The following is a 142902-nucleotide window of genomic DNA, read 5'->3' on the forward strand; positions in this document are numbered from 1 at the left end:
CGGCCGTTGGTCGACCGTTGCTCGACCGTTACTCGACCGTTGCGCGGGCCGCCGCCGCCGCCTTCAGCACCGCGGACAGAGGCGCGAGCGGCGGCGGCGGAGGCCGCCTACTGTAACAGACAATTCTATTTTTTAGAGATTCTCTTTTCCTCCAATTTCACTATTTTTTTCCTTAACCTGGGCTTCACCTGGGTGCGGACACCTTTCAGATATATCTGAAAGGCATATTTTAAAATACTTTGCCCAAAATAGAGAAGTTAATAGGCAGGAAGGCTTAAAACTATCCAGATATTTAATTCTCATATCCACTGGGGATTTATTTTTCAAAATGGATTCCGGCTGTATTAGCTAGACCTCTTAGTTATTACAAGCTAAATTTAACATTTTTCAGTTTGCCGTAAAATCTGTTGCTAGCATACACTACAYATGCACACAAATGTCTTGTGGAAGGGCATACATTGTAATACAGACTGTGACAGTAAGTCTGCTATTAAGTGATTATTTGTTGGTATATTTTTCAAAAATTTTATTTTATATCTGGCAGTAAAGAGGAGGAATAGCCATAGAGCAAAAATACGGCTCTCACATTGCATTTCCCTTTTTTGTTATTAAATTACATGATTCTTCTCTCCAGAGACAAAGGAAGGTCTCAAAGCTTCAGCTATTCAGATGTGAATATAAGTACATATCCTGAACACATAGAAAGTAGACAGTTTAAGGCCATTTACCCATCACTAATTCATGACAAGTATAGTTTCACTGGAGTCATTTCACCAGAAAATTCTGCACTAGTTTCTGTCTGTACTTGTGTCATTGCTGAAAACCAGAGAATGAGGTGAGCCTAAAAAAATAGTATTTTTTTAAAAAAGCTTTAACATTAGGATTTTATAGACCCCATCATCTTATTCAGGTGGAATGGCAGAGGGGATACAGTCCTGCCCTGCTCTCTCCTCTTTCCTTACATGGCCTGGGCCATTCCAGTACTCAGAGTTTGTGCTCCATGATGAAACCAACCACTGAATTCTGCAAAAGTAGCAAACAGTATCACTGTAATGACTGATGGATTAAGATATCTGAGGAGAGCTTGCATTTAGGTAATCCTCACTGTGCATTGGACAATGAGATATACACGCATTTACTTTTAATAAATAGTTCAGTGCAATATTGACAATTTCCCTTTAACCTTAGCACTGATAAATCAGTCCTATGCACCTTTTTTTACCCAAGTCTGAGAGAGTAAGTTCCTTTTGCATACTGAAAGAGGTTAAAATGCATCAAAAAGATCTTGGGTGGGAGATTATATTCTATTTTTTTATCTTGTTTGCTAATATACACTATAGCTGCACGAAGTTATATATATATATATATATATATATATATGTAAAACCCTAAGTATGCCAGTATAAAGATGAAACCTAGAAGAATCCCACTCTTCAAACCAATTGTCGTTACAATTTTGGAAAGAATTCACATCTCTCAGCTGTTTTTTTTTCTCTTAGAGAACATTGCTATTCCATGTGCACATCAAGACCTTTGCCAGAAACATAATAACTGATGGTAATGCATGCTTGATCTGCTTAGACAGTAAAATGTTATTTTCCTATTTATGCTGCAGTCATGTATAAATGCTAATAATACTGTAGCAGGCATTATATACCAAGTAACCTCACATGAGCCAAACAGTTTATAGATGAAGATCTTGAACTCGCTTTTTGTCATGACAGTGACCTTGTTATACCTTACAGGTTAAAGATCTACAAGATATAACATAGCAGGTAACTAAAATAAAAGAGTGACTTGAGTAAGAAATTATTTATCTATTACAATTTTTTTTTTTTTTTTTTTTTTTTTTTGCATAGACTATGCATTATTCCAAAGTGTTATGGCGAGTTAATAGCAACTGTCATAGCAATGCAATCATGGAATCATAGAATCATAAAATCAGTAAGGTTTGAAGGGCCCTCCAGAGATCATCAAAACAGATACCACCCTAGTTGTTGATTTTAGGCTATTTTACCATTAGAAAATTCTGTATATGTTTGTGCATAGATCATATGTGTGTGTGTGYGCGCGCGYRTGTGTGAATGCTTATAATGTTTCAAATTTGTATCATTATGTCAGAATACACAGAAATAAATGTCAAACTAGAAACGAGATGGCGATATTCTACTGCTAATGTGTYAGAGAAAAATAGAATATTTCAATGGAGATGAGTAAGTACAAAAGGGCAGCACGGGCTAGGGAATGAGAAAGAAAACAGTTTAATCAGAATTTAGTAACAGGAAAAAATGTTGATAATAAAATAAGGCCTTCTTTAACTCTCTATTTTTTATAACAGTCCTATGTTAACTGAAAAGATAGAAGCAGGTAAAGGAGAAAAAAGAAATTTATAGGTGATAGTAATTTATGACCACGTACTAAAAATAGACATACTAATTAACACCGTATTTAAAAAAAATCAAATTACTGGGAATCACATTCAATACTTTTGCACAAAAAGGAAAAAGACTCTAGTAAGAGATAAGTAAGGATTGCAATCCTAAAAGCAGAAAATTATATTCTCATGTGTATTCTTCTAAATCCACCATAAACCCTCATACAAAAATGCATTAATTCAGAATCTGGACAAASCATCAGGGTGGGGACTGCTAATAATAAGCATCAATCACTTGTTGAAAGGAACATAGCAAAGCAATAATAATGAAAACAAAGACAGATGACAGAAGGCCAGTTAACAAATAATAAGATGTCAAACCCTTAAAAGCCTGGCTGCCTAATCCTGATTCCGTAAAAGTCCAGGAGAATGTTGCTACTTATTGCAAAAAATGCAAGATTCAATCATGGACATATTTGATTTAATACMTCATAATGGATAATATCCTGAAGTAATTTGTGAGCAAGTCAAAAGGGCTAATATATGTACTATTCAGAAATAAATAAGAGCTTATCAGGAAACACATTTCCTCACTAAGTCATCCAGGTACAATCCATATGGACATGGATATATTCAGTGGGTGAAGAGGAGACATGGGAAGTCACAGACATGACTAAAGAATAGGAATTTTTGCCTTGCAGTCAGAAACATTTAGCGCTCCATGTACTTATGAAAAAGATGGTTCAGGAACGACTTGAGCACATGTAGTACACACTTCAGGAGAAAAACTTTGATAATATAAAGCATTTCAATCAAGGAGATTGTAAAAAATCAGGAGCTGTAAAAAATCCTGTAATTGAATGCTGACATTAATCACATCTAGATTAGAAATAAGGTTTATAATTTGTTTTGCTGTTTTAGCTGTGAATGTGATTAACCATTGCAATCRTATGCTGAGGGTTGTAGTGAATTCTTCAATACTGGGAATATTTGATGAAGACTAGATTCTTTTCCAAAATTCCTATTGAAAAAGTTAAATTCTGAGAATCCTAGGTAAAACTCAGCCAAAATTGCTGTAGTGGTCTCTTCTGCCTCTATATACTATCAATATTTGTTTGCTATGTTCAGAATTATTTCCATATGAAAAATATTTATTAGAAGAAATCTTAAAATATGTCATTTTTGTTAGATGCAAAAAAATGCTACACACAATATATGAGTCCTTTAAATTTTTGGCTGTTCAGGAAACTCTTTTATTCAAAAAAGAGTTTATTGTCTTTCGACTTTTGAAATCTCAAGAACCTTTGCAAATACCAGAAAATGTAAATAAAGAGGAAATACAAGTTCAAATTTCAAGTTCCAAATCTTTCTTAAATTGTTTAGTCTCATATGTTTATTCTGGATCTTGAGTCTTTTTAAAAATAAAAAAGTACACCCCGATCTCCCGTGCTCATTCAGCTTCCTCTTCTGATTAACAAACATGTGCTGTTCCCACAAACAGTGCATACACCCTGTGATGATATGTGATACAAAATAACTTATGCCAACTTCTGTTATATGATACTGGTGGTGAAAAAAGCTACACAATTATCTAGGTAATTAACTTACCTAGGTACTTAATAATTAGGTAAAAAAGTAATGAAGTAATCACACTATTATAAGCTTCTTTTGGTGTATGGCAATGACAGTATGCTTTGTTATAGTTTAGGTAAATGATCATAAGAAATTTAGACTGAAATAGAATTTAATACTTTTATCCAAGCTACTTGCATCCTTGTTATTTGCAAGAAATGTTATATTTATTTTGTGGATAAAATCAGTCATGTATATGCTGAGCTATCTGTGTGTGTGGAAAACCAAGTTTGCTATGGATTACTTCAATCTTTTCTACTGAGATTATGGCAAATGGTATAATTAAGGCACTAGAATGATAACAGACACTCTTTCAGATTAGATTATGCATCCTAGATCCATGATCCTTGTCTGGCAAGATCTTTCCTTTAGCAGGGTCAAGGTTTTCCCATTTCTTCCAACAGGATTGCTTTGTCCCAAGGAATACATTTCTTATTCCCACCCTGTTTATTCCCTACCTACCTGCTATCTCCCTTCTTCCTTTCTGTCCTCTTCRCCTGATTTTCCATCTGTTTTTATTTAAAGTGTGGCCATCAAATCATTTTTTTTTCTGCTGTTAGTTTGATTTCACCACCCATGTCTTCCCCCCCTCCCCCCATGGAGCACAGCTAATTCAAATGTGTTGTTTTTTTGCTTTAGACTGTAACATTCAGCCTTGATCCTCTCTTTTCTCATCTGCCACCTTTCCCATCTGTTCCACTAGCAATGCCAGCCTTGACTCTAGCAATGTTTTTTATTCTCTTCATGTTCTTATCCCTTTTTCCATGCTGACATCTCTGAAATATGAACCCTATAGCCATTCTTCAGGTCAGTTCTTAATCACTGAAATTCCACTTTAAGCCTTGCATCTATTCCGTCACCTGTGAGAAATGTATTACTCATTATTCATAAAGAAAAGCCCTTTGGAACTGATGAAGACATAGGATTTCATACACTGGTGGAATTTATGCTACTGAGATATGGTAATTGTCGAACAACCTCCTATCAGTCTCAGTTCTCTTCATTTACAAACAACATGCTAAAATTACAAAAGACTGCCAGGAATGACAAGCTGACAAGAATGTTATAGTCCACTCTGTTGACACTTAGGGTGTGCTTTTGTTGTTAATCAGTCTCTGATTTCCACTCACCTGTCACTTGGGTCTTTTCTCAATATACTAGAAATAATTTCCTGAAAACTAGGTGTTTTTTCTCYAGTAATCAGAGCATCACACATGGATCACATACACTTCAAAGTCCTGAACAGTGCTAGTGGGGAGTAGATCCAGACCCATAAATTATAGGGAGATTCGGAAACAAGGCTAATAYGTACCATTGATAATAAAATCTTTGTGTATGCATGCTCTAACTTTCCTTTATAACTGAACTTAATAGTATGAATAGTAGGAAGCTCATTACAGTGAGAGAGAGTGCTGAGGTAATACTTTGAACGACGGTGCTGGACAAATACTGGTCCATGGGAAATGGACCATGTAATGATCATTTTTATCATGGAGAAGGCACATTCTTGGTTTAATATTTCATTCATAAAAATAATCCATAAAATATGTACCTTGCCTATTGTAAAAATATAAAGGAATCAGCTAATCTTTTCAGAATTTGAACCTGTTAGAAACCTGATATCTTGAAAAGGTCAAAGAGTATCAGTGGTTTGATTTCTTTTTATATACAGACAAGGTAAAATTGCTTCATGAATACTGAACTATTATAATGAATGACAGCTCCAACGGGGGTACTACACTGTTAGTCAATATAATGTTGTCTGTGGTACGACCTCACACAGGATTCAAGATAGCATTCAAATAAGCTTTTTAAAGTTGYTTTGAACAACAGCAGGACTAATGAATTACTAAGTCTTAATGTTAAACTCCTTAATCCAAGTAAGATAGCTTTTTATAATATTCCATGGTAGATCTCTCTTCCTGTGCTTCTCGTCTGAAATAATGTGTRCACAGTCTTGTTCACATCCTTTGAAGTAATATTTCAGGGCTAAGAGCTCTTTTGAACTACAAGGGAGGCTTCAATGACAGCACTGATGTTAACCTGCTTTTTGCAGTGAGACCACACTAGTCAGAGAGAGCAGTGGGATGGGACCACGTGGTGTGCCACACCTGGCGTGCCAGGTCGAGGTGCCCAGTCACTCACCAGAGCTAGCTCACAGCATAACTCGACGTATCATGGGAACAGGGAGCTTTTCTGCTCCCTCGACAATACAAGTCAAACAAAAAAAAACAGTGTGGTTGCTAATGGAGTCAATGAAACTTCCAATTTCCATCTTCTACAAGGGCTTTGAATATTATAGAAGTGTCAAAAAATATACAGGTTTCAGTCTCTAGCTATCCCAAGACTACTAGTCATTGGCATACTCTCTTGATCTTGAACTGGCAATGTAATACGGCTTTATGTGTCCTTCAATATCTGAGAATTAGATCATAGATTCATTTATGAACAATTTTTGTAAAGCTGGGGATTCTTTTTTGTGAATTTTAACAAAAATCTGCTTGCTTTCAAAACCAGCAATGTTCATAGTATGGATTTAGTTTAAATGTTGGTTGGGTTATTATAGTGTGCTTAACTCTTTATCATTGTAYTGTAGCTTTATGGTGTTGTCTTGTATATGTTATGGAAAATGAGGAGAAAGAAAGTTACAGTGACTAATAGATTAAATATGGTTCAGTCAAATATTCTCTGTTATTTTTCATAAAAGTCATAGAAAATGGATGGCAGTTATCCAAAAACATTCAAGTAAATGTTAAAACAATGTACTTTATGAAACACATAAATAAAAGATAGATTGTACTGTTGCAGATATTATACTATGGAGATTAAGTACTTAGCAATATTAAAAATAAATTAAACCAGAGGAATAGATAGAKATCCATTAGACAAGATAATAATTCCTTTCTTCATGAAATAGTCAACAGAGAGAAAGATATTTTTGGTTAATTACCTGCTACGAGCATTTTACACTATTCTTGAAAAATTCCATCAAAAACAAGCTATGAGATTAAAAAGACTGTTTTGATTTGTAGCATCAGATTTCTTGTTCTTATCATTATGATCTTAAAGCAATAGAAACATCTTTTGGGTTCACTGTTTACCTGTTTGACATTAGTGATTTTTATTCTGAGAAAAACCTCTTGTCAAGAAGCAGCTYACTCAAGTTATCACTGGAATGTATAGGATTGTTCTTAATCGAATTTTATTTTTAATTATGAAAAAACATTTCAGTGATTTAGTCCCAGAACTAGTTCCCAGAATAAGTGAGAGATATTTTTACTTTCACCTCTGCATGGACATATCTTTCTAGAGATTAACTACAATGCAATGTAATGTTAATAGCAAAAAATAGATAAGCAGAAAAGATAGATGTGTAAAAAAAGGCAATTCTTATGAGGCACTTAATTACATACTTAGTACTTGAGAAACATCTATATCATAGTAAATTCACAGAAAATTGCATTCTTCCACTTGCATAATTGCTTTAAATATAGAATTTAATAGCAGAGCTTATAGTACAGAGTGTTCTGCTTATTATATTTGTGGCATTAAAGACAACACGAATGATTCTGTTTTTCTTTACTGAAACTTCATTCTTGTTACAAATGAAAATGAGTAACTAACTGCTAGCCAATAATTAGTGTCTATGTAGTTGTCATTTAACCTAACACTAACATTATTCCTTGCTAATTGCATTGYCTAATGAGATGTATGTGCAAAAATAATGTGCACAGATAGCTGGGTTCTGAATAATTTCAAATGTAGAGTTTCCTTTCATTACAAGTCAATGTATACCAGGCAGTAAAGGCTTATAAAGAATGGATTTGAGACAAGCTGTTGAAACATAAAGTAGCAGAAGTTACAATGGCAGTTCAAAGACAATAGTTAGAGTATACCAACAAAAACCTGACCTTAAGATTAGAAAGATCACTGTCGTAAGTCTAAACCAGATACAAAGATAAACTACCTACAGATGGAAAAAGGATCTATAAGCATGGACCGTATGCTGCCACAACTGTGGGGACCAGATTCAGCCATTCACTCTCATACGGATCAGTGAATTGTCCCCAGCTCTAGTTGCTCCCTGCTCATCAGTACGAGCTGTAGCTACTCTGCCCTGGCTTTCAGTGTAATACAGCAGGTCTGCTAATCTGATCTACTTGTCTCAGTTTCTGTAACTAAAACTATAAAAAGTGGTCACCGATGATATCTGAAGAAAATGTTACTATTGAAAGCTATTTTCTGAAGGAGAATCCTCCCCACAGTTGCCAGAATTCTGCTGGGATCCCTGTGGTTTTAGTTGTACTAATAAAAAAGGACCTTGATTTTAAAGAATGGTCAGTGATAATGAATAAACATCAAAGGCAATGAAACGAGTTTACTCAAAACACACAAGTTCTCCTTTAGAAAAACCAAGGGAAACTTGAAGAGATAATAAATTTCTAGCCTCAAAYGTGCATCCAAATTCATCTGGTTCTGACTATTTTTTTTCTTTTTAGAATAGTAGTAAAGTTTAAAGTTTCTTTACAGTGCAAAGAGTTCAGTTATTGGAGGTAGCTAAGAAAAATCACAAATCTCCCAAGCTCTCTGAGCCCTACTGCAGAACAGGATAGCAGAACAGAACATTCCTTCTTCACATCTATTGCAGCATGGTACATAAAGATTGGCTGTAGTATAAAGGTTATACTTTGGAGTGGAATTTTCTCCATTCATCATCTGATTAATTTATTATTTAATTAATTACAGCTCATCGCAATGCAGTGTCTCATTAGGACTATAGAAGATTTGGTGTTATCAAGAAGCAGCTGTCTGACATTTATGGATAAAAAAATTATAATAAGATCCCATGAACAATGGTGAAGTTAAGTAGATTGAAAGTATCATCCTTCATGGGCACTTGGTATCTTTTGCCTTTGAATGTCAATGATGAAAGTAAATTCTGCATTCTGAGAAGAACAGCGCTCAAATTTCACTTCTCCTGGAGAAGGTGGTAAGCTACCTACGATTAAGACAAAAGCATGGAATTTTTACTTTTAATTTCCTGTATAGAAACCAGTCCCCAAACTATCAATAGGCAGTTTGGAAAATAGATTGCTTATATCTGTACCAGTATTGCATTATTGTTCTATAAATGAAAGTTTATTGTCCTATAAATAAAAGATTTTATCACCTAATCTAAGCTTCCTACCTCAAGGATTTAGTTAATGTCAGGTAACATATCTGTACTTTTTTAGTATCACTTTTTAAGAGTAATTTATTTACTAAAAATGAACTCAGTAATATACTGATTAATTATGATATAGCATTGCTAATATTGAAATTATGTTAAAATATTAGATAACAACTTATGGCTATTTTCCTTTAAAAATGAGTGTTTATTGATTCCAATCTATGCAACAACACTCGTTTTGAACTTGCAATTGAAGGATTTACTCCAGCATGTGATTTAATATCCAGTAGCATGCATAACTAACTCTATGCCTCTATAACTCTATATATGCGTAATAATAATAATAATGAAGGAAAGTGAAAATACTGGTAAGATAGTAAATCCTAGCAAGCTATGCTTTCCTGAAGGCTTAGTCCTAAGCATGTCATTTTATTAAATATGAATATTTACACAAATACACATTAAATAATAAATAAATGCATCCTTGTAAAAGATATAGCATTTTCCTTAGTTGAAGATTCTTTTGCAAAATTTGGATGAGAGGAAGGAATTGCTCAGTTATTTTAAGAATTTTATTTAGAGATCATAAAGGAGTAGTATCAAAAGAAGATATAAATACGACGGGTTCAATTCTCCTCTGAAAGTAAATCAAAAACAACTGTACTACAAAACCAGTATAAATGACAGGGAATATGAGGTATTTGAAGTCAGAGCCAGATTACTTCTAGAAATGTTAAGGTTGGCAGGAGACAAATATGGATATCACTACTGTATATCCCTGAATCTACTGTTGCCAATGACTGAAATAATTATAACTGTGTGCCTTGTAGGCACATAGTGCCTTAAAGCAGTGTACAGTATACAGCAACAGATTATATTCAGAGCTGGAAGGAAGGTAGCATGGTTCTCGTCCTGCTGTAGGACGAGGCCCTCCTGCAGAGGAGCAGAAGAAAATAAAAGAAACCTCTTGCCAAAGTTTCACAAAAAGTTTGAGGAATAGAGACCTGGCACTCTAATTAACTAGATACTGACCATCAATCACTTCTCACTTATGATGTTCAAAAGTAGGCTGAGTATGGAGCCCATGCCGTCAATCATGCACCATGCATCAGGCAGCTAACAATAACCATGCCATTGCTTGATCAGAGAAGAAACCGTTCCATCCATTGAATWCTTACAGCATGAACTGATAGAAAAAACGTATTGCAGGAAACCACGCTAGTGAGGCAAAGACATGAGGCCACTATGGGCTAGAAGACCTATKCTTTTCTAAAAAGCTGTATTTTTTTTAGCTGAGAAAACTGTGGAAAGAATCCATGTTTTCCTGTTTTAAGGATGGAAGCTCCTTTCTGCCAAAATAATTTATTCCAATTGTCAATGCTCATCAGATTCTCAGCATGAGTCTTGCATAAATGGATTTCTTSCTGACTGTTTCATTTGCACACTCCATGAAATTTTTTCCACCTATTTAATTTCATCAAGATTTTCTTCATGGAGACTAGCAAACTTGCTGCAACAACACTGTAATGTAAAAGATACCATCTCTTCCTGATATTCCTGTGCAAAAATAAGGTAAATCATAGCATGTTTTAATAACTCATATACTTAGAAAAAATTCCCAATTCAAAATGCTGTTTCTGAAATGGGAACAATATGGAAGTGCATGATAAAGCAATAAAGCATGGTTATGGGTAGCAGATGAGATAAAGCGCTGCCAACTTGGGTACGCATTTTCTGTTTAAAACGTCCCAGGGTGAAATTCATAACATTCAGTATTCTACAATAGTGATATAAAATACTCCCATGAAACTGCCGAGTCTGGGAATATTACTATGGTATTGCTGTTGTTATTTTTCTAAATAAAGTGCCTCTGTGGTGCAAAGAAGTGTCAAGTAAAGACTGTGAAAAACACGTTAATGCTAAGACACAGGGTTTGGGAAATGTAGCTGTACTTTCCTTTGTATGTATTTTGTATTTCCTTCGTAGYTGTACTTTAGTTTGTATTGAATATAACTACACAGGACAAGTACATAATGAGAATTTGTACATACTTCTGTATGGCAGCCATAATGATTTAGGCAGCAGTAGATCCTTCAAAGCTTTTCTGGCTTGTAAGGCCCCAAGAAGGAAAGAGCTTTAAGTCCAGAGAAAAGAAGCAGGAATTTTTTCTGCCATAGCGAGCCAGTAGAATCCTCACCTGCTGTTTTTGACAGCTGTTATATATGTTGGTTTATTCATTTAAGTAATATATTTAATGAATGTTCATCTCAGTGAAACWGCCAAATTCTAGAAAACATGAAGAATAAACTAAATAAAAACACAGAAATAAATAGTAAAATAATAAAATTTTATTTGTTAATTGTTGAACACATTTATAAATAATTAATAAATTAGTAATAAATTAATAAAACAATGATTTAATAAATAAAGTTCAATTCCATKAAGTAGATAATGGATAATGTATATTATTTATATTAGCTTGAAAAAATAAGGCATGTTTCTGTACTAGCTTGATCCTGAAGCAGATCTAGGAGGAGAATGGAAGCAGAGTTGCTTCAGAAACTGGCACAATCAGACAGATTAAAATTAATAAGCCTTCTAGCATTTTCACCCTCCAGAATGCGCCGAGGCAAAACAGGATTTATCAGAAGCAGGAGCAGGTAGCAAGACAGGTTTTGTCAAAAGCAAAAGCAGATGTCAGTGTGGTATTGGTCAAAAGCCTTAGCCTTTACAGTCAGTTCCTGTCAGTGTTATGCCTTTGAAATAGCCAGTCTTCAAATTAATGTTTTCCAATGAGCTGGCCTTTGGGAGTCAAAGAAACAAACAAATTAATCTGCAAGAACAAGACTGCCTGGGATACTGATAAATCTGTTATGACAATGTAAGGCTTATTAAACACTGAGAAATACATTTCTCCAGCCTCTGGGTCAAACGTAAGCTTAGAGGTTAATAGAGAAAATCAACATTTTACGAAATGTCTTGTGAACTACTTGTTTCTTCATACTCTGCTTTCAACAACAACAACAAAAAAATCATTATTCAATACATTTAGCTTGAAAATATAATACATGTGATAGGTTTTTATCCAAATAACAAATATTCATAGTTGTAGGGACATAACTAACAATGAGATAACGTATCTGCCATTAAAATTTGAGAAACCAAGAGAGTCCCAACTCCTCCCATTTTACTGTTCATCCATACTTAAATATTAGAACTGACATTTGTTCATGAACTCTATCAGTTTCATACGTACAAAATTTCCTCTGATTCTACCAGATGAAAGGTAGGATAGTTGAAGCATATTGTTGAGGAAATAACTCAGTTTTGATAAAAGCTAAACAGTGCTATTGATTAGCATGATGCAAGCTGCAATCAAGGAAGGTAGAAAGACAGGGTCTGCTTACACACAGCTTTTCTTCTGAGCTGCAGTAGCAGTTTCAGAAGGGATTTTTCTTCCAAATTCTGTCATCAGGGAAGGATTCCTCTGTGTTGAAAAGTTTTTGCTGCGAGCAGTAGTACAAGAGCTTGACCTACGCTACTAAGGAGGGTTTCTTGGCTGCAGAAAGCAAGTGAAAAATGAGTTTGTGGATGTTCATAGAGACCGACATATACATGCTTATGAACAAGCATGTTATCTAATGCCACAGCCTGAGGAATGGATCAGGTGGCAAAGAGTTATACCAAAACATTATTGTCTCTACTCTACAATCTTTTTATTTGTTCTTGTCAAAGCATGTTTTACGACTTAAGTAACTGCCCAGGGGGACAGCAACCTTAGAAAACTGCATTGTCTTATTAGCTRTTTTCTGTCACTGCAAAGCATACTTTCAAGCAGGAAGAAGAGAGAAAGCTTCTTAACCTTTCAGTACAAAAAGACATGCATTTTATATACCTGCAGTTTCTGTGTGATAGTTACTTAATGGTGCAAAGCAAACTTTAGCTCTATCTCCATACTCCAAAGAAGATTTGACCAACCAGCTTGAAGCACTTTCAGATATCTTCCTTGTTTTGAGGGAGTTGGTCACTGCCTTTCTCCACAATTTTGAGTAGGTTTTAGAAACACTATTCTGAAAAACAATCAGGGTGCCCCAGAAACCGTGGTTGACCTCCATGGACAACCTAGAAGCCACGCCTGATTAKTCACTCAAACAGTGATGATCCAGTATTCTCTATTACAGTTAGGGGCTTTAAATAGAATGACTCTTTTAGACGGATGSTCTTTATGACCTAGGCTCAGCTGGCAACCTGGTGCATGCTCAGATGGGTAAATCTGGCTCATACTTTTACACTTGTACTGGTTCAGATATGGAATTTCATTTTTGGAACTATGGGTATGCATTTTTGTCACTACAAAATTAAATATGCAGCAGAAATGCTGTATGACATCAAGACAGAGAGAGAGAACATTTCACAGTGGCAGTGGGAAATGCCACTTTCACATCATCAGTGGGAAAAAATACTTTCAATTCGCTCATATGACACGTCATATAGAGTACATCTGCCCTTTAGAGACGTGAGCTGATAAACACCTACATAAGCTAACTTTAAACCAACTGTTCGAGCAGAATAGCCACGGCAGCATGAAGCTTTGTGGGGGTTAACACCCAAGTCTCTTTTTTAATTTCCTGCGCAAGCAGGTAGACTTCCCAGCCTGAGCTCACTGTTACCATGGCTACACTGCTAGCAGTCCCAAAGTCAGCTAATTTGGATAAGTCTGCATTAGCTGCAGACATTTTAGTGACTGCAGAGTGGACATATTCATAGCAGTGACGAATCTCCAAAAAGATTTCAGAATAGCCATGTTAGTTTTTCTAATGTCTACTGATAGTATTACCACTGATGGTATGAGCGCAGCTTCTGGTAGGCGGGTAGGTGGGCATGTTTCTGAAATAAGTCCAAATGCAAGCAGTCCAGACAGTTTGTGTTATATTCAATACCATGGTAAAGACAAAAATGCAACAATGGGAATTTTATGTGTTTAAAATTGAATTTTGTTTCCTGTAAATTCCATTGTTTCACTTTAATTCAAGTGCAGAGTTTTCTACAAAAAGAATTAGGTTCTGTATCTTTCTGGAACTACAGAGCAGCATAATTTTTCTCTTTTTTGAGAAGTCTTTATATTTATATAAAACGAAAGTTACCGCATATTATTTGTATAGCTAGCAAAATAAATTGTAGACACAAACAAAATCATTATCAAGCTCTCTACACCCCAAATTCTTTTTTTCCCAACATTCTCTTCTGTAATCTCAGAATTAGTACACCAAAGCATCAAGTCCTATTATCCTTTATCTACTATATACCATCTATCTATTCACTTCAACACTAGGTTATCTCTGTAGCCTGAAAAATCAATTGACATAGCATTTATTCAGGTTTAACTCTCTTAGAAATAAATAATTTACCTTTATCTATTCCACAACTATCCTCAGCCTAAGTCATCTGCTATGGTAAATTGTTTGAATTGAAGAAAAGACCAACAGTCTCAACTGTATTATAGTGTCTCTTAATAATTGCCTAGATAGCTATGACAGATTGCTGAATTATGTTATTATCTCTCTTCAGAGCGAAATATTTTCAAAGAAAGTAAAATAACTAGGAAATGCATTTCTTTCTGAATATATAGACAGATCATTTTTTGTGGGTCATCTTACTGAAACTACCTCAAAAGGTGGTGTTAGTACCTTCTCTTTGACAAATAGGAGGCCATGGAAGAAGCTCTCCCTTTACCCATCCATTTCCTGTTACCAAGTCCAGATTAATTTGAAGACTCTGAAGTAGCAAGACTTGCTTGCCCATGTTTCCAAGTAGTCAATCTTCTCTAAGTTGCAGTTGCAAAAAGTAAGCTCTCTTCCTCACTCTGAAGACAAACTGCTCACGTATATCATCTCAACTAAACTTAACAACCTTAAATGAGACTGAAAAAAAAAGAAGGTGCCAAATTACACTGTAGAACTGCTCTTAAAACTGGACATCAAATATGAATCTAAATATCATGCGAAAGTAAGGTGTGGAGGTGTAGCTTTATGCTGCATACTGAGAATAAAATAAAATACCCATACATGCAAACAGAGAATTAACCCAGAGCAGCTGATATACTTCTAAGTAACATCTATACATATTGTATAACTGTATTTGTGGATGCAATTAAACAATGAATTAATTCACCTTCATAGTAATGCCTGATGAAGTGTTGAATGTGTTCTAGAATCCTGAAATAGAAAAATACCTAAAAGATCATAACACTTTGAAGGAAAAAATGAACCATCTAGATTCTCCCTCAAAGAGATGTATTTTATGRGTTCTACAGAAAGATGGTTGTGCCAGGTAGCACAGTGAGAAAAACCCTTTTCCTTACTGCAAATACTTAAGAGCCAAGACACTGAAGTCTATATTAAGGACAGAACAAAAATTTTAACTCTTACCAATAAACAGGAGAACTGAAAGTAAATGTCAGCTGAAACACAGATGGTCCCTTCCTTAGAAACAGATTATGCTATCATGCAGTTTGTGCAGAAATCATGATTAGTTAATCTAGTTACTAATATGTTCTTTATAGGTCTTGTTTTTACTATTACTTGAATGTCTTAATTTTAACAATTTTAAATTCATACTTCAAGTTGCTAGAGTTACCATTTATTTTATGTGTTGAACTTATTAATACTGTTTTGCTTCACAATATCACTCTAAATCACTACCTATACAGCTTTACATTTTCACCTCCTCTAGAAATGTCAATAGACAGAATTTTACAACTAGAGGGTGCTGAAGGACCATAATGTGATATGATGATARGCAAAACTCTCAATGATCTTTAGTGGAAAGAGGAAAAATAAATCAATTACTACTGCTCAGTATAAGAAGTTAATATATTCTGAGGTAATACAAATACAATATTTGCTTGTCTAAGTGAAAAAAAATTAATACTTTATAGCCAATATTATGTTTTATTTTAAATTTTGTTTCAAATTTGCTGTTAAACTTTGCTTCTATCCTCAGTTTTGTACTATAATGAAGGAAAAGCATTTATCTTAGTAGTACACATTCCTTTTGTTTCCTTTTATGTGAGCTGGAAAGCAATTACGATGTATTATTGATTAAATGTTTTATGATAAACACAAAACCATCAAGTAAGCGCAGGAAAGCAAGAAGGAACAGACATTAATTTAACAATAAAATCTATAATTGAGATTATACAGATAAAATGTGGACATTAATTACAGATAAATCATCTTATAAGAAATCTAACAAGCAAATCATATTCCAAAAGTCATATAATTTCCAACACAAGGTAATTATTTTCTTGTCCTCTAATACCATAAGAAAAAATACAAGTATGAGAATAATGTCTATAAATATAGCACTCTGATTTTATGTAAAAAGTTATGCCTCCTTTACTTCCTCTCTTTGAATTATCCTTATTGCTTCTTAGATTCTCTATCAATTCCTTCAATAGAAAAAAATACTGAAACTTTGAGCTAGACCTTAACGGTCTAGCTTTTGCCCCCAGCAACCTTTTCAGGTCAGTCAGCACAGTTCAGTAACAATTGGGATTTCCTCTAATCAGAAAGAAATCCAGTCTAAATTGTCACTGCCTAATGAAGCAGKACCCTGAAATGTCCATGTGTAAATAGCAAGGAAGTAGGCTGAAAATGAGTTACCATATTCTAAACCATATCTCTTTTCCATCCATATATGACTTGCTGCTTCTATAATCAGGAATGAGAGGCATCTGTAGGAATTTGTATCATAAAAGTTATCAAAAATATTAGGCCAAAAACTAGGAGAATCTCAAACATGGCAAGCCAACTATACTTTTAAGTGGTAGTAAACCTGAAATACAGCCTTTGCACAGATTTCATCTAAAACCATCTAAAACATGTGAGCTAGAAATGCAGCACAACAGAAGTGATTTTACCTGTTCTTACCTTGGAGACTGTTTCAGTTACTCAATTCAGTTCCTTCCTCTCTTATGAGGAGACAATAGTTCCTACTTCRCTCAGTGAGTTTCCAAGTTAGTGAAAACTGTCTCATTTTAATATTTCAACCAAATGTTATGCCCTAATTCTACAAGTAGAAAAATGTGTCTCTACAGTATGTTCACAAGGGCTGAGGCATGGCCCCTGGGGAATATACACAACTTGGACACCATACATACAAGAAGCTTTCATTTTACTGTCTCACCTCGTCACTTAGTATTAGAGGGGCATATCCTAGCAGCCACTAGAGACCACAAGTACTGATTCCTGTCCTATACACACYAGGGAATTTCTGTGGTCCTAATGTCATATGATTTCCTTTGGAAAACAGACAGCAGTCTCTTAGAACTGCTTAATGCTTAGGACCTTATTTTCCAAAAAACAGCAACCAAATAAATTGAGTTGGTAAGGGGAGCCATTATTAACACTGCTGTGGTATACGGACAAGGATTCTTTACACATTTAAGAGCCTCAGCCCCTCAGCCCCTTCAACAATTCTTCCCTTCTACTAGCGGTGTGAGCTTAGTCATCTGCGCTACAATAGGCATACAAAAACATATACTTGGTGATAAAAATGTTCTTTAACCGTGGGAACAACTGGTTTCTTTAAAATGAGGGCTTTCAAACTTCAAGAGGATGAAAAACCAAAATGAGTAAGACATACCAAATTCAACAGGAAAGAAACTGTGACTTATATACTGCAGACTTGCAAGATGCTAAAGAAGATAAGCCAGARAAGAGAATCATGTAAAAATATATAACAGATCCTGATCCTTAACTGTGTTGTCTGATGCTTCTCCAAAACATTTTCTTTAGTCTAGAAAGTGGCCCATTTTTTTTGACCTATTATGTCTAGCTTGTGCCTACGGAAACAGCAAATAAAAATTCAGCCCAATATTTTAGTATCAGCATACTCTCACACACTTCTGAAGTGTGTTTACTGGATGGATACAATAAGCTGATTTTACAAAATATTTAATTCTCTGATCTTTATTTTTCCACATAGACAAGATCAGCTTATTCAATACTGTCCTCACTTACAAAGTCTAAATTATAYGAATTACAACTTAGCTTTTTCTTCAACAGTGCCATCTAAAATTATATAGGAACAGTATGTTTTTTTTTTCTTTTTTAAATTATAAGAAAAGCTGTTAAATACTACATATACTAGAATACTGATTTTAATAATACTCATCGTGCACATCAGTTTCATTGTCAGAAACACTTTAAATCTCTGTAGGTTACTAATAACTGAAGAGAGTTATGCAACTTCATAATGTAGTATGTGTTATCCTTCATATATTCCTAAAGCAGGATGTATGCTGTACAWTTATATACAACATTGACTGGAGCACAGACATTGCGTTGTCATGCTTTCATTCAAATTTCAGATGCCATATTTTCAGTACAATCACATGGCATCAAAATGCAACATATTGCTTTGCAAATGCAAATAATTTCACACAGTGGCCTTCATGATTGGGAGGGGGTAATGAGATGGGATATATTTTACACATATGAAAAAAGAAAGATTTATCATAAATATATGGACCAGTATATGACATTGAAGAACAAGAAGCAAAAAGGAAACARTGCTCTTGCATAGAGATCAATTCGCTTTGCTGCTGATGGAATGACAGGCTTGGGAGGAGGAGGCTTCTTGTTGTTCTTGGCTTGAGATTTCCCGAGCCCATTGTTGACTTCAATGGGCTTCCCATAACAGTCATAATTTGATAATTCAAAATCTCTTGGCAAACTTCCAACAATGCTGAAATCATTGGATCTCAGATCAGATTTCGAAGTGCAAACTTTTTTGCATCTGGTCTCACCAACCTATGAAATAAAGAGTGAGGGGAATCATGAACTACTCACCATATTTCACCCACAAACAATGCAGCTGCTAGAGAGCTCCTCAAACAAACATATAGGAAATCACTTGCTGATAGGGATTCACTACTTCAGCTTAATTTGCTGAATGGTTGCATTATGAAATACTTAAGGGTGATCAGATACTCATATAAACTAATCTAAACATTTATAATTTTGTAATTTTTCATGCACAAGTTACTTTATGCTGTGTAACCTGCTATAGTTAGACTCCTCCATTTTAAGAAAATACAAGGGAAGAAAATATTTTTTCAGAAAACATTTTTGGAAACAGATCCTGTGTTGATGAATATTGCAAGACAGACACTATTCAATACTTACGTTTTTCTGAGGCCTGGAAGCTCCAGTCACAATTAACCACATAATTCAGTGTTTGGTCCAACAAATGAAGTTGGAACTACATATTACTTCTACACATTAGCCAGCTCAAGATCATAAATCTCATAGAATAGAGTCATAGAATCAGTGAGGTTGGAAGGGACCTCTGGAGATCATCTAGTCCAACCTCCCTGCTCAGCAGGGTCACCTACAGCATCTTAGACAGGGTTGCAGCCAGGCRGGCCTTGACTATCTCCAGAGAAGGAGACTCCACCACCTCTCTGGGCAACCTGTGCCAGTGCTCCGGCACTCTCACAGTGAAGAAATTCCCCCTCACGGTTAGGCGGAACTGCCTGTGCTTCAATTTCTGCCCATTGCCTCTTGTCCTGTCACACAGGACAACTGAAAAGAGTTTGTCCCCATCCCCTTGACACCCTCCCTTCAGGTACTTATACACACTGATAAGATCCCCCCCCCCCCAGTCTTCTCTTCTTCAGGTTAAAGAGGCCCAGCTCTCGCAGCCGTTCCTCGTAGGGCAGATGCTCCAGCCCTCTGATCATCTTCATCCTAAATTACCACCTTGCATGGTGAGAAGACACCTTCTTTGTATCTAAATTCATGATGCCTTCTCTAAAGACAGCTAATGAAGATGCTACACCATTCTCAGAGCCTCCCACTGGTACACTGGAGAATTACAAAACTGATAAATACAAATTGAACAACTGAACACCCGTCTTTCTTACAGCTCTGTCAAGCTTTCGCCAGTACTATTGGAGTTAAGGATTCATYCCAGGTGAATCTCTCCCTTTTACAGACTGGACGATCTTGCTGGCACACACAATGAATATTTAAAATAAAAAAGGTATTTGGTGTCCTTCAGACTGATGTGTTTTGAAAGAATATGTCCCTACATTCCCTTCTTTGGGTTTTAGAAAGCTTTTATTTCAGGTGGAACAAATCTCTAAGGGGACGACTCCACATTGTTTACRGAGCTTGAAGGGATTTGGAGACTACTTACAAGGCATCAGTAACAGCAACTGTGCTTTGTGACTTTGGTAAATCTCTCCCAATGCTTGATTTCATTTGGACTACACAGAATGACAGTTAAAAAAAAAAGAAAAAAAAAAGAAGGAAAAAAAAAAGAAACAGAGAAAGCAAGCGAATACAGGCTATGAAACATGATTGCATTTTTAACAATGGCATTTGTTCACAAATAAAACCTGAAAGTTAGTTGGAAAAATGCTGGTTAACAAATCTGCGTATACATGCTGGCAAATATCATTAAGAAAATTTTTGTCTAGGGCTTCCTGGAGTCACAGATCTGCTAAAACTTGGTTCTTCCAAAAGCTCCCCTATTCCTTGTTCCCAGTAGCTTAACTCTCAACTGCAATGCCTTCAGGCATTTTACTTTCACAGCTCTCCAGCTCTGTTTTTCTGCAGTTCTAAGTTGATGGTTCAGGATATTTGCACCATCACATAYTGTAACTAATTAAAATAATTACGGTGAAATATAGTACCAGACTTATGGATGTATTAAAAATATTCTGGAACATATTTTTAGCTTCTTTGTGACAATTAACAAGATACCCTGGACAAAAAGAACTGTGGTAGAAATCAGAATTATAGAGCTTTTAGTCCCATCACTGAAAATGGTGATTCTGGTATAATACAAAAAAGAAGTACGGCTACATTCTCTCAGCCACGAATGATTCCACCTCCTAAGATTTGTCAGATTTCAATTTCTCAGAAGAATAGCAAATTTCAAAACAGATACACTGTAACTGAGGTTATAACACTCGATAATGCCAAGATTATAGGTTACATATTAAAAAAGAGGTGCTCCATGACTGTAAGGTAAAACTAYGTACACAAAGCTTCTGCAGTTGTTTCCCAATTATCAGAGAGATGACATCCTGGAAGAGCACTCAAGAGGAGTAGCCCGGGCAAACTGTCTAATTAAGGTTGCGGTTGAGGCATTTATGAACATGATTACGTGATACCATGTGATGTGGTTGCTGGGGATTAGACTTAGATCTGAGAGAAAGGAACCTGAGAAGTTCCTTCCAATCTTAGCTATGTGTAATTAAGATGTGAAGCATACTTTTGTGTAGTGCAAGGGTAATATGCAAGACTTCGGTGCAAGTTAAGTAAAGAGTCACAAGAATGTTACTCTTCATTAYTTATTTATCAAATTCCTAATTTTTTCCATGTTCAAAACTAGTAATGGGCCTGTTACAAGAAACAGCAGTGTTTATGAAATTGTATGCCTCCTTTTGGGTTTGCAAACTTTCATGCTATCAGAGATATATTGTAAAACCCAGTGATACTAATTCCAGTTCAAGTGCTCTCATTACACAATACAGTATGTTCCAGTTCCAATATTTAGAAAGTGTTCTTGTAAAAGCTTTTATAGATTTGTTCTCATTCACATGCAGGAAGTAGAATTTAGGCAATAACTTCTAGGTCACCTATTCCTTACAAATAGAGCATAGCTCACGGTATGCTCACACAGAGCTTTGGTTAGTTTAGTATCAGTTGCAGTACTGACTTAYCAAGGTGACACCATTTTCCTTACAAGAGCAACCTGTCCCCAATTTTTATTTTTCAAGTGTACTTTACTCTTAATTATGCTCCTTGGAAAAATAATTTCTTTAGTTTCCCGGGTTTACACATCTAATGTGTTTCTGTTTTCTATATTCAGTTGCTGCCTAGACATATTTTTGATTTCATCTAATATCTCTCTTCAACTCTGAAATATTTTTGTTGTTTTTATCTCAATTCTCTTCAGTTTGCCAACAGCTTTCCAGAAACAAAGTGAAAAAATGTAAATGAAATGTAGTTTATCTGCTTTTCATTAATCCTGGTAAGCTTGGTTTGTGCTAGAAACATAACAATATTACTGACACCTATCAAAGGCTACAAGGACAATTATGTAGAAAATTAAATGATATCATAGGACTTGGTTTTAGAGCAACATGCTTAAGACTTGTAAAGAGAGCAAAGCATTGTTAAAGGCTTTTCACACCTCTCACATCACTTTTACTTTTATCATGACATACAACTTGACCATGGAAAATATTTCAYATCATTTGCTTTATCCTGTCTCAGCATCATCCAACAGTGACCCACGGGCCAAATGCTTCCTTCCATCAGATCTGCTTTTTCCCTGGAGGTGATGAGGAKCAGCTGTTTGGGAAGCGAACGCCATTCAAATAGTGAATGGCCTCCCCTTGTCCCAGATACAACCTGTCACAGGGAGCCAGGCAGCTGCTCCTGTTCCCACCAGTACGGAGGATGGTGATGGGAGAGGCTGTGAAGAGCACAGAAAAGCAATATGGCTCTCGGGGCTTGTTCTAAAACACAGATCTAGTTCATTTCTTCCAGGTCTGGGCCACCTTGCCTAGRCTTTATATGTCAGATAGGATACCTGCTTTTTGGTTAACAGTTCAAAAATACCTTAAAAAGACTCCAAGAAGCCAGAAGGTCCATTGTGATCATGTATTCTCACCTTTTACATAACTGAGGCTGTCAGAGGTGTCATTGCCACCTTTTCTTGCCATTGGCCTTATGCTCCAGAACCGTGGTGCATGTACCACAGACATGCTGGGCACCACACCAAGGCCATAACCGGCTCAGTCTGGAAACGGCTCCCCAAACCGAGCCACGGCCTGTGCTCAGGCAATTAGGACATCACCCTGCAGAGGCACCATGGGCCTTTGCTCCTASATCATTTAAGTGCCGCAAACACCCAGGCAAAGTGGGCAGCTTGCAGCTAAGCACAGGAACACCCGCAGGTGCTCCTRGCTTTCGCGTTTCACTGAAATATGAAGAAAATCAGACTGGTTTCATTTCTAAATTGGAATCTGAAGCAGGGTGTACACGGCAGGGGGAGAAAGGAGCACATGTATATGAGGAAAGGCATGCAGGAAAGCCTTCMTCTGTTGAGTCGTGGAATGTGTTAGCAGAGTGGAGAAAGAGAAGAAAGGAGTACTACAGGTGCACTCGAACTGGCACTGTGGTAGCACTTCCTGTCACTGCCTCTGCTTCTTCTGGAGGTCCTCATAACTGCCACCATTGCTGTCCAAATTACTTATATTAGATTTTCCTTTAGAAATATCCAGATGGAGAATTTTCTCCATGACCTTGTTCCCCACAAACGTGTACCTTATTTTAACCTGAATTTATCCGGCTCCATCTTTCATGATTATACTTAGCTTGATTAGCTGCTGATACTTACAGACTATAACAAATCTAACCTTGATTTTGCATAGTTCTGATGACCTAATCAGTCTGGTATACGAAGCCAAGACAAATTTTCTTCAGAAGGTCTTACCTCAACACTATTGCCATTGTCAACTTGATTGATAATCTTTATAAAATTATATTCAATTTGATTAAATCAATAAACATGCAGATCAGATTTAATTTCACTGACCTATTTAAATTTATTAGCTAACATGGTCTGATTTATGAATATATTAATACTAATTAATAATTATAAATAATAATAATTATTCAACCCCATGTTAGCTACTCAATATTTTCCCCAGACTGATGTCAGGCTTATAATTATTCATGTTATCACATTTAGCCTTTAAAAGTACTGGCACAAAGTTAGCTCCTTGCAGTCTTTCGGATTTCTCCCAAGTTTAAAGCATTTATTTAAAAAACCAACATTAATGTTCATAGATYAGCTCTTTAAAAAATCTTAGATTCAAGCTAAACTGCCATCCTGATTTTAAAATATCTAACTTCAATTGCTACTGTTTAATATCCCCATTAGCTACTGTCGATGGAAACTATTTCATCATTATCTGATCTGAACATATCTTTTTCCCACAGCTCAGAATATTTGTCCAATGCTTTTGCTTTTACTGTTAATTCCTGCAACTTRTAACATCTCTAGCTAGTATTGGACCAACACCCTCATTATTAATTATATATTCTTGCTATACTAAGATAACTTCTTAATGGCCACATCCATGCTCACCATAGATTCCTTCATGTCCTTTTATTCTCTATATCTATTTTCTACATTTTCTAGATTTCAATTTATATTAATTTCTATCAACTTCTCCTTTTGCCAGTAAAAAGAAAAAGCAAACRCTCAAAGCTGAGTTGGTTTTCAATCTTTGTGGGGTTCTTTTGGTTTGTTTCTTTTATTTTAATTAGTAGATCTTCCCTTCTAGCCTGAAGCTTTTTTGAACATTCTTAAACAGCTCACCAGAATCATTTCTAAATTTTTATTTAAATTCTTCCTCCCAGATGAGTCAAAATAGTTTTCAGATTTGCAAAATGCATCCTTTGAAGCACCATAATACTGGAACTTGACAACTTGTTTCATGCAGATAGAGTAGAGATCCCTTTCAGCTGCTCATCATGACATAAATTCCTCTTTATCTGGCAGGATGAAATGCAACATAAAATTCTGTCCTTCTAGATGCAGGAATTTTTGAGATCAGAAATGTATTGTCTACATTTTCTAGCAAAGTTTCAAACATACAATAGCACGGCTTCCTCTCTGCCTCAGTGTGAGTCCCTCAGGGTAAMGCTCCTCCTCAGTGTAATGCTGCATTCTCTGCTCTGTGCAGCAAGTCTCCCCYGCCATAAAATTATCTCTTCTGTAGCACCCAACCTGTTTTGTGGCGCAAATCTGCCACTAGTTCTCCCAGTTCTGTAAGTGTCTTCCATAAAATATGAAGTAGTTCTAACAGAATCTGTTCATTAATCTTTCCTGTACTTTTCCTGCAGAAATACTAATTTATTGAACTTTGCTCTTACCATAATGATAGATGTAAGGCTAATCAACAAAGTGATGACTGTATAGCATTTGTGACTACTCAGACTGATGACATTTTGTGGTGCAGTTCAACTTTCGTATCACATTCCAAATACTATATCCCTTGCAAATTCTCAACATCCTTGCAGCATACTCAACTGCAAAGTGCACCACAAATAATATATAGACATAAAATATCATAGAATTACAGAATAGTTGAGGTTGGAAGCAACCTCTGGAGATCATCTAGTCCAACACCCCTACTCAAAGCAGGGTCAATCASAGCAGGTTGCTCAGGGCTTTTTTACAGCCAAGTTCTGAAGGTATCCRAGGATGGATATGTGAGTCACTAGAGCAGAAAGTAATCTGAGCTCCTGTCAGTAACTATTAAAATACACTTTAGTCTGTGTTTTTGTGTACAAGACAAAATGAAAACTGGACTTCTGATAGTTCTACATGGAAGTCTGGAGTATCACTTGAGGAGAAAATACAATACAGGAAGATCAGGTCACCACAGTTCAACACCAGTGCTCAARTATATTATAAATCAATAGAGATGAATATAACACAAATCAGGTTTCAGAGCTTCAAAACAGCTCTGACAAGATGAGGCAAGCACAATTTCTCTTAAAAAAATAACAGAGTTTGGGGTAGTTATCATCACTCGTATAGAACTATTCATCATCCACCAGAGTCATTCTTTAGAAAATGTTGACTTCAGTCATCAGCACATTATCTGTGTGGGACAGTTCCTATAAATGGGCTTGATGAAAATGCGACTTTTCAAATTGAGGGGTGTTGTTACAGTTAAGAGTGCAATCTCTCCTTGTAATCCCACTACCAGTGACAGCAAAGAGAACTGATTCATCTCCAAAACATTTCCTTTTTTGCTTGTTTTTCTCACTGCATGATGTTACATTGCTAGGAGACACACTCAAACTCCTACTGAGAATTCCCAATAAAAAACAGTGCCAACGGTTACCACCAAGTTGCATAATTTTCTTCTTCGCTTAGAACAGCAGCTACTTGCAGCCACTATGAGCTAAAGGAGTCAAACAGTTCTTTTTAATGACTGCGTGTCTGTAAATGCATAGTCATTACAGCTTCTAGCAAAAACAACATAAGTGCTTATCTCGAATTCTTTTTTCTATATTTTCAGGGAGATTTTCTTTCAACAGATTCCTAGTCATTTTTTTCAGATGTATCATTTGACTTCAATGAGACAGATATATTGATCAATCAGTGGACTTAAAATGGCATTGACTTTTCAATTTTGGGGATGGGGGAAAGGGGCATCATAAGGTATGGACTCTTGGATTTGGTATATGCTGACAATACACAGCTTTTAACCTCAACCAATACCCAGGATTTGCATCCATGCATCTATGTGGCCATTCCATGCATCCATGGTAGGTTTTCTACATCTTTGACTAATTCTCAAATTGCTAAGCACTACAAATGCAAACATATAGATACATATATATATGTCTTGCCATCTTTACTGTCATTATTGGTGTCTATCAGTCATGATTACTGTGCCATAAGTGCTTTCATTTGAAAATTTCCAGCTAGACACTTGCAGGTACTGTTCCAAGGAAATTCTTCTCTTCACCTTCAATTACAAAATTACAAAAGACATCAAGCTTTTAGTTTCTAGGACTTACTGAAAAGTTTATCCTTTCATCCAATTTGTTGTGATGAAAAGGGACAATAGCTGATTTTACTTTAAAGTATAGTTTTATTATGAATTGTTTTTTAATAACATTAAAGCTGCCAAGTCTCCAGACCAGRTGCCATTTTTTCTCTTTCATAAGTAGTCTGAGCAAATGAAAACAAGTTGTTCCATGAGGACTGGAAACAATGAAATCTGACTTTCTACACGCTTGTGTGCCCCACAGACAACCACTTCACAGTCCTAGTTGACTTTAATTGTCCCCATACTTGTCATCTTCCCACCCCAACATCCAGCTATGCCATCTATCACTTTTGCTTTAGTATGTTTCGGGACTTAGTGTATTCCTCTTCAGACAAAAGAATTAGGATGGCATCACAGCAACCATCAAACATTTCTGTGGGGTGCACACTCAATTCAGGGATGGAGTTCCAAATTGTCCTCCTTTTTCCTAAAGTTATACAGAGGTTTGCCTAAGTCCACTGTCTTTCCTGATATTTAGTACAATATTTGACCTCTCCTCACACACAATCCTACATGACCCCCATGAACAACACTGCCTAAAGTTCTGGGATAGCACTCTGGCCTCTTTTTGTTTCATACTATTTATGCCTTCCAATACACATTTTTTTCCATTACCTGTTTCTCTTATATTTCCTTCCCTTACATTCTTGCCATATGACAAATGCATTCTTTATCTCACCATTACTAGTTCTGTGYGATTGAGATCCAAATTTTGTGGTGTGGGCCTCCTGGATGAGGAGTTAGAGCTACTGAATGATTCAAATATATTCTCACTGAGGAGTCTGGTAAAGGCTTCTGCAAGGTTAAGAGCTTTCAGAATACTCCAAAGTGCTAGATAGTTCAGAGAGGGAGTTTCTATCTAGGCATATTTATAGTGTTCAAATATATAGAATATATTCTGTCTGTAGCTGCATATAAAGGGCTAAAGCCAAGTTTAGCTATTTAAATAAGTGTCATTCTTCTGAAAGCTGCTGAGCACCTGTTCCTGTAGATGCTCAATACCTCTAAAAATCATACTGCTTACTTCAGATACCCAGGTATAGATTCAGTTTTCCAAGAATACAACTTTGAAAAGTTTGTTGCAGCCTTGGCCTAAAATAAAATGAACTCCTTTCAGCTTGAGTGTTTCAGTTCTAGGATAAATGCCCAGTATGTGGTTCTGAGCTATTTAGCCTACTCAGGAATACACCAAATTGCAAGTATGTGAGTAATTCCATGACAGTCAAAGGAAATACATTATTATATACACCTGAAGATAAGTTTTACATGAATTATTCCCACACCATCCATAACTGCTTTTGATTCATGCTATCTTTCATGTTGCTGTGATGTACTGAAAAATATGTAATCTGCTGATCTTTCAGATGACAAATGTTATCTTTTTTTTTCTGCTCTCACGGCTATGACTCTGGCAAGCACCCTGTACGCCTTCTAATGCATACACACTCAGGACAGTCAGTAATTTAGCAACATGCTTCTGTTCACAGTACAGAAAACCTGTCAATATTTTCACTGATCAAGCTACATCTTTAAACTTTTTAAGTACTTGAAAAAAGAATAAATAATAGATTTTATGCTGCTCAGTTGGATTGTTGCAACTAAACTGTTTTGTCACAAGAAACAGCTGAAGTTGTGAGCCCTTGTATCGTTAAATACGAGTATAATTATCATGCTTTGTTCAGTAGAAGACAATCTGTTGCTGTGCCATCTTTCTTTCTACTCTCAACTCCCATGTTGCCTGGGGTTAAGGAATTGCTTGTGACATAAGTCAAAGCAGGCATATGGTTATTCCAAGCTGAGCCTGGTTGCCTGCCTAAACAGTTCTCAGGAGACTCTCCTATATACTGAGAATTATGGTAGTCAAGTGCACTGTTTCCTGATATCAACATGTCCTCTGGATAATGCCAACTTTATTCTAGGGCAGGGTTTCCACTATTCTGGGATAAACTTCTATTCCCTCCCTAAAGAAGCTTTAAAGATACATTGTACTCCACAGATGTTATCACTTGGATTCTGACCTAATAGCTTTATTTTATGTATCTAATTTATCGAAAACTACATGCCAAATTCATATTCCACATATTGTAGCACAATGTATTTTCTGCTGTAGAATAAATGTCAACTAAGCATCACTCAGGACTGGTGGAGGTTGGCTTGGGATGTTTGATACTTCTTGGAACACAAAYGTTCCAAGTTTTAGTACACTAGGAAGCTAGTATCTTTATGGAAAACCTTGGCCAGACCTCTCACCAGGAGAACTGACTGATTTACCCATACACTCTATCTGGCAACACAAGAAATACAGAAACTGTTTGACAGGCAACAGATATGTCTTATATTTGCAAATGCCAAGACTTCTGGATTCCTGGGTTTAGAAATTCTTCATATGTAATGCACTGCAGCTGTGGCCATTCCAAGGAAAGCAATGAGACGAGTGTTATTTGAGTATGCGCTCAACAAATACTAACTAAAAATCCTTTCTTCTGAATACTTGCACTTTGACAACTGCTATTTATTAGATGTAAAAATTAGCAAGTGTAAACCTATTGCTATTTGATTTAACTGAAACTCAGCAACAACCATGATACTAGAATATTAAAAGATAAATTTTTCATTTATTAGCATCTGACCCCAAATCACTAGGGACCAATTGCTCAAAATGCTAGCTATTAATTACCTGCATGTTCTTAGTGCCCTTGCCACTTCTAAGATTAAACACTATCCAAATAACAGTATCTTTCTGGAATTATGTTAATAGAGGATAATGCTGATCTTGCTAACATCACAGCGCTTACCTGTAAAGTGCTGATGTGGACAGGAGTCCCTGTACCATTCACAGTGTTCTTTTTGGCAGCATTTCCACCTTTCCCTTCTGCTTGTTCTGCTTTGGCAATCTTTGCTTTTTCAGCTTCAATTCTCTTTGGATTATTTAGCATTACCTGAACAACTGCATATTCAACCAGTGATGCAAATCCAAAGAGAAGGCAAACAATCAGCCAGACATCTAAAGCCTTCACGTAAGACACTTTGGGAAGTTCAGCAGCAAGAGTAGTACATTCAGATGCCAAGCTGAGCACTGAGAAAATACCTACAAACAGAAAAACAAAATTTTATTTAAAGAAATCCTATCCTCATTAGCACTTTATGTGCTCTTCCTCCGGAACAGACAATACTGAATGATGATATTTTGTCACAGTGAATGTGACTTCACAATGAGGTAGGTATATTTTGCAACAGATATACAAAGTGCACATGTCATCTGTTAATGAAGAAGTTAAACCAAACGCTTATGGAGGATATTACAGTTAATGATGAATTATTAATAATGAGTACCTTTATATTATAAATGGAGAAACAGATAAGAGAAGCTAAACTGGTTGCTGTGGTTTTCCTGCCCCACCACACATTATACAATTGAGAAATGAACTTTTGAGAGACTCATCTTACAATGAGCACCCAACTTTGGGAAGGTGGAAGAGAAACATGTGCTACTTAAATCAAAAGACTCTAAGTCCCTTAAATTAGACTTGAGGAGCTACAATTGTACCAGAAATGTGAACTGTGCTACAGCAGGAGCAATTCTTTCAGAGAGCAGTACATTCATGTCATATGTAAACCTTAGATGAAAGAGAAGTTTTTGCTAAAGAGTAAAACTGTCCTGGCACATTAARTGCTGCGTTCACAGTTCACTGTGAAGCAGAAACACTGAAGTAACTGAGGGTCTATGATCATTCAGTATTTGAGCTTTCAGTATCTAGAGGAAGTTTTATAGATAAAGAGCTTTTGAAGAAACTCTTATCATGAAAAAAAATACATCTGTAAAGGCTGCTGAAAGGTCACACATCATCAAACTAGGTTTCAACAAGCACTGCTCTTTATAAGGCTCCCAAACAAAACTTTTAACACAGGGTATACATCACAAGAGACAAAATACAAGTATAGTCTCAAACAAAGATTTCTCTCAGGTATATATGAAAAAAGAACAGTAGCATGAACTGTGACATTTGGAAAAAGTTGACTTTAGAAATGATTGTCACGGGGGAAAACTTACTCATTTCAACCTCCTAGTTAAGAATTTCCAATTCTGATTTTGTGAATAATAATGATAAAAATGTCCATTAATCATATGTAGGCAGCCTAATGAAATATAACTGAGCTCTACGGAAACTGTTAGCCAAAAAGCAGATATTCAGTTAGCCTTAACTATGCTTCTTGTATTGGTCACAGGTATTACCCAAAGCTTGAAAAAAATTGTAATTCATARGCAATTTTCTTCAGCTCTACAAAAATCTTAACAAAACTGAAAGTATCTCTTTTGGGCCATGAAAATACTGAATTCTAGCTGATTACAAATATCATAGCATTCTTTTGCTACTCTCCCTGYTTGGATTTTAATAGGATTGATATAATACTTTAGTTCGCATTAACCTAAAATGGGCCATTTACTAGCTGCTTGAACACTAAAGAGGAGATATAATAAAATGATTACACTCATGTAATTTTAAAGTACAAAATCTTGCAGTGCTTTACCTAGAAACATGTAATATCAACATACCATTGCAAAGCTGGATTTTGTTTTCCATTGGGATAGTAAACAGTACGGCCAGTTGTGTTACATCAGACTAGAATCACCYGGCAAATACTGAACAAACAAACCTCAGTGTCTACTCTGGCTTATTTTATATCTGCTATATCTGAAGCATTCAAGCATAAATGTATACATACGGATAGAATGTGAGCATAGAACAGTCCCCTTTTATCTTTATTTTCACTGACCAATATCAGCCTCCTTGGGCAGAACCTGGCTATGGACCATTATGAAATGTTAATAACAACTACAAATAAGTCTGTACTACTTTAAAGCATCTAAATCTTTATGTTCAGCTTTCTGTTCATTCTATAAAAATGTACTGTAGCATGTAACATTCCCATCTATTGTAGCCTTTTGAAAGGCAACCTCTACCCTAACCTGGAATAACCATATTAACCAATAATATGGACAAGCTGAACATCTTGGATATTGCAATAATTTTCCTACTAATTTTGTAAGTGTTTATTGTCTTAACGCTTGTATTACTACTTTGCCTGGGGTTCAAAAGATTTGTATAACCACTTTGTAAAGCTTAAAATGCTAGAGCTTATAATGTTGGATTTAATTCTAGAAAACTACCTTATAAATTCTACTGGCTGAAAGGATTACAGTGGAGCTTTCATCAATTTGTTCAGTGCAGCATCTGAGGTCATGGTGACCGACTGCTAGTTTCCATTTGTCTGCATTTCTAGGGTGAAAAGTTCAGTCTCAGAGTCAGAGAAACTAAAGAAAATCTTCTAGGTTTTCAAGGAAACAATAAAGTGAGATAGATATATTCCATTAAGCAACCATTTGCTGCCAAATCAGAATTGGCACAGCCTCAGAGATCCTAGCACCAGAGTTGTAAGTTGCTGTTGTTTTAGGTACCTATCTAATTCAGCCCAAAGCACAAGGCTCAAATACGAGTGAGGAGAATGAATAAACTCCAAGAAAATTCATTAAAAATTTTTTTAATCCCTCTCTTTTCAGGTAGCACAAAAAGGGACATGAGTGCCTTCCTCCAGACTTGCTAAGCTAAGGAAATGTYGGCTTTGCCAGGAAATGTCTGCTTTTTTTCCTCCTTGTGGTAGGGTCCCTCTCAGAGGCAGAGTTTAGTTGTTTGAAATAATTGCACAAAGACAAAAGGGGATTCCCTCTGTCTTTTATTAGATTTAATGTTATACTTCCATTACCAGCACCTACATCCAGCGTCTCCATTCAGTTACCTCAAGTATAGGTCAGCAAGTCTGCTGATGATACCAAGCTGGGAGAAGTGGCTGATACACCCGAGGGCTGTGCTGCCATTCAGAGAGACCTGGACAGGCTGGAGAGTTGGGCGAAGAGGAACCTCCTGAGGTTCAACAAGGGCAAGTGCAGAGTCCTGCACTAGGGAAAAATAATCCTAGGCACCAGTACAAGCTGGGGGCTGACCTTCTGGAGAGCGGCTCTGCAGAGAAGGACCTGGGAGTGGTGGTGGATGACAAGTTGACCATGAGCCAGCAAGGTGCCCTTGTGGCCAAGAAAGCCAATGCTATCCTGGGGTGCATTGGGAATACTGTTGCCAGCAGGTCAAGGGAGGTGATCCTGCCCCTCTACTCAGCCCTGGGGAGGCCTCATCTCGAGTTTTACATCCAGTTCTGGGCTCCCCAGTACAAGAGAGACATGGAGCTACTGGGGAGAGTCCAGCATAGGACTACAAAGATGACCAGAGGGCTGGAGCATCTGCCCTACGAGGAACGGTTGCGAGAGCTGGGYCTCTTCAGCCTGGGGAAGAGAAGCCTGAGGGAGGATCTTATCAGTGTGTATAGGTACCTGAAGGGAGGGTGTCAAGGGGACGGGGACAAACTCTTTTCAGTTGTCCCGTGTGACAGGACAAGAGGCAATGGGCAGAAATTGAAGCACAGGMAGTTCTGCCTGAYCGTGAGGGGGAATTTCTTCACTGTGAGAGTGACGGAGCACTGGMMCAGGTTGCCCAGAGAGGTGGTGGAGTCTCCTTCTCTGGAGATAGTCAAGGCCTGCCTGGCTGCAACCCTGTCTAAGATGCTGTAGGTGACCCTGCTGAGCAGGGAGGTTGGACTAGATGATCTCCAGAGGTCCCTTCCAACCTTACTGATTCTTTGATTCTATGATTCTATAACCATTCTCTCTTTCTCTCTCCCTCCCTCTCACACACGCACATACTTACAGAGACCTACAAACTACTACGAGACTAATTCTCCTTGCACACACAGAATTTTTTGACCAAGTTTTTTCGTAGCTGCTCCATTAACATAAAATCTTTTTCTACCTGAAACATTTAGAAACACCTTTCTATCCTTCTCTTGCAGATGATATTCCCTTTCTAATTCCTGTGTGCACAGCYATTCCTTATTCCAGTTTTGTCCTCTCTGTGCTGAAGAGTCTTTCGATAAGCCTGGCTGAGCAAAAGTTTCCTAAACATGAACTCAGAGCATTGTCCAGACAAAGAGTTTAAGTTCACAGGATCTGCAGTACTGCATGAGATCTACTATCAACATCCAATTCTGTTTCAGTGACATGTGAAAGACCCCCAATAACAAAATTATCAGCTCACAGAATTTTCTTCTCAATCCCTATCAGTAAGTTCAGTTCACAGCCTAAAAAAATCTGTTGCAGAGCTATTATTTTAAAAATATTATCTCATATTATGTGTGGATAATATCATGAAGGAAAGCACTTCAGCACACAGCCAAATAAATAAATCACCCTTTTTGAATGCATCAAACTTACTGGCTGCAGCACTATCTCCTGGCAATGAATTCTACAGGTTAATCATATGCCATATGAAATAGTATTTCCTGTTTTATATTACTGGTTTAAAAATGTCTGTCTTCATCTCGCTAATGTTTTGAAAAAGGTAGCACTCTGTCTTGCCTTCCTTATAAACTCATCTCTCTGATACATTTTCTTCTCTTGTTAAACTTTGTAACCTAAAAGACATAATCTTGCCAATCCTTCTTCATACCAAAGCTTTTACAACCATCTTTATAGTTTTCTTTTGAGACCTATTTTTGTTACAATTCTGTAAAATGAAATGACTAAAATTAAGAAAGAGTAGTGCGCAGGAGGGCATATCTGGCCTCACATCTAGTAGTCCTTTGAACATAAGGAATCCATAGACACAACTTCAAGGTCATAAAATATGGGGGGACTCTTTCCCCTTCACCCTCTCACTACACCTGTACTTGTATAAATGATTACAGATACAACAGCATCAAAATAATTTCATCATTAGCTTCTGTCTCCTATCATATATCTTCTTCACTTTTAATGGCTTCTTTGAAATGTCAACAAAAGCAATGACACATCCTCTCTTCCTCTGAGCTGTCAGCATTCATTTAGAACACAAGATTTTTTTTTCCAGGACATATTTTTAAGATTTCTCACATTAAAAAATCATCTTTCATCACTTTTCTATTTTACGTGCTTCTGCCATTCTTCAGCCTTATCTTATTTAGACTATCTTAAATACAATGTGGGCAATCTGCAAACATTCAGTTGTACTGAGATCCAACAAAGAACCTGGCATGCTTCTGAAGCCTTGGACGGGGTTATACCACTCCAGGCTTTCAGTTACTCAACTGTATCCCAAGCATGCTTTTATAGGAGGTAGAACATTATGTGTGGCTGCTTACACTCTGGAATACTGGTCCATTCTTTTGGGCAGCTGTGAATAGATGGGAGTCAGAAGTCCCTTAGATTCCTACAGCATGAGGGACAATCTTATTCCCCTTGGGGATCATACAGCAGCGAAGGAAAGAAAGGAATTTTTCTTAACAGACACACTTTCCACTCATAAAGAACTGGACAGTCCTCTGTAGGATTCACTAAAAGCTGCAACACAGCATTTAATTACAAAGAATCATTCAATGCTATTAGCCTTTATATTGCTTAGCCACAACTGTCAAGATAAAAGTCCTTTGTAGATCTTGCTACCACCAGATGATCTAACTGGATGAAATGTTATAAAGAGGACCCACAATTAATTTACCTCCTAGATGGACACAGTTTTTTTCTTCAAATGGTCGAACATCCCTTTTTTCAGAACAAAAATCAATATACAAAAACATATTCTGCTTACCAGTTTGCATACTATCTTGTATTCCTAAATCACATGGAAACTTCTGCAGTTCCTAGCCATGGGGATCAGTAGTCCACTATACTTAATTCCAAGGACAACTGCATTAAGATACTCAGAAGTAAATCAGAACTAGTTTCTTCTCTGATGAGATCTGTATCTAGATGTAGTGGCCATTAGTAACACTTCCTTTTATACACTTGACACAGAAATGTTAATCTTGTTAGATTTGAAGGTCAGTCTTCTTCAAGATGTAGCTAGAAGAGTTAGTTTGTTGCTGTCTTGCAAATAGGAGAAAGTCTTACTCTATCAGAGTATTACCAACTCTCACTACTGAATGTTGACTTGCGACTAAAGAATGGTCAGATTTACTGTTTGTTGCTTCTCTAGGGATTCAGGAAAAGTCACATAACCAGGCCAATAGTTAATACCTTTGAAAATGTATTAATTCAGAAATGCTGATAAATAAAACAACAAACGTAACAAATTTAAAAAAAGCATGTTTGTATAGCCACAAACACATCAATGTTACATAAATCAGCACTATGTCTCTTAAAAACATGACATATAATTAGTTAAACCTTTCTGGTCACCTATTTGATGTGCAGGATTATAGAATAAAGTATAAATTAAAGTATAAATACAGCTCAGAATTTGATCATATTGGAGCTCACTAAATGAAAAATATATCTGGTTCTTGTTTCTATCTTTTTAAGACATATTAAGATATATTGTTAAGACATATTTAAGACATATTGACATATTTTCCCCACACTAGAAATTATATTTGTTACTTGCTATCAAATTAATAAAGATTGTTACTCCTCCATAAATAACTATTAGTATTTTTAAAGAGTCAAGAAAAATAAGTATGATTTGTATTCTAAAATAGTCACACAGAAAAAATATTAAYAGAGTAAATATAATGAAATCATGTTTTATTTTAATTAGAGCAGGGCAGTCAGCTGTGCCTCAGAAACCAAAAGTTGCACTCCAGCCACAGTCTTTCAAATTTTGTTCTGCCCTTAATTTATTTTGACCATCATGGCATGACCTGACCTCATCCTGACCTGGATGACCTGAGAACCTGACAGGGGAGCAATGAAGCTCAGGTCTGGGGTGTGGGGGCACCTTCCCACCTAGAGCAACTTAGCAATGTTAAGCTTCCTACTCCAGCTTGCTGTAACACAAAGATTTCAGCTCCCCACTACTGCACAACTCTGCTGACCAGAGACAGAGATTGGTAAGGTGATACGGTTGGTCCTGAATCTGAGGGTCTCTAGTGCATACTGACACATGTTCAGGCACGTGAAGCTGCATAGGATTTAAGTTTGGGTTAGAGGTTTCCGAGGAAGGCAGGAGGCTGAAGGAATTCTGCACCCTGGGGGACCTGAAGACAGATGCATTCTACCTCCTGGGAACACGGAGAAAGGCAGGCTTGGAAGATAYGGGGTAAGAATGTGTGAAGGTGGGAGTGCAGCTGAAAAGAGGAGCACAAGGGAGGCTGTAACATGAGGAAGGAGAGTATAGGTCTTAGCTGGCATGGGGATTGGATTCCAAAGAGGAGAAATTTCAGGATGCAAGAGCCTGGCTCCACATTTCATTGAGCTCTTGGGGTCTGCAGATTTAGCCAGACCAGAGATGCAGTACAGATGTACTATCCGATTTGTCAAGATGATATTTTTCTGATTAACTTCACGTCCCACTATCTGATAATGAATGGAGGGCCTGCCTACTGTGTTTTGCTGAGTGGCATGAAAGCACAAGGCTAAAGTACACTCATGGGCTGAGTCCCTAATGAGAATAAAATCAATCAGGTAGAAAGGATGCTAATTCTMTTTCAAACATTACTCTGTTTTTATTAATCTTCAGACAAACTGCTACAGGAGGTAGCAATTTAGAGCCTTTATCACCATCCTGCTTTGTCACTACTTTTTAAAATGTTCCAATTCTTATAAACTGCATATTGCCTCAGTCTGCAGCATCAGCTGTAAATGGATAAGATCAGATTTGTCCAGATAGGGAAGAGCAGAGACAGTATGCCTATCACATAAGCACTGGAACCAATATCAAGCAAAGTCTCAATGTGGAGATGGATTTTACAGGACTAGAAATGAGGAGGTTTCAGTGAAAATGAAAAGTGGGTAATGGAAGTGAAGTTGCTTTCAGTGTTTAGTATCATGTTGTCAAAGCAACTGCTAATGGCTCAATGGCATTAAGTGGATTGCGACAGTATGTGTAAATGCAGGTTACCCAGTGGGACTCTTGCAGCACTTGCATCAGGATTGATCCAAAATGACAGCCAGGATAGAACAACAATTAGCAGTGTAGGAGCATAAACACCCATCATGTAAAATCCAACTTGTCTTCTTAAAGTGAAGATTACTTCTACACAAGTATAATAACCTTTAAAGAAATAAATGTATTAATGTTTAATGTGCTTTACAGTTCAACCTCTTCAGATTARTATCTTTTAGGCTTATTAAACCTAAGCGGAAACAGTAAAGGCTCAGTGATTTGATTTTCTTCAAAAAGACAAAGATTTAAATTTGGAGAAAGTGTTCAAAACACAGATCTATATAGCCTCCAACTGTGTTCAGACATGTGGGACTTTGTGTGCTCTAAGAGGCATGCTGCATTTTTCACAGGGGAGCAGTAACAGTCAGTTAAACAGAAAGTGAGACTGGTCTTGGTGCTTGCCTCAGGRCACAGTGCAGATACAGCCAGTGGGGTCTGGTAATCACCCCAGCTTAAGCTCATCTGAAAATCCTATTTAGCATTCATTTGTGGGAAAAAAATTAAAAAAAGATAGTGAGTTAGAAAGATTAGAATGGAAAGAGTTATCTGAATGTCACTCTAAAAGAGATCTCCCAGTGCTGAAAGTTGATACAGGTAGCTTCTGAAATTGGTAAGAACCTTTTTCCAAAGCAACAAACACTCTAAACATTGAAAACAAGGAACATATTGCTCAAAGTTTTTAAAATGAGGAGCCTAATCGTACAAACATTTCAGAATTCATCTGTTAGGATGAGTTGAACATAAAATAAAACTGCAAGTACTAGAGGTTTTGCTGGATATAACAAAAGAATCAGAAAACCTCATAACCAGAAAACAAATTTTGTTCTTATTTTCAATTGTTTAGTAGCACTTGGATTTTTATGCAAATATTAACATAATGGCATTGTAAAAAAACAACTTAAACTATTCTTTCACAAGAACAAGGCATTCCTAAATTACATTACAATAATACCCAAATTCAGTTTTAGTCTATCTCTGCAAATAAACAAAGCTGGTGCAAAGCTAATACCAAATATGGCAAAAGTATATCTATTTATCTTCTACTATTTCATCAAGTGTACTAGAATGATTAAAACTTAAAAGTGCTGTTCGACCATAAAATAATCAAAAYAATAAAGCATAAGGAAAAATTTCCTTGCTGAGTGGAAGACACTATAGGGTATTTTATAGTTTATTCCACCTTCTTTGATGATCAACTATCTGAGGAATTATCCCTGTATAATTTGTGAATATTTTTCAAATGATTTTAGGTTTCATTTTCATAGAAGTATTACCTTTAAAATGATCATTTGTTTGCTTTATGCCAGAAATACATTCTGTATGGCTTTGTATCATGTTTATCAGGCAGAGAATAATATCTGTTGTCCTTTCCATTCAGCTTTTGAGGACCTATTTGGATCTGCCATGTATTTTGACAAAAGTAGGCAATTTGCAAATTTAAACATTGAATCGATTGCCACAAAAAAGTCACCCCAAATTTACTGACCTTCTTTCAATTTAAACAGGTATATTTCAACACCAGTTGACATAACCAGATGGAAAAGATCCAGTTCTTTGCAACTGGCAAGAATCTCCTGCATAAGCCATAATTTTGAAAACTTGTGTGTACATACAACACCGCCTCTTGATTACCCTATRCAATCCTTAACTGAATTTGTTTTAATTATATGTGCAAAATCTGCTTCCTGAAATTCCTCCAAAATAAAAATTTAATGTAAATCAAACAACTACTGATTCCTGGAAACAGCCTATAAAAATACTTCAGAGTACTGAAACATTCCATTCACATTAATTCCAAGTTTTGATGATAAGATTAACATGGAAGATGTTCATTTTTAAACAAAAATGATTAGCAAAAATTATGAAAACTTTTAAGAACTCCATTGTCATTCCACCCATATAATGGTTTTCTAAGGTCCTTTCTTTAATGATCAAATCATACAAAAAAAAAAAGTGACCACTTTGCTGAGCACTTTTGCACAGTAAATAATTTTAATTTGTGGTCACAAGGTGGTATTTTTTCTTTTGAGTTTAATGCTAAAGCGCACAATGGTTAATTCTTAGATTTTTCTCTGAAGCCCTATAGATACTTAAAACCATCCTTAAGTTTTTTAGATCTTTAACTTTTGACTTAGGGAAAAATGCAAAATGAACATGTTAACTCTAAAGACAAAATCACGGGTACGAGCTAAYGTTTTGTCATTTGTATACTCTTTTTCCCTCAAATTAAATGTAAGTCTCTCTGTAGTAGCTCAAATTTTCCCATTTTGTATGAATTTGTTTGAGAATTGCACACTCAATCCATTTAATTATTCACTACTTTATAGCCTAATTGTTAATTTTTGTCAGTAAGTTCTTTGTTTAAYTGAGAATAAAATATTCTCACTGCTAAATAAATTTCCGTCTTATCCAGCTTTAGATTTGAACACAATCACTGCYGGTTGTTTGTTGTGTTTCACCAATATATAATTTTCCTGAGGAGTGGTAAATTTCATATTACCTACAAATGGTAAATCACCTGATATTGAATTACTTAGATAATAGTCTAAGAACTCAGACCTTTTACAGCTAAAAAATTAACAAAGTTTCAGTTTCCATTGCCTTTTTCAAGTTAAATTCTTTAACTCTGAGTTCTATTAGTTACATAAGATTTCTTAAAACTGAGGATCTAGCTCAAGAACAAGTGCAAGTAATAGACTGCAGACTTCAGCTGAACAGTCACTAAGAAACTTGCAAAAGATCCTCAGAAGCTTCAGCCCCTCAGCCATCTTCCTTGAGTTTTTAATGGGAGATTTATACATATTATGCAAAAGTACYGACTAAATACGTTCTGTTAAGTCCTGTTGTTAAGGAAAAGCTTGTGGTTTCCACAGTATGTGAGCAGTTTAAATATAATTATCGGCAGGAGTCAATCAAAAAGATAAAACATTAGAAGCTGGAGTACAGAAACCAGTGTATGACTTAGTGCCTATGCTCAGGAAGTAATCATGAGATTGAATAAATAAAGAGCCAGGGACTGTAAACAGTTTTCTATAATGACATACTTTCAAGAGCACTTAGAGRAAGGAAGAACCCGGAGCAAGAAGCATTTGAAGTTACACTCCAATACTATCCRCTTCTGGAATAAAAGTTGAACCAGAAAATCAAAATTATCCTACTCTGTTGTAACTGACATAATTCTACACAAATGGCCTATTATAAAAGTCAGACATTTCATGCATAAAAATGTACTAGGACAACAGAAACAAAATAATGACAGAGGATCAGAAGACATGTAAGCAAAAACTAAGAAAAATATTTATTCTAATCTCTAACCYAGATGTCTCTGTATTTGAATGAGTTTGTGGTTACTAGATACGATTGCTACTATGTTACTAGTGATATGAATTACTGGTTACTTAAAAATAATTTATTTCCTCTCATGAAATAAAAGCCATGAACCGGAGCATTAATTATTAACCATAAACARTAATTGAAGGAAGCTTTAAGTTTTAAACAAAAATATTGCTTATATTACCTACCTGTGCCTTTATAATATTTCGTACAATTACCATATTCAATATCCTCTTTTTTAATGTCAAACTGAGGCAGAGCAATTTTCTCTAGCTGCACAGGATCTCCAGATTGCCAGATAAAACGTAAGTCATCAGTTGTGTAACCAACTGCAAGAAAAAGYAATATTAATCATTTAAAGAACCATCTTAGTAAAAGTAAACTCAGCAAGAAAATCTAGTATATACATACTGAATTCCTTCCACTTTTTTCACTGTTCCCCATTGAAATAAATATAAAAATGAAATAATTCACAAATTAATTTTTATGTAGGTTTAAAATTAGTACTTAGTGGAGCATTACATTATCAGCAACATTACACTGATGATGAAGCATTTGCTTCAGTGTTCATTGTTTAAACAAAGAAAGCAAAAGCTCTMTTGAATTTTCAATTTTATTGAAGTATTATTTTGTCTCCTCTCCATACTATCCTTTCAATTTCTCTTCAGATCATACTGTAAACCTCCTTTCTTTCGTTATCTTGGTGAGATAAGTGCTTTGGGGGTTGTAGGGAAGTAAAAGGAGGATTTTACTTTGCTAACTGAGTGTCAGTGTACCTAAATGTTATAGGAACATGGGAAATATAGATTTTTTTTCATAGTAAAAGAAAGACCAGCGGAAGAGAAACTTTGGAGTTAGTTCCTATAATGATGCCACAGAATGGCTACAGAATGGACATAACTTTCATCTTAAACAGCTGCTAACCAGTAATGTGAAGAGTAAATAAAGAGTTTGGTAAGTGAAGACTTCTAGTGCCTTTGAATATTGTGAAATGATAAAACCATACTATGATTAATAGACTGGCAAAGAGGTATGTTCTGACTTCAAAGGGCAGTAATTTCTTTAATGCTACTGTTTATTATTGATATGTTTAAGTGCCTTCTGCTCATTATTATCTGATTCTTCAGGTATCAGCCAGAAAGAAGGTCATAGCAAATGTAAATTGCTAAGAAAAGAAACAACCAAATATCTTGATCCTGCAAAATCCAGAAAGCCCCAAACTTCCACTGAATTCAATTCAGGCTATGAAAGCATTTCTGATACTTCAAATTAAGTAGGAACCATCTGACTCTGAAATGAGAGAAAGAATTCGCAAAATTTTTCCAGAGAACTGGAGGAATGGAGTTTCACTCTGTCCTTCCATGCTGTACTCTTCTTTTTCCTCTTTTGTAGAAAGGAGGTTTACCTGTTGTTTTTATACCAGATGAGCACTCCTCCCATTTTTTTGGAAATGCTGAAATCCTGCAAGTCATCATTATTGTTAAAATATTACCTGTCTTGATTTTTATGATGAAAAGTAAAGCCAAAAGAGTTTGACAAAATGTTTGGAATGACATAAGATGACATCCATTTAGCCTTTGAAGATATCAAGGATCTAAAGATTTCTGCTCATTTAGCAGAAATCTTTACTATAATCCTGCATTTACTAATAATTCCTCTTCTGCTCCAAAGACGTAGTAGGTATTTGTTGAAGTAAAGATTTTTGGAGGGATTCCTGTTTTATGGATAGCATGCACTGAATTAATGTACTGCTGTTAGATATCTGTCATATTGGCATCTCAAAGTACAATTTTGGAAGGCATGTTTAGTTGTTCTTGCGCACACCATAACTTAGCATGACAGTATAAATAAGCAGAACTATTTATAATGTCAATAATATTTTTCTCAGTACTTTGTGATATGTGTGTAAGTATATGAAACTAAAATAATATTGTAAATACACAGTTCGGAAAATGTACTCAGAAACTTCCTGTCAAAGATGTAAGAATATATGTACTACTTAATTAAAAAAAAAAACACATTAAGTTAATCCATTAATACAGTTCTTCAATAATTGTAATATAGCTGGTGGCCTACCAACCAGAAAGAAAAAAATTCAGTAGAATAAAACTGCTAATGGCTAAGAGGGAAAGCAAGCCAAATCCACAAACTGCAGAGGCAGACTGGAGTCATGGAGGCCATGAGTACAATTCTTTCTTTTGATAATTGAATAAAAGGATACAAGGAAGTTTAATGCACACTATTACTCCAAAGGGGCAGATAATCCATTCCTCCTCCTGAATTTGAATAAGCACTTAGCATGAAGAAAGAAAATAAGCTTATATAAATGAAGTATTGAGAATTTTTTCATGAACAGTTCTTCCTTGAAAAAATACACCTCACCATGCTTGTAAAGCAACCCATACTGAGAAAGCTCTAACAAACTTCCATTAATACCACTATTGGATTCCAGTTTAACCACAAATTGTTTTGAATTTTTCATAAGAGTTTACTTTAGCTGATGTATGTACACATTAGTGATGGGCAAAACTTCAGTACTATGGATGTATTACAATTCCAAAGGTAAATGCTACTAATCAAAAACCAAATTGTAAAGCTCTGATATCATTCCTCCCTGTCCCCACTGTGATGCCCTGCTCAGCTTTGATTAGCCTTGCTGTTCCTTTGCTTGTGTCTTCCCTTCCCCATTTTCATCCTCTTCACAGATCTGCTGTGGTAACAACTGAACGAAGTTTTTGTATTCATAGCAAAAACAGGCTGGAGGCAAGCTAACTTTCCTCTCTCTGGTTTACACAGCTAAACAGAATTGTCATCAAAGTGGGATCAACAGGAATCTGAGCATTGGGGAAAGACTGCCTTGGAGCAGCGACTCTTGTGCTTCAGAGCATGGGAAGAAGATGGGTTTCACAAACACTTCGGCTGCAAGTTCCAGCATGGCATGGAGTCCTTCAGCAATGAGTTCTGGCCGCCCCTTCATAAGATTAATTCACTTAGAGCCAAGGATTAGTAAGGGAGAGATGCCTTCCTACATCCACAATACGTCTTGAAATCACTTTCAGAAGGTTTCATAGTGCATTCGTTCTGTATATTGGCATAAGATACCTTTCCTTTGGTATCACAAGAGATTCAAATAATGCTGCCATCAGCAATGCAATGGGATAAATTGGACCGCAATGATCACGTTCCAAAGAAACACAGATCATGGAGGTTAAAACTATCATTGGTTCCTTTTTTTTCGAAAAAGAATCTTCCTATTATAAAGTGTCTTCATTTTACTAAGTTTATCAATTATTATTTAGTTTATAAATACTAATCCATTGCTACTATGTTTGATAGCAAAAGATAAACATTGAGTGCATGGTTCAATAACCGTAAGAAACATTTTTGATAGGTAAATGTATATTGGTCAGAATCAGTGAATGTTAATTTCAAGATTTGTTACAAAATGTTGGCACAAGCAATACAGAACTGATCATTTTGATTTGATTCTCTGGCTTGTCTAGAAGGCAACTGTTCTTATGCACAGACTGATTTACATACAGCTTTCCAGTTGCATCTTGCAGCGCTGTGTATCCATAGGAAACAAGGTCAAATCCAAAGGGCACGACAGAGTAATAGATAATCTGAAAATACAAAAATGGCATTTAGAAACAATGTGAACTGCCTTGTAAGTAATAAAGCGCAATAAGAGAAAAATCATAGGTATTTGATTTTCAGCTTCTAAAATAGCAGAAAAATATAACAAAAAATACAGTAAGTAACAGTACAAAAWTTAGGTATCTCTAATAATCTCTAATAAAATTTTATGTGCAATTGTAAACATATAGTATTTCATAAATTAGAGAACTAAAATAGATAACAAAATGCACATAAGTCATAAGAATAACCAAACCAAAGCCCTACACAGAATCCAATCCTGTCAGCAGTGGGAGCCAATGGCAGACCTCTGAAGAAGAATGTAAGACTACAGCAATCAGGAAATGATATTTCACTGGATATCCTACAGGCTCCTAGAAGAGGCACTTGAAGGACTTTTTAAGCCAGAAGTGATGTTTTAGTATTTAAGAGATCTGAAGAAATTTTTTCCTCCAAGAATTGTCCGTTTGCTTTCTGAAATCCGTGTAAACTTCTAGCATACACAATGTCCTGCAGCAAGAACAGCCATAGCTAAACTACACACATGCTAACTGTCTCCTTTTATTTCTCCTGACCCTATCTCATAGTTCATATACAGGAAAAGAAAGTGAATAACCAGTGTCCATCTATTCTCTCTGTGCCATTCATGATTAAGAGCCCTCCATGCCACCACCTCACATCTTGTTTTTGCCAGCATGAAAAGTCCTACTTTACTTAGCCCCCCCCCCTTTTTTTTTAATAAAGGATGCTGTTTCATACCTTTTATCCTTGTCTCCCTTGTAGCAGGAAGACTAGAGCTGCATCTAGTATTCAAAATGTGAGGCTACCATGAATTTAACGGGTAGCTTGCTAATCTTTTTATTCCCTACTCCGTAACATTCAATTCACTTTCTTAGCTACTACTGAACAGTTAGCTGACATTTTCAGAGAACTAGCCACTATCACCCAAAGGTGATGGGTGGTAATGATCTCCTCAGACTTCATCCTATGAAGTTAGAATATTTTTTTTCCTACATACATCATTTTGCAGTTATTCACATTGAATTTCATCTCTTACTTGATTGCCTAGTTTTTATATTTCTTTTTGTAATTTTCACTGTTGTCCCTAATCTTTACYACCTCGAGTATCTTAGTATCACCAAAAACCCTGCCAAATCACAATTCATCCCCTTTTCCAGATGATTCATGTTGAACAGCATAGGCCACAGGGCAGATTCCTGTGGGACTCCACTGCTCACTTCCTTCACATGAACATTGACTGTTCATTCCTACATTCAGTTTCCTATTTCTTAACCAACCATTTATCCAGGCAAAGACTTACATATGTATGAGTTTTGTCATTCATATATTTTGATACCTGGAGATTAATTCAATAATATGTGATATTTCATTGTAAATTTAAAATATAAGGCACAGTGATATATATTTTAAGTAACAAAATCTTAGGAACATGTCTCCAAACTACAGCAGCTCAAAAATTCATCTTAACTTTATATGTATCATTTATGAACATACTGTATTACTAATATTAGCAGAATATTTACAAAGGAAGACATTAACTTCAGACTATACTGAGTTTGGTTTTGTTATATGGAAGTTTTTAGAAAAATATTTTCCCACTATAGAAGTTTCTATTAACTGAATAGTCACTATTCACTGGCTGAAATTCTTCACTGAAATAAGCTGATTTATAAATAACTCCGATCTGGAAAAATATCTGAAAAAAGTTTCAATGTTTCCTTTAAATTTTGATATTTTAAAGAAGTTCCTTTTATAGATAGAAGCAGTTTTCTATTTTGATATATTAATTCCTACAGATTTCAAAAACTTTTACCAAAACAAATGAAATCAAAACCAAGACCTTCATAGAGAGCCAAATGAAATGTTTTGATTATCCAATTCATTTTTTTCTGATTACTAGTTTGCAAAAGCCTTGAGATAGAGATTTATCATCCTGATTTCGAATGAAAAAAAAAAAACCCTCTCATCTTTCTTTTCTAGCCACTTGCACTCTAGGAATAAAAAGCTACCATCATTTCAGAAGTGATCCCCTCTTAATAGCAAGAAAGTTGCAGTAAATTTTGGTAACTATTTTTGCTATATAAGAGCATTATGATCCAATTCACTCTGGAAAAAAAATCACTCACTGAATCCACTCTCTACAAATCCTTGTGTCTGTAAATACTCTTTTCATATGACATTCTTTCCAACCAATGCACTGTTTCAGTGAAATGCTTTTTTTTTAATGGTATACTGTATACCTTTGATAAACCAAGCCAAATCACAAAATAGAATCCACTAATTGCAACAAAATTAAACAATATTTTGGGGTCCTCTGAAAAAACTCTCTATTCAGTAAGGCACGGATCCTAATCAGGATTATGCTCTACTAGTTTTACAAAGCAATTATATTCACCATTTTTGCAATTTCTGCCTTTCACTGTTTTATTAGTAACATCATCATTTTCTTTAACTTATGTAGAAATTCAAGTGGTGTGAAAGTTACATTGCTTTGCTAAAGGCTTTTACTTCAGATATCCATTTTATTATGCTTCTAGGAATCTAGACAATAATCAGAAGGATTTAAATGCTATTTCTCACAATATTACTTTACTTAATGTGGTATCTTAATATGACATACAAATGTACACTTCAAACTTCTAGTACTTGCTGAGTGAGATATGCTTTAAAACATTTTCTTCTGATTTATTTACATGCATATTATTTAGTGTAATATTGTTTATAAATTGTCATATAAATAAAAATATTAATCAAAAACCCTGCTAAGTCTAACACAGCACATAATTCTATCAATGCATTTACCGACTTTAAAATAAGATAAGGGTGGAAATACATCAATAAAATACCTCATGCTGACTAGGACATCTCCATCTCGAAATATAAAAAGAAGAATATTTTCTTGAGTGACATCATGGAAGTTAGCATTTTTTTCATTTGCAAAGAACAAGTCTGGTTTCCAAAGACATTTAAACATTGTTGGGTCCACTGTCAGTGTATCTGAACCCCTCCAATCATTGGGCAGTTTGAGTCTGGGGTCATTCCACTTCTGTCTTAGAAAGATGTTGACTCTATAATCCTGATGGGAAGAATAGATAAATATTAGACTAGCCAAAAGTCTAGCGAACACACATGGAAGAAGAGCACAATTCTGTGAGAATCTAAAGAGAAAACACAATTTATGTTATGATTTTTCTATCAAAAAGACAGTAGTCACTCCTCAAATGACATGAATACGTGTTGACTTTAATAGAATTTACTACATGTAGGTAGATTATGTCACTCTTGTGTTTTGAATATGGTCCAATCAAAAAATGACCAAATTCTACCCCCAGTAGATACCTGATAGTAGCCATGTTATAGAGGTATAAAGAAGAGCAGGGAGCAAGGCAGAGGGAGGCTGTAAAGCAGTACTAATGCAATACAGGCAGCAGGCAGGATATCACTTCTATCAGGACACCCTGTAAGTGTAAATGCCAATTTACTCTCCAGGTGGTTAAGTAGCACACTAATAGCAAAATATCAAACTATAGAAGCAGAAAACAGCCCAGATAGATAGCAGACTTTAAATTACATACCCAGAAAACAGCTTTGGGACACATAACAGTGATTGGGGGACACTTTGATAGTTGAGGGTTACTGATGACAGCTTGCAACGTAAGTAATGAGGTAGCATATATGAAAGTAGACACAGAACTGGTCTCAAAGAGACAAAATCAGACTTTAGAGAGAGGAAACTTTATCTGAATTCAGCTGGAGTTTTGCTCAAGCATGGACAGTGGGAGGGCCACGCTCAACCAGAACCAAATTACGCCTTTGGGAAAACTGCTTTGAGCAGCAAGTGCCTCAGGGCAAAACAATACCCACATGCATTCTGTCCTTAGTGAAAACTGTGTGCATCCAAAGGAAAAATCTGACCCAGTATGTCAGTTATGATTTTTCAGTCTTATCTTTAAGTCTTTTTGCTTATTCCATTTATATTGAAGCCAATGTCTCTTGTTATATATATACGTAAGCTAGGCAGATCACATACAGAAAAATAATAAAGATACTGTTAAAATAAAAAAACCAAAAAAGAAAATTCCAGATTTAAGATAGAAGTTMTCTCTCACCTTCCTAGTTGTCTTTTATGGTATGTGGAGTTTTTTTATAATTGTCTGTTAGGCACAAAGCATCCTAGCATACCAGCCATGCCTTTTACAGCACCACAAAAAACTAATTAGTGTTTCATAATAATAACAAAATGCCAGGAATTAACGATCTGTGAGTGAAGGTTCTTGATATATTTTTTATTTGTGAATGTATTCAATATAACAGTTTAATTTTATAAAGGATGTGTATTGTACAAATTAATGTCATCTTATTGCACATTTTTCTGCTGAAAATGGAACTTCCACTGTAAGTATTCTTCTAATTGCTGTATTTATTAAAATATATATATTTCCAGTCCAAAGCAAGTGCCATGTTGAGCTACTCATGCTAACTCCAACAGGAAGGAGTTCACTTAGTGTTAGCACCTCATGGAGATTAATTTACTCTTTTGATTTACACTGTTAATTAAACACAGTGTCCACGTTCTCATGTCCAGCTATATCAGCACAGGTACTTCTGTACTACACTGCACTGTGCAATGTAGCCATTTTCCCCACTGCATTTTAAAAAAGCATCAAAATTATCCAGAAAGAACTGAAGCAGTATTTATTAATATGTGTAGTTCTGAGGGAAGTGTGACTTTTTGACAGTCCATTTTGGAAAAAATATACAGAATCTGATTTTTGTTTATATGATGACCTAAGCTATTCTGTAAGAGTAAAGAAGCAGTATAAAATAATAATTAATATAAAGTGACTTTATATTGGAAGGCTTTTATAAAGAAGCTTCAGAATATGAGGGAATTCAGGTCATTATCTCAGAATGGATCTTTTCAATTATATATATTACTGAATACTTACTTTCTATTGCTGAAATTCCCATTCTCTATGGACTTGTCTCAGCGAAAATTATAATTTTAAATTATRTGAGATAAATACTCAATGTATTTATACATTGTTCGTGCTCACAAGCATTCAACTATTCATTACACTAAAATTAATCTCACTATAAACAATTGCATTACTCTAATTTTAACAAAATAAAATGCCTTCTCAAAGCCACAGGCAAAAAATAAGCGGTATGCAACATTTGCCTTCAGCTTACCCATTCAGAAAATGTTTAAATCATTGAAAAGCAGAATGTACAGCCAAAATAAGAAYTGGGAATAAGATCAGATGGGCACAACTTTATTTCCTCCCTTGCTTTATTACAAACTCAGTTCTTAAATATACCAAACAATGGGATGGCAGTGAGATTTTAAGAACTTTATCTGGCTTCTATTTAAGTGTATGGAAGAAAAATCCCATTAATTTAAAATAGGTAGGTTCAGATCTACCTAAATGACTAGGAACTATTGATTTGGTGAGGGAGGCCACCACTATTTGAGACAGTATAGAAAATGGCAAAGGAAACAAAGACGTAATGATACAAAACTGCAGCTAGCCTAAACAATTAAGTACAGAGGGGCTTCTTTTAGTGGAGTATAAAATATCGCAGCATCTGGCAACAGTATAGGCCATGATCCCCCAGCATTTCTGCTATAAACCTATTTTGAGAGAAGTTTGCAACCAGTTATCTCAAATTTGGGCAATGAAATTTAAGATTCAGGACATGTACTGTAATTAGGCCCAGTGCGGATGAAGAAGTGGTCTCTATGAGACAATGCACATTGTCTTCCTCCTACACATTTTATAAACATTCTTTGAATGAGCATTATTTTCTAATAAAAGGACAGTCAAATAATTATTAAAAAGCCTAAAACTAGGGGGAGAAGTGTTGTTCATCAGCACTGGAGCTGATGGAGCATTGGAGGAACCAGTAAGTAAAAAGAATCACAGAAGTATTCATTCCACGGGGCTTTGTTTTTCAACAAAACTCCAACAGAGTAAGTGGTCTTCAGGCAAGTTGAAAGGGGAGGTATGCTAGGGAACACTTGAAACGCAATCTGCTAAACAGCAGGCACGTGGCCAGAAAAATTCCTCAGGCCAGAAATGAGTATAGCCACTACTTTTCTCCCTGCAAACAGAAGCACATTGTATATCATGAAAGGCCAGTTCCTACAAAAACTATGATGATACCAAAAATGGAATGGTAATAGTATCGTCTTTTAGTCAATTAGAAAAGGACATTTTTAAGATTAAAAGAAGAAAACTGAATTTTACTTTGAATATATGAATATTAAAAAGACTTTTTGTGCAAAGCTTTAGAGGTAAATGAGGAAGCGGTGTTTTGCCATTTGAGTCAGTAAGATTACACTGTGACTACAAACCTTGAATATCGTCTCTGCAGACACAGTGTCAGATCATTATCCTAAGCAAGCAGGCCAATGAGCTAGCAGGAAATAAGTTACACGAGTTCAGAGAAAAGGAGCTTATTGGAAGGTAGTACCTGTGGTATAAGTTTTCCTCAGTTTTATCTGTACAAATTTTTATTCACTCTGTAGTTAACTGATTTTTTGTTTAGCTTTTCCAGATAATTTGTCCAGTATATGTGTGAAAATGTGACAGTTCTCACAAGTACTCAAGAACATACCACAAATTCCACATTTTCTAAAAACATAGCAAACATGTTTGCCCTTCAATTTCTTCAGAAACTTTGATTAAAGCAATTTAGGCTTCCAGGCACAAGAAGCAAGCCATGCCTCCACCAAACTTGCTTCAAACCTGTCTGTCTTCTATACTGAAATCCTCTTTTCTCTTACAGTTAGGTAGACTCTCCCTCAGTGGGATGCAATCTCCACTCTTGTGGATGATGAGGCAATTGCATAGCTATGAACACAACTGCCACGGGATCAGAAGCAAAAGATTATTTGATCTTCACTAGAGAAGGAGCAGAACAGAGAACAGGATATTAAGATGCAATAGCATTTCCTCTGTCCTTGGCCAGGCAGGGTCTGCAGCAGAGATCAGATCCCCATCAATAGGGTATATTTGTCTGAACAGACAGACTCTGTGTCTTTCTGATACTGATAAATCAATCTTATCTGCAATCAAACACCAGCTCCAGTGGGGACAGGCTTCCAGAGTCCCGCAAAACATTTGCCTGCCTGCCTTGCTTTCAGTCTAGCAACAATTTTCTTCTTTGTTCTAACCCTGAATGAGTAGTGTGCCTTCCTCAATAACCCCCTCAGTCTGCTGCTCCGTCTCTGGTTTGACATTTTGGCTCCCTGCTTTAACCCCATGAAGTTTTGAATTGAAACAGACTGTGCAACCTGTTCAAACACAGAATCTTTAGTAGTATGAGCCATTCTAGATGCTTCTGAGAACTCCTACACTCAAACCCAGGTGATGAAAGAGATTATTATATTATTATATGAGGTGAAGCAGGGAAATATATAGTCCAAAAAACACACCAGTGCTTTTGCCAAAGACCAGCTGCATCAAATTGTTCTTCAACAGATTTTCTCGTAAGAGCTCTAAAGAGCTCCAGTCTGGAACTACTGCAGATGCTTTTAAGATTTGCTAATACACGCTAGCTATGAATCAACCTTTTGCGAGATTTCTGGCCTGGCTAAGGTTGATGCAAAGATGGTATAAATGGTTAACTTCCTTTGCAGGTTCACCTTTGCCTGCTAAATTCTATAGGATTCCTAAAATATGTGAAGAACGATCAGAAACAGCCACCGTGATGCTGAACCAAGTAAACTGTGAGATTCAGTTGACTAGTTAGATATACCAGACATTAATATCCTGCTAAGAGTTGACTATTTCGGAGAGTGGTCTTTGAGGGTGGGGTCCAGGACATCTTAGATCTTGATGAAGATATTTCTTTTTGCACCTCTCCTAATATTCTCCTGAACAACAAAAAAAGGAAATCTGTGCGCCTAGTGGCTTTTTCCTACCGGCCCTCCACCCATTAATCTGCTCAGCCTTCCATGACCTGACTTTCAACTACCTGGCACTCACAGAAAAAATGTAATAGCTATTATTTTTTCTTATCCTTCTATCACCCAAAAGAAGAATCTTGACATGTGACAGGGCATGTTTTTAATATAGCCAAACAGGATGCTTTACCTCCACATGTCTACTTAAATGCTAGATTTTGCAAAACCCTACAAATGTAAGTAATTCAGTCAGGCTACAGAGGTTACAACAGAGCCAAGAATCACAAGGATACATCATCCACTGAATACCTAGAAAAGTATTATTGCATACTTTTTGGTATCAGTAACCATATCACTCCAACCAGTTTAGTAGCTTCTGATAATTTTAGAGATACAGTCAAGAAATCAATATTCCTCACAAATCAAAATCAGTGCTTGACACAGTAGAGATAGACAGTTACTCTCTTCCCTAACTCTGAGGAACCTTCCTCAGCAAGCTTGTTATTGTGTGCAAAGGTCTCTCCTTTCTGAATCCAGGAAGTAAACAAACTTTCTTGATCTTACGTGATCCCATTAATCCTTCTATAACCCTGTAATAAATTCCTTCCCAGAGTTGGTGCCTCAGAAATCCAGCAAACAATTTTCCTGTGATGCTGGAGGAACAAGGTGTTTCCTAGAGTAAGAGACTTGCTTCTACTGTTCAGTGCCTTATCTAGATCATTCCAAGAAAAGGGCCAGACTATCCCCTAGAGAGCAGCAATTCTTGTATGTCCATTGGACCATGTGCCACTGGACCAGAAAGGGTTTCCCAAGTGATATAAGTAAGATAAAACATGACTAATTCTCTTCTCAATGCTTCATGTGATATCTGAAGGGAATCAAAGTGTAATCCAAACTTCACATATATTGCTTATATATGCTTATATGCTTATTGCTTATATATGCTTATATTGCTTATATATCACAGTGATGGGCTGGACATAGAAATCTAAAAAAAAAAGGATAAATTAAAGTGACAAAGGTACCTGAATTTCTGAAATATGAAAGAGATTATGACTTATTTTACAGAACATCTCCGTAAATTTGTAGGTGACTAGAACATGAATTCACAGATAGCCTTACACGCACTGCTAAGTATGCAGAGAGCATACTTTTTTTTTTTGGAGGCAAACCYGTAACATTCATGTTTTGTTACTTTTGGATTTGGGCGAATTGTAAAAAAGCCTCTGTAAAAGTCACTTGTTAAAGCATGCAATAAATTTCAGAAACTTGAAAGGGCCATCTGGCCTAATATACCTCCCATATTGGACACTTATCTTACTCCTACTTTCCTGCTCTTCCTCCCTGCCCCATTTTAAACTTCAGTTCCTTTTTTGTTTTCAGGAAATAAATCTTGGGGTATCTTCAGCTTACTTACATTCTTTGTTTTTATGTCACTTCCCTCTAAAGCCATTAGTTGACTTATCATTTGCAATCAAATCTAAATCCCTTATTCACTCCTAGTTAAACAAACAGAAATTTCTGACCAGCCTACTCAAAAGCTATTATAGCCATTGCTATAGCCATAGCTAAAGTATTTCTAAACTGTATTATCAGGGAGTACCTCAGAACTCCCAAGTTCAAGTGCATGCCCTGGCTTTGGCCTTCTGCATACTGGCAAGACATGGTGCACTCTCCTCTCTTTTATACAAAACAAAAAACCAGCTCAGGTTAGGACATCTTCAACAATATAATTTTTTGCAACATTTTTGACAATATTTATTGTAAAGAAAACTACAAAAAAACTTTAAGTCCCAAAATATTGGAAATAGCTTTGCTGAAATGACTTTTTATTTTATAATTAATTGTATTTCATACAAAAACAAAAAAGCCAAAATTTTAATGAGGGTTGCTTAACATTTTGAATATTTTGACTGAGCTGGAAAAACATTTTTTACAGACTTTAATGCCCAGATCATCTTCTCTCACACTGGTAAATAAACAGGAGCAAGAGTATGCACTGATGCTCTAGCCCTTTATTCCTTTTCCTTCTATTCCTCAACGATCCACACCTATCCTTAGATCTGTATGAAATACAGAACTTTTATGTTTCAGCCTTCTTTATGTATATTCCTTTCTGTCTCACCTACAACCCAAGTATTTTCTGGAATAATATACCAAGCAACCTACATATTGGCTCTCTAATTTTCCCCTGAGCTAAAGACCTTACGCAAAGAACTGTATTTCATGCTTAGAAACCACAGATTTTCTTTCATGTATATCCCATTCTAAATGCTATAACAATCCGTGGACAAAAAGATAGTAAAGCAGATTAACAGGCTTATGGCAGAAAGTCTATCAGTAAGCCCATTAACTCAATTCTCAATCTGTACAATCAAAACAATCATTTATACTTTATAGTTTATAATCCTCAGCCTAAAGTCTGACTTAATAAGAAAATCTACATGTGTGCTAAATTCATTTAATTTCAGTCTTACCATAGTTGTCTCTTGAATTGACCCAAAGCTGTTAATGAAGATGTTGACTGCAACATCAACAGGAATTCCTTTCAAAAAAAAAAAAAAAGATTTCTTGTAAAAGATTTCTTGTAAGCTGCGCAATCCAATAAAGATAAGTTATCCTTCATTTGCAGCTCCTTTACACTAGTATTACAATATGAAATGGTTTTTACGTAATTGAGATTCAAACAATTTTATCTTCTCACATCAATATAGACATATCTTCTCACATCAATACAGTTCTTGAAAGGTGAAGTTTAATCTATTCACATGGAAAGTCTAAGGAAATCATGAAAACTCTTTTCATCCTAGTGATAACAGAAAAATTCCTCAGTCTAGAGCACTAAGCTTAAAGCATGTCACAGATCATAAATTAAATTTGAATCATTTGCAAATTCCACGATTTTTTGTTATCACAGGATTCACAATCTAGTATTAGTTTTGCGTATAGTACAGTGTATAGAAGCAATCTGCTTTCCTAGTGGCAGACACTTTTTACGCTCAAAGTCATGATGACGACCTACCAGTCTAAATTACCTATTTATGAGTTATGATGATATATTTACTTTTATAAGAGGACAATTATTTGTGCAAATCAGGTACACGAATGTACAAGTATCCATACAGGCAGACAAAAATTGTTTCATGCAGCTCTCACAGTTACCTAGCCCTTGATGCAAGACAAGAGAGTTGCAAAGCTGCTCCATTTTACAATGATTAACAATTGGCCAAGAAAAATTCTGGAAGTTAGCAACTCTGAAGACAGATTGGATTTTTTCCTCTTTTCCACAGCCAGGATTCCTGTAGTTGAAAAGGGATGGTGTGACAACTGCTACATCTGCCCTCTGTCACCCTGCGGGAACTGATTGGCAGTCATTTAATCTGGTATTAACAGAGAGTTACCATGAAGGGGGAAGTGGCCTGATGGTTGTGAGAACTAATTTATTTAGCATCTATAYGTTGACAGTGTCAGTGCATATACGATATGCATGTATCTGATCTCACTTACATTGCTGCAAGTTCTTAATTCAGTGGAATTCTTCCTATTTTTAGCAATAAAAGTGATGTAATATAACAGGAATATATTGACTCAGTAAACAAATACATTGCAAAGTGATATATGCCTAATCTAATAGTTTGCTTGTCTACATACAATATTTCAGTATACATTTAATGCATAAATTCAAGCTCAGGTAAGTTTTCTTCGTTCACCAAAAAATCACTAAGATAAAATTTCACTTCATTCAGTTAAACAAATTCACATTTTTAAATCAGATCAGTTAAAAATGTGGGTTCTGGTTATGTAATAAGCATAATACTTTTTTGAGTGCCTGATGCATGTGACAGAGCACCCTCCACAGTAATACTAGACAAGGGCGCTCTATCCCTATCAGATTTAAATAAGAAGTATAGTCCAAGAAAATCAGTCATGTGTGAGGAACATTTTAACATGGATATATCACTTGTCAGAAAATGTTCTTTTCCTTCCATCTCCTTGTGAGTTAAGAATCCATGTTCTTCTCCCTTTTCCTTCAGTCTTGATTTTTACCACATTAGCAGCAGGGCTATTAAAAATATAAAAATAACTGCAGTATGCTTTCTGATTACACGCTTATCTTTTGCTGAAGAACAGGTAGAATGGGCATTGGACATATATCCTTTGAGACAATGCCTGGTGCTGTAAACATATAAATATTTCTCTATAGAGAATGAGAAAATAGGAATCTTCCTGAGAACTGATTTAATACATTTATAAAATTTGGTTAAATAGAACATCTGAAAATGGTCTCTTCAAAAGCACAATAAAGATTACAGGTTTCCAAATTTCCCATACAATTAATATGCATGTTATAATAATACATCTCTTAATGTACATATAATTTAAGGTAGCTTAAAACAAAAGAAGTGACTTAGATAAATTGCGTGTCTGTAAGGTAATAAAATTGTCTATGTCTTTCACCAGAAAGGAAATAATCTAATTCCTGGAAACRGTAACTTACAGCTGTATGAGCTATTAGAGGTTTTGCAGAGAATGTATATTCCTTTTTTTTCTGTATATGTAAGTAAATCGCATTTATCATATTTGCCTATATGCAAGATTCATTTGTTTTAAAAAACACAAAATGTACTTAAATTCATAACCTATTTTAAATCGTGTCAGCTGCATTAATAACTCATCTTTAAAGTAATTAATTGTTGTATGATTTCAAAATAGTGATACTGCAGATCCCAAATTTTATAGTCATCTTAAAGAATCTGTATGCAGTTCAATGTTTTAAAATACTATAAAGCAAAGATAATCCTAAAGCCTAATTTAAAAGTATGTATTAAAAGATATTTTTAAAACTTGTTCTATAAAGTCTAAATCTATGTTTTAAATATGTTTTATAAAAATATAAATACAACAACAACAACAGCAACAACAACAACAACCTTAAAGCATCAGGCACGATTATGAACACGAAATCCTAATGTATTATCTTTCAGCTAAAAAGGGTAAATACCTCCTGCAGTTTCACGCTATTTTAGGATAGCTATTCTTTTTTAGGACTGTATGTTGCAAACATTATCTACAGATGAATTTTCCATGTGTAAAAAGAGCAGAAGTTAAATGYCAAAGATAAAAGTCTGAAATATCTGACAAACCTTTGAAATTCGGTCTTATCCTGGGATCGTAACTGAGCAATAGCCTATTCAAGATATTGCTGGTAGAATTAACAGGTACTCTTGCAAGATCTTCAGCTGACTGCTGGCTGTAAAAAGAAGTCCATTAGTTGCTATTAAGACAGAAAGAACTGTGTGGTTCAAATTAAGTCATTTTAAAGGCATGCCATACACGATATTTCACAAGCAAAAGAAGTTTACTATTCTCAGTTCCATAGYGTACACGCTYCCTTTACTACAGATATTTTATTATTCAAGAAACTATAGCAAATGTGAAAGCTCTTAAATATACTCTAACTGTAAAACTGAGAAAGCGAATAAACTGAAATTGCTAATTGTCCCCTTCCCTCATATTATAAATAACCAGGACATGATTTCTTCACCAGCAGAAAACAACCACCTAAACTATTTTTAGTGACCATCAGATTAGGAATGTAAGTAAACTGACAAGCACTTCTTAGGTGCCAAAACACGCAGAGGCTTTTGGCTGTCTCTTGCCTTCAGGTGCCAGTGCCAGCTATTTCACAGAGAGTTAGACCCATGGTAATCTCATTATCATGCACTAATAAAAGCTTTGTTATGGAAAAGGAGACCTCTGGCTACTCTGATTTTGCAGGGGAAATGCAAACGTTTCTGTTTGCCTTGCTGTTATTGTTTAGGGTGTTAAAACAATTGCTAAAAATAAAAAGCCTACCTGTGACAGGCAAATGTACCTATAAGAGTAAACATGAAACCAAGTGTAACAAGAAGCAAGATTAAAGGTGCGTCAGTCCCTATCGCACATACTCTGAACACGCAGCAGGCTGATAATGTCACGCAAATGAATTTGTCATCTGTAGAACGTGTTCAGTGATGATTTCTACTTTTGATTCCTGTCTCATAATCACCTTTCCATCCATTTTATGACTACTCTAACGATGATGTGTCATTGTTATTCAATAATCAAGATGCCACTAAAAAAAAAATCAAACACCCTACAGAGACGTAAGTCATTTGCATCAAGACTATTACCACTAGCAACCAAATGTACATATTACAAGAAATGATCCAGTGAATTGCCTAAATGTCTTCCATAGCTCAGTATCATTTGCCATTGCCTCTATTATCCTACTTAATTATTTTTCATTATTGTTTTCCATATCAGTGTTAGCTTGACAGGCTTATGAGTTATTCTAGGTTAGTCTTTCTAACATCTTGGCTCACTGCTAGTTTTCTTCTCACCTTTCAGTTTCCTTCAAGTCTTCCGGGACTTCTGCAGTACTCAAAGATTTATTGAAGATAATACTAACCCTCCAAAATGCTTTTGGCTAGTCTTAAAAAACATTGGATGACTGTATTAGCCTTACTAATTTTAAGATGCCCAATTTTAGGACCTTCTGTTTAGCAACTTCCTTACTGACTACTAGAAAATAAATTAATAAATAATTTTCACAATTGTATGATGTCACTATTTCATTGAAAAATGGAGATATGACCAGATCCTAGCCCTTGCAGTCCTTTTATGAATAAACTCACCTTTTAAAATCAGCTCATTTAATTCAAAGCAGGAGCAATTGGACTGGATCTGATATAGCTAAAATGTTTATAAATTTTTACTACATGTTTTTATTAAGGCATAAATGGTCCACAAATAAAGCTAACATTTTGTTGGTTTTAGTAACAAGTTTTAGCTTCCACCAGGATGTCCTTATTGTACAAACAATAAGACTTTTCTAATATGAAGTCAGAGCAATTAAATAGCAACAGGGGTTTTAAGTCTTTTGAATAATAATTGACAAATTCACCTTCAAATTATTTTCCCAGGACTGTGTTTATGGATGCTTGTATTTGACTTCGATTTGAATTATTAAGTATACAAAAGAATCATTTATATCATATCATTTATAAATTCATTTTCAGTTTTCAGCACTGATCATTACTAATGAAAAGGTTGCTACAGAAATATCATAAACCCACTTTGGACACTCTTTTTGCAGTTACCACTGACTGGACAATAGGAAAATTATCTTCCGTTTTGTGGCAAGAACAAGATAGCAGGATACACTTTCCCTCTGTACCACACTCTGTAGCACAGTAATACACCTGATACTGAAAGTTTCATGGCGTTGCTGAGTACTAGACTTCCTTGTAAGTCACAGATCTTAACACTTAGGTACAACTTTGGTGCTCGCTGAAAGATTTATAAAAGGAGAGTCTTCTTCGCACAAGCAGCTGAATTTCTTTCTAAATCATATACACCTAGTATTAATGAAAAATCAAAACTAAACCACAAAAAAATAACAAACCTACCTAATCGCTCATGCTTTATATTTCCACTACAGATTATATAAAGTTCATTAAATAGTGATGATGGTAATCTGAAACAGGTAAGATAATGTGGTCACATAAATTAAGTACAGATGCTTTTGAAATATAAGAAGGAAAACAGAAAAAGAGAATCTGAGAAATTAAAAGAGAGAGCATCAAATAGCAAACAAAAGCCAAATACAGTTTACATTCTGACAGGTTTATTTGTGTCTTCAAGTAAGAGGAATAAGGCTGTAATTCTGTGAGATATGAGTTGCACTGTTAAACAGCTGTTTTGGCTGTTTATTCATTAGTCTTCCAAGAAACAGGAAAAGGAGAATTACTGCCCTGAGAAGACTGATGGGATGAAAAAAGGATGGGAGCATTGCTTTCTGCTAAAGAGCATCCTGATCTCATTCTTAGCAAGTAGTTGAGCAGTGTTTTGAAGTTATACTGGTGTCCTGCGCGCACATTTATCCTCATTTATATAAAAAAGAAGTGAAATGCAACAGTATCAGCTGTTTCATGTTGAGAGTAGAAGCACACAGAGTCACTAATCACTATTTTGCAAAGGTGACTTTGAATGAAGTGGTTGGAATAGMATCTGAAAAAAAGCTCTGTGGAATATCATTTATACTTTTGTTATAGCCTTTTCCAGTATGTTGCCTTTGAATTACCACCACTGAATAGGATGCATACTATTAAACATCTTCTCAAGGTCTGGATCTCCTTGAGAAAACCTAACTGATGAAAACGTATCCATTTCATCTTAAGTCAATAAATTGTATGTGGAGCTTCTGGCAAGCTGAGAAGTTATGCCACTCGCAGTCACAGTTTAGCAGAGTGACTAAACACTGCACTGGATGGCTTAGGTGCTTGGAAAACCAATCTGAGAYGATACAAGCCACTGAGGTATTCATCCAAAGCAGCTACCCCTGCTTAATCAKCTGTCTGGAACGGTAAGCTTTGAATCAATCAATCATATGCATAGAGGTAGACTGTATTAGAGGAAWAGAATTTGAATTAGGATGTTTCTTCCTAAAAGCAGTACTTCTGTTTTATAAAGGCTATCTGATTCCCACATAATAATGCTTACACTCATTAAAAGTTACAGTTGCCACGYTTACCCACACAATCTAGAATTTTGACACTTCTGAAAAGCAGATAACTAAATTTAGATTTCCCTTAAATTTCCACCAGCTGCAGTATGTGTTGTGATTTTAATGCTTATTTCAACTTGTGTGGAATGTTTGCATAGCTGCTAGAAAGAATTAGGAAATGGATATGTAGCAACATTCTTCACAGTAATTTATGAATACTAATTAAGATAAAGTGCATAGCAAACAAAGGGTAATGCAACAGAAATCTCACAGTTGCTTTTAAAGGGAATTTTGAAGTAAATAATAGTAAAGCTAGAAATTGCTTTAGTAATAATTTTTCCTGAATAACAATTCTGAATTGTTTTTCTTCATAAATGTTTTTTTTTCTTCATAAATGCATGCAATAAAAGAGCATAATTGTAATATCCTCAATAAATATCATAACAATCCTACTAATTTCATTCTGGACATCTCAACTAATTATAAGCCTAAATATTTTTTCATATGATTGGTTGAAGAAATCATGTTCTAACTTCTACTGTTTATAGTCTACTAGTAACATTCCTTCAACTGTTGACTTTGATGGAGTGAATAAAAACATTATTTCCACTTTTGCCTTTCCATAGTACATCTGGRTTCATCATATGAGTACTCTTGCACCTGACTCATAGCATCATTGAGTCAAGTTCAAGTATCAAAATCCTTGGGTGAGGGGAAGTAGAAAACCTACCAAAAACAAAAATATAAAATGTTCTTAACTGGACAATGTGAGTAAGCACCACAATGTGATTATTGGGGCCAAAGCCTTGTGTAAAGTGGGAGAGCTACTGCAGAAATGATTTAAAAGTATTAAGCCTGACATAAGAAGCAGTGTTCACAGAAGCCAGAAGGAAGACAGAACACAGTCTATTAGGATGATGCCTCTGTGGGATATGACTGGCCTCACTCCAGTCTTTGGAAGTTACTTTTAGTATTGCTGATAAATGTAAGAATTAAATTAAGTACTGTATTTCATAGGATATGTGGCAAGATGTTCACTTCCTATTTCTTCCATATGCAGCTATATACATTCTACTGCTGGCTGTGGAGAACTTAACATTTTAAATTGATGACAATCGAGAATTATCTTGATAATTCATTGATCAAAATCCGGAAGTTTAGATCAGCAGATATACATGGTTAAAGAAAGCATATATTACTCTTGGTTTGAAATATATAGAGCTTCCTCACATTTATGTTAAATAAATGTGTCAGAGTCGTTATATCACTTTATTTTGGGTTATTGTTAGATTCACTCTCCTAGAGATCACTGAATTACAACTAGTCCTTATCACATGAAATGCTAAACAAGGGTAATGATTGGAAAAAGGAATATAAGTGTTCTGCACAAGTGGGGACAAGGGTTGTTGTTTTAATTCATTACTTAGTGCCCTGATCCCTTTTTTCAAGATCCCATCACGCTAAAGCATTTTCCATTTTAGAAGGGAACACAAATATACTTTTTAMTTCTGGCATGACTATCACAATAAAAAAAGGCATGGCACAATGACATGCCATCTTATAGTAAGTACACTGTGGTCCAGACAGTGATGCAGCATACATATTCCACGGTCAGCTTTTGCTTAGAGCTCGTAGCCTGGGTGATCTAGTACCAAGTTTCACTTTCACATAGTTCTAGATTAGCATCTGCTAAAAATATATATTCCAATTCACATTGTCCAGTTATTTCCAAGGAAATTTCTTATACAATGCTGAAGCTACAGATTTTAGTACAGTTTATCTAATCTTCATGATAGAAATAGACATTTTAGTCATATAATATGGCAGTAAATATCTGAGAATGATAAAAATAAGTGTTGGGAAACAGTATCTGCCATACATTGTAAGTACTATATACCTGATATAAACCATCAGCGTTCTGAGTTACAGGCATTTGATTTTCTGAGTGCTATATCTCAAAGTATAAAATCAGACTAATACAAACCAAAGAAGAATTATAGAATTCCTCTGAGTGACCTCTGTGACTGCTAGTATGCTTAATATCTACAATTTCAAACTGTACAAGGTGACATCTCTATTACTAGGGAGAAGAATTATGATTATCAAGTGCAAAAATGCTACCACTCAAATTACATTACAAGTTATGGAACTCTGAATAAAGGTCTATGTGTGCTCACAAATGCAGCTGACAACCAAATGCCTAACTAAATGCCTAAAATTAGACATGTAACTTTGGTACTTGGAGGTAATGCAGTATGGTGAACAAAAAGAAAGGTTCCTTCATGGTATGATTTGAAGCAGAAACCCACTTTGGGTGCCCTGAATTTCAGTCTGAATCTCATCTTTCATTTCTTAGTGCAGACGATCAAGAATAGTCTCCTAATGTGGGCAGGTAAGCAAGGTTCCAGAACTTAGTATGAACTGTTCACTTAGTGTCATTCCTTCAGATCTTGCACATCACAATCTAARCTCAGACTCAGTTTCACTTTCAACATCAGAACACCACACAGATATGCCCTAGCGTGCCCAGTCCTGCAGAAGTGCCTTAAGCCTGAGAAAAGCAAGCAACATGACACGGAGATTACAGTCTCAAAATCAGGAGAACCAGGTTATTGTGGTGCTTCATCCAACCCAACTTGTATTGCCTATAACAAACTAACAGTGCTTCCATTTCTAAAATTAGCATGTTTGCTATTAGCTTAGGGATCTCTGCATCCAAGCAAAGAGACTATCCAAGTGACTTTTGTGCATAAACTGGCATTCTGTTTTGCTCTGATAAGACACGAAACATCATCAGCACCTACGAGCAGATTACATGCATTTTAAAATAACTTGCCTGTATTTGTCCCTTCATCACAGCCTGTCTTCCAAACAAGTAAATACTTAGACAGAGAATACATGGATTGGTAAGAGTACCAGTTTGGTTAGAAAGTCCAAATGGGGGTACATTTTATGAAACTTGTCTTTCAAAGATCCTCGACAGCTCTGAGAACAGAATTTTGTCCTACGGCTTTCCTTACACTTAGTTTCAGTGGATGTAATTTTACCTGCAGATCCAAGTTTTGCTCAGTCCAAAGGCTATGTATGAAACACAGGTCTAGAATCTGTAACTGTTCCTCACAGTTGTATTKTCTTCTCACTACACTGTTCAGAATGGAGTCAACATCACTCACTGTGAGAGCCAATTACTACAAAAGACCCAGACTACCACATTTAATTATTGTTTTACAAGAGAACTTAAGCATTGCCTATACAGCTTTATCTTTTTACTTGCCAGTATGTTTATCCACTCTGAATACAAATTCCAAAACCTTCTGGAATGTGGTCCTATCTGTCTGAGATCATATCTTTCCAGGAGAGCTACATGGTACAGAACAATTAAATCACTGACCAATTGCTGTCACTGTGGGGCAAAAGAATTTTTATAGGAACCAGACCTGGACTTTTCAGTTTACTTATCTTCCAAACGACTGTGAAATTTAACTGCCTCCACAACTAAATTGAGATTTGTTTCAATTTCATTCCATCTTTTTATCAACCCATTCATCATACCTACAAATGAAAATGTTCACAAACTATCAACCCTGTCTTCTACAAGATTGGAATGAATACAGAGGTGATTCTACTTTCCAGTCATTTACATTTTGAAAATGAACACACGCTACAGATAGAGAGGCCATGTATACCCAAGCACTTACAAAAAATTGTTCGTCTACATGAAGGTTTTCAGACCCAAGACACACTTTGAACTTTAGCATGTCAGAAACTAACACTTAACCAAAAGAAATTTTTGTAGAGACCTTCATACAATTCTATACATTAACCACATTTTTTTCCTTTTTCTTTTCCTTTTTTTTTTTTTACTGTTCCACTGTCTTCTGTTGTGTTTTAGAAGAATCTGTTTATTGAACCTTGGCACCTGTGACCTTTCTAAGCTCCTTCCCTGGCAGATGGCACAAACCACGCTTTCTGGAGGGTTTAGAGGGCCATTTCACAGTTTCTGAAGTAGCTGATATGGTTTATTGAATGCAAGCCAAAAGACAAATGGTACTTCTGCTTTGTGTGTAAAAACTCTTTATAAAAATCATGCAGTATTTATTTAATCATCTATATGGATAAAGTCTCCAGCGTATGTGAAAAAATGTATAAAGGTGAGGCACACCATTTTAAAAGCAGTCTTAAGATTAAGACACTAGAATGATTCAATGATTCAGGTTATACTCTTAGCATTGCATTAGCATTACACTCTCTATGGGATCTTCAGCAATTAACAGTGTACAAGTGAACAGCTGAGTTGTATTATAACTATAGTTAGCAGGGATAACAGTTGCGATTGTAGGCACAGTAGTAACGGATTTTGTAAGCTGCTATTTGACACTCTCATGTCTCTATGCCTTCTATAACATTGTCATAACAAAACTTCCCTTTTCCTCTAATTTGTCCAGAGATCTTGCAAACATTTTTGAGGAAAGACATTACAGGCTGCTAAGAATCTTGGCAGCAGCTAGAACACTCTCATAAAAAAACAGAAATATTACAACCTAAGTAATAGCATTTTTCAGCAGTGCTCTTAGAAAAGCTTATAGTGGAATGTCTAACATATTTACCAGAATCAAGTATTGTGAAAAATTAGGAAGAATTTATGCTAGGAAAAACAATAGCATTAGATAAACTTTATTTTGACCACATCTTCCATCCCAAACATGCAAATCTATGTTCTCCTAAGTGCAACAACACTCGTACTGTACTTCCCACCATGATTGAAATGGGATAGTTTTTTGGAACGTCCTGTGCCATCGGGCCACTTTTGCAAAATCATGCCAGTACTGGAAAGCATGTAATACACACCTATTCAAAAATCTATCTATGCCTGCGATAATCATTTAAACTAAATATTTATTTTTGTCTGATAAAAGCTGCCTGAAACAGTCATATAGATCAAACTTATGCTTAATATACATGACACAGTTCTTTTAAGATTTCTAATTTCTTGAAACAATTTTCTGCTTCATATTATTTTCCAGACCTGAGACCTTTGCCAAACTTTCACTGAGAGCAATGTCACTTCAYTGTTTATATTTTCCATTCCTTCATGACTGGTAAATTACAGCAGRAATGCCACAATATGTATTGACCTCCAACTGGTAAATAGAGGCAACAAGGCTTACAGATAGTCTGTGATCAAGATTTAGATTAAGCCATTAAATACATCTGTATCAGTATCACAACCATCTGTAATCAGTATAGTAAATTTCAAAATCAAGTTTTTACAAGAGAAGATCGTAATCCATAAAATTCTTAAAATTTTTGGGGGAAGGTTGATTTGTTTGTTTTTTACCTTTTCCATGAAGACAAAGGCAAGAATTTTTTAGAGTAAAGGTTTGTATTTTTTTACACTATGAATCTGTGGCAACCAGCTTCTCAGATTTATGCAGCAGAGCTCTCTGTTATGGCCTTTTAGRTCCAATATATCATTTTGTTTGTTAATCAATGAACACTCAAGAATCAGACACTAGTATAAACATTTTATGTTTCATTTGGAAAGCCTGGAGTACAAAGAAAGCRGATTTAAATTTAAGATGTGCAATCTTAAATCTATGTATGTAAGCATCAAACTAGAATAAGAACAACTGATTAAGTATCAACTTCATGAATACCCCTCAAAAAAAAAAAAAAGGAGGGGAAAAAAAGCTGTTTCAGAAAAAAATGAAAATAGGATGGCCAATCAAGCCACTACCACAAAACAGACATCRAACTACAGGGTCATCAATAATCACAACTAAGAGTTTTCGATCTATGAAACAGAATAGCATTTTCCTAATTGTAGGAAAGCAAACATCTGTTTATGAGACAACAAAAAACTCTTTATGAGAGTTCTAATCAGCTTGTTTTCAGCATATTCCAATAGTAATTAATTTCATGCCAGAAGGGCATGTTTGGCTAAAAGATTGTATTCTGGAAATAGATAAAAGTAAAAATTTGGGTATGCTTAGTTTTCATACAAACAAATCCACGCTAAAGTCTGAAAAACAAATCAGTCTTATAACCATCCATTCCATAATGTCAGACTATCTGTATACACTTTCTCCAACCAAGGAAGCCATGCAGTAGTATCAGATTCAAAGCTTTCCTGGTAAATAAGCTGCATACATTTGAATTTTATTATAAAGTTTGTAAAGAGAAATCTGTTTTTTATATAATTCCGAGTTTGTTTGTTTGTTCATTGAAGGGGCAGATTTTAGCTTTGCACACTTTTTAAGGAAACAAAAAGCAGTAATTTGAGGCAATAAAGCTCTGAATTTTATTGCACTAGTAGCTAGTGTAAAATAAAGATAGATTAACATTTTAACTTATAAACCCATAGCTTCATTAGGTATGTGTAGCATGCAGTCTTACAAATGATATAAAATGCCACCTACTTTCTTCAAAAAAGACATAATGTATTCTTTTATTAAAAGGCTTCATTTGCACTTTACTAATAAAATTTTCTTTCAATCACTTCCTTAAGACCAATTTTGGATTTAAGTAATTCTCACTCCACTAAATTGTATTTAGGTTTGTTTCTGAGGAAAGATTCGTTATATTTTTCACAGGAAAAAAAATATTAAAAGTAGAAAAACTTTTCTACAAGGTACAGTGGCATCAACTAAAGAAGTTTTGTGAAGCTATAGTGCTCTTTAAAAATCCAGAGAGGAATGCTGCGAGTTTTTTTATTGGATTGTATGGTTCTTTCTTAGTTACGACTGCACAAGTATTTTGCAATACTCAGTTTCATTTTTCACAGGTGTGTCAGTTTGACAAATATATGCATTTTACAGGATTTTGTAACTAACTGTCAGCAGCTGGTTTATGCTTATGATTAGAAGTTTGTCATTTCCTATCAGTAGCCTGAGCAAAGAAAACATTAGGCAATTTCTGTGCAAGATACAACTCACTTTCATTGCTCATTCACACTACAGTCTTCTAGATGCCAGCCACAAAAATAGCTATTCTGCAGCTCCACTGTTATTGATTGTCTCTCAGGCTGTGAACTTCAGCCAAGTAAGATATAGACAATTTGTTCACTATTCAAAAAATCTGATAGGATATAATGCTATGGTAATTATTTATAACTGACAACACCGCAAACATCAAACAAACACTATATTCTGCTAATATTTCCACAGACAGCTTCAACTGGCTGCAATTTGAAATATCACCTAGAAAATTATAGCATTTATTTAATGCTTTTCAAGCATAGTGGTGACAAATGACATCATATTCAATGGTCTTAAAATTAACTGGTAGTTATCAGGAACAGAGGACTAGGAAATACTGCACTTAAGAGGGAAAAAAAGGCTTATCAAGAAGAAATGACATAAATGTTTTGAATTCTGACTAGGATCAAGTCAAGAATAGGGGAAAATGTTGACTACCTGGATGAGAACATGGAAGATATGGATTYTGTTTCCATTGAGTGACTTTGGGTAACTCAYTTTCTAAGTACTCAATGTCTATGTCTGTCCTGGGAATGATGACTTTTCTCTCCTTGTTAGAAAYACTTAGGATAGCTCAGAAAGAAAGCTTCATACATAACTCAGCTTACCTATTCAAAGGAGACAGAATAGATATGGGATGTTTCAAATTAATTACTACCACATTTGAGACTTGTATCTTAAGGTTTTCAGATCCAAAGAGATATATCATTCTTTGGGGTTGATATAAAAAAGACCAAAAATGCTCACCCCCTGTAGAAACTATAAAAACTTTGGTTTATAAATCACTGTCACTACTTAAAAAGAGTGGAAACTTTGAAAAGTATCATTTAATGTTGCTTGAATATGGTTATTCTGCTTTTTTTTTCCCTGTACCTTGGAAAACGTCTACTAATGCCAAGTAGCTGTTCTCATCTTATAGTCTTTTGTGGTTAGAAAAGAAATGTTTTAAATGTGTCTGAACTATGTTATTGTTTAAGGCATAGTGCTTTTCTATGCTTATTGTCAACCCATCATGTTCCCTCAATCTTTTCCTTGAGTAATTACACTATAACACTAAAAATATAACCAAGACTAGCCATAAAAATGACAACAAAAGTCCCAACAAATAAAACTTTTGAATCATCTATGGATTACAACATAAAATATGGTGGACATTAGTGAGAGGAAGTCTTTATAGACTTTGATTATTTTAAAATAATCATAGGTATCCTGAATATGTTCCCTATTCAGTTGGGTAATCAGAGGTTGTAATTTCTTTATTTTTACAGAAAGATTATTCCATAAGAGGATGTTTAAGGCAACTATTAATCCACCTATATACAAGTTATAKTACTGCAAATTATTAGTGAAAGATGCTGAAGATATTAGTTCAACATGTAATAAGAAAAGGAGTAGGACAAGTTTCCTCACTTTACAGAACTGAGCTAACCAGAAACTGAATTTCAGTATCAGAGGTGTGGCTCTTCTCTCTTTTTACTGGTATCCTTACTGATAATAAGATGCTAGAGATACTATTATAAGGGCACTCTACTATGTCCATAAAAATAGCAAGATATTTGGTTGGAATCACTGATGGTCATTTTTAACTGTTTACTATTGCTTAGATTTTTCTTTTCATTAAAACAAAGGACCTGTTGCAGAATAAATGTGCTCACTAACAGAACCTGCAAGACATATCACTGGTSAAACCCCCTTCGTCTCATTCCCACACCCCAAAATTGTTCTTTTAAAGCATCACATTCTACTTCAACTGGCATGTAATCCCCATAGCTAAAATATGGCAAGATCACCATCACACGAAAACATAGAAGAAACAAGGAACATACGATGGGCATAAGTACTGCTTCTTTTTTCCCTTTCCTTTCTTTGAAGATTTCTCTTTGGAACAGACTTCTTCAACCCATAAGGAGAACAAGACAAAAAAGAAGATCACTAGTAAGAACTTCATCTTGAGGATTAAGCTTCAGGGAAATCTATGGCAAAAGAAAAGAAAGGGRTTTATGTTAGCAGGGCTAAATAAGGCAAATGGGAACACATAYATGCAAAAGGCAAGCAAAAGTTTAATTTTTGTACACTGGCCCCCATCTTTATTATCTTCGGAAAGAGTCTCTTGAGGTAAAAGTCTGATAGGGAACTGATTGAGGTATTTTTCAGTGAGTTAACTGCTCAACATTAAGAGAATCACAGTGAGGAATAGATATACGTGCACCTTTGCCTCAGTGTGTTTAAGAAATAGATATGATGTCCTTCACCTACTGAACTCAAATCTTCAGAAACTTGGAAATGCAATTCCTCACCAAAAATATCACACACCACACTGCATTTAATATGGTTAAACGTGACCAGCCAGCCATATAACAAGGCCTAAGAAGGCCATCTAACTGTCATCTAACTGCAAGCCCTCTGTGACCTCTGCTTACATGGGAAATAACAATAATTTCAATGTTAATTATGAGAAAGGGTTACATATTTAATTTCTGGTACAGAATTTTCACTTGAATGACTATTTTGCAAGAGGTATTCCTGACAGTACAGTCAGTACTGAAAGAGAAATGGAAAGATGACTAAACACAGCCTGGAACACTATGCTTTGTAACATCACATTTAGTTTGGTATTTTAATTTCTTGTAGGCAGAAGCACTTCTTCCAAAGGCCACAAGCTAAGTCTGTGTTCATGCAGAAACCACCCCACGTGCTCATAGTCGCAGCTCTGTGAGGCTCTGGGCATTTTCTCCACAGATATACCCCCACACACACCCCTCCTGTTTTCCTAGGCCAGCAGAAACACCTCAGCACCAGCTGATAAATAAGATAAATAAAATTTATCTTATTTTATTTTGTTTTCAGGAGCGGTAGCTGCATCTCTGGCTCGCTCCTCCCCTCGGGAGCACCAGGGTATTTCCACCCCGCCGSAGCCCAGCGGCAGGAGGCCGCGGCTCCCGCCAAGCCCGGCGCGCGCCCCTCCCCCGCCCCGGCGGGTAACGGTCGCCGCCGCCGCTCTCCCCGGTCACAACCCGCCCCGCCGGCGCCCCTCGCCCCCCGCCGGCGGGGCCGCAGGACCAAGGGCGGGCGGAGGCAAGCAGGGGGCCGCAGAGCTTCTCCCCTCAGCGGCGGGGCGGGCCCTGCCCCGCGGCAGCAGCCCCGGGCGCAGGGGGCCGCAGAGCTTCTCCCCTTCGCGGCGGGGAGGGCGCTGCCCCGCGGCAGCAGCTCCGGGCGGCACCGCCGCCCCGCGCAGGGGGAGGCCGGGCGCCCCCCGCCCCGCTCCGCCGCGGCGCGGGCGCGCGGCGCTGGCCGAGGTGCTGACGGGGCCTGGCGGTGGCGCCGCGCGGGGCCGGCAGGAGCGCGGGCAGCCCCTTCCCCTCCCCTCCCTTGCTCTCCCCCGCCTCCCCTCCCCTCCCCGCCGCGGGCACAGGCGCCCGCAGCCCCGAAAGAGCGGCCGCCGCGGCAGCAGAGCGAGCCCTACCTCCGACGGCGCCTCCGCCGCCAGTGAGCATGTGCGGCGGCGCGGCGCGCTCCCAGTGAGCATGTCCCGGCCGCCCGCACATGGGCACTGGGCGGGCGGGCCGGGCTCCCGCAGYGCCGCGCTTCAGCCGGGGACCCCTGGGCCTGGGGGCAGGGCAAGCAGCGCTCGGTTTCGGAGGGGAGGGGTAAAGAAACGGCACCGGCGTGCCGGAACGCTCTCGTCCTGCTCAGGCGCTGCCCGAGAGCTGCGTGGCCCTGGTACCGCTGCCGGCGCGGGCCATCCAGCCGCAGGGCTGGCGGCGYCTCTCTGAGCGAGGTAACGCGCACCACGGTCGTTACTCGCTCCTGCTGAGGGAACTTGGACTCGGCAAGGTGCGATGAAACGCGTAATGTAAAATGGCTGACTTTGCCCATGAAAAAGCAAGGGCGTCTGTTTGGGGGGTAAGATGCGTACGTATCCTTGCTACAAGGGATGTAAGTTTTCCCATCACTACAGACATTGACTGCATTATAAACAGAGACCCAATGGAATAGAAATTCTGCAGCCCTTCTATCCCCTTTTTATAGAAATACAGGCACCTGCTGAACTTTAGGCATAAATGGCAATTGCCCAAWTTTTGAAAGTTTACACGAGTTACTTTACTAAACCAGGTGGTCTTAGTCTCCTACTAGAGTCCAAAGACATCCTTTCCCCATCTGTGTCACATTCTTTCTAGTCACATTCTTTCTAGTGACCAAGTCACACAGGGAGAACTATGACCATCCTCAAGTCTTCCTTCGTCTTCCTTCCTTGCTCATATCACCACCCCTCGTATACACTGCCAGAGCTCCAATCTGCCGTATAATGAAAGAGCAGCATGTCTTGATGAATAGTTTGTATTATTAAAATGGGTCCTCTGATAAGCGTAACACACCAATGGACATTTTCCACAGCGCCCTATGACCTCATGCTTCTCTGTGAAGGACTGATGGGAATGCGGACTACAACATAACAATAAATAAAAGAGGAGAAAGTCATCTGTTTGGCGAATGAAAAACAAGTGGGCAGATGACCTGGAGAGTACACCACAGCAGACAGCAAGTATGCAGATTCTTCAGCACCTGAACGTGAGGTACCCTCAGCTACACTTTCTGAGCAATGCTCCAGAATGCTTCCTGTCCTAACTTAATTATAGATGCATTCTGAAAATAATTCTACAGTAGCAAATTCTGAAGGGCACATGTTATACATATGCTGCCATACATACGTAGAGGGGTGTGGGTGGGTGGCTGCATATACACATACATACAGATGAGAAAATCCATTGTCATAGTCAGGTCAGTTTAAGGCCACAGTTCTCTCAAGATACAGTTTGCCAGCTCAAACACAGGAACTTGCAGAATTAAACAAAGTAATTTCCTGAAGCAAAAAGCAGAGCCTAGAGGACATTTTTTCCCTTAGCACTCTACATACAGGAAAAGAAAAAAAAAAAAGATATTCTTCTTCTAAAGTCCTTCTGAACTCTTTATTGGGAATAGAAACCAAGATGTTCTAGTTATTCTGGGACTGGTGTAAACATATTTGAGATGTGCTCACTGATTGCTATTTCCATTTTTCTGCATTTTTGTTGTGTTACTAGAGATTAGGGCATGAAAAATAAGTTATATGTTTAAGACAGGAGGACAGATGTGGCCCTTGTTTGTCTTAAGAGAGCATTGACACAGAGGAGCAGAACAAGTATCTACCACATGCCGTAGCAGCAGCAGCAAAGCAATAAATCATTATTAGCATCAGCAGCCTGAGCTAGTGCAGCCACAACAGGCTCCACATTTCTGCATTCTGCTTCCTACAGCCACATATCCCTGGTGCTTTTTACCTCTTTTCACACAAGGTAAATAATTGCCTCCTTTGGGCTTTCAGCAAATCTACTGGCATTTGCAAATGCCTCCTACTGCAGCTATAGCTGTAGATACCTAAGGATGGATGAATATTTGCAGGAACTCAACAAGACAAAGCATAAAATAAAAGTAAATACCATCCACTCCTTGGGTTCCTATGAAATGAGAGCACAGGGCTAACATCTTTCTATAGATAATAAAAGTGAGATATATATGACAAAGATAAGGTAAAGCAGCTTCTTAGGTACGATATATACATAATACATCTAGGTGTCTTACACCTCACAAATAAAATCAAATATTTTAAAAAATAAAGACTCCTGAATTTTAAAAACATATTTAAATGGAATGGAGGGCAGCCCTCAGGCAAGTGCTGACAGTGAAGGATGGGTGAAAAAAGTCCTCTTCCCCTCTCCATGCCCCTGTATAAAACTGGCCAAGGTCACAGCTTCTTTACGTAGTAGCACCTTCTTGGCAAGGCAGCAGGGTCTGGACAGAAAAATCATGCTGTTCACTTCACCTCCTTGCTCAGCACTTGCCAGAAGAGCCCAGAGCTTTCATGCATGAAGGATTTTGGAGAACAAACTGCAGTTTATTCAATTATTCTATTGCAATACCTACTTAGCACACCTATATATGAAGTACTGGAGGAAAGAGCCTCCTGTATATACCTTGTAGGTATAAGCCCAGTGATCATGAGTATAGGCAAACCAGGTGATCATGAGTAATGGTCCAGGTTTTGCTGGTTGCTTTTTGTGTTGCTTTGTACTTCAGCAATCCTATTAAAGGCCAATGAAATAAATAATAATAAATAAATAAATAATAGTTTTAGTAATAAATGAATAAATAAGAGCAGACTTAACTGTCTCAGTATTTGTGATATACTCATAGTGTATGGGCAGATTTAGCTATCCTTGATCTGCTGCTCTGTTGACTGTTAGAAATATCTGATCATGTGCACTTCTCTGGTTCAGGAATAAATCCTGGTCACTCCTGATCTTAGACATTCTACTGATAACTATAAAATAGTTATGTAAACTATAGGCAAAACTTAACAAGACCTTCCCTGTTGATCAGCCCAGAGGCATTATTCTTTTCTTTAGTTTGCAATAGGAGAATGTAGAGTTCTGAAAACCTAGCAGTCCAACTCTGTTGTTCAGTTACATGGAAAAATGTTTTGTAGTTGTATAAGATAGAATTTCTTTGTTTTTTATTATTAGTCTGATTTCCTAAGGGGATGAGTTTTATGCAATCACACTCTGTATGTGTGCATGTTTCAGACTGCTTGTTGCAAATTTTTTATTTTTTGAACCAATTAATACCATATTTTACAAAAAAGCAGAGTGCTCAGAGACACTAAATCTCTACTAAATAAAAGGTAAAGATAGCTGGCTGAGAAGACACTCAGCTAATGTCTCTGCAAAGATTAAGAGAAAAAAAAAGTAGGAAAGAAAGCTAACTGGCCTCAGTAATTACTAGACATCAGAAAATCCACCTGGGAGAAAGCTGTTACAATTCTTTAAATACAAACATATTTTAATCATTAAGTATTGGCTTTGCTAGAAGAGAAATTATGRCTGGAAAACAGACCTTCTGATGTCAAATAAAATATGATATTTATTAAAGCTTTTACCAAGCTTTTTTCTGTAAAGTGAATACATATTTTAAACTTTTAGTAACAGAAGAAACTGTAGTGCAGGTTTCAGATGAATTCAGTTAGAAATCCGATCCACTACAAGACCCRCATTGGTTGGATATCAGACTTCATTAGTTTCAGTGCTCTGAGAATTAGTTTTTCTTATAATTTGAGTTGATTCGCACAATTAAAAAACATCCTTTTAGAAGATTTCATGTCATGCAACCTTCGTCATTACAAATACTTTTGATTTTAATCATTTGTCATATCTTGATTACTGTGGGGATCATCCAGAAAGTGTAAGTTTTTATAGGGCTCCTAAGAGAGACAGAATTCTAAARTATATTGAAAATTCTTTGTTATTCTTTCTTTTTCCACTATTATAAAGAGGTATATGTTGGTACATCATTGTATGAGATAGAAGATAGTGACAAAATGAGAATTCGGTATAAAAGGTACTACTGGTACCAATGACCAACTTTTCAAAAGTACATGATTTTCTTATTTTTGGAAAGATCGGTGATTTTAATTCCATTTTGAAATAGAGAAATAAAGTAGTGAGCACAACACAGAATAGAATAGCAAACCAGATGAACAAATCAGGTGAAGAAAGTTATAATCTGTCCTCCCTAATGTTCCAGTTCCCTCATATTTCACTCCTTTACAAATACTGAGTATGACAGCTGATACTTACAGGGCTGATCTGAATGCTGGCAAATTCAAACTATTATGCATTAGTGGAGGCTCTAAATGCAGACTTCTGAGAGAGCAATATGCACACTGAAGTGTCTCATTAAAATTAAATGAGATAGCGATTAGAAGCATATGCACCTTCAAAYGTGGTATTGCTGGTAAGTATTATAAATCTGGCCTATATTAGGCTTTATGTATCTGATATATAAATAGCTTGTCAAAACAGCAATAGCCCATATTGATTATAATAAATATAATCATATTAATAATGTTTATGCTTCACAGGAAGCAGCCACATGTCTTACTGCTATTGTGGATATACAGAAAACTGGGATCATACGAATGCCCAAAACATATGTTCCTTCCAGGGTTATGCATTTTATTACTCACATTTACTATGTAGCTGTGCCTTTGTTGACAGATCTCCACATGCAAAGCACTGTCAAGCTGAGTATATGACTTCCAGATTTTTTCCCCACTTTCTTATTGATAAAATGAATATGCTGTAGCAATGACCTCCAAAGCTCAAAAAAAAAAAAAAAGAGAGAAAGTACATGTTCTGTAATGACTGAAAGGATTGTTCCGTATGAAAAGCAGAGATGAATTAGAATACCAATATCCATATGCTCTGTGGAATTTSCAAACAGGGAAATATACACGAATAGTTAATTCTAGTGTTCTGTAATATCATTACCAAAGAGATTTAAAGTTTAATTCTAGATCACTGAAGCCAATAAAATTTTTGTTACTGATATCACTGGGTGAAGAACTCTTACAGAGGTCTCAACCTAAAAATCAGACTCCAAAATGATTGAATTCATTATTTCTTTCATTATACAAATAAGCCTAGGACTTATTATTAAGAATATTTTATGAAGTTCTGCATATTCTAAATTATAGCTTAGTCAGCCTGAGAACCCTGTTAGCTATCAAAAACATTCTCTCATTGAAATACCTCTTTTTGTGTTGAAATATTTTACTAGTAACACTGAAGTAACTTTAAACTCTGTTTGTACTTCACAGGACCCACAGTCAGCACAGTGTCTTAATTTTTTTCACAGGACCCACAGTCAGCACAGTGTCTTAATTTTTTTTTTTTTTTTTTTTTTTACACACACTCATGTATGTATGGTGGTGTTAAAAGACCAGCAACATCTCTCTTTAAAATTACTCAGGCTTATTTTCTGCCTGTAAGATAATTTTTTGGAAAGTTTAAAAAGACTGTCAGGGCAGCCTTTGTCAAAAAACAAATAAAATCAAAATAATGCTTGTTTATRTGCATCCACACATATTTGACTCATACGTTCCAATAAAACTGCACAATGGTTTATTGAGTTGCTGAACACATTTAGTGCCGGCTTAATTTCTTTTGTGGATTATACTGTCATTTTCGTATTTAGGTACAAGCCATTGGTGAAAAGGATTAATCTGCCAGCTTAAACACTCCTAGAGCCAGTGTTTGTCCATGCATAAATGGAAGAAATTAGGGGTGTCCATCTATAAATGGCTTGTGAAGAGTTAGTGGATGATTAGTAATTGTTWTTAACATGCTACAGGCATGAAGTGTATGCATTATGAATAACTACTGCAGCTTGGCTATGCATATCAACAGAAGGATATAGCTGTGCATTGGAAAGCATCTTGAATGGAAGACAGTTGTCATTGCAGTGTCATTCAACAACATGTTATATACTTTCTGCCACATAAGCACTTTCCAAAGGTATTTACTGCAACACAGGATTAAGTACCCGTCATTATTTCCTCTACTTATAGTGTAAAATGAAAAGTAGAGAYAGATGCCTTGTTTCACAAGTCAATGCAATTCCAGCTAATATGAGAGTTTTAAATGACTCAAAACTCCTGGCAGACTATGCTGGTGGAAGATAACTACATATTTCTGAGGACAGAACTGAGACTTTTCAATGTCTCATACAAAATTATTTTTTTKCCCACCAAGTGTTTGCATTCCACCTAAATTACATTGCTGATGTTCTTTACTGTAGCTACTCTTTACTTAAATTCTTCTTGATTTGCACTCAGTCTGAACAGCTGTCAGCTACCTGCTAAACATATGGTGCCAAAGGCCCATAGGGCAAACTTCTTACAGTCTACAGGATGCTCAGCTGCAGTCTTTGGAATGCTTTTAGCTTTTAGCATTTTGACTGTATTATAAGGAGTTGTACCTATCTGAGACTCCAGCACCAAACAGGACTTGAGCCCCAAAATTCATCATGTATCTCCTAGCTAAAGAAATCAGATGCTTTTTTTCTTTCAGATAGCTACTTCATTAGAATCTCAGTATAAGGGCTTAGTTTGGTTCTTAGCTTAAAACACTGATATTTCTGTACAACTGTGCTATAATAATTCATAAAATTAGGACATGTTTCCTCATCCAGATCTAGCAATTCAAAAGAAGGACACCTTCATAATAAATTCAATTTCTGGAAGAGTATCTCTGTTCACACTGGTGATAGGAAGCATGGAAACGATCTATGCAGATTAAAGGATCTATCTTAATAGATCCTGAGAGGCACCATTAAATTTACTCTTAAACTCAAGATCTGTTACTTTTTTTCAGAAAATTCAAAGAACTAGTGATGTCAGTCTGCTGATTCTTTGGGGAAGGAGTGAAATGGAGATGTAAATATAGATAGACTATTATATGTACAGCAGCAGAAATCCTAGAGAATGAATACACTCAGCAAAAATKGATGCCTGAAGCACAAAAACAGATATGTCACACACTATTTAAAGAAAAGTTTTTCAACAATAGGGAATGTTGGAGAAAATTAGGGGTTGAAGCAATCACTGTTACGTGAACCCTCTTGACTGAACATACTTCTGAGAGGTTTGAATACAGTCAAGAACAAAAGAAAGGCCAYGTCTTCCTAGTTTGAAAAGTACACTTCATAGGAATCATAATTGTACACTTGGTGCCCAGTTATTACATTACATGGTTTCTCAGAAAGCATAAAAGCAATTAATAATTTCCAAAATAGAAGCTTCTACAAATATGTTACCCAGGAATCCWTGTAGAAATCCTATTCATCCTACAGTGACAGCCTGTTATGGAAACAAGTATTTTATTCATTATAGCTAAAGTTTACAGTGTAAATTATGTACCTTACATAARCAATAAAATGAATTTAACATTGAAGTTTCAGGGAGTTGTGGTGAAGCTCATGAGATGCTAATTCTTTTTTCATGTCTAACTATARATCAGAGATGTCAGAGGTTTTAGTGTTTGTGGTCACTCAGTGTTAAAGAATGTGCTGACCTTTTGCTTCATCCTTAGCATAATTTTCCCTCCTCGAAAACATTTCCCTTTCTCCCTTGAACTAGGAGAGACTTGTATGTGCTAATAAATCTGACACCAGTGCTGCTRGAGAGAACTATTTCTATGCTATTGTTATTGAAAACGTACCTTCTCTTCTTCAAGTTATATCTGATTATGCTTCTGCCTTTACATAGGTAAACCATGATATCAACATAGGCCAATCAGCAAAGCTACTAACTTCAGTAAAACAATTCATGTTATTAATTAAGCGTGACTTRAATGTTTTGTTAGATTAGAGATCTGTACTTCATATTACTGCTTATCTTGAATGTAATAGTTAAAATCTTGCAATCACTTTGAATGCAGAACTCAATGGAAATTTTCCATTTGAACATATAGAGGACTGGGWTTAGGGTCTGCCTACCCAAATAGATACTGTGTCAGAGTACCATTCTGTTATTCTGTATGCTACGTAATTGCAATAGTGTTCATATGAATACCTTGCTGTTATTAATCATTTGATTAATACATAAAAGCACMCATAGTACTTCAGACCATAGGTCCTGCTGGTGCAGCATAATGTCTGCAACAGTGGCCACAAGCAGATGTCTAAGGAAGACTATGAACAGGATAAGTTCACACATTATGCTTTATTCTAATAATTTTTCAAACTCTGACTATTTTTAGCTCAGGGAATTTCCTAATCTTGTTTTGAAAGAAAATAGAATTTAGTATGTTAGAACAAGGTATATATCAAGTGCATTCCCCTCACTTCCCCAGATTAGAAAAAGAAGAATGTGGGGCAGCCTGAGTGCATAGAGGAACTGTCAAACTGTAGCRAAATAGTCTGAGACTGACTGTCACAGTTGTCAAGTCAACCATGATGGCTCAGCTCCAGGAACCAAATTCCTGCTGCTGGAGGGCAAAGTGGATAAATAAGAGTCAGAAACCACAGGCTCTTTATGTCATTGTCTTGTAGCATTGTTTTCCTGGCTGGCAGTAGATGTATATAGGTATTTGCCCCAATGTGCACAGCAACACAGTTTGTACTGTTTTTTCCCCATTTCATAAAATAAAAACTCACTCAGGCTCACAAGTAGAAGCAATCTTCAAAGTCTCATCCTAATCCTTCCCTGCTTAGCCCCTGGTCTGGCCAGTCATGGTCTGTGAAGAGTGGCCTGTGTCTGGATCTAGCAATGTAGGCTTCCAGTAAGGAAGGTCTGTTTGAAGAAAGACCACACGGGGACTATTCCTGGCTTCCAGTCCAACTTCTAGTAGAATGTGACTGCCAAGCTGCCTTGAGTACGTCTCAGAGGCCAGCCTCTGCAAGCTGTGTTTTCCATCTCATTACAGTCCCGTGTTGCTAGAAGTGCAGCTGACCAGCAAAAGCATAAAGACTGCTGAGACTACGCTTCTGAGGGACCCAGCCAATCTCCTTGTGTCTGGCCTGTGAATCACAGACTGTGGTCAAATCATAGTACCATATACCAGCATAAGGAACTGGGTAACAGTGTCAACAAACTGTAAACTGGTGTTAGCGGCAGCCATTATATTCTTTACATATGTCTGCTGGCAGCAGTGATGACAGAAATGTATCTCTAAAGGGCTTTATAGTGTTTATAAGTCACATCAACATTTTGTGATATCCTGGGAGGCCACTTTACTGCTGGCTTGTCTGGTCTAGCTCCTTAGAGTCAGGCAGAATCTGGAGACTTTGAACGACTGACTTCATTAACTGGCTGCTCAATGGGCCTAGACGGGAAGGTGATGTTCCCAGTCAGGAAAGTAGTGACGTAAATAAAATGGATTGGAGACAACTAATCTCAAACAAAATCATGCAGTGAATACACAGTATTAGTGCTGCAGTTATACTTCTCAATTTGTGCATCACCGATGAGACACAGGAAGACGGATCGTGGGCAATATTTTGCTGTCATTCAACTTTACCATAAATATTTTGCTGTGGTTCTTCTTTGCAACAATCTGCCACAGTATGATGTAAGGCAAATATGGCAGCTTGCTGTCCAGAACCATCTCCAGTTTTTGTAGCTATTTCTGCATCTCCAAAGCTCAGTCACACGTTGTTCCTCCCCGCTCCCTAGCTAGGCCTGTCCAGATTGGCTGGACTTTGTCCACTACCCAAACTGTCTTTACTRTAGTCCCTACTTTAGTCATTATGCTCCCATTGATATTCCTCTCTGTCTGGTCTCTCAGTACCCATGGTAATCTAATCTTAATGACTCCTGTGAGCCAGTCTAATCCTCCCTGTCTCCACTAAAACAAAGGCCACCACACTAACTAAAGCACAGGAGACAGATCAGGGCTCTCACACTCATTGCTGAGCTGGGGAACTCAGTTCTAATTGCCTGGGTGGGCTCATACCCAGTACTGGGTCCCACTTTAGYTCAAGTGGATCAAGATTTTAAGCTCTAATTCTGAACATTATCATCAGTATTTAAAAGAGGGGAAGAGTGTAATTCATTACAGTTCTAGGACTGTATATGCACACATCATCTTTATCAGAAATTAAGTTTGTGCTAGTATCTGACCATAGGCATGCAYCACGCATGCCTAAAGAGGTAACTGCCAAAGGGCCTTTCATCCACATTGCAAGTGGGGTGACTCAGTGGCCCTCCAACATGCGATTAGCTTTGGTTCCACCATTTCGAGCACAGCGATGGTMCACTTCAGTATAATGGCGCAAGACTCCCAACTGTAAGTGCAAGGTAATTTCAACTCCGCCAGTATACTAAGTTACAGATATGCAGCCACTCTTCCCCTAAAGCAACTCAGTCATTTTAAGTTAATGTCACATAAGCCACTTAGTGTCTGTAAAAGAAAAATCACACTTCTTTATCTGTTTCTCCTCCAGACTATGGGTTAGGAGTAATCTACTAAAGTCTACAACAGCAGCTAATGGTTTTATGTTAGTGCAGCTGCAGTGATTGATACATTGGGAATATAATCCTAGGGTTTGTGAATACTTCTSTTTTTCTCTTGATGGAGAACCAAGAGACACATTATGCTCTTTTAGTGGTCTTGCTCAATAAGAGAAACATGACTGTGCACAGACACTAACTTCATTTGGAATTAATTTTGAATGAAATTGTTTGGCATTCATGTGAAAGTTGTGACACTGTTCTTATGGTCTACAAATGATTACATCCTTTCCAGCTTGTACAGAAACTGTTACTRCCCTGACACCAAACTCAGTTTTCTTAATGGGCTCAATCCACTGGCAGTGCAATCAATGAAGTGCATTTTTCATCAGTCTTAATGGGAGCTGGACTAGGGCCTATGTTTCTAAATAAAGCCAACTACTGTGCTGATTCTGTATTCAGTTATACTCATGTAAATTGGAAATAGGCCAGTTGGCAACTTCTTTTTTCTTTTCTCCCCTTTTGTGTTTTGTAGGAGGAAAAGAAACCCACTTTATTAGGGTGAAAAGGCTAAAACAGCAAGATTACAAGGATGAAACCACAATTCTTTTCAAGTGATGTTACACTTGATCTGTATGCCTCAGCTCAGAAGGAGCTTTATAAATTATCCTGAGTTTAGCATCCTGAATAGCTTAAAGCAGTGATAGGGTTGATACGACTTAAATTCAGCTGCCCACAAATAAAAAGACACTTTTCTATTACTGGCTATTAGTTAAGTATAACAACACTCAAACTATACTTCTTACATGGCACCTATGTACGAGGCAGAGAGAATGCGAAGTAAAGCTGTCACATCTGTTCTATTCATCCATTACCCTCAGGGATTTCTCTTCATTTATTCGCTTTGGCAAAGTAAAGAGATTTTCGCACAGTCTCTGGCATTTCCATGTGTCTAAAGATACCATAACAATCCTTGAATTTGACATACAGGTAGATTAAGACAATGGGTTTTGCAGCAGACAGTCTTGAAAGTAAGAATGACAATCTGTTTAATTTTCAAATGATGATAGTTTTCTACACAATTCCTTGCACACAAAAATGACAGGAAAAAAATGGTTGAGAACACATTCAGCATTGCCAGCTAGCTCACTCTAGTTACCTCAGAAAAAGTGAAAAGACAGTCTACTACCTGGTAAAATTTTTCTCTTGTATTCTCTGCCAAAATTGCCTCTCATGTTTAGTAAATGTTTGATTCCCACATTTCAAGTCTAGCAAAAACTGGTAAGTTTTCCCACCTTCTAAACTTTACTCAATGAGATAAAGTCATTAGCAGCAGGTTGATAAACTGTAGTTTCATTCACTCTCTTTCATTCCACTCATTCCTGTTTGAAAAATGGTGATGGCAATACAAAGTCTAAAGTCTCATAGGAAATTAAAATCATTTACATACTCTATAGTGGCAGTTCACTCCAATATATACAAATACACAGATCATTTTTGACTTTAGCTTGCGTAATACGCAGCTTGTAAAATGAATAGTGGTCAAGAGTTTAAAAAAATGACCATTTCGAGGAAAGAGAATGTGATAGAAATCACATGTAAAATGGAAACTGGCATGGGAGACGAGCAAATAGAGAAGAGCAGGCCTCTGAGGCTGGCAGGCACTGATTAATCCCCAAATCCTTTCATTCACTAGAGAGTCGTGAACAAATACTTTCTATCATCCTTAAAAACATATCTCTACTGACAGATTCTTTCTGTATTGTTCTGTAATTATCTGATAGAACATCTTCCCAAAACATAATATAATTAGATAAGGGCTGTTTTTTTCAAGTTGAGGTAAATAAAATAAAATAACCCCCCCCCMACTATTCTATATAGCTGTAACTATATAACTTACTGCTCTGTTCCAGGCTAACAGGCAACTGCTGTTGGTTTCCATGGAAGTTGTAATTACTGGTGGAGCAATCAGAAATAYTACACACAGAGGAAATGACCTTTTCTTCACCACCTTTCACAGTCTCAGTCATTTTGTGTAGATAAYAGCAACTGATATTGGTAAAGATACAAAACCATGCATCCTTACAACTCCATTCGGTTAAATTCACTAACAGCTCCTGGCACTGCTGTATGTCCGGGACGTAGCCCCCATGGTATGAACCAGTGGAGGGAAGGGTGCAATTCAAACAGTCCAGATGCCAGCAGATCAAGTTTTGGCATTTCAAAGACAAGCACAGCCACATTTTAATAATTTGAAAATCGGAATGCCCCAAATGCTCTCCTGGAACATTTACTAGTGACTTATAGGGGTCAAACAGTGTTTGACAAGGCTTCTGGAATTTTTTTCTAGTTATGTTACAAAGGATTGTAGTAATTAAATGAGTGACAGAAACATCAGTATGAAATATCAGCATCTTTTTTTTTTCCTAGTTATTAATTGCCGATTAGATAAACACTGAGGAATAAAGAATACATAACTTTCCCAGTAAGAAAATAAAAGATGTTTTTGACAAAAATTACAGTTAGAAACATTTATCAAAATAGCTAYAGGACTGCAGGCTGAGACAGACATTTCCAAGCAGTCGTCATGATGGTGATAAGATATGTCACTGACCTACAAAAYGAGAGTTTACCAGTTCAAGTTACCAAATTCTTTTAACTACTGTCTTGAAAGGAATTCAACAGAAACTAGTTTCCAATTAGGGAAAAGTTGTGTCCAGGCAAAAAGGATTATTGTTTGGGCTGTGATCCCAGCCGATGAATTTTCTCACTTGTGAGAGTTGTTTCATTGATTAGTTTAATTCTTCCAGTGGTATTTCACTTGCCAATGGCTTTATAATCTTTCAGTTCACTGTTTCCCCTTGATTTCTAACCTGTTGCATTTGCTTAAAATTAAAGATATTTTGCTTATTGCTATGAGTGGGTTTGGCTGTACATATTTAATTGACACTACATGTTATGTCAATACATGTATGTGGCCCCTTTTATTTGGGGCATAGGGCTTATCTTTGCTTCCTCTCTCGACAAATCAACTCYCTTTACCTCTTTGTTTTCCACAGAAAAGAAAATGTGATGAGTGATACAAGGCCCCACCAGTGACAGAACCTTTCCATAGGGAAATTTTATCTCATTTGAGTCCTTTCTAAGCTATGAGATACAACATTTTCAAAGCCACTTAGAGATTTTACCCATTTTCTATGTTTTATAAGAAAGAAGAGTCCTTGAAAGATCACAATAATGGGCCTCTCCTTAATGAAGTCTAATTTTTAATTTAATTTCATTTGATTTTCTTTATTCAAAAGCTTGTAAGTTCTAGAGAACAACTTGCAACATAAGAATATGATTATCTTTCGTTAAAATCATATCCACAATTGATGATAATTATTTTCAGTGCTTGAGATCTACTGGTCTCCTATTTTTAAACAAAAAGACAAGCTCAGTCTAAATGCATGCGTTTRGAGATCCTCATCAACACAGACCTTWGAAGTATTTGAAACTGGTAGGTAAAAGTATATATGTAAGCTCAGATTTATATTATATATGAATCTGACTTTGTGACTTTGATAAAGTGTTGTGTACTGAGCAGTCTGCTGTAGTATTCATTATTGGCCTTGGACTTGATRCCAAGCGTAATCTTTAATCTGAACTGAAATGTTTTGAGGGACTTCAGGGAAATGTTGTCAGATGTTCTTTATGAGCAAATCCTACAGGAACACCGTGGAAGGAAAAGGATGTGAGAAAATTGAAAAATGTTTGCCAAATTCCCATCACTACTGTCTGAATATGCATATATTCTTGATATTCATGCACAGAAAAAAATCTGAACTTCTTTTTAGTAGGTGTATTGAATTCCTGCATCATTGTACTTACACAAGTAATTTACTAGAAGCATTTCTTTCAGATTATAAAAGAGGAGAGGATTTTAAAAAGAAAAAAAAAAATCACTAAACCAGGTTTTGTCCCTAAACAAGAAACACTGGACTCAGGAAGCCTCATGAAAGGTTACCATAAAAACTAAAAATAAACAGGAATTACTTGAAAATGCAATTGCTCAATATATCTGGAACTGCCAGCAGCAGTTTCCTCCTTAGGCAATTGACTTCATAACCTTACCCAACACTTCAGAAATTTCCTGGTCAACAAGACTTTTCGGAAGCTTGCGGGGAAAAAAGGCATTGGTTTTAATCGGTTTCCTTCAGACTGAGTCACTTCATAAGAATTCAGACTAAACAGTTTCAAAAGTTGCTAAAAGTAAAACCGTTTATCCCTGTAGAGGAATAAAGGTAAACAAGCAGACAAGAGAGCTTGTTGGAAACAAYCTCTTGTCCATCAGCTTGAAGGACAGATATCTACTGCATATCTGTATTTTATCTGTATTTTTGTATTGAAAGAAATGGTGTTGCAGAACTTTTTCTCTTTTTTTGAGCTTTCATAAACCCTCACTGATATAAAGTAGGTGAAGGATTTCAAGAKGAAAAGGCTTATTTCTTCATAAAAGTTTGATCTCATTTCTTTTCTAATTAAATACTATATTTACAGTTTGACAATCTGAAGTTGCAAAAGTGAAGTATAAAAGTATGAAGTGTTAGAAAGAAAACATTCTGTATAAATGTGATAATGCATTTTTTAAAAGTGTATTCAGATAATTACATAGAAGAGTGGGAAAATATTCTGTGAGAATAAATTGGTCCTGTATTTATTGCTGCTAGTATCTTATACTCCTCAGTGATGACTTTGGTGGGATTATTTATATGAACAAATTCAAATACACATGTAAATATCAGCACTACCGGACTATATGTCAGTAAAAAATAGGGCCCAGTCTCGCTCCTAGTTCCAGTCAGTGATTAATTTAAAGGAGGAGAGACAGAATGTAACAAATAAATATTCAGAGTATTGTTAAGGATTATATAAGAAAATCTGGCTCCAATTTCAGTTTACATAGCAACTTGGACAACTGGCTGTAATCTGTCTATATTAGAGCTTTAAAGCACATAGTACAAATCATATCCATAATTCCAGACCTAACTCTTATGAAAAAAGCTTCATAAGATACAATGAAGAGGTCTATATGGAACAAGACACAGGAATTACCTTCCATTTCGAATGTTTAGATTATTTTTAAAAGTCTTCTCATTCTTAATGAAAACAGGCAGCTCACATTTCACAAACTCACAGATTCTCCTTTTCAGGTTTCAAAACTATGGAGTCAAAAGCCTGAAAACTAACTTTAAAAAAAAGTTTATCACAGAAAGTTTCTCTATTATTTTATTTTGGTAAAGGCTTGCAGGCTGTGGCTCCATGTTGAAAGTCAGATCTAAGAACATGCTGAAACACTCACTTTCAACTAAATGCTCCCAACTGTTTTTTTTTTTTTATTTTCAGTGCTGGATTTTACTACCTCTTATTTTGCTCCAGAGAAAAGCTGTTTTAAAAGAAAGAAAATAATAATTAAAATAAACACAAGGCAACACCCTGCCAGGAACTTTTTAACAGAAATAAAATTAAATTATTTCCATTAAAAACACATGTATTATTCTGACCAACTCTAGGTTTAATAGTTACAAAATTGTTAATTGTCTATAAAGTAGATCACTTAAGAGAATGAAGTCTTGTACTCAGCTTTTCTAGGATATTCATTTTAAAAAATATTTGACATTGTGGTTTGAGAACACAAAGTAATTTCAAATGACAGACATGGTTAATCTCTTTTTCTGACTTTTCATTCCTCTCTCTCCACAGATGGTGTGGATATAAAAGCCATCAATAGATAAAGTGCTGATTGAGCTATAATAGATGCTGGTTCTTAAAACATGCTTCCAAAAAAACTGTGTTTTTCTTTAAACCTTAAAGTCTTTTCTTGCTTCTTCTGTTTTGGTAGCCTATTGCAAACTTCCTGTCTACCTGCCACAGGCATCTGATTACAGCTTTTCCATCCATCTAAAGTAGGATGAAATTCCTGCCCTGAAAGCTGACAGTCATGAAATCAAGGAAGAAAACAAGTTATTGTTCAGCCTGGAAGTGTCTGCAGCCAAGAACAACAAAGATTCCTCTAGTGCCTTTTCTATTGTCAACATTCAAACTCCTTCTTATTGTATATTAACTACTTTATAATTTTATTTGTAATATAGGGCTTCTAGCTAAGCAAATAAATAAATAAATAAATAAATCTAATTAGAGGGTGAGCATAGACTGTAAGAGGTCAGGGAAAGCTCTCCTGGCAGACCAGACCAAATGTGAACAAACAGGAGAAAACCGATGTTATATACAAACAAAATTTCTAAAATAATTTTAGCAATACAGGGGAAGCTCAGCAGTCCTAAGTCATTCAGTCGTTCAACCTTTCTATAAACAAATATGTAATTTAAATGTCATTTCAGACCAGGGTTCAGTTTCAGGTTGCTATCATGCAGGCCTGTTCTACAAGGAGATTAGTTCAAAGATGATCTCTGAAAGCAAAAGAGGACAAAATACTCACTTGATGCCAAAAAGCAAAACTATCAGCAAGYGCAGAATCAGGACGTACTATTTAAAGGTAATGCATGGAATGACAAGCTTCTCTGTAACTGGATAAATCATGCCCCAAACTCTCCAGAGCAGGAAATTCATTTTTKCTGGCCCCTTGCTTCTCTATTATAGACCCAAAAGTCTTCAGAAATTTGAATTACAAACACTAGCATAGTACAATAAAAGACTGCAACTAGAATAAAATGTCTTCAAATATAGAAGAGCAAAGTCTGCATAGAAGCTGAGGATTCATAACCCTTATCTCACTRCATCAGACAAACCAGTTCTAACTGAGAATTTCAACTCATAGGCCCAACATTAGAAATGCAAGACTTCATAGTAATACACATCCTTCTCCTTTTTCTTCCAGTTCAAGGGCATGACAAAGACTGAAAAATACCTTGGAGAAAAAAACAGTTTCATTTTCTTTCAGACAGAAATTCCCATGACATATCCTATTTTCAGCTGAGTCGCAAGTATGCTCTTTTTTTTTCACCTACCTTTTAGTGTGGGATCTCCTCTTGGTTTACTTGGACCAAGGCGCTGAAAGTCAGGGCTGATTCTACAGCCCCTAAGGTCAGCAGCCAGTTTGTCTCTGCACCTGGCATGTGGCTGCAACTGTCTCCAGAAGCATTCTGCACAGGTTATTTGAATTATTCTATAATGCAAAGGGACTCTTCACCTGGCAAGCTTAGAAAATATTCAATATTAAGGAGATTACAAATACAGCTAGATTACAACATTATGAAAGGCATCAGGGAACTTGATTATAAATTTAGCCTTAAATTGGCTAAATTAGCTGAAAATTATCATATCAGCAAAGTTTCTCTTTCTTGGCACAACTAGCTATAAGGCACAAGAGAAGCAAATGCATTTTCTAATCATTGAGSATCCTGATTCAACAACAAGCAAAAAAAATCCAATTTCTACCTCTGTTTCTAAGTCTTCATATCATTAACATGTTATATATGACTTCATTCTTTAACTAAGAGGTCAGCTGTAATTGCAATTATATTTTACAGCTTCCTTTGATAGAGTGTGATTCAAAACTGCTTTATAATAATTTCTTTTGGTGAAATTAAAACACGTTCAGACAGGACTTAAGAAWGCTATAATTAGATCCCTAGCTGTGGGTGGGAAGGAAGGAAGTCTGCAGATATTTTTAACATACCATGCTAAATACAAGTTGTTGTGAGTGCAGTATTCTAACTGTAGTCACATTTGATTTGGAGCAGAGTGGATTAACAGTCAGTTCCCTGGATACTGTTTTTTTTCCCTAGGCAGTTCTAAGGAGGTTCAAAGTTTACATATAATTTGAAGAAGTGGGCTTATCTGAAGTTTACCTGAATTACTCAAACGCTGTGCAAATTGTTGTGGGCCAGAAGCGTGAGGTAACCGGCTTTCACTATCTCTCCAGCATTTATGCCACGTTTCTCTGTCACAGTAAACCTTTCTTAAGATTTTTCAGCAAAACCTATTATAGTCCTAAGCAAAGGGCAGAAGTGAAACAAGGAAAATAGAATAGAATGGAATTGGAACCAGTATGCCACACTTAATCTCAAAGGGTATTTACAGACATATAAAATTGGTACCATCTACTATAAAAATGAAACCCCATGTGAATCAGAATTAAAATATACATTTACTTTCCATTTTTATGTTACTCTAGGTAGCAATGCAGACTAATCTGAGAGAGTAATTAGATTTTTCATCTGACATCTATTGCATCCATAGGATTAATTTAATTGCACAAAAATAATTTAACTGTATAAGCATGCTTACCAACACTTGAAACTTGAGATGTCACTATTTCATATTCGACTGATGACAGCAGAGCCAAAAAACCCACAAGCTCAGTCCTTGCATGATTTGGTGAAAGGGTAAATGGGAAAATTCTCATATTAGCCAACAGGCTGAATATTAAGTCACTGTCATAGAATTTCACAGACAAATTTTGGAATTCATTCAGGTGTCTATTTTTCAAAGTCCTGTTGAGGATGATCCCTTATAATGGGCATACAAGTAGCTTCCCGAGTCAGAATTATGAGCTMAGTCTGAAACAATGCTTTGTTCTCAGTATAGGAAGGAACCTATGGACGCTCACCAATGGATTACGATGAATTATTTTAGTATCCTATACACATCAGCCCAGACTACAGTAAAATCAAATGAAGTATTTTATTTTGTATATATAGAAGTGCATCTTTATGTTCCCCAGGTGTTTCCAATTCCACGAAGACAAAGGAAGATACATGTAAGACAAGATGTTTTCCTTTTTTTTGGAAAGGATTCTGGTAGCTTCTTAGAGTACTTCTATTCAAAGTGAAATCACTTCTTAGGAAACCTATGATGGAAAAAGAAAGAGACAGATTTCTGCTACTTTGAGACAATAGCAGGTTTGTTAAAAAATAAAATGCCAGAGCATCAAACTCATTATGCTTTTAGAAAGGACATTTCTAGCTTAGAAAGTGGTCGTGTTAAAAACAAACAAAAAAGCTGTTACATATTTTTTTTAGCCCTTAATGCTCATTTTACTCTCAGACCTTTGGTTCACTTTTTTTTTTTTGTTTGGTTTATTTTTAGTTTTGCATTGGCATGTACATAATTGTTGCAGATCAAGGTGCAATTAACTATAACACTTTYCTTGATGCATCTCTAAAGACTGAGTATCAGATTTCTTTGAATGCAAGAGGGCCCTTCTCCTGAGGGCAACAAAACGTAGGGCCAGTTCATATTAGTTATGATTCCATCCTGGCAAGGAGTTAAACCATTTTACTCTGGACGTCTCTTTCTTGCTCAAGTAATAAAGACAGGTCTGGAAATCCAATTACCGTCTCTTGTCTGAAATTTGTTTAAGACCTTAGAGAAGGTCTCAGAGAGAAAGATCCAGAAGACATACGTAAGAAGTTTTAAAGTTTGTGTTTGTATCCTTACTGTATACAGTTCAGGTTTTAAGTAATGTGATTTTAAAGATAAATACACTGTATTTTAGGATTGCTAAACCAATTACCTTTTTTTACATTTTTATTTTTTCTGGACAGAACACCAGAGAAACAACCTATAGGTTCTGTTTGCAGCTCTGGCACTGAATTTCATCAGTCCACAAAGCAATGGAAATATGTTTACTAGAGAAAAAAGCTGTGGAGAACAGAAAGACATGATCAGTCTTTCAGAGAATTAATTTTAGCCACACATATGTCTGTTTTGATTTTCTTCTTTCTAAAATGAGAGTGTAGGTCTGTGACATGAACAGGTGTAGAAATCTAGTTTTTTTTAAATGGATATGGAAGTCCAGTTTCAAATCATAGCAAGGGAAAACATCAAGTTTGAACTCCTTATTCAGTCAAAACAAATAAGCACATTTTTAAGGTAGTATTTGCAATAACTATTTCATACACAACCTGGAAAAAAGGTCACTAGAGAAAAAAATTCCAAAAAATATTCTATGCACAGAATGAATCAAAATTCATTGCGTAAGCAGATCACTCTGACTTACTTACATTTGTAAAATGTCTGAAGGTGMTTGCATAAAACATTCTATCTCACAGAAAAACATTTATGATGTAGGCAGAATAATTATGTGATTTTAACTTAGATTTTGTGATGAGGAACTGCAATATGAATCAAATGCAAGTACACACAGTAGTTCACATAAGCTACCAATAACTGTGGTTCCCATGAACAGACAATTTACTTGTGTACRTAACTAGCTCACCACACATGATCCACTGTGCAGTGCTGCCAACATATTTGCTTTGTCAATTAAGAAGTATGGATCATTCATGTATTTTCTCAGCAGCCGTCATTTATAGTGGCACCAAATTTCAAGTTGGAGAATTCTACCTAGCCTTCCTGAATGCCAAACATCAGAAGCTGGCCAAAATTAAAAAAAAGGTTTTGAATTATTTTTGGAATGGTCATTAAAAGAAATTAAAAGCAAAGCAGAAACAAAGCTAGAAGGAATTGCTTTGTTGAAGGCATCTGTGTGTGGAGAGAAACAGGTAGTAATGTGGTGAAGGAAAATGGGATGGGAGGGAGAAGAAGAGTCAAGTAATTTCTTTGTTTTTCAAAATGGGAAAAAAGGAACAGTCTCAGTACTTCTCCTTCCAAATTCTAGAATTCATCATATCTTCATCTGAGATCAGTGATCTCAGGGACAGCTACATAAAAAAAGACTCACCAAAAAAGAMAAATCCAATGTGCTCACCTTTTGCTCATTTATGTATCTAGACCTACATATAAAGGTTTGAATAACAACTATAGGCAATTAAGCCAACAAACCAGCTTGTACTGTTTCAGAAACAGATAATTGTTAGTATTTGCACAAAACAGCTCAGTTTCAGAGAATTTTGTGTTTTTTTAAGCAAAAGCCACTCTATCAGAAAACTCCAGATCACCTATTGTCATAACAGAGTTCTTTAAAGCATACTCTAGCACCAGAGTTCCCACAGCCAGCCTTCCTTGCTGGAGAGATTTGTCATAGGCCACATTTTATACAATATAGTTCATTTCCTATTTCTGAATCTTGAGGAACTTCAAAGAGTTCAGAAGGAATAAAAAAAATATGAGAAAAAGTTTTCTTAACATACAAAAAGAGAGGTTTAAAAATAGAAAATTTGTTCTCRTCTATTTTTTAAATCATATTACACAGTATTTGATCTTGAGATCCTGCCTACCTTTTTGGCCGATAGGAAGGGAAATGAACTAAAAGGAAAGTTCTCTATAAAAGTATCCAAGTCTTCTGCACTTTTAAAGCCCCAAAGGGCTTAGTGCTGAATCCTGTTATGTGGCCACTGAACGCATTCTGTGTGCTTGGACTGACGTTCAGGCTGGCAAACATTTAGCCTATGTTACTCTCCTCAAACAGCTTAGCTCTCAACCTAATTTACCTTATTTTTACTTTTATATTATTTCTAAACATTAATATTGGTAACATTCTGTCATGTTGTAACGTGTTTTTTACATTATCCTATGTGTGAGAAAACAGTAGCTGGACTGATGCTATGTGACTACAAAACTAGAGGATAAGAAGGCCGCAATTGCTGAGAAGTAGGAGATCTACCAGCAGTCTAGTACCTGGCCTTGAGCTAATGCCATTCCCAAGATGAGCCTGGCCAAAAAAACATACATGGATGCTAATGTGAGGCCTTAACTCTCATTAGTCTTTTAATTCAGGGTGGTCTTTTAATTCAGGGGGTCTCTGTGTAGCTTTTTTATTTATCTGCATTCTGGAAAAAAAAGTCTCCTTTTACTAACAAAACTGAAAAGGGGATTTTTTTTTAACTGCAAATTGCTTTTCAGATCCTACTTCTTTTGACTCATAATGTGAATAAGACTGGGAATTCCAATATTTTGTAACTTTAATTTCATTCCAGTGACCCGCAACCAGAAATTCCAGGAAGTTCTATATTGGAAACTCTATTTGTGATGTTTTAGAAGTCTGATAGTGTGGTAAGCCATCTGGACTCGATAAATTTTTGATTCCCTAACTCTGAGTCTACACTTGGGTAGGGCTCCCAGAACGGTTGCTCACAGAAGCAGGTGATACAGTCAAAACATTTATCTCTTGCCTCATGTGTCCATGTACTCTGCATTTCCACTGAAAGCTAGAGAAGCTGAACGTTATGTAGAGTTACTTCTGCCTTGCTGCACATTACAACTGAAGACTGACCTTGAAACACAGCCTGGCAAGTCTGTTTTGGATCTCTGGGGCCTGGAAACCTGCACTCCTCATTAGCACAGAAAAACATCAGGGATATTGCTGTTGCCAGTCTGCCTGCCTGGCAGGCTCTGTAGGAAACCTATTAACTCTAGCTACTTGATTGAAGTTTAATAAAGCGGAGGTAGTCTCATCAATAAGACAGAAAAAATGTTTCATTTTGGTGAGAAGATATCAGCCATCTTAAATGAATGTTACATACCTAACTCGCATTTGTGCCTCTCTCCAAATTCTTAATGAATAAAATAAAATGCAGTCCCTGAGAAGGGTTCCCTCTGCTTCCTTCGGTTCTCCTTAAAACACCTTTTCAATAACAAACAGTGAGTTGATATAGAGGCAGATGAGTTCATTCTTGGCTTGGTTTATTAAGAATGCCTGTATCATGTAGTAGTTATGACACTACTTTTCCAGACTTTTGTCTAATGCAGTTTCACTTCTTGCTAAATTACAACCACTGTAGGACCAACAGTTTTCTCTTCTTTTGTATTTGTTTTGTTGTACCTATTTTTAACATAATATTAATCTGATATATACCTTCTTTTTAAGACAAAAAGCATTCAAATATATCCTCCTGAATAGCAGTATGGAACTTCTTGAWCATTAAGTGTGTATAGCTCATGTCAGGCTTCCAAGATATGGTTGTAATCTTGCTTTATTAAATCCATCCTATAATTAGAACACAATTTGGTGACTGGCAAGAGGTTGAAGAAATAATTATTTATTTCATCTAACTTTGGATATCCAGCTTCAGTCAGRTTTTTAATTAATATTTTCCTTAAATGATCTTTATTTCCTCCATGACTTTGGCTATGTGTTAGCAAAATGAGCTGATGGCAGAGCTGGGGGGAAGTATGAAGAAAGGAAAAAGCACTATATTATACATGAAGAATGAGGTGTGTGAGGGTTGAAAAAAAAGAGTGAAAAGAAAAAAAACTCAGACAAAAAGTTATTAATACAAATGTCTGCTATGAGCCTATTAGGATTAGACCTATCAGGATTTGCAACACAAAAGACATCTGAATACATTAGTGACATATTGTACTAGCAGTTTAAAAGGCCTCTGACTAAATTTGCTCTTTCAAGTAGTGATGAAGAAATATTAATGAAAGAAGTATAAATCTCATCTATAATACTGTGGGCAATGTTCCAGAAAATTATTTCTAAAATAAAGCCTTTAGGTAAGGGAGGTGACTTGATGATGCAGGAAGTTTCTTCTAAGTATGCACTTCTCTGCCTCTTAGCAAACTTCAGTGTATGTTTTTATTAATTAATCTTCAGTAAAAGCCTGTCYGCCAAAGAAGGGAAAAGTGCATTTGGTCTTCTGACTAATACTCGGGAATAGGGAATACTGATACTACAATAATCCCTCATTTTCCTTATGCATCATTCTTCCCATCTGAGAAATAACAATGTTGTTTTCCAGTTTTGTAAACATAATTAAGCTAATTAAAACTTACCAGTCTAAATAGTGAATTAAACACAGTTGAGATGACTTTGTCTGATAAAACAGTTAAAGAAAACAAAAACATTTAGCTTTAATCTAAGTAGTGGTAGCACCTAAACTTACTAGTGTCTCCTTTTATGACTTCTTGACGTRCTTCAGTATGCCTTAGGTACTGTTTCTGCCCTGAACAGTTCTGGACTGCGCAGACTGTGGGGCTCCCAGGAGAGCAATCAAGAAATTAAGTGTTTCCCCAGCAAAATCCTTGGAAGGGGCCCAGTCCAGAAGATGCTTGCAGAGRATTCCCACTCTACACCTACAATATCAATCCTTTCCAGTGTGAAACTACAGAAAATGTCTTTTCAATGAAATTACAATGCCTCTTACCTGAACGTAGAAAATCGGTAGTACTGGCAATAGGAGTTTATAGTCAATTCTCTCCATATCTTCATAGGGTGGGACTGTGGTGGGGCTGGAGCCAGCACTGCTGCAGCATYGTGGGGCAGGGATTGATGGCCCCAGACTGGGCTGAAATGGAGGCCTGGGCCAGGTGGGGAAGCACTGGGTGYGGGGGCACAGGGAGGGCTGYTGGTGCCCCCAGGGCCCAGACACTTCTCAGGGAGAGGATTCCAAGGTGGATCAACAGCCAAGGGCCAGTGACCCTAGATAAAGTATTCAGGTTACACTGTGAGGGAAGATTTCAGGTACATCYTCTATGCTGGTTGTGTTGGTGATTCAAACCACAGCAAGACATTGCCTGAAAAACCATGGAGGATCTAACATAGGGAGTCCTCTTTGGAGATCAGGAGCCTGGAATTTCAATGAYGCAATTATTCAATGCCTGTCTCCTTGATGAACCTAGCCTTTTGAACCCTCAGCTAGAAAATATGATAGGATAATCTCTTGAATGAATGAAAAGATCATGAATCATCTGACTTTTCTGCAGATTTTTCAGACATCCCTTTGGAATTTTTCCAGTCATTGGCATGTCTTTTTTTCCCAAAATACCACAAAAGATTAAAGTGATTGAGAAATTCTCTCTGCAAAGTGGAAGGTTATTTTTAGAAAAACCTTCAGGATGTCAGCTTCAATAAGTACAGGATGCCTGATCTCCATGCTCACGTTGTGATGAAACGTAAAATGACCAACTAATCAGACAAAGTATTATTTTTAGGAGAAGATTCATAAGAGGAACAGAGTATCACAGCACCTTCTTTAAATGTTCTGACACCTAGTGGTATTTACAGCCCTGAGTTAAGTATAAAGGCTCCCCTGCATRATGCATAAGAAGAACTGCTATCTAAAATTTGGATTCACAACAGTGCACATTCTGAGAAATTGCCATAGATAGCTAGTAGGTAAAGCCACAGAGAAAGATATGATTTCCTCTCTGCCCTTATATAGCATGTTAGATAGGCACACTTACAGCTGAAAGTCTTTTATAAAAAGGAAGCCTTCTTAGGGCCAGGACTCTCTTTAATACTTAACATTTAAATGATAGATGGAAGAGCAGTTACCCATGCTTTCCACTCAGTAACTCAGTGATTAGTGCCACCACACACAGGCAGAGGCACAGGTTCACCATGCTTCTCAGCCTTATTAAACTTCAATCTATGCTTCCTGTTACAGAACTTTAACTACTAGCAAGGCTTTTTGGGGAAAGGGTATCTTTCCATATAAAGATGTTCTTGAGAGGTGGGTTCCAACCCATATCCTGGACTGAAGTTTTCTCTTGTATTGTGAGAAAGAGGACAGTACCAGTACCAGTATCAGGACACTATTTTTTTCTACTTTGCCCACTCACTCGAGTCTCAACCAGCAAGGTGCAGAGCACCACGTTCTGTTCTACAGCCAGTCATGTCTGAAGGATATCAACGAGTTTGTCTGATACAAAGGTGGTTCAGCATAATAAACCTATGTGTGCTGATGAGGCAGCTGTTCCTCTCAGTGCTCTTTTGACTAGTAGACCTTTGTTAGGAAGCATCGCACTCCTGATTTGCAGAGAATCAATGCATTTTAATATTATCCTAATTTGAAAGGCCAATGTGATTCCAATTAATTAAAATTTGCCAGCTGGTTGGATTTGAGCCCTGCTCACTCAATGTTCATATTATATTCTGTTTATAACTGTGCATTGAAACACATCCTGTCCTCATTTCACAGCTGTAAATAAAATGATTCAGACTTTATAGTAGTGTCACTGAAAGCGAGGTTCACCACCTACTCTTTCATGGGTCAGGTTTTAAATGGCATCATTTAGCATTGCTCCTCTGACGTGTGTACAAATACGCTGAATCATGTAGCCAAGCACTTATTCTAAGGTATCGTTCTTGTTTTCAACCCCAAGGCTCTGAACAGCTCTATCTTCCATTCTTCGTTGATTTTACATTCTAGTCTTTTAATCAAAATGTTATGTTGTACCACATCATACACTCAGATTTCTGTAAGGCATTTTACATCAACACTATTACTTTTAGCAACTAAGTGTATAATCTTATTAAAAAAATGTCCAATTAGCTTGTCAAATTCTCTCCGCCATAAACAGTGTTGAATGATTTTGATTAATGTATGGAAATATAATTATCTTTACTTCTTTATTAATTTATCAAAGTCAAGCTGACAGGTCTCTAGTCACTTGGATCATGCTAGTCACCCTCTTAAAGTAAGTGGGGATATACTGACAAGAATTTCAAATTTAATTTGCCATAGGACATGAGGTGGCCATAGCTATGCTATTTCCCATTCTCATTAAGATGGAGCTATAATCACCTGCTTTTCCCAGTTTTCCAAAACTTCTCTATTAGTCAGTTTTACTGAAAACTAACATAAATATTCAGAAGCCCTTGAAACATGTTTCTTAGGTTTGGTGCAAGTCTGTTTACTTCCATGGTTATTTTTAGCAACTGCTGCTTAGCAGCCTTCTCAGTTACTGTTGGAATAGGAAGTATTTCATCAGAATAGGAGATTTGGTACTGATACAACTGATACAGATTTTTCTCAAATTGCAGAAGTATTTATTTTTCAGCTGATGTGAACATCAGGATAATTAAATAGGCTAGACTAGGAGCATTTTGCAGCATGATATAGACAGCATGCTGCTCTACTCTTCAACAGTAAACTAAACTTACATTGGAATTGACAGAAAGTATAATTTTAAAATTCTCTTAAAAGAGCACCATGCAGGAAAGCATAAACTAGAACCAAATAAGTCAGCAACATGAATTACCAGATGTAGGCCTAAGAGCACAACACTGTGCCCTGGTGAACTACTGCAGCAGATGGATGGTTGCAAACTCAAGCAAAGTGCTGAGCAGACCCAGGTCTGCTGTTCCTAGAATTTTAGCTAATATCTCAGCATAATGCTTTAGAGTCTCATATCGATGAAGTCTGCTCCAAATGAGCTGTTACTTCCCACAGAGTGCTGCAGTATACTGTATAGGACTGCAAGGCACAGTGGCTCTGTCACTGTGATCTTCAAACTGCGGATCAACAGCAACCCATTGCAGAGGCACATGGTTAGGCTGGATTTAACTGAACTGGATCAGATGAAAAGAGTCACGGTATCTGAGCAGACTAATACACTCATATGCAGAGTATGCAGCACCACAAAGAGATATAAGCTCGCATCCTAAAAGTAGTGTAACTGTGCTAGGACAAATTTATTGCATGCAAAATAATTAGCCCTTAATTAGTCCCTGAAGTGACTTCTCTGGGGTGAAATTTTCCTTTTCGCTTTCAGTTTTGCAGCTGTGTCAGGAGTTCTTGGTGAATAGATGTCAGATGTCAGCTGGTTGTTCTTAGACTTCACTCACTTCACTTACTGTCCCTGATATACCAGGGATGAGTGATGAATAACTACAGAAAAGGGAATGTGTTGCTGGGAGGTTTTTATCCTTTGTAGGTGTTGCAACCTGCTATACATTATAATGAGCAAGTTCACATCTGCAAAGTGAGTTGTGAATRTTTATTTTATACGCTGTTACTTGACAGAGTCTCAAGCTTATTAATTTCCAAAATATTATACAGCTTATTATATTGTATTTATATGGTGTCATTACAAGTTGGAATCTGATTTAATAATCTTGAAAATCACAATGATATTATTTAACAGATGTACCATTCTATGGGCAGATTTACCGAAAATAACTCATAAGACTTCCTTAAGCTATTAATGCACTTTGTCCTACAAAAATATTCACTCCATATTATATAAAAAAATATAAATCAAAGCTAACAATGTTGGGAAAAAGCAATGGAAGAGGTTTGCAAAAAGCATTTGAAATTTTCCATTGTTTCAATGTGAAGCAACCATTCTTAATACCATAGAATTCACATAAGAATTAACTGATGAAACAACTCTGACTTCAGTCTAATAACTGTATTAACAGTTTTGAGTTAGTCTGTACAGTTAGTAACATTTTTCTCCTCTATTCAATTAGCATTAATCTCTTTAGTCTCAGCTAAAAGTGCGTATGTTGAAAGCACATTAACTGAGTATTTGTAGCGCAAGTATGTTTGGCTGCCCATAGTCTGCAGGAAGAAAGAGCACAAAGACTTAAAAATCTTTCAGATAATGGCTAGAGCCATTGTAATTTGCCTGAATTTGCCCTCACAAAAGCTCTTCTGTAATATGAAGATCTAACAGCGCTGCAAGAATAAATACAGACCATGCTGATAAAACTTGTAGAAGAGATTGAGAATGACCTTAAAATAGTAAATAGTCCCTACTACAAAATCAGCATTGATTTCTGTTTATATCAGCAGAATTCTGCAGAATTACAGCCTTTACCCTGGGATAAAATGAGTAGATAGTCTATTGGACATCTTCTGCAGTCTATATCAAAGTAAAACTCCCATTGTTTTCATAAGATTTAAAGTATTAGTGGAAAATCTATTACTATAATCACTTGCTAAAATTTACTGCATACAAACCTCTTCTTCCGGAATATACAAAACATAACAAATAAGCTTATAAGACACAATAATTTTTGTAGGTAGTATTAAGCATGCAGGCATGCAGTCCATAGAAGATGGACAGAAAAGAATGAAAATGCCTGAGTCCTGAACACTGAAGGAGATATAAACCAGATAATAAAAATGGCAGTAACTCAGTTTCTATAGCTTTACTCAGCTCACAGAATGTTCATTCTACTTGAGGATGACTTACTCGGTCATGACCAGGTGTGGCATTGAAACAACAGCCTTCATTATTTCCTTCATAAAAAAGATCAAAATCTATTCATTACCCTATAAACAGGACAGCTGAATAGAACGCAGAGAACCCATTATTAAACTATCATTCTCATTAATTTCCAATTACATGAAGAACTGAGCACTCTTTCTTAGCTTTGTTTTTGATTTTTTAATGAATATAATGGAATTAACATTACTCAGTTCAGTGGTTCACAGGATTGAGCACAAATGTGCTGAGCTATAGAGGATCAGGTCTTATTTGCTTTATTTAGGCATGAACAGGCTTGCTGATTCCTCGTGCAGAAGAGTTTTTAGGCTCTCTTCCAGTAGTGTGGTGGGCAGGATTAGGAATCCAGTTCTACAAATCCATTTAGATTACCTCTCTTTGCATAGATTAAGAACTATCTCAAAACTAGTTTGTAGTTTGGAAACAGCTCTTTGTAATAACTTTTATATTTTGAATTGATTAAGGGCTTCTTTATGTCCACCACTACTAGGCAAAGTACTTAGACACACAATTTACTTGGGGGCATTGCTGAAGTGCTTTCTGAACTGAAGCCGAATCCTGTAAGGTACTGAGTGTCTCCAAAAAGATGCTGACAAGTTCACCACCTTCAGCACCTGGTTAAATTGCAGGGTTTTGAGACTAACTAACATGCTGAAGAAGCACAAGGGAATTACAGTATTGCTGCTTATGTTTTTATAAATTTGGACTGTAATAGAGTGGTATTTTTTTCAAAATGAATTGTGACAGGGCACAACATGTAACAGTATCAGAAACATAATACCAAATAAGTACTTCAAAGACCTGCTGTCAACCTGAACTCATTTTATGGGATGATCTGTGATCCAGATGGTAGTGAAGCTGAAGTTCTTATTTTTTCACAGTGCTGTGGGAATAAGATACTGTGATTTGATGCCAGTGTGTGATAAATAAAGAAAAATGTTGGCAATATTCTGGAATACTGTGCATTCATAACTGGATGACATGAACTCCAGTGATTAATAGTGGGATAGCTTCGAAGAATTACTGCAAAAAGCTCCAGTATTATTTTCCTTTGTAGTATATTTCCATTCAATGGATTGGCAAAGAAATAACAATGAAAATTTACTGGTATGAATAATGTATCACTCATACATTCTTTATGATCTTGTCCAACTGGCAATCCTTGATTCCCTGTAGCATTACCTGGATTTTCAGATACAAAAAAAAATGTAAGATTTGAAATATTAATATTAAAGTATGCTTTTTTCAAGGTTCTTCTAGAGTGTAGCTACTGAATATCTAAGCAAAAATTCAACTGCTCTTCAGTATCTCAGATTTTTCTAATCAATTAAAAATCTGCAAAAATTCTACCTATATTTATGTAGGAAAGAATATAAGGAAATAGGTACAATAAAGCCCCAAAGTCCTGACAACAGTATTTTGTCAATAAGAAATCTCTGTAGAGTCCGTACCATGCTTTTTATACATATTAATGAATTAAGGGAATAATGGGAGCTGTTTCATAATTCTAAAAATATTAGAACTGTATAATATACTCTGCATATCTGATGTCACAACCTATTAAGGTGGCTTGACATTTTATAAGACTTATTTCTATTTATATATTTGGAAAATTGCATGGGTTGAAAGCTTCTTTCCCCTATACTGATTCTTATTTCTCCCAAAATAATTCAGCTAGTTCTGTGAATAAGGCAAGTGATGAGARACTTAGTGTTCATGATTTTCTATGCTCCTCATGTTAAAGCTTCCCTTCAACAGTTTCCACTGAGCCCAGGTACTGGAGAGGAGAGTTAGCTATTTTGTCAAACGTGTCTACAGCTATTTTTATATAAATCTGCTCAAATTTAGGATAATTGGAAAATTACAGTTTGCATATGACCAGTAAAGACATATTTTACAGATCAGTTCTTTGGAAGCTCTTTCTCTCCTCTCTGGGAAAGCTCCAGATGGGCTGAATAAAACTTTGCTGTGCTCTTATAGTTGATGCCAAGCCTAGACTGGGGCTGAACTGACAGCACACATTCTCTGCAGTTGGCTCCAAGCAATGAGGAACAGGGAAGCTACCTCATTCAGAGGTAGAGAATAAGGAAATGTGTGCACTGCAGATCAGAAWAAGGAAGGCCTAGGGAAAATATCTTAACTGATTGGGCAGCTGAGAGTACTGGATCAGAGAACTAGGAGGACAGCAGTCATGTTTACATGAGGGTTTAGGTGGGATGAGGACACCTTTGAAGGACATCTGTTACCACTGGTTAGCATTTCGGAGTTGTCCTGGAGAATGYGAACTTTCTTATGAACCTGTACTGAAAGATCTACTCCATCACATCCAAAAGGTCTTTAGGATACAAAATCAGACTTAGCCATCCAAAGGAAACACTCTAAAATGCATATAGTGTGGATGCTGGGTTTGCAGCACGAACATTTCGTTCTACTGATCCATTCCTTGAGCCTGTCTCCAAGTAATTGGTAGTATAAAAGCCTGAATAAAGTTGTGAGAAATTCTCATTTCATGAGATGCAAATGGCAAAACAGATCTGTCATGGTAAGCAAACCTGGATTGGAAATAAGGCAGAAGTAAGTACAAAAAGGAGACAAATCTGAGTATTAGGGAGTATGAGAGAACCAATAATGAGGGCAATGAGATGGATTAGTACTTAAAACCAAGTGTGGAGATGTAAAACAAAAACTTGAATTAAATAATTAGTGGAGTAGAAATTGTAGTTAATTAATTGAGAAGAGTGAAAGAGGAAGACTCAATGTTAGGGAAGAGACAGGACTAGAAAAAATAAAAGGAAATGTATTRTGATGAATTCAGGTTAGGGAGGACAGGTAGTCCATACTTACTAGAAGCATGTACTCTCCAGATCTCAGTATAAAACCTTGATTTCTGGTGTCTTATCATTCCTGGATAACTGTAGTTGCTGTGCAATGCCCTACTTCTCCTCTACTCCTTTTAGATTTCTGACATTCCTCTAACCTATGGACTTGCTTGCAATATCTTAGATGGATTTTTTTTCCCAAGCAAACTCTAATCTCAGTTTAGCCTAAAGACAATGTTCTTTCAAGGCTGGTGCTGTCAATGTGATTTCTGTTCTCTTTTGCTGCATTTGAACTTAAAGGAAGGCTCATAATTATAAAACTCTCTCAGCAATACTCCTGTGYGGTATGGAATACCAGAAGATTAAAACTAAAATGCCACAGGTGTACAAAAAGTGTAGTTCAATTAAAATATTAATGAGTCAGAGTTCTCAATATTAGTAAAAACCTTTAGTAAATTAAAAATACAYACAGCCTCAAAGTAAATCAAGCAATGTTATTTTTTCTGCTCCAAAGTCAGTAAATGCAAATATTCCACTTGATAGCTAACATGACTGATCTTAATATCTGTATTGGATGCATGGTCTGCATTCAGGTTGTTAACTAGTAGGTACATTATAAATATTGATAGCAAAATTATGCCACTGTGCCAGAAATTCCTTCAGCTTAGCTTCATTTCTCTGAACAGCAGTTTCAAAGCCACTAGAATGTTCACAAACAAATAGCTTAGAAATATTTCAGTATGAAAATGAAAAACATCTTAAAAACAGTAAGTGGCTTTTATCAGTGTATGAAATAATCTTTGTTTACCTATTTTTAATAATATAATCTTAATTATACTGAATCTGCATACAACTCTCCAACTTTTCAGGTATGTGACACTTACTGATATTTGGAATAGCAATAGTGAGGAATGCCTGGAAATACAACCCAAAATCTGTATTCTGATTGTACACCTGTATCTTGCAGTGCTCAGTGGAAAGGAGACATGCAGGAAGACCAGAGCTATCTTTGGAACTCATTAGTTATTTAGAGCTTATGTAGAGCTGTCTAATGCCATCTTCAGCTACGATCATGACAGGACACTGACAGACCTTAAGACATTATTGGTCTCATGATTGCTAGCCTCCGATTATAAAGCAGCCAGAAAACTTCTCAGCTCTCAGAAAGTCACACRGGTCATCATAAATAAGCAAACTTTTACATGTACCTGTGCAGGTCTATCAATGTTTGCYATAGTCCTTCATGTACCTATTCAAGTGTGTTCTTAAGAGTATACAGTGTTTAAATATAGAGAAATCATCTGAACTGGAGTCTGAGTCCTGGAGATTGTTGGCAGCTTTCTGCTCTGAAAACATAAAGAAAATAGATGTTTTGACAGCATATCCGCGTACCCAGAACAGTCGTATGTACCCATGAAAAAATGCTGACTTCAAAACTGGCTACTGCAGCCCTACCAGGCCTTAGTACAGTCCACACCTATTTTCAGCAAACGTGTTACAAGGCCTGAGTGTTTTAGCAGTGTTCCACTTTTACATATTGACTTTGGAAGCCCATCAAAACCCAAATGAGCTAGAAGGTACCAGAAGTGTGTAGAATTCTTTTAAATAGTTTGAGAGACCTCTGGTGGGCCTCCCTCCTTGTTTCTTGTAGCTCCTGCARCCTCCATAAAGCAAAGTTGAGTTTGTATGTAGCTTGGAYKACATGTATGCATGTAGTTAATCAAACACTTCAAATCTAAATGTGACTGTTTTAAACCCAATGTTAATAAATGTGAATCATGCAATAGTACAATAAGGACTTTGGTTCTCAAACGCTTGAGTCATTTTGGAAAATGATTGCTTAAGCTACACAACATTGAGCAGAATAACCTCAATATGTTTAGAAGTCTATGCTCAAATATTTATCTTCAGGTGTATTCCTAAGTCCCAAGTCTCATTTTAGTGTTTCGAAATACTTTATTAACTTGTGGTCCAAGTGACCAAACCTTCTTCAGAGCTCCTCCTTGTTTGGTTGTGTCTGAGCAGCTGTGTAAGCATCAGCATAACTGGAGCCTCTTCGAACTTTATTCTTTTTCTTCATTTTATTTTAGAATGTTACATAGAAACTAGATCACAAGTCTTCAATTTGCTTACAGATTCAGAAGGAATAAACAAAAAGGCTGAAATAATAAAATTAAGTAGGTAATTAAAGGGAGGAGGGAAAATGTAACAACTACCAATGATAATGTAATTCTTAAGGGTGACAGTTTCATAACATAATTTGTTAGTTTTCAGTTGTTTAATGGTAAATAACATTACATTCTCACTTGCAGTTTTGCAGTTTTCCTCAAGGAGCAGTATTCTACTTTTTGGACTCTGAAGGCATTAGTTAGCATTCAGTGATCTAGTAAATGACCGATTCCAAAACACAGAAATAATAAGCTAGTAATGTTTGTGGTAGAAAGGATAGATTAGATTGGCTGCTCTTATGTATCTCCCAGGATATAAATTGGATATTTTTCTTTATTTATTAATAGTACATATAAATCCATTGCAAAATGTTTAGCGCTACCTCCCTTACAAAAGTGCTTTCTAGTGTAAGACTCAGATTTTCCGTCACTCTGTATGAAGCCTCTTTATCTGACCTTAGTGAGATTAGATGAATCATGTGTTTATTTGCACAAACATCTCATTTTCTTCTGCTCAGTAATCATAAGAGCAGAATATTGTTTTGTTGCTCTTCTAAAAGACAATTAATCTCTATTGCAATCTCAGTTCATGTACTTTATCACACATCCATAAAAGATTTTGTATAAACACAGTATTTTATAACTGAGTTTAAGACTTTTTTTGTACAATTAAAAATAATTCCATAATGAGAACATAAACATTTAAACTTCAGCCCTGTTATACCAGCAGTCAGTTTATATGCAACTACACTGAAACCAAGAGAACCTAGCACAAAAGCAGMCATTTGCCTGTGTATCGAGATGATCAGATGTTTATTAGTGTTAAATTACATGATAAACTTTGCAAAATGCTTGTTTTTCTTCAGTATGATTTCACAAAGAATATACAGGTCTATGTATCAACTGATATTTTATTAATTCCTGATAGGAAGAGAGACAGGGAGTGGGGAGACAAGAAGATCAATTTTCTTTTCCTAATAGTGGGTCTTAATTCTGCAAACAGTTATGTAAATGTCTAACACTAACTCTTGTGAGAGCTGAATTTGATAGAACTGTGTTTGTGGAGTTAAACATTTCCTGAAGCATTTCCCTTTGGCTGCATCTCATGCATAAAAATGGGTTTATGTCAGCCCTTTTCTAGTTTCCTCCCAAATATTGTATTTTTTCTCCCTATCCCTCCCCAGAAGAGAAATGCTCATCTCATGGAGGGGAGGGAGTATTTCTGAGGACAGTATAAAGGGAAAGATATAGCCTCCTTCCTTACAGAACTTGCTTGGAATATCTAAGTCATGGAAGCCTGGTGAATCTCCTGGTATCAGTTCAACTCATAAGGGACAGAATATGAACTTCTATGCATCTCACCAATTCCAATCCACTTTAGTAATTTATTAAATTAGTATTAATCACAGGGAAAGCCTTTTTATTTTAATGATTTTTATAGTTCAGTGATAAAAGACTACATACCATCACAATGAATCCTAAAAGGATAAATTTCCTTTGTCTTCTCTGAGCACTCAGTCTCAGAACATTATTTCTGGAACTGGTGCAAAACAAATTCCTGTGGGGCAATCTAGAGAATTAGAATTTTATTCCAGTACAATAAAAATCACTTATAAAAATTCTAAATGATAATGAAAAAAAATAGAATTATAAAACAATATGACAGGGACAAATCAGTGTTGCGACCCTGTAGAATAAATTATGTCTCAAACTATTTGAAGACAACAATTAATGGAGAAATGTCTGTTGCCATATTCAAATTTAAAAAATACTTGATACATAATTGAATAGACTATCTTAAATATCCTTGAAAATTCAAAGTATTAAAAACATTCTTCATACACCATCAAAACGACTACATAATTTAAGCTAAGTGGTTGTGAGAAGAGATATGGCATGGGATCTGATCAGGATACAAAAGATAAAGAAGACTTAAGTGCAGCTTTCAGTATGGAGAAAAGTTAGGTATAGATGGCTGTATGTAATTTAAAATACTTATTATGGATGTAGAAAAGAAAGTGAATGCTGAGTTATCAAAACATGGGTGACAGATAGCTTAAAAAAATCTGGAAAAATTTGGACACTGGAGTCACYGGAACTGCATTGACATTGTGGTCTCATGTGAAATTCAGTATTGGCAATGCAATGTCATGTGCACTGGCAGAAATGATCCGAACTACACCTATATTGCTTTGACCTAATTATCTAGCCACTCAGAACACTTTTTAAGTGTCAGTACTATGTGGATCATTGCAGGAGCAGTGGCAATAAAAAGATAAAGTATGAATAAGAAATATTATACACAATAAAAAATAAATATTCTATTTTATCTCTATGTAAGAATCCCATCCTTCATCCGGAATACTGTATGCTGGTTGTCCTGACTTAAATAAAATATAGCAGAAATATTTGGGACTCTGAAACACTTAGAGGTACAGAGATACTCACATGAAAAGCATCGTAAATATGCCTAGTATGGAAAAGGTTGTAATACAGAAAATGAATAGAGAAGTTAAATTGTTTATATTAACCTATTCTTGTAATTCAAGCACATAAATATACTTCATAAAACTGGAAAGTAACAAAATCAAAAATAAGCASAGATATCTGGTAATAAATGCTCAGTGTGAATTTCAAAGAAGATTGGATATTTATAAAAGTAGTGATTAACATAAACAATATTTCTTATGGGATTAACAATGAAAATATTTTTGAAAGGGATGTAGAATCTTATAATCAAAAACATACCCTGATCTTTAATTACCAAAGGTTAGGAATAAAGGCTCCCTCTCCACAAAGTGTTATTCCATGTTCATCCACTATGGGGTTTCTTGCATTTTTCTTTGAGATGTCAGAGCCAGGATGCCAGACGAAATAGTGGTCTGATGCAGCCTAGATTTTCAAAGCTATAGAGGATGTTGGATGATTTAGCTTTCATGTACACACTTTGAGACATGATATAGGTCCACATCTTCAGAGGAAACTTGTCATCCATTTTCTTAAATACAAAGAACCCTCTAAAAAATCCTGAAGCAATGGAAGTTAAGATACAATGCAGTATTTCATTTATCTGATTATAAAAAAGAAAAAAAACACAGCTTGTAACACTCAAGGTAAAAGATGAGTAGTACATTTTAATTTTCTAACCATTTTTAAATAACAAAGATGAAAACCAACAAATAGGAAATAATAATAAAAARATAAATACATGGTCTGCTTTCTTCAGTAGCTTGCTTTCTTCAGACTCTGTATGGGAAGGGTTGCTACTTACAGAATGCTCCAACTCTACCTTTCAAAACACAGTTTCACTTGGATGGACAGCTTTCAGTTACTGGTAGAATATGTAGCTTACTGGAACAGAGGGGATGTTTATCCTGAGGAGAAGAAATAGCTTAATTATATGACAAGAAAAGCTGGGCCAGGGGACAAGAATGTACAAACTCCAGTAGCGCAGGCTCTGTTTTTCTCTTGCCTGCCTTGCCCAGGTGGCAAGTGAGAYCTCTGCGGTGTGGATCTTCCCCTGGGTCCCCCAAACCGCCTCAGGACTAGGGTGGCTGGAGTCACTATTCAAAAATTTCTCTRCCGATAAGAAAGGTTCATCCTTCCTATCAATTCCCCTGCACTCCCCGGATTTAGCTAGTGCTCAGTGTTGTTACTCAGAGCCATCGCAATGTGATGGGTTTGGACCTCACTCCAAACAAATTGGAAAGTTTATGTCAGCTTGAACAAAGAAGTTTGAACACAACTGTAACGTAAYGGGTGCTGCACAGCATCAGCACTCTCAGGCCTCACTAAAGTTAAYGGGAGGATACTCCTCTCAATAAATTCAGACTGGACAGCTGGAGAAACAGCAGAAAAAGCCATTCTAGGGAGTATCTGCCTTATGGATACCACTTCACTGAGTACTACACAGTGTATCATCAAAAAAGAGAGATAGTTGTAAAAAGTTGAATAAAAGAAGGCAGCATTTCCATCCATTTATGCTTAGATGTCTCATTTCAAGGTAGCTGAAACAGCAAATTTTGTCAAAACTATCTGTATCCAGAGTCTTGTTAAATCATTCTCTCCTTATTTCCAAGTACCAAGGAAGCGCTTGGTATGAAACGTTTAACTATGGATTAAATCTTCAAGTACAAACCCAATTACCACAGAAAACATAGCAGGAGCCCAGTAAACAGGTGTTGGTAACTCAGCGTTAACGCCTCATCCTAACCACGAAACCCAGAAACCGGCCCGGCCCGCGGTGACCTCAGCCCCTCGCCCAGACGCTCAGGCCCGGCAGCCCGGGGCGGCCTGTGGGCACCGGCCAGGCCGGGGGAGCTCAGCACCTGTCAGGGGCGCCGCCGCCCCCCTCCCCCCGGCCCAACGGCCGCCGCCGCGCGAGGCAGCGGCCGCGCGGGCAGGGCCGAGGCTGGGGCCCAGCCCCGGGCCGGGCCGCCCGCGCTGGCGGAGCGGGGATGGAGGCAAGGGCGGGTTGCGTGCGCTCGGGTCGGGGGAAGGTGAAGGGAAGAGCACGGCGAGAGGACTTAAAGCAGGGGAAGACAGAAGGGAGGAGTTTAGGGAGCGAGACGAGGGTTCCTGGGAAAGGGAGTTTGGGAGAGAGGTGCTACGGGAGAGCGGGAGGGGGCCGCAGGAAGAGGCGCCGGAGGCGAGAGCGGAGTGCGGCGAAACCCGCCGGCGCCGGCGGCTGCCCGGCACGTTTTTACTAATTCCTTCCCAAGCGAAAACTTCTTGCGGCGTAAAAGCCCAAACCAGGTGCGGGGCAGCGCGGGGAGGAGGGGGTAGGGGAGGGCGCGGAGCAGCTCCGCGCCCCGCGGGGCCGGGCAGGGAGCGGGCGGGAGCCACGGGCAGCCGCTCCGCGGAGGTGCGAGGCGCTCGCAGCGCGGCTGCTGATCAGAGGGTGAAGAAGGTATTTCCCCGGCCGCGCGGCCTCCCTCCCTCCCTCCGCCCGTCCCCCCCGCCCCGGCCGGCCTTCCGTCCCTCCCTGCCGCCCGCCCCGCCGGCCGGCCCGCCCTCCGCCCGGCCGCGCCGCTGCTTCCCGGCTGACAGGTGCGCGCTCCTCCGCGGCTGCAGCGGCCCGCTCGCCCCCGCCTCTCCCGGTCGCGGTGCCCGCCCTGCGCCTTCACCAGCCTCGGCTGCTCCKGCCCCCGCCCGGCGCTACCCCGGATTGTTTAGTCCTTGGGAAGCTGGTCTGGGTCCAGGTTTTGCTTTGATCCTTGAGAGAGAGGGGGGAAAAAAGCCAAAGGAAAACAAAACCTGGAGACACAGAAAAAGGCTCTAGGAAAAAGTTTTGGATGGGATTATGTGGAAACTACCCTGCAATTCTCTGCTGCCAGAGCGGGCTGAGTGCTGCCTTCTCCGCAGCGGCGCAGCCCGCGCCCGGCGCTGCTGAGAGACACCCGGGCCTCGGTGCCGCTCCGCAAGTGCCTGGTGCGCCTGAGCCCCTCGCCCCGCCGGCCAAATGCTCCTCCTGGGGCTGCTCCTGCTGACATCTGCCCTGGCCGGCCGGCGGCCCGGCGCCGCCGCGGAGTCCGACCTCAGCAGCAAGTTCCCCTTCGCCGGCGCCAAGGAGCAGAACGGTAAGGCGGCGGCACGGCTCGGCTCGGCTCGGCTCGGCTCTGTGTGTGTGTGTGTGTGTGCGTGCGTGCCGGGACGAGGCCGAAAATGAATGAGACTTGGCAGCTGTGGTGTCGCTGGGCGCTTGTCACTGCGCGGGGCTTGGCCGCCGCCGCCTGCAGCGCAGCGCTGTAGGTGAAAGGGCCCCGGGAGGCTGGCTGGAGGAGAGCGCAGAGCCCCGGAGCCTCTTTGGGGACCCCCCCCCCCCCTTTCTGTGGCTGGAGTGCAAAATTATTATTAYTATTTTTCTTTTTAAATCGCACACCTTTGTGCCCTAACTGCTTGGCTCTCAGGGGGTGGGTTTTTGTGTCCTTGCGTGAATGAGTGGTATTTTGTATGGGTTGGAAACGAGCTAATCCTGCGTAGGAAATGAGAATTACTTTCAACTTTAAAGTGTACCTGAAATGTTTAGAAAACTCTCAAACGCAAGTTCCCCTGGGCTGGGATTGTGCAGAGTTGGAGAAAGACTTCTTTCATGCAGCAAGGGCAGCTTCAGGGTGTGTAATTTGCTTAGCCTCTGAACTCCATATGATTTACATTATTCAGATTTTTAAGCGCCTTTCCTCTTGATCTGTTATTATGAAGTCATTTTAAATAATATTTTACAAACTGAAACATTATATACTGTTTCTATTATTATGTGAAACCACGCTTAGTGTAGAGTCTAAAATTAGGGCTGTTAGCATACATTCATGAAAATCATGGTGCTTCGTGTAAGCAGAAATATTTTACTAGTTTGCACGTCAGCTGGAATGAGATTTCTCCCTGGGCAAAAACCAACATAAAAGGACAAGCTGAGAGCTCCCCAAGTTCTGTGCACTATCATCAAGTAAAGCAAAAATGCAGATTCAAGGCTAGTTCAGTTCTTTCAACTTTGAACTCAGGATTCCCGTGATGAAAGTATTCTGTGTCATTTGTCTAGTCTTTGAATAGAAAGTGAAGAAGATTCAGAGACTTTTGCAAGCATTAGGAATTAATAGAATATGTAATATGCTATCAAATATAGCAGGCAAGAATATTACTGCTGTGGCTTGCTAATGTGATGATATATGGCACCTGCAAACTGCCAGACCTGCTGATCAAAGAGCAGTACAGGGATCAATCGCTAATCAGAGCAGCTGCAAAGGGCCTAAGGAGAGTGATCAAAAGAATCAGAAACCCAGCTATTCTGACAGGAAACCAATCAGACTTTGTGCACACTACAGGAAATTATGTACTCAATAAGAGAAATCACTCTCTTTCTACTCCATCTCAGTTTATCTGAGTTCTAGAGTTTTTTAGGGCACCAGATTGTAACAAAAAAGCCTTGGCACTAATGTACTAGAAGCTTGTATTATTGTGTTTCGTGCTCTTTAATTCACATGGTGTGCATGTGAAGTATATTGACATACACAGAATTACCAGTGTTGAATTCTGTCAGTCTTGGCCAGAAAGCTAGTATGTTGTCAGCCTGCCACAGGAGGTTTGTTATGTGATAATGTAGCTGGGCCTTAAAAGGGCACTGAGGTCTAACAATAGGAGTGCAACGATGAAGCGTGGAGYGCAGGCCGTACAGGACAGAAGTAAAACTGGTGTAAATTGGTGTAAGTATATATGACACTATATGCTCCATTCTGTTCACATACATCAAAAATGCAGCTGCTTCAACTGGTTTTCAATGCAATTTGACATGCTGTAAGATGCAGTCACCATGTCTTATAACGTGCAAATCTAGGAGCGAATTAGTGTCCTGAGCTGCATTCTGTGGTAGTTTATACCTTACTGCTTTAACAGCCTCGATCCTTACTACAATAAGGATCATGTTGACTTGAAATTTGCTTTCCTGCTGTACAACTGCTAAACTTATTTTAAAAAGAAATACAAGCTTAGGTACACCTAAGTACGAACCCCTGACTTTTCTTAACTGATTTTAATTATTTGGGGGATCAGTAACACTGGTCAAACCAGTTCTTACTTGATTTAATTAGAGTGATTTTTACACTCTACTGCAATGTAAAGATTGTATAGCTTTTAGCTAGAGGCAGGTTAGAACTCCCTCGAGTTTTGAATATGAGATATAACTGTTCGCATGCCAAATAATCTTTGGTCAGGAGAGAGGKAGAGTTTTGACTCACACAGTCAACAATAAAAATTCTGCCTTTGACTTGTAAAACTGCTAAATGGCCAAGACATTTTACTCTAGAATGGATTGCAGTGTTACTCGACTGTACACATGGGTGCAATAGCTGATGGTTCAAGGTAATGCTTGAAGATGCCTATGACCAGTTATTAACTCAGTGGGACTACTTGYGTGACAAAAGGTAAACATGTGCTTCGGGATTTTTTTCTTAGCTGGAGCTTTTTTTATTGATTAGCTAAATGATTGTTCAGAATTACTCAATTTCCTTTATTTATTAAAGGCAGACATGAGAAGTCRTCTTGTTTTCTGTTGCATAGTGGGTATCATTTTAGGTAGTGATTTTCTAGTGTAAATATGTCTTTGTGATCATAAATTAGACATTCTTAGAACACAGTATTTTGCTGCTACCTCCTAAGAATTCAATATGATGATTGCTCTGGGACCAGTATAGCTTCATTTGAAACCACKTAAAACTACTCCTTGGTTCTGTTCTAGTCAGAGTTTCTTTAAGAAAAGGTGTATTTGTAAACTCTGCTTGACAATAAGAGGTTTTAAATATTTCCCTAGAATAGTTATTCAGTTGAATTACAAATATAATCAGTGACGATAAATATGATTTTTTTCACCTGGAGGATCAAAGAAGTTTAAGCAGCCTTTTTTGGGGAACTGAATTAGTAGTAAATGGTGTGTGTAGTGATAACTCCCATTTATCTGGATGGATTTTGTTTCCACAGTTTTGTCATATTAAAAAAGAGATTATGCTTGAATGGGTTTTTGGACTTGGCAGGCATTGTCAGTTCTTTGATCACTATCTGATGTATCACATTGAAATAAGGGTCAAGAAAAATTGTTCCCTTTTTTTACAGATAAAGACCTCAAGCCTCTTGCATATTAAATTTGATTACTTGGATTACTTTTTTTCTTTCTATTATAGTTCTTACTACTTTTTCTTATGCTTTAGAATACCATTTTTTTAGGTAATTGCTTCCTTCTGTTTGTATAGTTTCAGTGGTGTYGGAGGAAGCTGTTAATGGCTTGTGTAATGCGAATGACTTAACTCTAGTGGCCTAAGTGTACCTGCTTATGTGATACGATTAATTTAGATTTGGTCACAACATGAGATGGTAGGACAATCTAGAATATCTGAGTTCTATTTTCTTTGATATCTTAGGAAAACATGATAAATGTTTGAAGTAATTCTACAAAGCTATAGAAATTGAGTGTATGATTCCTGTGAGAAATAGGAGAATGTCTTTATATAAAAATAATGGAAAAATTACTGTCGGGTGCYGTGAGCATTGAAGCTTATCTGGCACGTACATTTGAAGTGTAGTAATGAACGACTTCAGAAAGCCAACAAACTGAGGTCAGATGGCAATTCACCTGAACCAGCTAGTTAGATATATTAATTCTCCTGCAGTCAATTGCAAGTGTGAATAGCAGTGAATAAACTTGCTGAAGTAAATCTTACAAAACCAAAGCATTTAATTGTTTTCTGTCACTTCTATACCACAGGTAATGTACCAGCCTTTTAATAGATAGTTTCTTGTGATTTCCACTACCCCACCTTAAACAGAAGTTCTTAACAGTCCTAAACTTTTGCTAATAGATCACTTCATAATGCATTTCTTGAACCTTCTCAAAGGAGAAGAGGTAAGCTGCTTCAAACAAACAAACAAAAAAAACCCCCAAAACCTCGGGCTGGAGTTTGAGACTTGCATATCTCAGGCYATCCTTGGGGAAACTTGGTGGACACAGATGGCATTCAGTGAGCAACTGGAGTGCCAAGGGGCTTCACTCCTCACCTCCCTCTGTGCCTGGCCTCACATGTTGTCTCATGTGTACCTAGAGGCTCCCCTGTTTGTGTGCCTCCAATGGAAGATTGCAGGTTATCGGAAACGGGGATGAAATCATAGTACAGAACTCTTTTGATTGAATTCATTTAACTCAATCTTCCAACATCTGAAAGAACTTGTAGATGTCCAAGTGATACAAGACATCAAATCCTTTAAGATTAGAATGTTAGCATTTCACTTGCTTTAAGTACAGTAATTTGACAGCAAAATTATTTGCGGTAAAACAAYATACTTCATACCAGTGGGCATCAGTACCACCTCCGCTGGCTCTAGCTGAGCAGTTGAATGCCAGTACAGTTTTGATTAGTGCTGGATAGCAGGTTTTCTTCATTTTGAGAAGATAAGGAAGTATAAAATGTGAACGTCAGTCATCTAAAAGGAAACTTGATAGTGATGCAATTCTTCCGAAGTTTAATCTATTTCTGTTTAGTCCAAGGCTTGTTTTGAAACACTTTAAAACCCCTTTCCTGGAAAGTGTAGAATTGCACCACATCCCCTTTTAATWTTAAGCAAAAGCCATGGCAAATCAGAAGAGTTCTTCAACACTGCAATAAATTGTAATGCAAGATTATTATTATTTTTTTTTTTTAAGAAACAAAACAAAACTGGTTTCTTGCCTTTGTGGTTGACTTCCAACATACTGTCTACCAGTGAGAAGAGTGATACTTGAAACTATTCCTTTAATCCTACTGCTTCTCAGTTGTTTTCCCTTAGGTAAAGGTAAGGGTTTAAAAAGCATATTCCACTGGTCCCAAATCTTAGGTGTTCCAGCTTTCTGGTTTCTTTGTTAAACATCTTGAATGAAATTTAAGGGAGAATCATGTAAAATMTATGTTTTGCAGTAACAGTTTATTAGATTTGAAGATCAGAATTTAAAGCTTTGTGTCTTGTTGTTCTGAGGTTTTGGGGTTGCTTTTGTCAGATACAGAATTTTATCAGAGAAAAAACACAGTACRTACCTTGAGTAACTGACAGGCTTAGTACCAACGTGTTGTTTTGAACTTTGCCTTCATATAAACATACTGATTTTCACATATACGAAACCTAATCCRAAAATTTTGAATCTAATTATTGTCTAGTCAACATGTAATAGCAAAGTACAGCTTTGCTTCCTACAGCAGTGGTTTTGCATTATAGCAGAGTGGGGTTGGGGTGGTGGTTGTTGTCGGGTGGATTTTCTTTAAGCTCTGTCTTCTAGTTCCTGATTACCAGAGAGAACACACTGAACAAGCTCAGTTTCCCTGGAATTGAGTATGTTCATTTCCTTTMTAGCTCAGTACTTTTAATAGAGACAGCCTTTTTTTTTTTGCTTTTTTGTCAGCAGATATGCATGTTGCAAAATACACTCCATGGTGTTTAAGCTCGTTAAGAACTGGCCTATATGTAAGTATTTTTCAGGAGAAATACAGAAGACTTAGAAAAAGTTACATAATAGAGAAGGAATAGAACTAACATGTAGAAATGCAATTAATTTAAAAGCACTTAGATATCTGTCTGTGTGCTTTGTTGTTTTGTAGTTTCTGAGAGATTAAAATTTACTTAGAGCTATCAGTTCCTGTTGAAAACTTTTGCAGCTTTTGTTTGAATTTAAGTGTTTTTTTTTAAGCAAGTGAATGAAAATTCATAATATGCTACTGTGAAACTAAAATATAAATTTCACATTTATTTTAAGGTGACAATGTCTGGAAAATTTATTCATGCCTCCATCCATGGAAGTCATAGCCTTAGTGTATGTCTGTCTTCTGATCTTGTCTTCTAAACATCCTTGTCAGGAGTTTTTTTTAAACTTATCCCTGGTGTTACCTCACATTGATTTGCTCTTAATTTMATGATTCTGCAGAGCATGGTCAGCATTTTTTTTTTTTTTAATCTGAAGATAGCTTTACTTACAAGGTATGTGTACAATCATGCCTTTGCATGTTTTCATTACCTGATTCTACATAAACTGATGGGATGGGTGAAAAAAGACATGGCAGGAAAGGTCTTCAGCCCCTTATGGAGAAATTTTCTCTATACAGAGAGTATAAAAGGTATCAAAAAMCATTATGTAAACAAAAGCAGTGAGCACAAATAATTCCTGGGTCTGGATCCTCTTAGTCCTCAAGAGAGGACTAGGAGAGTAGCAAGGGATGTCTTTCTTCTGAGGCTAATTTAATTCTATTCTAAATACTTAAAAATTTTTGTTAAGCATGGCCATAATTTGGACTTCTATGTTCATCTTGTATAGGTGTGACAGTACAAGGAAGCTATTTGGCCTGTCTTCACTGCAGGTTCCTCTGAAGTCTTGTGAGTGCGTGTAACCTTTCAGCTCATGTGAATGTGGTTTGTGCCTTAGCTGACTAGAGCATGAGGGGAGCTGGATACAACTCAAGTTAAAAGAACTCATCAGCTGCTTAAAGAGGTGAATTAAGCAGCTGATGTTATTTGYCTAGATGAGTGTTCATTCAAGCTGGGCTAGTTTGAGACTAGATAAGTTAACTCTACAGTGAAGATATGCACAGTGTTAGTCACTTTTTTTTTGTCACCATTTCATGTACAGGTGTTGGAGCTAAGAAAGGAGAATATGAATTAACCTCCAATGTACTGGAGTCCAACATGGTACAGGCAAGAACAGCATTTGCACATGAAATAAGCCCATGTTCAAAGGTTATTTACAATATAGTCTCATCCTTTTATAGTAGTGAGAATGGGAGAGTTGCAAGGGAGTAAATAGTAACACCTTATCTGTGTGCTTTCCATGGCAACGTGCCTTCTGGTGAATTAATCTTCATGAATTACTCATTAATCTTGCACTTCATGGTTAATTCGTTCAAGATATCGCTATAAACACAGAAGTTTTAAGGAGATTCCTTTAGGCTGTAGAATAGCTCTCTTCCTTTATTTCCCCCAAAGCCCAAAACATTGAAACTGCCCCTYGAGTTTGTTAAAACTTATTATTATTTGTGTTAAAGTAGTGTCCAGACATAACTCATTTTGGGGCACCATTGTACTAATTTCTTTACAATGCAAGATGTCCTCTGATTCTAAATAAAGTCAGATGAAGGACAAGGTGAAGACAGGGAGGTGGACTCTTTTCTTTGATAACACACGTGGCCAGTGTTGTGATTAGAAGCAGAACCCTGATGTTTTAATGTGGTGTGTTTTCTTTTTTTTTTCCTTTTTTTTTTCTTTTTCTTTTTCTCCCTTCCTTTTTCTTTTCTTTCTTTTTTTTTTTTTTTTTTTTTTTTTTTTTTTTTTTTTTTTTTTTTTTTTTTTTTTTTTTTTTTTTNTTGTAGTCTTTTCTAGATGAATGATATTGCTACTCGGGTAGCTATTGTTTTATATTCCTTACAATGCTCAAAAACTCTACTACAGGAAAGTAAGGGAGGCCTTCCAAACTTTCAGCAAATGTCTGGCATCACCGAACAACTTCTGAATACTAGATTTAAACTCCCTTATCACCSTTACTCAGCCTTTCTTGAAATGTTAAGTCTGTCTGTCTGAGAAAAAGTAAAAATACCTTGGGAATAGGAAACAATGGCTGCTTGTATTTCATGTAYGTTTAATTCCTCTTTGCATTGCTTTTGCTGTCATATTATGAATTGGTAATAAATGACATAAAATATTTTGGGGGGAGGCCAGGCGTTAGGTGCTGTAGTTAATTAGTGAATTAGTTCTGTCATCTGATAGATCAGATTAAACTAGATTCAGGCAATAAAAGGTAAAGAATTATTCCTCTTACGGTAGTTTTCAGTATTCCTCTTATTGTAGTTTTCAGTATTCTACATCTTTAAACCATTACTCAGTTTGGCACATATCAGCAAAGTTTTAAGTTTCTGCAAAGGGAAAGTCCAGGTGTAAAATACCAGGGAGTATTATATTTGAAGAGTAAGTTGCACTGGAAAAATATTCTTGGAGACACTCTCACAATACCTACTGTGTCAATCTAGAGCCGTTAATCTCTGTCACTAAGCATCATTTGTTTAAAAGCATAGGAAATGGAGAAAATGAGTTTGCTGAAAGAAGTACTAATTTATTTAATAACAGGTAATACTGCTTATCCTAATCTTTAGTTATAGTCTTTTCCAGAAAGTTGAGTTGCCCAGTCTTGAAACTGTTCTTTGGGGAGCTTTATTTTATGAACCATTGCAAGGTAGCAAATAGTCTATCTGAAATGTTTGATTTTTCCCTGCTGTACTTACTGTATAAGCATCTGACTACCTCTACCCTGGTCTGAAACAATCCAAGTATGAGCCCTAGTGGCTCTGTGTTCCTCCTCTGATTGACAGGAAGCCAGCACTCATTTTATACAATAGTAAAGCATTTAAAAAGACATATGGTGCAGGAAATTCTTTTGCTGTGTGTGAAGGTATGGCATTTCCAAACTGAAAGTGTTGTTCTGACTATTTCACCGGTAGTGGTGAATTATTTGAGGCCACTTCCATCTGCAGAGAGTCTGTTTCACTTGCTTGTGGTTCTGGGGCTCATTCAAATGCTCTAAAACAAAATAAAAGGAATGGATGTAATAACTTCTTTATGGAAAAGTCATAAAAAGCTACAGGACCATGTAAACAAATTGGGTCATTTACAAGATGTTTAAGTGATGGATATTCAGTCCAAATTCAAAGGTGTGGATTAGGTTTTACAATCATCTTGACTAAATTTTGCCCTCAACAAGACTTTTTCTTTTTGCCAACATGTCTTTTATATTATGGATGACAAATTTTCAAGAACAGTTTTTTAAAACACTTCGGTGCATTCAGAGTAAAATAAAGAACTCTGAGAACAATTCTGTAGTATAATTTGATTCTTTTCTAGATAAATGAGGGCTCTTTCTGATAGACATGGTTACAGTGTAAAGCTGTTGTGGAACTTTGTAGTGTTCCAGGGGAAAATAAATTAAAACACAGTTTTCCTTCTGGACTTAAACATGCCTGAACTGATTACAAAGCAACTGTTCTGGCTCTCAGCTGTGTTCATAAAGCTATGTCTGTACAGAACAGCAGCAACTGTGATTTAAATAAAACTACACCAGTCACAGAAACCAATGTTTGACCAAATTTAAGCACAGAACATCTTATCTAAGGTACGTCAACTCCCAAGACCCTTGTAACTCATTTTATCATTTTTCAGAGAGTACTGAAAAGGTAGAGTGCAAAAGATGACGACTAATGTTATTGCATACCAAAACACATTCTGTAGGATTATTTATATTCTTCAGTGTAAGTATAAGCTTATGTATGGACAACTTTGAGTTTGGGGAAGGAATATCAGCACTTTTTTTTTTTTTAATAAGATGTGGTTGCTCAGCTGTTGCTAACAGTGCAACGCCAACCACCTTTAACTCTTCACACACCAAAATCTGAAGATCATTTCAAAATRAAATAGCTACTCAGTGCAAGTTTGGCATTAGTTGCAGTAAACTGTACATGGTTAAGGCTATCTGTTTATACAGTGCTAAATAATGGGCTGCTGAGCCGTCTTTCGGCATGATGTTACAGCCATGAGAATTGTAATTGTTACATGGGAAATGTGTATGTGTCATTAGGCAGTATTTGAAAAGGAGCTTCCAAAATGATTCAAATACAATCTGTACAGTGTGCTTCAATATTTGAAAGGTTTGTATTTATATTATTGGCAAACATTTCATATTCTTAAAAACATAGTATTGGAAGGCATTATATCTTAATATCTCAAGACTTCAGCATCTTGTTACTTAATGTGTTTGATGTTATACAAGCAGACTTGTGTCTGGAAACATTTCTGTTTGCGTAACTGTAGTGGGCTTGAAACTGAAGTAAAGCCTCATGACTGAGAGCTAATAAGCAGTGRCTCCAGAACACCACCTTTGTAGACAAGGAGATGAAAGCATTCTGTCTGGCCTTACCTAAAGGAGTACATAGATTAAAATACATGTAAGAGAGAAGTGTATGGGGATGTTCCATAGTCCAGTGCTTCTGTAGGTAAGTCTGGCACATTCCTTGAAGATTGTTTGGGACTTTTTTCTAATTTTCTTTCCCCTCCTTCTTCTCTCCTCATCTTTGAGTTACAGTTTTTATTTTGTCCTTGTACTTTGGTAATCACCAATTGTTTGGTGATACTTTTTAAAATGTGACTAAGGATTCTTGTTAGATATACTTTCTCTTCTCATAACAAGATTGTGTTCGTAAAATCATGTATGTYTGTCTGTTTTTTATTAGCAATTACCTAGTCTTAATTTGTGACAACATTGGTGCTCTCATTTCTAATATAAATCTCAAGCACCAGAATAGCCTTTCAGTCTCCCTGGTAAAAAAAACTTATTTCACTTTCCTTCAGAATTTTCTTTGGAAGTAAAATCAATAGATTATTTATTTATCTTTTTTTAATGCCATTCCTTGCTATTCTTACCCTGTTTGTTTCCATCCCATATCTGATAATTGTGGTAAAATCCRCAAACTGCCTCTCTGGCATCTTCCTGGTTAATCTACCTTTGCTAAACTTAAGCACTCTAACTTTTCTAGAATTGTGTGCTTATTTTAAAACAGAGAGAGTAAAAGAAATGCTTCCTTCTGTTCTGCTCACACTACCAGCTGTGGAGTTTCTCCCCCAGTAGGTATCATAATGCTGCAGAAAAAGTTTGCTCTGGACTGGTTACAGATCCAGTATCTTGTCAGTCATATGGTTAAAAACGCATAGTTAGGCAACGAACAACAAGAAGGCTTGTGTTCTGTAGATGATGAGTAGTATTTCTATTGTTTGATAGTTAACTGCTAACAGATGTTACTGATTTTCATTAAAAATTCACTCTGTCTTTGGAGGGCATAGCACGTTTGTTTTGTAAGAATACATACTTTTGTTCTTACAATGTAAAATGATTTCCAGTTTTCCTGATACGGACTGTGGTGTTCTCGCACTTCACTTCCTTGTCATACTTCTCAGAACCACAGAAGGGCTGAGGTTGGAAGGGACCTCTGGAGATCGTCTAGTCCAAACCCCCTGCTCGAGCAGGGTCACTGAGAGCATGTTAGACAGGATCATGTCCAAGTTTTGAATTTCTCCAGAGGAGGAGGCTCTACAACTTCACTGGGCAACCTGTTCCAGTGCTCTGCCACTTTCACAGCAAAGAAGTTTTTCCTTGTGTTCAGGTGGAACTTCCTGAGTTTCAGTTTGTGCCCATTGCCTCTTGTCCTGTTGCTGGGCACCACTGAGAGGAGCCTGGCCCCATCCTCTTGACACCTTCCCTTAAGGTATTTGTAGACATTGGAAAGATCCCCTCTCAGTCATAGTGACAAAGTCACTTGTCACTTAGAGACAACATGTTTGTATGTACATTTTAATATATATTCTCACATACAATTTATGCAAAAAATAAGTATATTCAAAAATACCTGACTGTTGCAGATCTAGGGTCAAATTATGGAGTATAAAAATATAAGGTCTAAATTCTCTAAAACTTTCCGCTAAGCACTCGCTATATTTCTCATGGTACTTGTTGGTATGGTAAATCACAAAGTATTTGATGAGCTGGTGCAGCATTGTTATTACTTCTTCTGAAGTGGAGATTGAATCTGTGATGAATGGTATCATTACTGTTAAGGATCTTTCCCAGTAGAGCATTTGAGATCGATACAATGTCTTTACTGTTTCTAATATTTATATTACACTCTTTGTAGCATAGGTTCCACTGTCATAAAATGTTGGGAACAACTGTCTTTGTATGTTTTCCTCACTGAAGATATTTATTTTGTGTCTGATTCTCAGTATGTGCAAGAAGGTGGTAAATGGGATGGGAAGCAGGTGGCTTAGCCTGAGTCCAAATGAGRCAGGCAGCAAAGTTTTTGAGCAACTTCATTAACTTTCAGCTCAAGAGAGGACATTGAGACTGCCCTAAATCTTATGTAATGCACCACAGTATTTTTGAGTATAACAGTGAGGAGCTCTGTTTCTTAATTTTGTAACTTAGATATAAATTTATCTTGCTACTTCTGGGGAAAAGATGGTTTTGTCTAGTTGTCAAGTAGAAATACAAACATCTTTTTAAGTTACACGCTTGCCTTATCAATGAGAATCTTATGAAATTACGATTTGTCTCACTAGTTAAGATACACTTGAAGGTGCTGTGTAATGATAATACTTAATGAAACAGTCAACATGTATTGTTACTGCTTTTATTATAATAACATAGCCAATATTTGGATGTTGTGAGCCATTTGCATTAGGGAAAGAAATTGCTGATGGGACTGTGGTATATCTAATGCTGTCCGTTAGTTGTGTAGTATCCGTAGATTGGCTTTGGGATTAAGTTTTAGAATCTACACTACTTTTGTTAAGAATACTCTTCTGGAGTTAGAACATGACCCTTGCATGAAGCTGAGGTCTTGTGCTCGTTATTTAAAAAACAGCCCCCTCACCCCGGTCTTGTTAAGGGTTCTGATTGATCTGAACCTTTAAAAATACTTCACAGTAGAATGGAGAATTAGTTTTCTTCCAGACAACCTTAACAGTATAACATTTATTTCTAGCACCAGTTGCTTAATACAGTCTTTAATTACTTAAATTTATAGTTATGAGCACTTGTATGTGGTTTATTCTGACATTTTTATGTATGTGGGTGTTTAATGCTTGTTTGCTCTAATTCTGTTTATTGAGGTAACGTCTCAGGTTAGACTGACTTGTTCAGATTTTTTTTTTTTCCTTTTCCTATTTTGAGTGAGAATGTCTTAGGTAGATCTTAAAAAGCAAGAGTCTCTTCTTTTGAGGTGACTTAGACACGCAGTGGTTAATTGTGGAGCTAGAAGTATTTCAGTTTTATTAAAATCCTCAAACATATGATAAATGAAATCATAACATAAATTAAATAATAACCTTGTATGTATGAAGATCAAGTAATGTTAGGTAATATGGCAATATTTACATTTCACTTTCATTTTCTGGGGGTTGGGAAGAAAGGATTCTTTCCTGTTTCTCCACATGTCAGCTGTTGTAACATTCATTTAATTCCAGGGAAATAAGGACTGTTGAACATGTGTATCATAGCCCAACATGCAGTTTGGATGTGGCCGATATGCTGCACAGAGGGATAATGTCTCATCTGTACAGCTGCAGCTGGTTCATTCCATCTGGTTTTGGAATTTGCATGTGCACCCAGATGTTGCTACTGAATACAGAATAGAGTAAATGTTGATTTTTGAGTCCTGTCACTTCTGCCTGTCCTCAGGATCTTAGAAAACAACTATGGAACAACTCGGTTTTTTTAAAAAATGAATGGATTTATAAATAAATCACAGCTTTTTTTTTTTTGGTACTGCTACGTTGTCTTGACTGGTTTGAGACTTCAGGGACAGCTACAGTACATAGGCTACTTGTGACTAAAAACTAAAACCAATTTCAGTTATATTAGTTCTTTTTCATCTTAATTTTCAAGGATATTAATTGCTTCAAAAACTCAATATTTGTAAAATACTCTGATATTAGCGGTAAGAGATTGTATTTAATTTACTTTTACCCTGCTTTAATAAAATTTTTATTTAGAGACAGTGCCAAACTTGCTATTATAATGATAAGTGTACAATATAAATGTATATATTAGATTTTTTTTGTTCTTACTGTTCCCTTAAGTGTGAATACTCCCTTATAGTGTATTGCTAGATGACTAGTTCTAGTCCCTAAATTTGCCCACTGAGAGTACTTTGGTTGYGTATAAAAGATGCAAAGATCAAGGAGTTGTTTGCCAAAGTACCAGAAAATTTTCTCAATATATGAGGAATTCCAGGGAAGCTTAATGAATGAATGTAGTTACTTGGAAAAAATTACTTGATGCACATTTGTAAGATCAAGTCTTTGCCATTAATTCAAGGATTGGAAAATGAAACATCTAGCAAGATGACAACCTTTTCAGACTTCTGGTTATACCGGTAAAATGTGAAATTAAATGAGTTCAGCAAATGCATTCGTGTTTGCTATGGTTGTTGTGCCTGTCTACCTGTAACAGTCACTTTCTGCATATGAGTTGCTTTCTTATCTGAAAAAAATAAATCTAATAAGGGCTGAAGTATAACAACATTTATCTATAGAAATCAGTATTTGAAAGATAAAAGGTACTCGTACTTCCATATTTTGAGCGTTATCCTTTTTCATCCTTCCCTTCTATTTAGTGCCTTTCATAGCCAGGTGATCAAGGCAGAATGTAGAAGGGCAGGACCTCCACCTCAGGGACTGGCTTTCCTTCTTGTATTAGTTGGGAAACTCTGTTCCRAAAATCATAGTTGATTGGGCAATATTACTTACAGTTTAAGTAATAAAATATTGATGGAAAGATGCGGAAATTTGTGTTGTTGGTAAGAAGATAAAAATAATTTGATAACTCTGATTTTTAAAGAAAATCCTTCTGCCTYTGCATTAAGGAAGAGTCTTTTCCACAGTTTGCAAAAGAGTTGAATGAAGCTGAATGCGTTATAGCATAGGGAAGTGTGTGTGAGAACAGTGTTGAAAGCCATCCACAGAGAGAAAAAGGGGGGTTGATGTTAGCAGTGAACCACACTGCATATAAACTGTCTTTCTATGTATCCTTTTCTTTTTTCTTTAGAAGCTGAAAAAAAGCGTTAATGTACTTGAGGTTTTTTTATGATTGGCAAATGCAGTTGATTTTTTTCATAATATTGTGCATGAATATTTTTTATTTTCTAAGTCTGCAGGACAGATATCACCTAATTTTATATGTCATGATATTGAAAAATAGGTGAATTTGGAAGATTTCACTGTAACTGTCAGGATATGAAACTGTACACAGCACAGATTGCAATCCAGTTGTTATATACAATGCAGTATACTGGCTTGTTTTGTTCTCCTGTGTGCATGGCTAACGAAGAGTTCTTATATCAGGTTCTGTTTTTCACACTATAAAATCTCAGTATGATTTTGTTTGAACAGGTAGGTGGGTTTTTTTTTTGTTGTTTCTTCTGCTAGGTTATTCTTGTACGCAAGCTTGTAACGCTTCATTAATAATTTCCTGAGGCTGGTTTGTTAGAAAGCAACATTGGCAAATTATTGGTTTTGTATGTGCTTTATTAGTTCATAATGATCAACTTGATTGGAGTTGTACTTTTTTAGAGAAAGAAATAAATACTGTGCCATTTTTTCTCTTGCTTCACATTAATCAAAGAGTTCAGTCCTGGGAGCAAGGAGAGAAATAAAAACTTGCAGCTGTTATTGTTGTTCATACTAAAGCATTCTTCAGTATTGTACAAGTATTTAGTGTCCGATGAAGTACAGATAAAAGTAGCAAGTTCTTGTGCTTCTAGCAGTATCGTATTCTCAACATGAGCATAGTCTTTACTCTCTGTTTTGTTCTTCCCCATCAAAATCAAAATGTCAGAAGTGGCTCTTTGAATTACTTGTGTTTTGTTTCGCTCATGCATGGTTTTGAGAGATGTCTTTGTACCAATAGTTTTTATTAGTCTAAGAGCAAATGATTATTAAAAAAAAAAAAAAAGGTTTAAAATCAGGACTGAAGTATTAAAAAAAAAAGTGAAACATAATGGCAGTGGAAAAATCTTATGTCTCTGGGAAAGTCTCATTATGCTTTCTTCTCTGGCGCTTGCTTATGTCACCATTAAGTTCTTCCTTTAAAAGGAAGAAGAGAATATGTAACAAACTGCACAAATGGCACATTGTTGCTAAGTAAGATTCAGTGGAACCATATTTTGATGGTGTTATTCCTGGCACTTCTGAAGAGAATGATTTCATAATACCTGAAATGTTGCTGAGGAGGAGAAAAAAAAAAAAAAAAAGATTGCCATCAAGACCTCTTTGTTCTTTTTTTACTTAACTTTTAATTATTTTTAAGGGGTGAGGAGCCCTGCTGAGAGCATGCATTGTACATCATACTGGTAAGCAGTAAATAGGTATTTTTTTTGTGTGCTTTTAAAAGCCCAAATAGCAGGAACATACTATCATGCCATTCTTTAAGAGCTGCATTTACAGTTGAGTGTGCCTATGTTTCTAAGCAGTGGGGAGGTGGTCCTTGTAGGAAGAAATTATTGCAGTTTGCAAGACTGCAAAATGCTCGTGAGAAAGAAAACCAAACTAAGTACCTAAAACTTTCAGTAGCAATAGTAGTTCTGTCAGAGAGCAGTGGGTGTCATTGCATTGCTATTCTGATAGGCACTGTACACCAGTTCCTAGATAGGTAAACAACCGGTTGACCTTTTTAACTCCCTCTATTATATTTTAAAAATTGCTTTTTGAAAACAGTATCTAATTGAGTTCTTGTTCTTCTTATTTTTAATTATGATCTATGTAAGGGTTTGTTTGAGCCTGACTTCATTTCTGATTGAAAGCTGTCTCCTAGCTGCGATGAACCAAATGACTATAAAAGTCAGTGGGTGGTTTAGTTAAAGAGGGAATAGTGGAAAACAAGTGCATTCCTGTGGTAAAATGATGGAAGAAGGAAAGTGAAGAAATGCAGGGGGAACCATTTTAAGGTCTTGGAAAAACAGTGGCTTTGGTCAAAATGAATTCTGTGGGTGTGTGTTGTTGTTATTATTTTTAATAAACTGAGCCCTAAGGGGGAAAGGGGCGTGATTCAGGCAGTGGTTATTCTGTTGACTTGAATAGAAAGGTCAACAGCTTACACCTGCCAAAAAAGATTTTAGTCAGATGTGTATGCATGTTGTGATGGGATAACGAGGAAGAGGAGCTGTGGTAACTTCTGTGGCTGTGACCTTCATAGTCTTGGAGCTCCTGAAATCATCTTATGCAGGATTAAAAGTCAAAATGGTCAATATGTGACTTTCTGTGCTCAGCTAGCATCTACTGTCTGTCACAGTGAAAGGAGGACTAGGGAGAAGAGTCTTGCAAGCAGGTGGGATAGTCTGCATTTGGACTCCTGAAAACTGAACAACCAACAAGTTAGTCTTTCTCTTCAAGACCATTTGATTGCAAAGAACGCTGCTGAAAGGATCGAGCTCTTATGTTACTGCTACGTTTTGTGGCAAACAATAGGGGAGTTCCTTAGGAAACTTTAATTAAAAAACAACAACAACAACAAACCCCACTGTCTTGAAACCATCCCCTACCCCCTCCAAACCATGTTGTACGTGAGATGTGTAGAGATGTTGAATCAACTGTATATCGTGCTCAGCAAATAAATTATTTCCAAGTCTTTTCCGTGGAAAAATATTACGGATGATTTTCACTTTCTCTGCAGTGCATAAAGAGGTGCTACTATGATGCTATCTTTTGCAGTCCRTTAACACTCAGACTTAAAATAGAAATGGCAGGAGCCAGGTAAAAGTGATATTATGCATCAGTTAAGAATGTCTATAAGCAAACAAGATCTAACTCTTAAGAGTAGGCTTTCATTCTTTGACATCTAGGTTTGTTTTGCTTTTAAAATTTGTTCCCTTGTCTTAAAWTTCTTGCTGTTTTGGAATTTCCTTCCCTTCCAGAATTCTGCTTGAAGTCTTCTGTATGTGATTCAGCCACAGCTAAATGGCAGCTTTCTTGCAGTCCATCAACTTCTAGCTTTCTGCTCCTTTTTCTTTTTTTTAATGACCTTTTAAAGACATCATCATAGTTATATTATCATTATCTAGAGGATATGATATAAGACCCTAGAGCCTGGATTCTGCAAGACTACCCTGAAAGGACTGCTCATGTTTTAGACATAAGCAAATAAATCAGAACACCCAAGCTGATATGATTAAAAATTACTCTCATTAAAGTGGCTTGTGAAGGAGGATAGGGTTTTGTCATACAGGTCAACAGTGAGACRGATTTAAATGTTAAGATATTTTTAACATTTTCAGATAGTAGTGTTGCTGTGCAATGCACTTACTCTGCTAAAATGTTTCTTTTGAAATAGAAACTATTGAGTTTCTAGATGGAACTTAAAGGATTGGTGGTTTCAACTATGTAAAATACGAGAAAAATCAGGACTTTTGCATTTGAAAATGCATAATGTATTAGATGCCACTGAGCTTTTTCCCCTTCTTCCCTTTGAACTTTCTCTATCTTTTATAAGAGAGATGCAAGGYTCGTTGTTCCTCGTGCCTTTTTTTTCCTACTCCTTCAAATGTCTGTTTGCAAATGCGGGTTTGACTAAGCAAAATTATTTTCAAAGAGACTGTATCTAGAAGAGTATTTCTCTTGATAGTTTCAGACACCTCACTGTCTGTCTTGTAATGAAAGAGTATTACTTTTTTTAGTTTTGGTAAAGTTCTATTTTCTTTCCATAGATTTCTCATATACACATGAATTACTTAAAGACTTCTCTTGAAAGTTTTAACATCTTACTCTAGCTGCAGAATGTTACCAAATGATGATAATGCCACCTCTAACAACTGATCTATAACTCTCCAGGCTGTTGCTATACATTAGGCTTTAGACAGTTTTAACTTTCTGAAATCCATGCAAAAATCTTCTGGGATCACCAAGTTGGAATTTTTTTGTATTGCTTCGTTAATGCAAAAATAATGCTGGAGACTTCAGTTAATGACAGCCTATCAGAGTAACATTTTAGTTATGTTTCTTAATATCATGATGTCATCGGGTTGTAATAGAGCATGAGTTACTGAAAGTACATGGTCTAACTTGTCCTGTTGTGTTTCTGAACTTACTCTAAATTAAATATAATGGCTGCTTGAATGTAGTCTTCCAAAGAACTACAGAGCGTTAGAAGAAGTTGGTTTGGAGAAGGTGTGGTAGTCTGCCGTCTGTATGGGTGCTGAATATGATGTGATGGAGCTCCTGTGTCATCTTCCCCCTGAGCTAGAGGCTACAGATGGTGACTGAGTTCACCTACCACTTGCTGCAGTAATTACAGTTGCTTGTTACACTGCTCTGACCAAATTCAGATGGGAGAATTGCCTTTGGTCCCCATAAATTCATTCTTAAGCACTTAATTTTCTTGCTGCATACTAACACCTTTCTCATGAAAGCTGCTTGAGAACAGCTTCTACTTAATTACTTTAACTGGATTCCTTCCTCCTACCACAGCCTCCCTTACCCCCGCTTGGCTCTATAAGAATGGGTACAAGAACGCTATTCCCTTGCCCTTGCCTAGCCTTACCTCACATTGGATAGGTTTAGTATGGTTTGAGATCTTCACAGGATAGGTGTGGTAAAATGTGCATTTATTATGTTTTATTAAGCTATTCTTGAAACCATAGAAGAGGAGGCTGTAACAGTTGTGGCACTGGGATTTGAAAGCAGACCTAAAATATTTAAGGAAGGACAAAGGAAATGAGAAACAGGGGAAACAGTTCAAAAGCTTACTCAGACATGACTCCTATTTACCAAGAAAATTTCAAAGTTAAGAATTACCAAATTGAGTTCTAAAACTGGAAATATTTTAAGATGTGGAATTGAGTTTCAATTAGCTCATTAAATATTAGACTAAAGAGAATTCAAGAAAATTATTTTTGATTGTACTCAAGTAGAACTGCTTTGTATTTGAGATGAAACAATTTTAATAAAAGTAGAAAGGAAAAGTAATTAAAGGTATGGAATAATATGTGCATTTTGAATATCATCGATGGTAATGAGGCCAAAAGGGAGAGATAAGGTTAAATGTAATGCTGTGATCTACAATCCTGGAGATTAAGAGAAGGCACCAGCAATTTAATCTCTGTGCAAATACAAATCCCAGAGAAATATCTAGAAGGTAAAAACAGTCATCAGGCCAAATGAAAGGTCTGATAGCTCGGTGTACTGTGTCTGACTACCCATGAGGAAGTACTTGCTTCCTTGAGCTATTCTCCTGCCTTCTAACAATTTAGTAGTCAGAGTTTTTTTGAGATGGAGGTAGAGTTTTGGGCTTTGGTAGCCCAATAGCTTTTGAAACCTTGTAGACTTGATATCTACAGTTTACTTTGGTAAGGAGTTCTAGAGTTTAACTACGTACTTGATAAACAGACATTTTGTAAAGAACAAACCTTTGAAGGTAATATTGGATCATTTCACTCAGTATCACCTAATTCTTTCCTTTGTACGCTTACAATTTTTAGTCTTGGTAAGCTGCTGTTCTCTTTTCATTAGGTTTAAAAGTGCTGATCTGCAGAGTCTTCACCTGGAAGCTTCTCCAGGCTTYGGATCTTCCTTACTGTCCTACCCTACTGCATACCTGGGTGCATGCACACATATATGTACAGTGTGTATGTATGTATTAGATATACCTACATGTGTGTGTRTAGCAGATCTATATAAAAACAGAGAGAGTATGTATCATCTCATTTTCCAAATATCAAAAAAATACTGGCAACACTATTCAAGATATGGGTATACATGGATTTATGCAGTGATAGTGTTTTCTCTTTGGTTCTCTCTTCTTTTGCTGCTCATTGTTATATTCAGTTTTTCCTGTTAGTGGTATAATCCTGTTCATGATAGGACAGACAACAGCTTTGTATGTGGGAGAGACACTGAGGAACTGTTTTGAGCATTGTGCTCAGATTTGGGAGTGATGGGAACCACACTGGTAGGAAGCCATAAATTTCACCGCAGCAAGCTGTTTCCATGCTTCAGAGAGAGTATATCATTGTTAACGCTGGTAAAAAAATGTTGTTGTTTGGATGATGATTGTAAAAATGAGAAGTAAACTTTTCAAAGTGTTCTTCCTGGAGCATTAAGTTGTGGTRTCAAGTAGTGTTTTGTTTATTTTGGTCTTGTTTTTCTTCCCATTGACTTTTTTCTGGTTTGTAAACCTTCAGGACCAGAATCTACTCCTCTAATAGACAGCAAAGAGCAGTAGAGACTTTTTTCTCTACCTTACTTGCTCACAAAAGGATCAGGTCTATTTACTGTATTTATAYGAACAGCCCTTTCCAGTACTGCCCTCAGCAAAATGCAGCTTTCTAAAGGAAGCTTGGAAGCACCATGGAAGTTGGGATTTGTTTGTCTTTAACATGAGGGATGGATGCCTACATGAAGGTGTAGGAAAGYTTGTTTTGCATAAAGTCTAGAGATGTTTGTCTTAATGTTGCAACGGCAATAAATTATCCTTGCGGGTTATTTCAACCCCACAGTGTAGAAGTAAGTAAGGATTCTTCAGTGTAGTCAACAACATTTAGATCTTACAAAGAAGCCACTCCCCTCCCTTCCCATACCTGTATTTTTATCTGCAAGAAAGTTTACTAGTGAGTTTGACAGGTACTTTTGTACATTCTCTCAACCTTGCATATGATTTTTTTTTTCTTTTAAACCAGAACATGTTCTGATCCTTTTGGTTACTTTTAAATGAAGAAAACTAGAACCTTCAGAGTACTGGATACTTCACCAACAAAAATCTGGTTTCTCTTGAGTCAGTATTTGTATGTCATTCTGCTTTTGACTGCAACCAAAATAAAATAAAAATTGTTCTTAGAACAGTTTATTGAAGAGAGAATCTGTACACGTCTGGCTTGTGTGCTCTGAAGTTCTGGTTATTATACAAACAATAAATAACAGGGATTATTTACTAAGTAGATGTTAACCACATCAAGTAGATGTGACAAGATAAGCACTAGGTAGTAACAGCTACTTGCTTCCTAGTATCTTTCTGCAGAAATCTGCAGTTTCGAACTTACGGTGGAGGACATAGCACTATTATGTTTAAATTGTAGCATTTAAAGCTTAGTTTTAAATTTACACCGGGAAGTAAGCATTGCTATGTTTGGGAGATTTTATGAAAAATAATCTTCATGATTGTTTGTTTCTTACTGAGACATGTAGCAAAATGGACTGATGGTCCTGAGGATTGTGTTAGTGGCGCACCAGTGGGTCCCATCTGCGGGAACTCTTTGAGGGGGAAAAGGTGCTTGCTGTGAGCGTATGGGTAGTTTATTTTATTATTATTATTATTATTTGTTGCTGCTGGATAACAATACTGATCAACTAGGCCTTTTCCCTTAGTCTCCTGTATCTCTCTTAAGAAGGACTAAATATGTTGGGGGAGGAAGAAGGGGTAATGGATGTTTGCTGCACTAACTGAAGAAAGCTTTAATAACCCATTTCATGTTTTTCTTTATTTGGAGAATATTATTTGGCTTTACTTACTAAGGTAATTAACTTTATATGAAAATATATGCCAAAGTGATACCACACTAGGTGGAACATAATAGAAATCTCTGATCTTCCTTGGATTAAGTTGCTGGTACTTCCTTTTCTGGCTCACACTCAACTGTGCCTGTGAGCGCAAAGGAATGGCATGTATTTATACATTTGTAAATAAGATCCCACACATTTTCCGCTTGAGAACATGCTCTCGGTCCTTTTATGGTTAGGAAGGGGTGTTTCCCTCTCTGTGAGCTATCCAGAGAACTACACTTTTCAAAGTATGCGGTTCAGAAACTTATAGGTAATGCTTTGAATTGAGTTTAAATAAAAATCTTTTGTGGATTAAAAGTTTTTTTAAAAAGTTATTATAGTAAAATATATGTTACACAGATTTCTAACTCTCAGTTTCTGCTAAGTTGAGTTGCCTCATTCAACTTTACTTCTACAAATAGCAATTAGATCAAGCTTCCATTGCCAGGTTTGTTCTTTACAAAATGTCTGTTTATCAAGATAAATTCAAATGATAGTTGCTTATTAGGGGAGTGAACTTTTTCTGGCTATTCCATGTCAGTTAATCATAATGGATCAGCCTGCTCTAGCAACAACATTCCTAGGATAATTGATACTGTTTTTTTTAAAAGTCTAGGTGACATACAAAAATTCAAAGAAATAATAACTACCGTCAGGTCTTTTCTTTCACTTCTCAAAGAAATGTCTAATTCAGTTTTATTGATATTGTTGAAACCCTCAGTGGGATGCAGATTACTTAAATGTCACTGCTATAAAAACTACTGTTAGAGTAATACAAGAATTAAGGCACAAATACAATAGCTCATTTATGAAGCAGTTTAATTGTAGAAGACATAAGTTTACTGTTTTTCTTTATAGGTGAAGAGCGAATTGTTTTTAGGGAAGCTGTAGTATGGATACATAAGTTGTATTGTATGTGGTGTATCATTCTGCACCGTTTCTGATTGTGAGTGGTCTTCAAAGCACTGGCAATCTAGAATGGATCACTTGAAACAGTTGAAATGCACTATAATAGCTATAGCTTTGTTAACTATTTAAAAAAATAAAATAAGTTTTAAGTTTCAGTACTTATGCCATGTGATAGGCAATGCTCTGCTCTGGCTGTTAGCTGACTGGGTAATGTACTAAGAGGTTTTAAATAGATTGATTTGAAATCAATTGCTTGCAGTCTTTAGATAAAGCAGAAAAACTGTAATGCTTGATGAAAAGAAATTGTTTAAAAAAAAAAAAACCTACAGGAAGAAGATAAGCACTTGCTGATTGCTAAAAGGAATAGTATTCAAAATTTTGACTTAATTTCTGAACAGTGCTTTCTGCTGAAAGATGTGAGACTTGCCATTGAAGCGATTTCTGACCATTTAAAGTATATCAGTGGTCTGCTTGTTGTGATGTTAATAGCACTGTATGTGCTATAGTGCTCTTAAGTGTTAAATAGTAACTGTATGTATTACTTTTTTGCAAATGTAAAGCTTCTACTCTAATTTTTATGGTACTTTAGCCTTTTTCCTTAATAATGTACTTAATAAAGAATAAAGGATTGTCTGTAAAATGGTCTTCTTTGGGTTCCAGCTTTCTGGGGGGCTTATCTTAAAAGAAGAAAGGGGACAGAGGGGGAAATGATATGACATCCAAGGTGATTGAATTTGCGAAAGCCGTGCTATTGATGTTTTCCCTTTCGGGAACACTCACCTGTAATTTGCTGTATCTTGTTTATGAAAGAGCTGGTAACTCGCTTGCTTGTCCAATTTGCATGTGAAAATTGGAGAAGCTTTATTAGTGAGAAAACAGTTATGTGATGATCTCTTGCCTTAAGATGAGCTAAAAAAGTATCTCCTTTTGCAAATAAGAATTACTGACATAGACTTTCTAGGGCACTTGCTCTATTTAGTTCTTCATTATTTCGTGTAGGCCCGGAAATCCCAGTGCCACTAGTTAATTAGTGAAGTAACYGTAAACATTTTTCAGCTAGAGCAAAGAGTCTAAGCTATTACTTAAATGGAATAAGAGGGCAGGTTTAAAATAGAGAAAATCAGGCCTCAAGGGAATCTAGTGTGTTCCTAGAGCTCAGTTATTGTTGTTACTTATTGTGTTTGATTATCCTTTAATATAAAAGGATAATGCAGTGTGCAGTTATCTGAGGTTACAAATAACTATTTTGTAAACTTGAATTAGAGATGTCTTTTTATTGATTTTAGCGTAAAATGTGTTTTCTGTGAAGTTTCACTCTACAAGCAAGGACTATCTTGCTATTTTCTTTTTTCTCCTCTGTCCTCCCCCGCAATGAATTCCTTTTTGAACTGTTTTTTCATTCCTATGATCATTAGTTCATTACATAATGAACTAACATAATCTAGTTCATTCTACATAATTCCATAGTAATGTTGGTAAATGGTGTCATCGTTTAGGACAGGAGACTGGACAAGGTGACTTCTCAAAGTCACTGATCTCTGCTTTCTATTAAACTTCCTCCTCCCAGTTACCATACACAGTATTCTGAACCTAATTAATGTTAGTTTTAGATGAGACTCATTCATGGCTTGAGAGGCAATTCTGTTGCAATAGCCATAAGCAGCACTTTGTTGCTGACCAGGAAGCTCTTCAGAGAGATTCTGTACTCAAAATTAAGCTACTGCTTAAGTACTTGTCTAGATTAGGGTCAAAGTATTGAGCATCTTTAGGTTCAAATTTATTTCTTCTGATTTAGTAAGTAGTGTTGTCTAAAATGTTGAAGTGTGTGTTATGTTAGGGCCTTCYGTAATAGATGTACCTGCATTATGCCACTGAGTAGCAGGCTTTCAGCAATGTCATATGCATCACAAGTTGAAGCTAGAAACTAGCAATTTGTACCTGACTGCCTGTACAAAATATCAGCTTGCTTATTAAGCTGGAGAGCCCCGTTATCTCTGCGTCTTACCTGTGCTAGTTTGTGATCTGTCTGTGTGTAACATCAGTTGTTGCTCTGAACCATACGGAAGTGGATTTGGTTACTTAAAGACCACCTATTGCGTTGAATGATATTGAAGCAGTTGTCTTCCTCTATTACCACTGAAGCTTGGAAAAATGGTATAAAATAAAGAAGCAAAACTCTGCAGTTGTAGATTTACCAGTGAAAAGGAGAGTCAGTCGACCTCTCTTGCATGCGCAGCAGATAGTGAGTGGGCTTGTGTGTGTAGGGGGTAGATAAGCTGTCACTATTAATACTTACTGACTGCTCTTGTGTATGCCCAGAAATACTCTACTTTCCTGACAAGCTGAGGTGGTGCTTTGGTCTCACGTGAGCCTTCTCTAAACACAGGTGTGCATTTGCCTAACTTACCAACAGGCTTTAATTGGTAATTAGGCTGTATTTTATGCACCTTTATGTAAGTGTGCATGCCATAAACTATGGTRAGTTTTTTGCTTCCAGTAGAGAACTCTACCACTTGTTCCTCAAGCTTAGCTCGTGACAGGAGAGGCGTAAGTTCTTTCCTTTTTCTGAGAGATATAAAACCTCACGTCTAACGTCCCTGGAGCAGAACTGCGGTATGACGTTTAAGGATCTCTCTGGGAAAATGTCATCTAATGTGTTTGAACTCGTATGTGACAGAATGGAATTAAACCAAGGCTGAAGCAGTCCAGCATTTGTTAACTATGGGGCTATTGCTTAAGCAGTGGAGTAGCAGAATTGCCTGTTCCTTTCCCTTCCTTATTTGTTTTGAAAGAAATGAGTGCCTTGGGACCTTCAGGAAAAAATTCTGACAGTCTCTGTATCTAAGCTTTGAGCTGTCACTGAGGCCTTTGAAAGAAGAGGGATTTCAAGCATTTTGAACTTTAGTGTTCTGTTTTCTTGAGTTTGCTCTTTCCCAGCTAAGCATACTGACTTAAACTGTYTTTTCTTTTGTTGTTCTGTTTTGTTTAAATCCTGTTTTTCTTTTCATGAGCCTAATACAAGTTTTTGAATTCCGTTGCAAACCATGAACCCAGTATTTAGGTATGGCAGCACCCAAGTGTGTGTGTGTTGGTTTTGTTTTACCTTCCTCTAATTATATTTTAACCTTGTGAAATTCTGATTTCGTATGGTTCTTCTAAAAATTAGTAAATATTTCTGCTTTTTCTGTTGTTATTTTGGGGTAAAATAATAATCCATAATTTCACTTATTTTGCAGTGTAATACGTAAGCAATAGCTTATGGCAGTCTGTTGAAAGAAGAGCCTATACTGGGGAAAGAAGCACAGAGCTATGGATTATAACTTCAAGAGTTTGGTTCATAGAGCTTTGTTATCAAGGAGTTTGTGAAAATATATAGTAAAGTTTTATTGCATTTAAATTCCTAGGCTTTTATAATTCACCTATTTCAGTATCAATGGATAGATAATACTACTGCTGCTCGTGGCCTGCATTTCTGATCATTTACTCCACCTGATAAATATAAACTTAATACAATAGCTGTACTGTAGCCAGAATTAGTCAAGCAACTCACCCTCTTGTATTCTTAATAGAATGGAAGATCTCCTGAAGAAGACCATTTTACAACTTGTTAAGAACAAAAACTAAACTTAGAAATTTTTGCCCGTGCAAGAAATAATAGATATGAACACTACTTAACACTTTTTTGCTATTCAACCTCTCTGGGCAACCTGGTCCAGGGCTCCGTCACTCTCACAGGGAAGAAATTCCCCCTCACRGTCAGGCGGAACTGCCTGTGCTTCAGTTTCTGCCCATTGCCTCTTGTCCTGTCACATGGGACAACTGAAAAGAGTTTGTCCCCGTGCCCTTGACACCCTCCCTTCAGGTACTTGTACACACTGATAAGATCCCCCCTCAGTCTTCTCCTCCCCAGGCTGAAGAGGCCCAGCTCTCACAGCCGTTCCTCACAGGGCAGATGTGGAGTCTCCTCTGGAGATCTTCAAGGCCCACCTGGCTGCARCCCTGTCTAACATGCTCCAGGTGACCCTGCTGAGCAGGGGGGTTGGACTAGATGATCTCCAGAGGGCCCTTCCAACCTTCTTGGTTCTATGAATCTATACACATTCAAAGATTGCATGAACAGGAGTGTCTTGGTATTTATCTCAAGACTTCATTCAATTTGAAAAAGAATTTATTAATATAGCTTTTGTTTCTAGAAACATGAAAACAAAATAAAGTGAATAAACTGAAGTGCAATGAATGTATTTTATAACAGTTTGAGAGCTAATATGAGAGTATGAAATGCAAATTCAGTACCCGAGGATGCTYATAAGAGCTTTTTAGAGATACTATAAATTTGAATGTAAAATAAAGTCTCTATCTCATTTAGACATTTAGTATATCAGTGGAGATAGAGCAACAAATGTAGTCATGTTGGTTTTCTGTTGTTTGAACATACTGTAATATAACGTACGAGTCTTGTTAAACTGTAATAAAGTTTATCTACATTTACATTTGTGAGTACAAGACTTTAATGTGCATACCAGCTGGAGGGCACACTTATAAAAGAGATGTTCTGGAAGCTGTAACTGGATGGGTTTTCTGATGATCCATTTTCATTCTGTAAGAAAGCCTTTTTGGCCTTACCTGAATGGAAAGAAGTAAGTGGAGACTCTTTGATATTGTCAAGATTTTGATTTCATGATTTGTCTTGTATGTTAGAAGCATACCAGTACAGTGGTATTTAGGGTTGGGCTTCACTGTCATAGTGTAACCTCAATTTAAAGCTGAAATTAGTTGTCAGAAATTTTTAAAAGGTGTTTTGCATATGACTTGCAACTTCTGGTAAAGGTAATGTGTAATTCCAGTTTCCAGTGGTTGCTAATAAGTTGTTCAATTTGCATTGATATATAACTACCATTGATTTATGAGCTACTTTTACATAGGCTTTTTTCCTCCTCGTTTTCCTGCGCAAGTCTGTGCTATTACTGTTTTGTTTGGGCTGTTTTGTCAGAGAAAAGTGTACTATTAGTATGTGGTCCTAATAAGAATTGCAGCATGGGTAAACACGTAGATCTTCAGTGACCACAAAACTCTAATTGCCTGACAAGTATATGAAAAACTGAATTTTCATGTAAGCAACTTGTTAAAGGCCTTTATAGCCAAATTCTCTTGGAAGTCATCTATTACATAAACCCATTGTATCATACCATAAAAGGAGAATTTTCTTACTTAAATTAAGGAGATGTAAAACCAGAGAAATAAAAAGGAAGAGATGTAAGATTGAAAAGCCTTTTAGTTTACCATCAAAGACTTGCTGTCAGTGCTAAAATATTGTGTCAGCATGAGCAGAAGGTGAACGATGTCCTCTGAATGTGAAGCACTATTCCATTCAGCCTTTGTACTCATCTGTAATAAAACAGGAACGGGACCCTGTTGGACATGCGTATTTAGGCAAAATTAGCCTCTAATCTTTTGCATTCATGCTCAACTTTACATGTGTAGTAGGATCGTTTGCAGACGGAGTCAGTTACAGCGAAATGCCTATCTAACAGCTTATAGGATCAGTCTTAAAATGTAATCGATAAACCGGTAAACTGTGATTATATTCTGTGGCTGTGTAGGTCTCTTATGTATGATGTTTGCACTAGAAGTTCAGATGGCAAATGAAAAACCAGTTCAGAAGGCCTGCAGATCATAAGCGCTGATGCTACAAGAGATGAATTTCTGTTCATATGCAGGAAGGTGAATACACTGAACTGTTACGCTTAGTGCTTGTTGTTGACGTTATTATTACCTTTTGTAACTCAGCAGGAATTATAATGTCAGAGTCCTGAAATGCTATCCTTTGCTGGTGAAAAAAGCATTGAATAGCTGGAACTGGTTATAAACGGACTAATGTTTTCATATCCAAAGCAAAAATTGTAGAACTCCCTCATCTTACCCTCCAACCCCCYCCCCCCCGGTATTTTTTTTTTTTAATACTAGTTTTATTACTAAAAGTTTAGCTCACACAGGTGGTCCTATGAGAGGCTGTAAAAGGGGCTACTTGAGCAATGTGGGGAGACTGACTGAATAATGCTGGTTTTTACATTTAGGGCTGATCTTGCTTAGAAATCCTCAGATAGGACACACGCAAGAAAGCAGTAAAGTATATGCAACTTGTAAAACATTCTGTGATAGAGTTTTAAGATCAATTAGCAGCATGAGTTTTTCCATGAGGAGTACATTTTTAGGATATCTGACCAATTGCTTCATCAGTCTTTGCTGTTTATCCTTTAATAATGATAGTTTTCTTTACATATAGCTTCTTTGCGTAAAGCTTGTTGAATGGTCCCCAGGATCATGTAACCAGTGGTTGATAGAGTTCCATTTCCAGCAGCAACAGCTTTCCTGGCTTAAAAATAAGTTAGAAAGTTATTGAGATCGAAATTTCTGTACCACAGGTTCACTTTAAACTGTTGCTTTAACTTACAACATACTTAACTTATAATGTGTGTATATTCTGTGGCCCATGAGCTTATGTTAAAAATCTGCTTTATGTTCCTGTATTTTTTCTACTGTCAGTAAAGCTAATATTTTTAAAAAACAATGCATTGTCAAGTAAGCAGTTAGACAGAGATTCGGGAAGCTGTTCTGCATAAATGCCAAAAAGGATGGGAAATTAAGAACCCTGCTCATGGAAGGGTCTTACAGTGTAGACTAGTTGATACCACTGAAAATCCTAGAGTATTAGGGTGCCGATATTGCAAGTGAATGAAGCTGGTCATTAGGGGACCTGACTACTCTTCCTCTTATGCAGAGTATCCTGCCTTGATTGTAGGAACAGGGCAAGATGTCCTATTGCAGTTACCTGACTGTGGTGGAGGTTGAGAGAAGTAGTTTTGAAGCTCTCACACAACAGAAAATAGAAGCAAGAGTTGACACTCTGAAGCACAACTACCCCTCAGAAAATAAAAATGCAGTTTTAGTTTTAGGAGCAATATTTTCTTTTTGGCCAAGAAGACGATAAAACAAGGTCTTAAATGTGCTATGTATACCTGTGTGTGTATAATTTCTGTGAAAATGCTGCAGTAAAACTTGTTTTTTGACTGATAGTTTTGAAAACTTTACTGTCCCCAGAACTAAGTAAAGATTTTAAAAAGTAATACATGTAGTGAAGGGACAAGTGATGTGTACTCTGCTTTGAGTATGTGACCCAGAATTAAACTGGTGCCTGTGGTTGAATTTTTAGCCCTCTAAATATGTAAGTGCACACAAAAATAGTRATTTTCTTTAAATTAAACTTTGTAAGCTATTCCATTGCAGATTGGTTACAAAATATTAATGTCTGTCCCTGTAAAAGCAGGAATTTACTGAAAGAACATGGACAAATCCTTAGCTCTAGAAATCTGAGTAGTGTCCCTGCAATATTGTGCATGCTATTGAAATAATCCATGAATTAGTCACACATTTATCAGCTTAGACTTGCTCTGTTCAAAACTTCACACTAGACTGCAAACATCAAATCCCATACATGCTTTTCCCTAATGCTTGTGTGGGAAGCCTTACCTACTGTGTATATCTATACACACACATAATATATATGTGTATATATATGTGCGTGTGTATGTATGTATATATTCCTTTCTTCCCCCCCCACCCTGGGCAAAATAGTAAAATATTGTTAAGAATGTTTCAAACTGATTTAAAAATTTTTTACATCTGTATTAATCTTTCAGTAAAGTGCTGTTGTCACTTTATGTACTCCATCACTTGGGATTTAGATCTGGTATTGATTTGATGTGGAAAACTTAAAGATAACTCCCAAGAAATAAAATAGCTTATTCTTGTCTACCGTTCTGCTTGTGCAAGATTGTCCTGGCCACAAAGTAGTAGTAATGTTATTTATCTAGCGAAATCCTTTAGCTCCATGACTAGATTTGGCCTGACACAAATAGTCTCTAGAGCCAATGCAAGAAAGACTTGCAGGTCTGTGCCAGGTGTTCATAAAGGGGGGGGTGGTCTGTCTTGCTGATCAGTTCTTCTTTTATTCCATTTAATGACTGTGGTCACATTCTGAGCGAGTTCTGCATGGGAATCAGTTTCTAGCATAGAGTTCATCCTAATTACTTCAGAACACCTGCTCCGTCACCAGATAATCATCGTCACAGACTGTGTGAAGTTTCAGGCATAATTAGGCACCCTGAAAATTATAGATTTCATAATTAATGTCTATGACATCAAGTAATGAACAACTTTGAAGACTTCAACAGACACAAGAATGAGTTTTTATCTTTTTTGAACCTGTGCTATTGTTCCCTGCCATGCCAAGTAAGCAGCCATTCCCTGAAGAGYTTAAATGACAAAGGCTAGAAGTAGTGTCAAAGACACCTGGCTAGATTTGCTGCCTCAGCAAAGAGATGAAGAAATAGCATTCTTGTCACCTCTACAGAATAAAAAGTGGATATGTGCTTTGATTGGATGCTTCAGTTCTTCTTCTTCCTTCTTTTTT

The 142902-nt window shown here is 36.7% G+C and overlaps 1 protein-coding gene across 1 annotated transcript; it reads right to left on the reverse strand.

The window, feature by feature from the left end:
* Positions 1-18694: 18694 nt before the first annotated feature.
* GLRB (glycine receptor beta) lies at positions 18695-70177 on the reverse strand. Its single transcript, XM_085319896.1, has 9 exons — positions 70056-70177; positions 57849-57955; positions 55182-55249; positions 47639-47868; positions 44676-44758; positions 41324-41464; positions 37758-37910; positions 29634-29926; positions 18695-18991 (listed from the first exon to the last, which is right to left on the reverse strand). Exons 1-9 carry the CDS (start codon positions 70175-70177, stop codon positions 18695-18697), a joined length of 1494 nt encoding a protein of 497 aa, XP_085176022.1.
* Positions 70178-142902: the final 72725 nt, after the last annotated feature.

Source organism: Rhea americana, unplaced genomic scaffold (assembly GCF_003343005.1).
Source record: "Rhea americana isolate MKP2758 unplaced genomic scaffold, rheAme1 scaffold_60, whole genome shotgun sequence".
NCBI classification, from domain to species: domain Eukaryota; kingdom Metazoa; phylum Chordata; class Aves; order Rheiformes; family Rheidae; genus Rhea; species Rhea americana.